This window comes from Ambystoma mexicanum, chromosome 2q (assembly GCF_040938575.1).
Source record: "Ambystoma mexicanum isolate Mex_15411 chromosome 2q, UKY_AmexF1_1, whole genome shotgun sequence".
In the NCBI taxonomy this organism is placed as follows: domain Eukaryota; kingdom Metazoa; phylum Chordata; class Amphibia; order Caudata; family Ambystomatidae; genus Ambystoma; species Ambystoma mexicanum.
The window spans coordinates 1,042,416,241-1,042,560,419 of NC_090924.1; positions in this window are offsets into that span (position 1 = coordinate 1,042,416,241).

Sequence of the window (144,179 nt, forward strand, 5' to 3'; positions counted from 1 at the left end):
CCATCTAGATCCACCATCAGTGAAGATCGAGAACCCAAGAAACCCCAGGAGCTACATAGGAAGATGGGTATACTGTATTCCTGGAGGTACCTGTGAATATATGTATTGGTCCTTTGAAGATCATGTAAACCACTATGGACATCTCGGAGGAATAACTAAGATATGGCGAGTAAGAGGAGATAACGAGAAGGATATGTTTGTGGTCGACAAGTCGACCAGAGGGGGGACTGAAGTGGGAGAATGGAAGACCAGGCTCCCGTCCTTCGCCTCTCGCGCTTGGCCTAGAGGGTCACGACCCAAACACCCGCCACGAGAAGAGTTTGTCCATTTACCAGACGACCAGATACCCTGGTACAGGAACATACGGATGTGTCCATCTGCTTGCCCAGCAGCCCGCACTGGCCATGCCGACACCTGCGGCACGGATCAACTAGACTAAAACATACACGTCGTTAGAGATGCCATGACGACCTAGACAACGGGAAGCACATCTGGACAAATGTACACACTGGACATTCCCACACCAACCTACACGAAGAATATACTCAGTGCTATGACGTAGGCGACAGGCATATTCACGGACGTGCATCTTTATTATTTTTACATAGGCTTTCAGAATGAAGAAACGCAAGACGCGTCATGAACTCTTTTACTAGCTTGCTCACGCTTCTCTTGAAACCAGTTACCGCCATGAGAAGTAAAATGAAGACAATACTGGTCATGAAATTATATGCTCCTATAACCTAAAGTACCTGTGCACCAAACGGACAACTTTTGCACCAGGCCCAAGTAGGCCTCAAACAAGAGCTCCCGTGGACATCAACAAGGCAAGAGTCAGTTGCTGATCCTGCAGAATGAGCTCGGCGAAGCAACCAGCCAAGGTCGCAATGTTGCAAATCCACGTTCCAAGAGAAAATCATCAAAGGCACGATGTTGCAACCTCGTACTCCGCGCACCAACGTTAAAGTCACACCGACAAATTAAACCAGACGCGCAGTGGAAAAACAATATTAATTGTGCAGAATTCTGCCTCTTTCACGGTCCCTCCCCACGTGACCAAGCCGAACCTGACGAGATGCCAAACCCAGGAGAACAGAGGCGTCTGGATCCCTCGCTACGAGACACTGGCAGATACACTTGAAAGGCTCAATGGACATCTGCAACAGTGGGAGCGGTACCCCGTCCAGCTATGAATAAGTCCTCACATTGTCTGCATGTACCCATAGTGAAACATTTTTGCAACTTACAGGTACACCGAGAGCTGGGAACGACGGTGGTCCCAGGCTGGGAAGCTCACGGGCGCACCAATCAGAACATGGGGCTCTTATCACTGACGCCAGCAAATTTAGCCAATCCTCAGGAGTCTTCATGTAACAATTCTCATGTATCTAATTGTAGGGACAACCCAGATATACCACCTGACTACACCTTGTCCACTAATATCTTTCTCTATATGTGTGCTATACTAACCCTACCACTCGAACACCCAATTAAGAGTGGCGATAGGTTTTTTGTTAACTTTCTGAAGTGACGCAAGTAGCGCGTCATAATACAGTAAAAGGGGCCTGCGAGCCCCACGATTGTGTGTGTGTCAGGACGAACGCGTGCGCTCCTTGACCCATCCCTGCCGTTTTGTCTAATAAACAGCAGAGTCACCTTGCTCCTTGTGTGCGTCTCATACTCTATCTCATCTCATCTGGGATATACACGGGAGGAGTTGGGGCCTCCCTGCCTGGAGGTCCGCGGACGGCCCGGCCGACCCCGGCAGAATTTCCCCCCGACATCATCCTTGCAGAACATGACAGGAGTTGCGTAGAGACAGTTGGGGAGGACGAGTGGAGAGGGATAGTTGAGGAGGGGGGGTGGGGAAGGACAGTTGGGGAGGGGGAGTGGAGATGGATAGTTTGGGAGGGGAAGTGGGGAGGGATAGTATTGCCAGTTTTTTTTCCACATTTGCAAATATTTTCATTGTACAAATTACAGTTGGTGTTGCATAGAAATCATGACTGGCCATTGCTTTTTCAGTGTAAGTGAGTGATTTATTTACTGTGCAGTGCCCAGTGCGCTAGCTGGCCTGTGCCACATGCGTGTGTGAAGTGATCAGAAATAGTGGTAAACCAGTTCCTCGCGTGCAACACGGCCATTCATGCCATGGCAGTTTATCATCACCCTCATCTGCCACCGCCTCTGGTGGGTGCATGTCCATGTTAGGGGGCAGTGGGATGTTGTGCCTGATACACATGTTGTACAACATGGCACAGGCCAGGACTATCTTTCCCACCTTCACAGGGTTGTACATAAGTGCCCCCCGATCTGCTCAGGCATGGGAACCTTGCCTTTAACAGGCCAAATGTCTGCTCTATTGTACAATGAGTACGGATATGGACACGGTTGTATCCCTGCTTGTGCTGGTTGTGTGGTTGCCTCATGGGGGTCATGAGCCATGGCATCAGGGGATATCCTTAAATCTCAAAAAAGGGAAGGGTATACATATTGTAACATACCTCACATGTATACCATCAGAAATAGTAAATACCTAGACATCATCACCTCAAAGAACAAAAAATATAAGGTGCGTGCCCAACATCAAGCCATCTCACATATCATATTTTATTATTATGTACTCAAAGCAACAATATCATGACAAAAATATAAAAAGACATAAAAACATATGCACATGTTACAATATAATATACACAAAGCATAAAAAATTGTTTAAAAAAACCCCATAAACAATTATTAGAACAGGAAGGTCACAGAGCCAAATTAATTGTTGTGGGTCAACGCTGTAACCACCATAGCCTGACTTATATAAGTTTCTGTCCTAGATGTTATAAAATAACTGGACATTCCTCAGGGGCAGTCATGTATCTCATGCTTTAACATGGTGTTTCCTTTCCACTTCTGATTCTAATTCTTAATGCTGATTTCAAAGCGGTACTCCAATATCTGTGGGTACACAAATATATACATACATATCAATATGTAGGCGTCAAAGGTTCGATAAACTTCACCTCGCCCTAACCCTAAATACCAAAAAAAGGGGTAAATCAAGTAAAAAGATAAATTTATCTCTACCTGTATCGAATAGCCAAAGGGTATAAATCACTTAGGCTATATTATGATTGTAATTCTTAGTTGAAAGAACACTGGTCATCACATAAAGCAGATTCCAACAGGTAAAGCTGTACAGAAAAAAGCAAATACACGTGGAGACAAAACGAGTCACATTATTGAACCACAAGAAATGTGGGTAAAAATACCACAAATACTAACAAAAAAAAACACTCACAAAGAAAGAATGCACACTCCAAAAGCATCCCTCACCTTAACAACACTGGTATATTTTCTTCATGGGAAAGTCTGTCTATACCAGACCAAAAAGTACTTCCAAATTTCATTAGTCTTCCAAACACTTAAAGTAACATAGCCGTCATCCCAAACATATTGGAAAACGCTGTGTTCTAGCTTTCAAATGCTAACGTACCCTAAAAACAAAGGAGACTATTATCAGCTGCTTCGTATTTACACAGAAACAGATGGTACATTACAGGCGGCCTCCGCATATACTAAGCATCACCCAAGAAACTCCTTACCTTGGTTAAGCCAAGAACAATGTACACCTGAAACTCTCGACCGCAACCAGGTTGAAAAAAAACGTCTAGCGCGGATCCCACAAGTCATTTCAAGAGAAAATCACGTGATCACATAACGTGCTCCCAACAAAACGTAGGTTGCTAGGTGACCTCACACGCCTGTTCAATCTTCATTCGAGCAAATACAGAGTGTCCGGCTCCTATATTACTCAATATAATTCAATATACTGACCTAAAAAAGCACCTTGGAACAAATAACAATAATCAGACAGACATGCTTACAGCCACATAAATATATATATATATAGCCTACATCCTAAAAAGCAAGGGGAAAGATGGAAAAACAAAGGGGGTAGAAGGTTAGATACCAGGTGACTGTACCCCATCATTGGAAATTATACCATTAGGCCATAATTCTTTACATAATGTGTGCATCTGACCATAGCCCAAACATAACCAAAAATAGGATCATGCTTAAATAATTTTCCCAAAACGCAAAACCAGCAGGAAAAGGCAATTTCACATTGTGCCATTCAATACACTCATTAAATCCTGAAAGGTGACTCTGTCAAAAAAATAAGTTTCTGTTCCAGGTTAACCAATTTTCTCTTAATCAGTTCTTGACATTTTCTTTTCACCTTTTTTAGAATGCACCATTCAAATTCATTATCAGAATGACCCAGATTTCTAAAATGAGCTACCAAAGAAGCCTTTTCAATGTTGTTCCTAAGACAGCTCCTATGTTCGATCATAGGAGTCTTGCACTTCCTGTTGTTTTTGCCAATATATATGAGGGCACAGGGACACTTAATCATATAAATCACATTAGTTGTATTACAATTGGTGTGTTCTTGCAAAATCCAATCATGGCTCAAGCCTACATTGACCACAGATACCTTGTGTGTTAAAGGACACATTACACAATTCCCACAGGGGTGATGACCCACAACCTGTGGTAGGCCCCAAAGAGTACTCTGTATACGAGGCTAAACTTCTATTCGTTGGACATCATTTCTCATCACCCAATTCCTGATATTAGTGCTTTTCTTAAACGACAGGTGGAGGAGTACACATAATATTTCTCCAATTCTTGCAGATTATTCCCTTTACTTTATAAGATAAATTACTAAACGTATTTACCAAAACCAAAGCATGGTTTTGTGTCTCTTTACTCTTTTTCTCAAACAACAAATCTCTATCATTGTTGAATGCTCGCTTAGCGGCTTGTTTCACCACACTCACTGGATAGCCTCTATTGCTCAATTTCTCAATTAAAACATTAGCTCCTTCCTCATAGTTCTCATTAGTGCTACTGTTGCGTTTAATCCGTAAAAATTGCCCAAATGGCAAATTATCGCGAACATTTAGTGTGATGACTTTTGTAATGAAGGAGAGCATTTTTATCAGTTTCCTTTACATAAGGCTTCACACACAATTTCTGGTTATTGTGGTAAATGGTAAGATCCAAATAGTTAACTTCTATCACGCTAAAAGTAGCCGTGAATTTGAGATATCTATTCTGTGTGTTGAACCATGTCAGGAAATGTTTAGCCTCATCTAAAGACCCATGCTACACCATGTAAATGTCGTCGATGGACCTCAGCCATTTGGTTAACTGATCTTTATCAGGGGATATCCAGCATCAACTGCACGGGAGCAACAGAAAGTGTAGAATGTCATACTTGTGCCTGTATCAAGGTGGTATCAAGGTGGTACAGTCTGTTCACTAAACAAAGCAAAATTACACATGCTGTTTATGTAGCATATGTCATATTTTGGCAAGTTGAAATGCACATTGTCAGTGTGAATTGATGTCCATGCATTGTATGACCATTTTGCGTATGCTCAGGGTGCTCTTAGGGATAAATGTCTGCAGTCATCAATGTCAATGTAATGCCAAGTGCTAAATGGTATTGTGGCTTGTCCAGGTGTAAATTTGTGGGTGCCATCACCAGGTGGCAATGTTTACTGGCCTGAAAAAGAGTCTTTGGCCTGACACAGCCGATGTGCCCGACAAGGCAGACCCTGCCGGTGTCACACTCACCTGTGTCTCTGCAGGAGTGATATACGAGCCCACCTTGACCCAGAGTCTTCACTTCCCCTGTTTCACCCGGAGGAATACCTGTCAAATACAAGGCATACACTCAGACCTGAATTCACCTGATTCCCCTGGGCCCTTCCCCCCTCTTTACTGTGTGCAGTGATGTCCCCCTATGGGTTTACCTTGATCTTTAGTAAGGTGTGCACTTCATCCTGCATTCGCAGGGGCGCGATTCACTCATGTGATTGGTGCCAAAGTCTGTAGGCTGAGTTCAGATGCCAAGCGCTGTTTTATGCCTTCCCAGCGAGGCTGAGTGTTCAAGGCGCCAGTTTCTTCACTGGCTAGAAAGTCCTTCCCACAAGTAAACGTTGCGCGGAGAATGTTGAGTGTCCAAAATTGTCTGTATTGTCTTTGTTTGCCAGTATTTTTGTGGGTGAGTACCGCTGCCTGTAGAAGCTAGCTGCGGGTAGGTTTGCGCAGCACCTTCAATTCGAGCGGGCCTGGTAATGTATCTCCCTTTTCCTTAGAGGAGAAATTATGTGGTATTAGCGCCTCGAGTCTGGGTTTAGCGCTACGGGAGACTTGGTGGTTGGGTAAGTATACACAAGGCGTTCGGTAAGTATGCACCGCAAGCGCAGTGAAATAAATGTCCGCGTTCTTGGGGCAAGCGCAATGAATAATGTCTCTTCTTTCTTTTGCAGGGGTTTGTGCGCTTGTACAACTGACCTGTATTGCAGCGTCGCGGGAAGATTCTGTGAGTATGCGCAGCGTTACTGATGTGCGCGTGTTAACACAGTTCTTCTTTGTTCTTACAGGTGCCGGTGTAGAAGTCCCCACTTGACTGGAGATAGCTGCGGGGTGGAGTAAGAATGGCAGTTCTTCCGGAGCAGGTAAGCTGAAGCAGAATGATCTGGAGCGGGTAAGGAGAAGTAGGATGATCCTGAGCAGGTAAGCAGAAGCAGGATGATCCAGAGCAGGTAAGCAGAAGCAGGATGATCCGGAGCAGGTAAGCAGAAGCAGGATGATCCAGAGCAGGTAAGCAGAAGTTGGCTGATCCAGAGCACAGCAAATGTGTTGCTGATACAGCTCACAGTAAGCAACACGAAGCACTGGACGAATCTTGGCTGTGGCTTATATAGCCAGCCACACCCAAACACTAGAGAGCTCATGAATCATCAAGCACTTTCTGTTCGGCAACAGGAAGTGGTAACCAGGAAGTTACTACAAACACTAGGAAGGAATTAAAGAAGGGATTTGCTATGGGTTCTTTGTGTGCCTATGCCGGGCCTGCCAAGCCTCCACCCAGATTGTCCCAACTACCTGCCTGATACCCATGACAGTCTGCCCCCTCAAGACTCCTCCCAATGGTGTGTATGAGGGCTTTGGTTTCTTAGGATGGTCCCGATGGAATTTCCGCACCAATCGGAGGGCATGCACGTGTGTGCTGGGTTCCCATGATCTTTCCTGGGGTCCGTACCCCTTCCAGTCAATCAAATAATACAGGGTCTTTCATACCTGTTTGGAATCTAATATGTTCTTGACCTCATATTCTGGTGCTTCTTCACCCACTTGTATGGGTGCGGGAGGTGTGGAAGTTTCGGTTCCTGGGTGTGCTGGTTTTAATAGTGACACGTGAAATACGGGATGTATACGCATATGTTGAGGTAACGCCAGTCTCATGGCTGCTGGATTAATTACTTTTTCAATTGTATACGGGCTGATCTATCTAGGCTGACATTTTTTGGGACCCTTAAAAGTGATGTGTCTAGTTGCCAGCCAGACTGAGTCTCCCACTTGATAATCTGGGGCTTTTCGTTGATGGCGATCAGCGTTTCTTTTCTGTGTTTCTTTGGCTTGCTGTAGGTTCCTGCTGGCTTCTCTGGCTGCTTTCATGATGCTGGCATGTAGATTCTTTACTGCGGGCATTTCTTTTTTTTTTTTAAACTTCTTTTTATTCATTTAGCATGGCAGCAAAGAACAGGCGAACATCGCCAGGCAGGTACAATACAAGTACAATAAATACACAGTATAGGCAAACAGGAGTTACATCGCAAATGAACACAGCCATTGGGCACTTTTATAACATGCACAAAAAGTCAGAAAGCTATGGTGGGGCGAGAGCCCGGGTCGATGGGGAGAGGTAGCTAGAGGAGATGTGGCCGGTGTCGTATTCAGGTCTGACATATAAGATCGGAATCTGAGCCAGATATTCCTGGGCCTAGGTTGTAGCTGAGACCAGGCTTCCTCCTAGTCTGAGAGCCACGTGACCGCTCTTAGCCATTGGGCGTGCGTGGGAGGCAAGGGGCGAAGCCAGCACAGTAGGATGGATCGTACAGCGAGTAGCATGCAGAGGCCAGCTAGTTTTTTGGAGTTCCGGGGGAGGCCCGGGAGGTCATGGAAGAGGCATACCACCGGGGAGGGACTGATGGGATGGTCGAGCATAGCAGACACCGCCGAGCAGACTGCCTCCCAAAACTGTGAAAGGTGGGGACAGGACCAAATCATATGAATGTAATCGGCCGCATCCAGGCAGCACCTAGGGCAGCTATAGGGGTGATCACTGGACATGCGGTGCAATCTGATCGGGGTGTAGTGGAACCTATGTAGGACTTTAAACTGTATAAGTTTGAAGCGGGAGTTGAAAGACACCCGGTGTATGCGATCACACAAGTGTGCCCAGCGCTCATCAGACATTTCAACACCAAGGTCCGCCTCCCACGCCCGCCTCAGTTTAGTGAATTCTGGAATAGATCTGGACTGCAGCATAGTGTATAGTCTAGATATTTTACCTCTAGTGGGTGAGGGGGAGGTGAGCTCCTCGATGATAGGGTCGTCCGGTGGTAAGGCCGGGAACATCGGATAATTACACTTGAGGGTCCTGCGAAGGGATGAATATTGGAGCCATACACTCTGGCCTCTCCTTAAGGGCAATGGGAGGTCGGGCCATTCAACAAATATACCCTGATCAAACACATCGCGCAGCAACTCATATCCCACCTCAGCCCAGCGTCGGACCATGGCCGGTGGCACCTGTGGGACCCCCGGTAGGAAGTTCCAGAGAGGGAGGTTACCATGGAAGGTGTGAGCAGTACCGGACAATTTCCATGTTTTTGCCAATGCCAGGGATGTGCAGGCGACTGGGCTCTGTGAGTCCAGCACCAGAGGGGTGGGTTGTACCACCAAGGAGCGAATGTCACGGTCGCAGACCGCAAGTTTCTCGAGTCTGACATGTGGGGGGGGGGTCCGTTGCGTTAAACCGGTAGGATGTATATTGGATTTGGGATACCAGCCAGTATTTAAGGAAGTCAGGGGCACCAAAGCCCCCATAAGCCATAGGGGTAGATAAGGTATCCAATTTAAGGCGGACCGCACCCGAATGCCAAAGGAAGGAATTGACCGTGCGGGTCAGTTCCCAGAAGAAACCTCCCCCTGGCCACAGGGGGATATTGGCGAACTTGTAGAGTAACTGGGGCAACACCACCATTTTCAGCAGGCCTATCCTGCCTGCGAGGGATATCGGGAGTTTGTCCCAGACTAGAACCTTAGATGACAAATGTGTGAGATACTTTTGATAGTTCTCGTTGAAAGTCAGCGCTTGATGGCGCGTTATCTCGATCCCCAGGTAGGTGAAAGTAGACTGGGCCCATGTGAACCCCTGGGTGTCAGGAGGGGGGGGTGCATTCTGTAAGAGGGAAGAGTATAGATTTCGAGCAATTCACCTTAAGGCCAGAGATTCGGCCAAACTGTTTGACGTCTTCCAGTATTGGGGATAAGTTGACAGAGGGAGAGCGTATAAGCAACAGAGCGTCATCGGCATATAGAGACACTATGTCCGCCTGGCCCGCCGTGCAGAGTCCTCTATGTGCGTGGAATTGGCGGAGCATGTCAGCGAAGGGCTCTATTGCTATTGCGAAGATCAAGGGAGAGAAGGGGCATTCCTGTCTCGTCCCCCTGGCGATCCCAAAGAGGGGGGAGCAGCGGTCGCCGGTGCGGACCCTAGCCACGGGGTCAGAGTAGAGCAATCTGACCCAGGAGAGAAAAGAGGGACCAAATTGACAGCTCTCGAGGACCCGCCACAAATACCTCCATGAAACCAAATCAAATGCTTTTTGCATGTCGAGCGTGGTCGCTACCGCATGTGTCTCGGAGTTTATTCTGTTAATTATATTAAAGAGACGCCTAAAGTTCAGAGAGGTAGAGCGACCGGGGATGAAGCCCCCCTGATCCGGATGGATGATAGATGGCAAGAGGGGAGCCAACCGGAGTGCTAGTGCCTTAGCGTATATTTTGACAACGCAATTTATAAGTGAGAGCGGGCGGTATGAACCGCATTGTGAGGGGGATTTAACAGATTTAAGTAGTAATGTAATTGTGGCTTCACAGAGTGAAGGGGGAAATACACCGGCTTCAACCGACTCCTCCCAGAGAGCCAACAGGTGAGGGAGCAATAGTTGTTTATAGCGCTTATAAAATTCAACTGGGATACCATCCGAGCCAGGGACCCTCCCCGAGGATAAGGAGTCCAGCGCATCAGAGAGCTCCTCAAGCGTAAGTGGGGAATCAAGGGAACCTGCGGACTCCGGAGAGAGAGTCGACAAAGGAAGGGTATCGAGGAAGGAGTCAATCTCCGCCGCTGGCACCTCATCAGAGTTGGGATATAGGGTTTCATAGAACGTGAAAAATTCCGTATTGATGTCTTGTGAGGTGACAGCCATAGAGCCGTCCGGTCTCTCAATCCCAAGTATATGCGGGGACCCCATCTCGTGACGGATAAGTCTCGCCAGAAATCGGCCAGGGCGCTCGCCCTCCCCGTATCTTCTCGTCATGCCAGGGTTATCCAAGAATTTTTGTTCGTGCTCCGCAAGGGATCAGAACGTATCCAGCTCCATCCCGATGTCAGCCAGGGTACCCGGAGTGGAGTGAAGTGAACACTGTGCCTCAAGGGTCGATAATTTAGATTCGCTCTCTGCCAGGTTTCTGCGGATCGATTTAAGGACCCCGTTCTCCTTCGACAGCGCAATCCCTCTAATATAAACCTTGAAGGACTCCCATAGAATGGCCTGCGATGTTACCGAGCCTGTGTTTGTCTCAAAGAACTCCTCGATGGATAGCTCAAGTTCAGAACAAAACTCCGGGTCCAGCAGGGAAAGAGGCTTCAGCCTCCAACGTCGGGTACGACCGGGATCTGGCCCCCAATCTATGGTAATGGTCACAGGAGAGTGGTCAGATAGGGTCCTGGGGAGAATCTGTTGCTGTATGACATTCTTAACTAGTATGTTGGAGATCACCCATCTGTCAATACAGGAATAAGAATCGTGGACCGAAGAGTAGAAAGAATAAACGCGGGAATCCGCGTAAAAGAACCTCCATGCATCAACCATGGCGAGACGGGGTAGGGACGATAGTGCAGCGTAGGCTGCTCTAGACAGTTGACGAGGTTTGGACCCAGACCTGTCGAGGGCTACATCAAGAATTGTGTTAAAATCCCCCCCCCCAGAGGATGGGGACAAGGGGGAAGCCATCGAGAAGGGACGAGACCTGTACATAAAAATCTGGATCATCTATATTGGGACCATAAATGTTCAGCAGGACTATCTCCTTATTTTGAAGCGTAGCATGAAGCAGTACATATCTGCCCTGAGGGTCTATGTGTGAGGAGATGAGAGTGAACTTGAGACTCTTATGAATGAGGGTCATGACCCCACGGCTTTGGGAAGAGAAATCAGTGGAGAATCTGTGGGGGCCCCATGATTTGGCAAATCTCATGCACTGTTCCGTGCGGGCATGTGTCTCCTGTAAGAAAAGAACCTTGGATCCATGACGCTCAGCCTGCAGCTGTAGCTGCCTCATCTTTTTGTAGTTACCCAACCCCGAACATTCCAGCTCATAAAAGTCAGGTCGCTCCCAGACATTGATACGGGGACGAATATATCAGAGAAAATACCAATAGCCAATGGACCAGTTTAGCAGCCCTGCAGTAACAGTCATTGAGTACCACCTCGCGGTCCGTAATTGCTGCCAACGCCAAGCTTTTTGTAACATAACCCCCAACATGTCCCACCCCCACCCACATCCCTCCCCCAAACAGAGGGATGGCAATCCCAAAACCCCTCAACAGAAACCAAACCAAAGGCATCAGTGCCTGGGGGCTTGTAGGCCGGATTGGCCGTGTCTCTCCGGGCAACGGCAGGTCACAGTGAAATGAAAGGTGCCAACAGTGAGAACTTGCACGTAACTTGGGCGGAGATGTTGCACATGTTGACGTGGCACATAGTCGTAACAGTGAACATTCTAAACAGGTTACAGAATAGAAGACCAGTGTGACTCCAGTATAGGAAGGTGGCCAGATATGGGCCCTCCTCGACCGGGCTGAAGGGTAGCAGTATGGCCTTGAACAGAGGGGAGGTATCAGCCTGGGAAATGTTCGTCCAGGAACTTAGAGGCCTCTTCTGGAAGAGTGAAGAAGAAAACCTGGTTGGCGTGTTCTATGCGGAGTTTGGCGGGGTAGAGCATGGCGTATTTAATTGAGAGATCACGCAGCCTGCGCTTTACCACCAGGAAAGTCTTGCGTTCACGCTGGACGGCTGTCGAGAAGTCTGGGCAAAGGTGGATCCTCGCACCGCCCAGTAAGAGCTCACCCTTGAGCCTCGCGGCCCTGAGGAGGGCATCGCGGTCACGAAAATTCAGCACACGGGCTATGATGGGCCGAGGAGGAGCGCCAGGCCTGGGTTTAGCCGTTAGGGCTCGGTGTGCACGCTCTATGGAAAATTGCGGGGAAAGTTTGGGTGAATCGAGGAGCGTCAGTTCGACGAAATCTTCCATTCATTCATGAACCTCATTCTCGGGAACGCCGATAATACGAAGGTTATTGCGCCTTGATCGGGATTCCAAGTCCTCGTTCTTCTTTTCCACGTCAAGGACTCGGTTGGAAAGGGCGATGACCTCAGAGCGCAGGGCACCCAACGCATCCTCAGCGGAGCCCACCCTTGTCTCGACCTCTGCCACCGTCTATCCATCCTCTCAATATGGGCCTTGATAGAGGATATAGTGCCGTTCATGTCATCTAGTTTTGAGTGGAGTGCGGTGAAGCCCTCCCGAATAAAGTCCATCATGTTTCGAGACTCCGGAGCTATGGCGGATGATGATGCCGTGGGAGCCTGCTCTGTGGTTTTCTCTGGTGATCTCACCGGCGTCTTCGCGAACATATTGATGGAGCTCTGTTTCTTTGTGGCCCCCTTGGTCATCCTGCCGATGTTGGAGTTCCAATGGAGTAAGGGGGGGATCCCAGCAGCTCAAGAAAGAGAGGTATGGGAACCTCGCAGGGCGTGATGTAGAGCAGGTGATTTTCCAGAGGGGGGGTCAGCGACTGTGGACCCGTTTATGTGAGGCCTGTGGCGGTCGGTGGAGCCCGCGGAGGTGCAACCTGCCCCCGCGGGTGCGGGAGGCACAGTCCGGAGGGATCAGCTGTAGATGACACAGGGGCTAAGAGTGGTGGTGTGCAGTGGCCGCTGTGAGAGCCGTGGTCAAGGTATGGTAGTCCAAGCGAGTCTGTAGGAGGGGTAGGGAAGAGCACCAACCGGCCCTGTGTCCCACCGATGAAATGGACAGGCTGAGGCTCAAGAGCAGCAATGTGGGATGAACCAAACCCCGAGAATCCTCAGGCCAGGAGGCCCCCCAGAGTAGGTGTGATGTGGGTGGCTGGTGTGGCCCAGAGCACCCCAAGTCAATTGCTGGATCACAAGCCAGTCTACGGAGCAGAAGGACACCCGGGTGATGCAGCTCCAGGGCGGAGCCGACCACGTTGGGTGAAAGCGCCAGCGTTCAACGTGAGCCCCAAGTTACAGAGGCGGGCACCACCAGCACTCGGGCCTCGGAGTGGGGCGGTACCCCCCCTCCATGCACCACATACCTTATTGGGCCCGGGGCCCTGCGGTTTATGTCAGCGGGGGAGCGTAGCACCAGGCGTACAGGGGTGCGCCGCAGCTCGACCCCTTCACCGAAGTATCCTTGAGGGGGGGGCCTCCAGCAGTCGGCACCCCCGGCCAGCAGGATCGCGGTCCGGGAAGGGCCGGGCCACCGCGGCACCGAGGACGCCCCCCGAGGCGGCGTCAGATTGCGCCGCGGCCGCAGCCGTATGTGCCGCCCCTCTGCGGGTGAAAGAGGAACGCAGGGTCCGGGCTCCGGGGGAGGCCTCCCCAGTCAGTGAGCCCCGGCAGGAGTGGGTGGGGATCCTCGCTGGAACGAGTGGCTGCCCCGGCAGTCAAAGAGGCCCGGCACGTCCCGCAGCCGGAGAAGGACGCCGGCGCAAAGCCGCCTCGCTGGTGGGGGAGGGGCGGAGAGATGTCAGGATCTCAGGGTCCCCGGCACCATTTCGCATCGGGGTTCGGGCCAGATGCAGCCCGGATCATCCGCAATCCAGTCGTGCCCTCTGAAGTCAAGTATAAGTGCAAGAAGGTGCCGCAAAAAGGATCCTTTGACTGCCTGCCGCGGAGAGTCACATTCAAGCGGCCATCTTGTTCAGCGCTCAACAGCGCCCCCTACTGTGGGCATTTCAATGTTTTCTGGCGGATCATAGACCGACGTTGTAGGGTTTCGACCATATTTAGTACAGAAGGGTGTTGCTTGGGTTGATGAATGTGTTGAGTTGTTGTAGGCATACTCTGCCATTCATAGAGTTTCTGTCCAGCTTTGGCTTGTTTGGTGTAATAGACAGCACAAATACTGTTCCATGGTCTGGTTCGTGTGCTCGGTTTGGCCATCCGTTGGCGGGTGGTGACTAGAAGACAGACGAACTTCTACTCTTGCCAGGGCAGAACATTTTTTCCAAAAAAGAGATACAAATTGGCTGCCTCTGTCAGAAACGATTACGGTAGGGAATCCATGTAACTTGACGATTCTGTCTAGAAAAACCTGCGCCAAGGTCTGAGCTGAGGGAATACCTTTTAGAGCTACGAAATGGGCCATTTTGGAGAAGAGGTCCACTACTACGAGGATGGTATTATAACCTGAGTTAGGAGGTAGGTCAGTGACGAAGTCCATTGATACTGTGTGCCAGGGTGCTGGTGGAATGGTGATTGGCTGAAGGAGTCCGGCTGGTTTTTGCCTGGATGTTTTGTATTGTGCACACCGGTGGCAATATCCTCTCTCCAAGTTGGCCACCAATAAGATTTGCTTACTTTCTTCATGGTTTTGGCTATACCCGGATGGGCTTCTAACAGCGAGTCGTGGTAGTCTGATATGATTGCTTGTTGCAGATCCTTAGTCGGAATGTAGAGTAGTTTTTGATAGTGTGGTAGTTTGTCTTGAATGGTGAACTGATCTCCCTTCATGTCCCAAGCCAGTAGGTCTTCTTCAGACATATTTTCTTTTATTGCTTCCTGCAGTGTATTTAAAGGAGATGGGCTGATGCAGAGGCCGAGAATTTTATGACTGGGTATGATCTTCACCGGGTTAGGGGCATTGTAGACTTGCTCTCCTGTGCCAATGCGGGATAACTCATCCACTTTCCCGTTCTTAACTCCGGGGCGATAGGTGATTACAAAGTCATATTCCATTAAGGATAGGGCCCAACAGAGCTGCCTAGAAGACTGAGCTTTTGCTGAGCGTAAGTATTGCAAGTTCCGATGATCTGTTATTAATATGATGGTGTGTTTTGCTCCTAGTAAGTAATGTCGCCATTCACACAGTGTGCTTTTGATTGCTAGGAGTTCTTTCTCAGAAATCGCATACTTTAATTCTGCTGGGGAAAGATTCCTTGAACAAAAGGGAATGGGATGAAGGCATCCGGTTTCAGGATTTTGTTGAGACAATACAGCCCCCATGGCAATGCTTGAAGCGTCCGTCTCCACAATGTACGGTAAATCGGGCTGTGGGTGTTGTAGTTTTGGGGCTGAGGTGAATTTTTCCTTGAGAGCTCGGAAAGCTTCTTCCGCCGCTGGTGTCCATTCGAACTTTCGGTGTTTGTGCAGCAAGGACGTTATTGGATGTACAATACATGAGAATCCTGGTATGAAGCGTCGATAAAAGTTTGCAAACCCTAGGAAACTCTGAACTCCCTTTACAGAGGTGGGTGAGGACCAAGTGAGGATTACCTCCACTTTTCTATTGTCCATCTTGATCCACTGCGCTGTCAGTACATATCCCAGAAACTCCACCTCGGTGATGTGGAAGGAGCATTTCTCTAGCTTTGCGTACAGTTGGTTTTCACACAGTTTGCGGAGTACAGCTCGCACGTGGGTTATGTGTTCTTGGGGAGTGGTGGAGTAGATCAGAATGTCATCGATGTAGATGACTGCGCAGACATCGAGGAGTTCCCGTAACACATCATTCATAAAATGCTGGAACGCAGCCGGGGCATTGCAAAGTCCAAAGGGCATGACCTGGTATTCATACAAGCCATAGTGGGTACGGAACGCAGTCTTCCACTCGTCCCCTTTCTTCATGCGTACCAGGTGACATGCGCCGCGTAAGTCTAGCTTGGTGAAAATCTTCACTTGTCTCACCTGGTCTATGAGTACTGGTATCAGAGGTAATGGGTACTTATTTTTTATGGTGACTTGATTTAGGGCTCGGTAATCAATACATGTTCTTAAATCCCCCTCTTTCTTCGGTACAAAGAAGAGTGGGCTGGCGGCTGGTGACTTAGATGGTCTAATGAAGCCATTGGCCAGGTATTGATGCAAGTAGGTCCGTAGATGAGCGTTTTCTTCCTTGGTTAATGCATAAATGAGGCTGCACCGTACTTGTGCCCCTTGTTGCAGGTCGATCTGGCAGTCGTAAACTCGATGTGGTGGTAGTGTTTTAGCTTGCTCCTTCGCGAACACATCCTGGAACTCCTGGTATTCCTCTGGTATAGTGCCAGCCAAGCCTAAACCTGCTATCTTTTCCTGTGAAGCTAACAATGGGCTTCCTTGGATCCCTTTGTTGTCGTAACAAGAGGCGCATTCCGTGGAAAAGAGTAAGGTTCAAGCTTGCCAATCTATCTTTGGGTTGTGCATCTCTAGCCACAGTATCCCAAGAATCAGCTGGAATTGAGGTGCAGTTATAAGGTCGAATCTAATACTTTCCCTGTGACCATCTTGGCAGATTAAGGTGATGGTAGAAGTACACTGTGTTACTGGTCCAGAAAGGAGTTGTGTGCCATCCAAAGCTGTCACGCTTTCTACGGTGTCCTTACGGTGGAATGCCAATCCCAAGGTCTTTGCAGTGTTTATGTCCAGGTAGTTCCCAATAGCCCCACTGTCTATGAAACCCTTGAGGGCATGCATTCGGGTGGGCTGTGAAGGGTCTACCAAAACCACAGGAATACTGAAATGTGAGATCTGAGTGCTCCGTTCCTGGCTCGACAGACCGACCTCTACATCTGCCAGGCATTGGAGTTTTCCGCTACCGCACCTGTGTCTTCCCCTGTGTTATCTAGTGCCCCCATTGTCTTCCGTGGGGTTTTAACCGTGCAGTTCCGGAGGAAGTGACCAGATTGGCCGCAATATAAGGGAAGTTTTTCCTGACTCCTCCGTTCCCTCTCTGCCTTGTTGAGTGGTCCCCTGAGAACCTCCAATTGCATGGGCTCCGAGTGTGTTTCTGAAGCCTGTCGATATGACGCTTCCTTTAGTCGGGCATACACTGGTCTATGCTCTGATCTGGTTCAGTCGGCCTTGCGATCCTGTAACCGCTGGTCTAGTTGCATAGTTAGGTCGATGTATTCACTGCAATCTTCGGGAGGATTAACTACTTGCGCCAAGAAATCTTTTAATTCTCCTCTCAGTCCTCAATAAAATAACGTTATTTGTTTCTCCTCTGGCCAACCTGATTCGGCTATTAAGCAATTGAATGTGGCAACATATGAGATAAGATCCTGACCACCCTGTCGCAGAGAGAGTAGCTCATCATCCAGGGCCTGACCTCGAGTCCAATGGGCAAATAGTTTTTCCAGTTCATGCTGAAAACCTGGGTAATTTCTCAGTAAAGGGCCGTCCCTAAGCACTAACGGGACAGACCAGTCCACCGCGTGCCCTCCTAAATAGGAGAGGACGAAAGCTACTTTAGCTTGGTCGTTCAGAAAAGTGTCTGATTTGCATATGAAGTGTAGCTGGCATTGATTCATGAATGGTCCAAATTTCTTGGGATCCCCAGAGAAGCATTCTGGGGGTGCTAAAGGGATGTTGCCTGGAAGTAATACCTGAACGGGTGTGGCTACAGATGCCACGGTAGGCTGCACCTGAGGAACTCCGCCTGGTAGGGGTGCTAGACCAGCTTGGGTCTGTAAGAGCTGTCTTGCCAAATCATCTGTTTTGTCCCTGTTGATTACCAGTTCGCGCCTTAAGGCATTTGTCTCAGAGCGGGCTGCATGCACCTTGGCCTGTAGGGAAAGCTGGTCTACCTCAGAGGTTTCCATCCCTCGGGCAGAGGTATTGAGGATGACTTTGTGTTCTGTCACACTCAACTGTGTCTCTGCAGGGGCGATGGATGAGCCTCTCTTGACCCTGAGTCTTCACTTCCCCTGTTTCACCCAGAGGAATACCTGCCAAATACAAGGTGTACACTCAGACCTGAATTCACCTGATTCCCCTGGGCCCTTCCCCTCTCTTTACTGTGTGCAGTGATGTCCCCCTATGGGTTTACCTTGATCTTTAGTAGGGTGTGCACTCCATCCTGCATTCACAGTAGCTCGATTCACTCATGTGATTGGTGCCAATGTCTGTAGGCTGAGTTCAGATGCCAAGTGCTGTTTTATGCCTTCCCAGCAAGGCCGAGTGTTCAAGGAGCCAGTTTCTTCACTGGCTAGAAAGTCCTTCCCACAAGTGAACGTTGCGCGGAGAATGTTGAGTGTCCAAAATTGTCTGTATTGTCTTTGTTTGCCAGTATTTTTGTGGGTGAGTACCACTGCGTGTAGAAGCTAGCTGCTGGTAGGTTTGCGCAGCGTCTTCAATTCGAGCGGGCCTGGTGATGTCTCTCCCTTTCCCTTGCAGAAGAAATTATGTGGTATTAGCGCCTCGAGTCCGGGTCTAGCGCTACGGAGACTTGGTGGTTGGGTAAGTATACACGGAGGCTTTTGGTAAGTATGCACCGCGAGCGCAGTGAAATAAGTGTCCACGTTCTTTGGGCAAGCGCAATGAATAATGTCTCTTCTTTCTTTTGCAGGGGTTTGTACTCTTCTACAACTGACCTGGATTGAAGTGTCGCGGGAAGATTCGGTGAGTATGCGCATGTTAATGCAGTTCTCCTTTGTTCTTACATGTGCCGGTTTAGAAGTCCCCACTTGACTGGAGATAGCTGCGGCGTGGAGTAAGAACAGCGGTTCTTTCGGAGCAGGTAAGCTGAAGCAGAATGATCCAGAGCGGGTAAGCAGAAGTAGGATGATCCGGAGCAGGTAAGCAGAAGCAGGATGATCCGGAGCAGGTAAGCAGAAGCTGGCTGATCCAGAGCATGGCAAATGTGTTGCTGATACAGCTCACAGTAAGCAACACGAAGCACTGGAAGAATCTTGGGTGTGGCTTATATAGCCAGCCGCACCCAAACACTAGCGAGCTCATGAATCATCATGCACTTCCTGTTTGGCAACAGGAAGTGGAAACCAGGATGTTACTACAAACACTAGGAAGGAATTAAAGGAGGGATTTGCTATGGGTTCTTTGTGTGCCTATGCCAGGCCTGCCAAGCCTCCACCCAGCTTGCCCCAACTACCTGCCTGATACCCATGACAGCCGGGGACCGTAGACCTAGTAGGCATGGCTGACACGGGTAAGGACATAAATCTGCGTTGAGATGAGATTTTAATTTTTTTTTAATTCACTACATGCCTGAAGGCGTACTTGCATTCTGAGGTACATGACGTGCTGCATGGGAGTGGTTGAACAGCATCAATGATCATGCAAAAATTATGGCTGTGGACATATTCACAGAGAGATACCATACAAGGAATTGGATGGATGGAGAAGAAGATGACAGCCTAATGATTGCCATGAAGACAATACGTCTTATCAGTATGCATGCTGGGTGTGTGTGGTGTGCTGTCGCTTTGACATGGCCCCTTCACACCCACCATGACCTCTGACCCTTTCACTACAACAAACATAAATGAGACTGCTGTGTGTTCTTATTATGCTCAAATTCAATATTGCTATGATAGGCATGTCACACAATCATATATATGTGCAGGTAAAAATTTGAACTTGAGGGCACATGCATATGTGTGTATGCACATCAAACAGGCAGCAGACCTGGCTACTTAGTGTGCAGGACACTAGTGTTATGGAGGTGGGTTCTTCTGATGCATAAGGAGTATCAGTCTGTGCATCAGGTGGTGTGGTTTGTGCTGACTGTGTTTGTGCTGGATTTTGGGACATTGGCGTGATGCATTCTGGTACATGCATGCTTTTGATGTTGCTGTAAGGATTACATGTTGCTATTCATGCACGTGAGCAGTTTGCTCAATTGAGACATGCTAGTCAAGGCCTTGTACTCAGTCATGCTATTACTGTGTTGCACATTGCATTGCACACATGCACTGCTGATGGATGTTGTGCATATCCCCATTGAACAGTGCACATGCTCTGGTAGATTCATTCACCCAACAGCAAGGTATGCCATGGTGTTTTCTGCCCCCCCCCCACTTTCAACAATGCACATGCTCTGGTAGATACACTTACCCAACAGCCAGGTACGCTATGGTATTTTCTGCCCCCTACCCGCACTTTCAACAGTGCACATGCTCTGGTAGATACACTCACCCAACAGCCAGGTACGCTATAGTGTTTTCTCTCCCCCACCCCACTTTCAACAGTGCACATACATGCTAAGGTAGATACACTCACCCAACAGCCAGGTACACTCTCTGCTACCCCGTGCCATGTACCCTGGCAGCGGGATGTTCAGCAGAACCATGGAGTCATGGGTTGAACCAGGGAATCTGGCACAGCAGTGGGTGATGAGGTGGCGGGCATCACACACCATCTGCACATTGAGTGAGTGGTAGAGTTTTCTGTTCCGGTACACTGCCTCAACTGCATGCCTGGCCACCAGCTCCATATGTGTGCAGTCCAATGCACCTATCACATTGGGCATGCCTGCAAGGGCATGAAAAGCAATTTTAGTGGCATTGACCTGGTCAGCTATTCTGGGTGGGCCGATGTGATCTCCAACGTGACACAGGAGTGCGTTGATGACCTGAAACAGAACGCACGAGAAACAGTGTTGCAATAGCCCATGCAGTTCACCCACATGTGTTGGTAAGTTCCTGTGGCCAGGAAGTGTAGCACAGACACTACCTTAAGCAAGGGGGGGAATGGCTGTACAGATCTGTATGAGGCTGACCAGGTCATCAAGGATCAGGTCCACTATGGATGTGATATGTGATGGTCTCCCTGTCTAACAAGTACAGGGTGTGGATATGGCTTTGGCTCAGGTTGAGGTGGCTGAGTGCAGGCTGAAACCTGCTGGCCATTGTTTTTTTGCAGGGCCATGATGGCCCTCCTTCTCCTCAAGTGCCTCTGCTGCATCCTCTGCCTCCCTGCCTCTTCAAGTAGTAGATTAACAAGGTGGGTCCTGGGAGTCTCTGCCAGACATTAGTCCTGGTTGCGAGAGCCTTACCCAGATTCTTTAGCTCACTATCTTTCACAGAGGAGAAATGTCCAAAACATATCAGTCTTGGTCCTGCCCTGGGGAAGTCCAGCACCAAAATGCTAGGCAATTCTCTGAACAAGAGTACCAACAGCAACCCCAGACACGTGTTTCGGTCTGGTTGGACCTCATCAGTAGGGTGGAGCTGTGCCTCTCTAAGAACAGTGAGCAAAGGGTCCACGTCTGGATTGCCCTAGTAATTTAGGGTGAGGCCCAAAGCTACTTAAATCATGCAAATCAACAAGGGGGGTCCTGGGAGTCTCTGCCAGACATTAGTCCTGATTGCGAGAGCCTTACACAGATTCTTTAGCTCACTATCTTTCACAGAGGAGACATTTCCAAAACATATCAGTCTTTGTCCTGCCCTGGGGCAGTCCAGCGCTGAAATGCTTGGCAATTCTCCTCTGAACAAGAGTACCAACAGCAACTCAAGACACGTGTTTCGGTCTGGTTGGACCTCATTGGTAGGGTAGTGCTGTGCCTCTCTAATAATAGTGAGCAAGGGGTCCACGTCTGGATTCCCCAAGTAACTTAGAGTGAGACCCAAAGCTACTTAAATTATGCAAATTAACAAGGGGGATCTAGTAGGCCTGCATGCAGGGCCTTCAGCTCCAGTACTGCTACTCCTAGCATGGTAGTGTGGGAAGGGGTGTGGGGTGTGAGAATGGTTCTTTTGTGCTTTTTCAGTGCTCATTGGGGCCACCTAGGCTGATTTTGGGCACCTGTGGGCTGTTTCTACACACCTGACTCTAGTTAACGCCTCGTCCGCGATGCTGGTGTTTCCGCCGTGGAATTCACGGTGCTACCAGCATGTCCATGCCAGTGTTTCCATGTGCGTGGAGCTCAGAATGTGCACTGCTATTTCCGGACCAGCATACTTGTAATGAGGCCCATTTAAGGGCTCAAATGGGATCTGCAAAGAACAAGAGTTGTGCACCCTATATGCATCTTCTTTGCCATATAATGAAATGGATCCTGTGGTGTGGCAAAGAAGACTTTGAGACTTCTTAACTGTAACTGAGTTCACTGTGACAAGACACTGGCCAGACCATGAGGAATGTTTGAAAATCGGCATGTTGAAGAATATAGAAATACGAAGAAACATTAGTGATTCGTTTTACAGCAGATTAGGCTTTAGCCATTGTGGTGAGATTTAGTAATAATTCCAGCTCTCACTTGCTTTCCCATTAAGGGAAATCTTGGGTTTAGAGGGAAGGCTATCCAGAAAAGGGTGCAGGAAGCAAGCATATCATAAATCATAAATATCCAAGCAACACTGGAAATATGTATTCTCGTCATTTCTTACCACCACTCTTTGCTGCAGATGGATTTTGCAATAAAGCATTGCATTGTTTCAGGTAGGTGCACAAAGCCTGCTGGTAGGGAACTTGGGCATTAGTTGCAACAGGAGTTGATCAAGATGTTAGGACATAACTGTAGTTGTAAAATTAAGAGAACGTGGTATACAGTTAAAGATAAGGAAAAAGCCACAAGACAAATCATGGGACGACCTAATTTTTGCTGCCGGTGACCCAAAAGCTGATGATTTTGGAAAACGTTTGCTAATGGGCAAGCTTGGGAAAATACCAATAAAATACAGAATTGAGTCACTGCAAAAACCTTATGGGAGCACGTCTCTAGCTTATATTTAGCAGGCAAAGGGGTCAAAAAGCCTGTAAATGACCTTCACCCAAATAGTAGCACACAAGATATAGTAACTGGTACCTATTTCAACGCCCTCGTTATTTTGAATGTTCTGAAAATCAAGGAGGAAATTATGATGATGAAATCTAATAATAGTCCTGGACCTGATAACACATCTTCAAACTTTCATAAGTTATTAGCTGAGGTTTTGGCACCACTACTGAGCAAAACGTTCACTTGTAATGCTGAAACAAAATCGGTTCCCCAAATCATGGGCAAAGGCAATCATAGTTCTGATTTTTTTAAAGAGAAATAGACAGAGGCCCATGAGTTATCGTCCAATCTCCCTCTTGGATTGGCACTGTTAAAAAACATGAACAACTGGACAGGAACATATGAAATATTAGCACCGGTACAGTTAGATTTTATAAGAGGGGCTGGAACAAAGCGTTAATCCTTGAAATGTTATTGGTTAGTTGCAAAATCCCTTTTTTTAATCGAGAGCAATATATGTAGCGTTCAAGGATTTGTCAACAACATTTGATTCCGCCAATAGACAACACGTATGGGAAATTTTAAATATGCTATGGTACCATCGCATATATTACAAGTGTTGGTTTCTACGCACACCAATAATTCTGCTGCTCTCCATTACATTGTAAAAGGGGAGGCCACGACACCCTTTGATGTAGCTGGTGTATGACAAGGATGTGTATTGGTGCTGGTGTTATTTGTCTTCAACACTACACAACTGTATAAAGCGCTGTGTGCCGGTGGGACAGATACCCCGGTAGCTGGTGACACCCTAATAGATATACGTCCCTGTGCAGGTGACAGTGTTTTAAACAGTGAGAACCCTCCAGAAACTGTTGGATGTCTTTTCCAAGTGGATGGCATCGTGAGAGCTAATAGTTCACTCTGATAAATCAGCAATTATGCATTTTTCCACCAAACATGCGAAATGCAATATGACTGTTGCAATTAATGGATGATGTGTTCCAACACTATATCATTTTGACTGCCCTGGTGTGAGGTTTCCACAGTCACTGTCGCCTTCAGCACATGTTGGCAAACTGACTGGAAGGATGAAGCTGCAAATCGGAGGGATTTCTAAATTTGCGTCAAGATATGACGCTCATCCAGTGGACTACATGTTATGCACCTAAGAGACTAAGGCACTGGGTTTTGGTACAGGGAAGGCATTAAAAAGAATGGAACATCTGTTGAATTGGGTTTAGATTGCATCATCGACTCTTTCCATATGTTCCTGTCGACCTACCTATGAGCAACTTACAGAGTAACACAGTTAAACTCTCCAAGATTGCTATACAAGAAATCTGGAAGGGTGAACTTGCGCATCAAGTTCCATGGGTGGCTTGTGAAAGCATTACTGCTAATCGTTTTACCTCTGTGCACTCTTGATCATTTGCCGAGACTGGACAACTTATACAAAACAAAAGGGGACAGGAACAGTTTTGTGTATTCTCACACTCCGATAGCCTACAAACCAACTAACAGCACTATAAGGAACACCTTAGTAAGTTCATGAAAACACCCCGAGGCCATGACATAATTTCCAATAAAAATATATTTCTCTCAATATTATCATATATATCAAACGTTTTAAAAACCTACATCAAAAAACGTACACAATATTTTTAAAAGACATCCTTTGAAAGTGCTCAAGGGGTTAGTAAAGTGCAGTGTGCTGAAGTACGAAGTCAATTAACATTCTTCAAACAACATGTTCCTTGACCTTATTTAACACAAGTACTTGTATGAAATAAACTGGTCTCTGTTGAGCAGATCCAATAATTAACCCAGTGTATCATCATCACTAGAGATGAAACTGCAGGTGGCACTCTCAACGTTTTCTGGTCAACTCTAGACTCGGTCACCAGTGTAAAATCGTGTTTTGTCCATATAAAAGAGGACACTGTCACCTTTCTATGTATAACAATTAAACAATAATCGTTATCCCTGTGCGAGGGACGAAAAATGCATGCAGATTAGTAACAGTTGATACCACTTCTATCCCAGATGTAGGAAATGTGGGGCTGGGGAGGCAATTGTCCTTCTGAGCATTGCATATGCCCCAAAAATTGTTTCACACAGTGGAATGCTCCATGTTCAAATTTATTTAGATGTTGCCTCCCATTTGTGAATCAGGATTGACTTTTTACATGTGTGCAAATGTCCCATCCAGGTACCTGGTTTGCAGACTTGTGCTTGGTGAGGGAAAGAGAGAAAGGGCACTGATGTTCTACGTCTATAATGTCTTTTGTGAAGAGACATCATGTTTTTGGTTCATGCAATTGAAGGGTTCAAAAAGTTATTATAAAAACAACAGCTATGTATTTTAGCAAATTATACAATTTTCAGTGTTTGAAATGCAGCTGGATGTCCACCCCATGTCCATTGCTCTGTGCTTGGTAGTCGCTTGGTTCCTTTGGCATCCAGACCACTAACATGTCTGCAGTCTGTACCTGAATTTGTGTTTTGGACGTGGAGCAAATATGTTCTGGTCTCCTAACTAGCAGAGATATTTGGCCAAGAAAATAGCACCGAGTGTACTAATGGCAGTAACAACAATTCCAAGTCGATTCTGGGAAAAGAGATATGCAAAGCAAACATAGAAAAGAACAAACAATATGAACTGACCCTGCTGTCAACACGCATGAGCTGAGGTTTCACATACAAAAATAAAATGATAACCACATCTTATCAAACAATAATGCAATTAGACGGAAAAGGGAGTTAGACATATATCATGAACCTTATTAAAATGCATACTTAATGTTTGCTAATTGCGAGTTTCTTCCTATTAGATTCTGGCTTTTGTTAAAGCTCAACAAATACCCTCTGTCATTGAAACTGCTCCCCCGACTTTGCCATCAAAATTAATTCTGTGGGACCATGTAGAACCGTAAAAAGCACAGTGGATGCTGTTTTTCACATATGCATTTTAAAATAATTATTGTCCCCTTACTCATAATAGCAACCCGTGTCTTTTCTTGGAGGCTATGAGCTAGCAAAAGATGCACTGTTCGACCCCCAGTTTACCTTTGTGAAATGTGCGTATGCCTGACATGAATGTATTAATAATGTTCCTGCTCCCATGTAAGGTCTTAAAGGTCTGGTCATGGTGAGATGCTGAAAAATACAGTAGAAACACAAACATAAAACACTTTTCTACCCCTGACAAAGTGGTGGAAATATATGCACATTACAAACGACAGAAGAGACCTGCATTGGTTGGCCATTGAGGAGAGAATTATCTTTAAGTCTCTCACACTGCTCCCTCGCTGCTTGTATGGTAAAGCCCCTGCTTATCTCAAAAAGCAATTCAAATGGCACGAGCCAAGCCGTAATCTGAGATCAACTAATAAAGGACTCCTTCAAATAATCCCAGCAAAAAAGGTAAAGGGACTAGGCAGGGTCTTCACAAGCAGAAGTGTCCTAAAATGAAACGAACTACCCATGAATTAGAGGCTGGAAACAAACTATCTATGCTTCAGAAAACAACTTAAGACCTTCTTGTTTAAATAACACCCTGCTAGACACTTATAAACCTATGCATTAAGCCGTACCTGACCTACATGTGTGGCTCTACCACTGTCCCGTACTCTGAATTCTCATGTCCTGTCTCTATGGAACGCGCTCTGATGCCCGTGGGCAGCAGCGCTATATAAATTAATTAATTAATTTAATTAATAAATAAATAAATATGCAGGACAGTAGCAGACAATAGTGCCACTGTCCAAAGTGAGACAATGGGATGAAGATAAACATTTGGTGCATTACACCCCCCCAACTTCTCCCCCTTGCGGGCTGGCACAGCAGAAGGCTTCTTCCTTGAACCCAGTAGCAACCACTCTCTCCTGCCCTAAGCAGTTTCTGTCCAGGTGGGATTTCCTTTCTGTTGTCTGCATTTTGAAATAGGAATGTGACATAAAAGTAAGCCCCTGCATATTTCAGTGTCTGCAAACAATGGAAAAGAAAAACAGATTTGTTTGTGCTTTACTACACATGTCCCACCGAATCCTCACTATCCATCACCTCCCCGCAGTTTGTTTCAGATGCAAGACCACTGTAATGTTGGATTTAACAAGACTCCTGAACATGCCTTTGTCCGCAGATCTGTCTGCGCGTCCATGAACACTGTAGAACAGAAAAAACATCCTTTTTTTGCCCTTATTTGGGTGGTCAGGAAAGGTTCCACTGAGGAAGAGTGGTTCGCATTGCGAGTGCCATATTTGTGACTGGGGGTGTAGTGAAGTTGGAGCAATGTTGCAATATTATATGTATCCAGCTTAGTTAATGTGAATGGAATGTGTAACTTTAAGTGCTGCTTTGCGTTTAAGTTAATATATTTTAGATGATGTCAAAATTGCCAATGGAATATAAACACGATCTAGATATGGTGTCGCTACGAGGTGCCTAGAAGCTGGGCAATGAGGAGTTTCATAATGCGCATGCGGGGAAGGGGACTTGTCACGAAAAACCCATTGTGAAAAAGAAATGATAATTATTGAACATGCATGCACTGATATACACGCATAGGAAATTTAAATATGTAAACAGTGTGCTCTTTTCATAAATTGATTAAACTTTGCAGTCAAGGAGAATTTTAAGAGACTGCAACGGGTCAAGCAAAATCCTGTGCATAATTGAATGTCTTCGATGTTAATAGAGTAAAGAAAGTTGATGATAAAGAAGATACATTTGGTCTGAGCTCGGATGAGGGAGTCCAGCTAAGAGGATACTTAGGAAGTCACTGACATCTCGCTATGAGAGAAAACTAACATCAAGCTGTATACCTGAAATGTTCCAATACGATAGTCAGGCAATTACTGACCATTACACACACCTGACTTCCAATACATTTCCTCAGATGGATAAAAGGAGGAGCACGAGCGAGAGCACACTCTGAACAAGGCAAAGCACACGAGGAAGCAGCAGTTCCAAGATGGCAGTTTAATATGAGGCGAAAGATGTCAAAACAGAAGGGAACTGCAATGAGGGAAGTACCCTTTACCTTTTTCGACGACGAACCGTTACTTTCATGAAACCTTTAGAAAAGAAAGTGTAAGACCAGGAAACTAGGCTGAAGAATCCTGCATTGTGTTTTGGAGGTACCCTGTGCTCTCCCGCGTCGATAATCAAATCGGGGAGAATCACCTGCTGCCGTGGTACTGTCCTTGGCTCCTACAAAAAAGCAGCGCCAGTGAAATCAACACAGCCAGTGAGTTGGGGAGACCGATACCAGACAGCTCTGTGTTGAAGCATAAGGTGAATGCTGAACCGAACAGTGTATGAAGCACATGTGATAACCAATGTGAGTAAAACTGGACAGCAGATGAGTGATTGAACTTTGAAACCAATATACGATACATTAGACAGAGTGGTCCAGCACTGCGTGCATGCTCATTCAAAGGTCTCTGTAAGGTATCCAACTGAGAGGTGGCAAGAGCGAAAGAGTGACAAAGATTGTGAATCGAAGTGGTCCTGCAACATGTCAAGCAAAATCCTATGTACAATCGAAAGTCTCCGATGTTAATATAGTAAATAAAGCTGATGATAAAGAAGATAGTTGGTCCAAGCCCGAATGAGGGCGATCAGCTGAGAGTTTTTGGATAGAGAAAGTTTGTGTTAAAGTAAAATTAAAATTGGTCTGAGCCCGGCGGAGGGAGATTGATTGAACATTGTGATGAAACGGATCTGAGCTGGGTGGAGGCGGGTCCAAGGTGAACTGTGAATCACCCGAGAAATTGGATACATGAAAAGCCTACGAGCATTGGGTAAAAGAGGATCTGAGCCCGGCTGAGGGGGATCCAAGGTGAATAATGAATCACCTGAGAAATTGAGTGCATGTAAATCATGAGAGGAAAATAATGTATTGTTTGTTTGCCCCATCAGGCCCTCGAAAAGAATAGACTTTGAAAGTGTTACACTCACCTGGTTCCATGGGGGCGCCACTCAGCAATCGGGGTCCAGGTATCCCTCCCTGCGATGCCCAGTAGTGACCAGAGGAAGAATCCTGCCAGAAATACAGGAAAACAATGTTTAGGACCGGGCAACTGGGATTAACAGCCTCCCACCACCCGGTATTTCTGCGGCCCCTCTGGGCTTCCTCTCACCTTGTTCTTGATGTTGGCGGGTTCTCCATCCTGCTGTCTCGGCAGGGGCACGTAGTGCTTTGCGGGCAATGGCGGTCGAGTTACTTCACTGATGCCGCCCCGACATGAGTCTTCCAGGTAGGTCTTACTGCTATGGTGTTTTGCTGTTCTAGCATGCCTTTCTGGAATTAACAATGTCTTTTTCTCTTCCTTAGGTACGTGGAAGTCCAATTCGTGGCGAAGAGTGGATTCGGGATTCGCTGGTAAGTATAAGCGTTTTTGGAGTGCCTGGAAGCGGCGAGTAGGCGCTTTACGCAGCGCTAAGGTGACTTGCCTTTGCTAACCTGTTATCTTTTGTCTTCACAGGTCGCGGTGCTCCGCCGGAGTGTAGAATTCCAGAGGTGTTGCTGAATGAAGTGTGAGTGGCAAGGTAAGCCTTTTGGCGGAATTCGTTAATTGTGCAAAATGTCTAATGCTTTGTCTTTTCCTTTCTGCAGGTCCGTCGATCCGAAGGAGAGCTGGTTCCAAGATACCGGTCGGAAGCGCTGAGGACCACTAATGATATGCATCCTTTTCTAACAATGTCTTTTCCTCTTTTGCAGATGCTGTTCTTCCGAGGTTTGTGGCTGAAGCTGAACACAGTGAGCGTCACGTTGCAGGGTTGCAAACTAACGCGAAGCGTGTACTGGAGTTCGGGTGTGGTTTATATAGCCTGCATGCATCCCAGGTATCACTGGGCCTGCCACACCCAAAATGCTAGACCGCATGGTTCAGTTTAGGAACTGAGCCATGTGGAGGCATCCATGTTGTTGCGCAATGGGCCCCGATTACTGCTGTAGCATATGAGCCTGGTGCAAATGTCAAGCCCCTTGATGGGGGTAGAAGTAGCCCACCTGGCCTGATTATCCAGGTTTAGGGCAGGGATCGTGACAGAAAGGGAAAGAGACTCTCGTGCTAGAGAAGCCAGAGATGGTGCTAAGCTTGAGCAGAATACCAGGGGCACGTGCAGCAAGGCTGGACGGGGCCCGATTATCACTGGGAAGGCACGTGCAGAAGGCAGAAGTAGGAGCTAGGTGGGGCCACAAGGGAAAGCCTCCAGGGAGTGGCCGGGGCCAGGCTATGTACGATCAGAGACCAATACGGAAGGAAATCCATGTATTCGAACAATGTTTGAGAAATTCCTTGGCCAAAATTGAAGCGGAAGGTAATCCTTTTAAAGGAATAAAGTGGGCCATCTTGGAAAAAAGATCCACAATAACTAGGATGGTGTTAAATCCATTACATGGAGGTAGATCTGTAATAAAGTCTAAAGACAAGGTTGTAAAAGGCCAGCTGTTTTTTTCTTCTTACTTTTGTCTTGGGCGCAGATACCACACGACATCACAAATGACTTTACGTCTTTTCGCCAGGTGGGCCACCAGAATTGTCTTTTAAATTTTGCTTCAGTTTTTGCGATACCTGGGCGTCCTTCCATAAGGGCGTCATGGTAATTGGAGATGACTAGTTCTTGTAGTTCCTTGTGTGGTAGAAATAGGCGTCCGTGATAGTAAGGTAGGTCATTGATGACTGAATAATCTTGCCCTTTCTTTACCCAGTCCTGCAGGGCTGCTGGATCGAAAAGTTGTTGGATTTTTAAATGAATATCTTCTAGAGTCTGTAGAGCAGTTATGCCAAGAATTCTTTGTTCTGGAATTATAGGCACCGGTTCCAGGTTAGAATATGCTTCACCCATCCCTATTCGGGATAAGGCATCTGCCTTGCCATTTTTACAACCTGGTCGATAAGTGATCACGAAATTGAATTCCGCAAAGAATAATGCCCATAGAAGTTGACGCGATGATTGGGCCTTGGCTGTTTTTAAATACTGCAAATTCCTGTGATCGGTGATTACAGTAATGGTATGTCTGGCACAGAGAAGATAATGCCGCCAAGCCTTGAAGGCGGATTTGATGGCTAACAACTCTTTATCGGTAACCGCATAGTTTAATTTGGGTGCCGAGAACTTTCTGGACCAAAATGCTACTGGATGAAGTTGACCGGTTTCAGGATCCTTCTGGGACAGGACAGCCCCCATGGCTAAACTGGATGCATCGGTTTCAACTATGTATGGAAGCTCGGGCGTGGATGCTTTAAGACAGGTGCTGACGTGAATTTCAATTTCAGCTCTTGGAAGGCCTTTTCAGCCTCTTCGGTCCACAAGAAGCATTTGTTTTTTCGTAAAAGTGTTGTGATGGGGTGTACAACATGTGAGAAGTCAGGAAAAAATCTGTGGTAGAAATTAGCAAATCCAAGCGTGCTTTGTACCCCTTTAACTGAACTAGGTGATGGCCACTTGAGAATTGCGTCCACCTTTCGAGAGCCCATTCGGACTCCCTTTGGAGTCAGGATAAATCCAAGGAATTCAACTTCTGTAGCATGAAAAACACATTTTTCCAATTTTACATATAACTGGTGCTGGCGTAGTTTCTCAAGGACTGCAGGGACGTGCTTAACATGGTCTGATTCTGAGGAGGAGTACACTAGAATATCTTCTATGTATACGACAACACAGACGTCAATGAGTTCTCGAAGGACATCGTTCATAAAATACTGGAAGGCTGCTGGTGCATTGCACAACCCAAAGGGCATCACCTGATATTCGAATAATCCGTACTTGGTGCTAAAGGCAGTCTTCCATTCATCGCCTTTCTTTACACGTAACAGATGATATGCTCCTCGGAGGTCTAACTTAGTGTAGATGCAAGCATCCTTTACTTGGTCTAGTAGTTCAGGGATCAGAGGCAATGGGTATCTGTTTTTTACCGTAATCTGATTTAATACGCGGTAATCTATGCACGTTCTAAGGTCACCTTCCTTTTTAGGCACGAAGAATAAAGCTGAGGATGCAGGAGACTTGGATGGCCGAATGAAGCCATTAGCAAGGTATTGGTCCAAGTATTGTCGCAGGTGAAGATTTTCGGGTTCCGTAAGGGTATAGATTCTACTGCATGGAGGTTGTGCACCGGGTAAGAGGTCGATTTGACAATCGTATGATCTGTGAGGTGGTAATGTGTTTGCCTGTTCTTTTTGAAAAATGTCCTGAAATTCTTGATATTCCGGAGGTAACTGCACGATTGGATTAGTGACTGTGGCCAGGCCTCTGTTCAAGGTTTTTTCCAGATAACAGGTGTGTGCACAATCCGGGAAGGTTATTCTCTTCTTTCGCCATTCAATACAAGGATTATGTATGATGGCATTCCCAGTATGATTTGGAAATGCGGGGCTTTGATTAGATCAAACACAATAGTCTCTCGATGTCCATCTTGATCCGACAGTGTCATCTCTGTAGTGGAATGAGTTACAGGCCCAGAGGCAATTTCAGTTCCATCGACTGTGGTGATGACATCCGAAGTGGTCTTTTTGCAAAGAGGTAGTTTCATCCTTGAAGCCAATTCGTGGTCCATATAGTTTCCTACGGCCCCGCTATCAATGTATGCCCTTACTGCGTGCATACGTGATGGCTGCCTTGGATCAATAAGGACCATTGGTATGATTAGGTGCGAGGTCTGAGTGTCCTTCTTTAAGCTCGCCAAGTAAACCTCTACGCTTGTCGGGCGTGGTCGTTTCCCGAATCAGGCTCTATTTGGCTTCTGTCAGCAACTCCGACCACTTTGTTGGGTGGTTTTATAGAGAAATCCTGTAGAAAATGTCCTGAGGCCCCACAGTAGATGCACAATCGCATTTGCTGTCTCTTTTCACTTTCCTTTTGGGTTAAGGGTCCTTTAACCCCCCGATCTGCATAGGTTCAGATGCATCTGTTCCTTTGGGGGTAACATTGGGTTTAACCAATACCCGATTCTCAAACTTAGCTCGATCAGCCTTTCGATTCTGAAGTCGTTGGTCTAACTGGACCACTAAGTCTATATATTCTGCGCAATCCTGAGGTGGGTTCATCTTTGAGTTCTCCCCGAAGTCCACGATGAAATAATGTAATTCGTTTTGCCTCAGGCCATCCGGTTTCCACCACCAACCTACTGAAGGTGGCGATATAGGTTAGCAGGTCTTGGTTACCCTGTCGTAGGGATAAAGGTTCGTTATCTAGGGCCTGTCCCTGTGAATGTCTGGCAAATAGTCTTTCCATGCTCATTTGAAAACCCTGAAAATCCCGAAGAAGGGGGTCATCCTGATTGACTAGTGGAATTGACCAATCCGCTGCGCTGCCACTAAGGTGTGATAGTACAAAGGTTACTTTGGCTTGGTCATTTGGGAAAGCTCCAGGTCTGCATAAAAAGTGCAAGCGGCATTGGTTCATAAACACGGCGAACCTTTTCGGGTCCCCAGCAAAGCGTTCGGGTGGAGTTAAAGGAATAGTCCCTGGTAAAATCACTTGCACAGGATTGCTCAATGAAACGGGAGTTGGATTTTCCCCGAGTCCAGGTAGGGGCGTTTGCCCAGCTTGGTTTTGCAGCAATTGTCTAGCAAGATCATCAGTGCGCTCCTTTGACACAATCAGTTCTCACCTGAGGGCATTATTTTCCTGGCGCGCGGAGTGCACTTCTGCCCTAAGTTCCCCTACCAATTGGGCTAGTTGGTCGGTTTCTGAGGTTTCCATAACGCCCGGTTGGGGATTTGGAGATAAGCTTCGCGTTCTGTTACGCTCACCATGCTCCCACAGGGCGTCGATCGGACCCGGACAGCTGCGGTCTCCACCAACGTGATGCGTAGTGCAGAGATGACAGACTGGACTGACCCACCTAATCTCGTCTGCTTGACCCGTAGAAGTAATCTCCTGCAAGTGGAGAAAGGGATTTAGCCACCCGTGGATTTAGTGATGGCACCCCACTGTTCTCCCCACTAGTCACCTCCGATATCCCCTTACAGTAATCTCACCTTATGTTTTTAAATGATGAGCTCTCCATCCTGCGTGGAATGCAGGGGCGCGTAGATACCAGTTACTTCACTGGTTTGAAGGTGTTGGAAGAGTTCAGGATGAATATTGACTCCGAGGTTCTTGGCGAGGACCCGTAAGTATAAAGTTCAAAGAGTTCAATATGTCCGATGTTCACTCTTGTTCCATTTTCCCTTTTTGAATTGCAGGGGCCCGAGAGAATATTGCCTTGAGGCAACTGATGGCGTTCAGGTAAGAGTCTGTATTACCCAACACTGTCCGGTAAAAGTTGAATGTGTTAACTTGTTGTTTTCTCTCTCTTTACAGGTGCGGCATAAGAAGATGTGGCGTGTTAAAGGTTAATTCCTCCGTTGGTAATCAGGTAAGTTTATGGTGGTAGAAGAGATTATATTTGTTGGCTCTCTCGGCTCACCTTGTTATGTCTTTCGTTTTCCACAGGTGCTGGAGTTCGGCGAAGAAAATGATGGAGGCAGCGCCGAATCGAAAGATGTTTTGAGGACTCGTGAGTATGGTGCGGCGCTGCCGCTGGTGATGCGACGCGTGCAGAAATAATGTCCTTTCCAGGCTCAGAGACGTGCTGGATCCAGAATCAGGTAAGGAATCAAAATAATGTCAGTGATCTAACCTTTCCTCCTTCTTTCCCCTTTTTCTAGGAGCTTCGGATTCGAGGCGGGCGTGGCAGAAGGTTGGATGCGGACTTGCAGGCACGGTGAGGGTTACGCTGCAGAGTGCAGAATAACGCGAAGCGTGTGCTGCTGTTCGGGCGTGGTTTAAATAGCCTCCAAAGTAGTTCCAGGTAAGAAGTTCCCCAGAACCACACCCGAGTAAAAAATAGTCCCATCCAGGCCTCACGTTGACTTGGATTCCTTTGCAGCATGGTCTGCATGAGGTAAGTTATGTCTATGAGCCTGGACTGATTCCTATTATGAGCCTGGCGCCTAAGGCGCCAGGACTGAACCCAGACAGCCCCCAGCCGGAGCTGCTGGGGTTTTAATAAATGACTGGATGCCTGCTCCCGGGGCTGATGGGCTTGATCCGGATGCCCGGGGGTAGGCATCATGACACCTGGTGTGGGGCAAATATCTCCCCTTCCCTGGGAAGGCTGTAAACTCTGTATCTGCAATGCCATAAGTTTGACTTCAGTAGTTTCTTTCTGTCTTTCGACCTTTTCATGTAAGTGCTGTGCAGCCAATAAAACCTCTACCAAACCCTTTCCTTTCCACCCTATGAGCACTGCCTTCATACCCTCTGATAACCTTGGGTTGCCAACCTATAAAAAATTGAGGAAGCACAGCTTGTGGTGCTATAATGGCTTCATCAACAATACCAGAGTATTGTTCAAAACATTGTTTCAAACGTTAGAGATATTCTTCAGGATTTTCTCCCTTGGCTTGCTTGCAGCATTAATTTTTAATCCAATCAGTCTTTCGACAGCACATTTCAGTGATAGTTTGACCCAGCCTATCTGTACATGTTTAGGTCCCTGGCAGTGGCATGTTCTTTGGCTGACCAGTTGGCACAAACATTCAGTAGGGTAAATATATCTGTGGGCAGCACCTCTCGCAACAATTGATTCAAATCAACACACGTAGGGTGATAACAGTCTACTATAACCTGAAGCTCCTCTTCTCGTATCTTTGTGACTCCCTGAACAAATAAGTAGCACTCCAGGTAGCATGTACAGTAACTAAGGTATTGCCTCCAACAGGGAAATGTCTGAGCGGTAATGCATCAGTAATGGTATTAGCTGCTCCTTCAGGGGGAACATGTTTGGAAATCTGGACTAGATGTTTGATGTTCAAGTGCAACATTTACATGGCTGGGTTGTACGTGTCCAACATATTTTAGGGTCTTCCTTTACTTGGGGCACCCTTGGATTACGGGCTATAAGCGTTTGTATACAATTTTGTGAGCCAGTGCCTGCAGGTTGGAGGACTCAGTGTTCAGGGATTTAACTTGCGGCTGTAGCTTGTTTTGAGTGTCTTTCCTTGCCCGTGTATGGACTCAGTCTGTCTCTTTGTGGCTTCCGTATACCAATCTAGTGAGCTGTCCCATTGCTGTTGGTGCACACATGCACCTTTCTTTGCTAACTTTTTAAATGGCCATCCTTTCTGATCTCGGGTCAAGGCCCCACCAGTTGCCCACCTGCACTGCCTCCATGGCAACCCCTGCACCTGGGGACTGTTTTCTGTATCCCTACAGTCCCCCTACCAGCACTTATGTCTGGACTTACCTTGCACTTGCCACCAGCTGGCCATTTTTATTTATCTTATTTATTCTACTATCCCATGTACATCCCACTTTCCCCTCTCCCTTCCCCCACGCACTTTTCCCTTTCCCCCTTCCCATGCACTTGCACAATCTGAATGACACTTGGCCTAGTAGGATTGTTGTCTGTCTTCCCTTTGTTCCCCCTCCCTTGCCTCGTCGCGCCTTGAAACACTTGTGTATAGGCGCGTTATAAACACCATATCATATCGTATCATATCATAAGTAGGTTTGTTATCTTATCTAAGTCAAATGTGCCTTCCTGTGTGAAATGTCTCGGTGACTCACTCTGTGTATATTTGTGTCAATTATCCAGGTACTTACATGCTTTGGGCGAGTATTGAGTAAACATGAAGTGTGGTGAACTTCCTTTAGGAGGAAGTGGCACTTGTCTAGACTGACCTGAACTCATTCTCACAGGGATACGACAACATATGACTTTTTAAAGAGCATGTCCATTCCTAACTTTGTCTACTCTGGACATTACCATATCCTGTGACTTGCGGTGTTGGTTACGGCTCATAGCTGACCTCTCTGCCATATCTATTCAGAGGTTAAGGTATCACCACTTCACCTCAGCTCCTCCCCCATACAGATATTTTAGTGACACCTGCAGGTGTTGGTCAGATTCAGGTGACTGTTAGTTCACAGTCTATATCCCCATTATGCTATCCTCAATGCAGAGCATTATTTCAGATTGTTTCAAAGACTTGGGTAGGTAAAAGTCAAAGACAAGACACATAATCAATAGGAATAAAGACTGTTAAAGCTCCTGTACTATGATAGAGGAGAGCGTGAAATATAAAGTAGGGTCGCAACTGAATTGCACATTTAGGGTTTCAAGTGTCAAGGTTGAGACAGGACAATGATTGGGCTCTCATCCTAAATGTTTTCTTCACACTTATACAGAACACATCCATCATCGTCTCTTATCCATAATATACTATTCTGACTAGCGCAGAGGTTCGTGTTCACCTAAGACACAAGGGAGCATGGATGCACTGCTTTTACTTTTTATTCTAAACTGCTGTGGCCAACCGCTTTTACTATTTTCGTATTCAGATCAACAGTTCTGTAGGCAGGGCACCTTCCCTCCTGTATATTCGGATTCTCACAACAATTGTGACTATGGAAAGAACTATGAAACCCTAAAAGAATCCTTTTGAAAGAAACATGTACATCTATACAAGCTACAAAATTATAATCATGTATCCAATGTGGCATATAGATCTGAGGACCCAGCCCTACCTGCTCCAAAGCCCAAAACAGGAGTAAGTAAGCTGATACTCCAGCTGCGTATACATAAGCACCTCTACTCACAGTGCGCAATCCACAATTAAAACTTCAGCCTGAGCTAGGTTTCTGTTGTATATGCAAATTATCTCATAATCCAGAAACAGCTAAACACATATTCACGGAGTATCTCAATCTTGGTTCTGTGTATATGTGTATTCTAGAATGGTTTGTGCACAATAATGTCATGATTAAGTGGAGGGGTTTTTAGAACTATTGCCTCAATTCAGGGTCAGTTTCCCTCCATATTGCACTATTTCAACTCTGGACACAGATAGAAAGAAGTTTGAATGATTGAATAATGGATTCTATACCTTTTGGGTTTTCTTAAGCAGTGTGTGCAAAGTGTATGAATATCTTTAACCTTTTAAATGTGAAAATAAATGAAATGCTTTGAATACTGATGACGCATTTGTTAAAACTAGCGTTTTAACTAATTATACATTGATTCGACCTGTTGTAAGAATGTGAAATTGAAATGAATGTATATATATATTCTTTTTATTCAGATAAACAGTTCTATAGGCAGGGTACCTTCCCTCGTGTATCCTTGGATTATCACAACAATGTTCAGAGTTCAGATTTCAGAATCCTTTAACCAGAGACAAACATTTACCCCAAACCATATCAGACAATATTATACAAGACATGACAATACACTGATACATTTACCTGTGTTTACCAACTCATGGTTTTCAGTTGGCTCTTCTTCCGTATCTGCTCTGTCCACCTTCCCTGAGTCTCCGGGCACTCCCGCCACCTCTCCCCTCTGATGAAATTGTCTCTCCTGGACTCACAGGGATCACTGGGAAGTGTGCCCTGGCGACCCTTATACTTGATTACATGGCAGCAGGACTCAGACATCGCAGGCACCAAACTTGTCATTGAAAAAAGACCACTGACTGTTCTGGTGGATTGGTGAACAATGTATTAGTACAAAGCAAACAAAGGGACAAAAACAAACCAACGACAGCACGAGATTTTGACGCAAGTGAGAACCTTCTCCCTCCAAGCACTGTTCTCTTATACCCAAAGGAACACATGCATATCAATGAAAGGGGAGGTCCAGATAGGGCAAGGAATTATACTGAAACAATGTTACAAGCAGGGAACAAATCCCCTCCATAGAAGTATTTGACACCAGCTGGTTTCTTAAATGTAAGATGTGTTATCAGGAAGGACAGCATAAAGTGATGCATTTAGAGGAGCTGAATATACTCTTCAGAGGTTCACATATGATCTGAGGCGGACGAGCATGTGCGCAGTATGATGCCTTCTATCTACTAAAGCTGCTTTTCCTAAGTAAGCGGGAGCCTAAAACATGCTTACATATGTCAAAAGGGAAACATGTCAGAAGCAAACGATATGTAGGAAAGCATAGCTACACACTAGGTGAAGAGTCTTCATTGCAAGGACATGCGCAGTAAAGCCTCAAACAAGCAAGACACGGTTATTTAAACATGGCAGTGTGCAGTACCTACTCAGTATTATAATGCAACAGTATACTAGGGAAATACCTAAGACTTTCAATTCCAAACCTGGGAGTTATTCATCTTCTATATTTTGTGATGATTTATTAAGCATGTGTGGCAAACACTCCATTGTGTAAATCCCTTTTGCCGTTGCTACCCATTCTTCTTTGGTCAGTATGCTGGGCTTCTTCCATGCCCTGATCAAGTTCACTCTGGATTCTAGAAGTCGATTTTGTATCATATGTGTCAGGGCAATGAGCTCTCCCTCTTCTTCATGGAAACTAAAAAGCAGTAACAGTGGGACCAACCTTCTATCTTGCCCATTCAGCTCACAAAGAATGTCCTCCCAATACATTTGTGTATACTTACATTCCGATCAGATATGCCAATTGGTACTCACATATCCACAACCTCTCCAACAATCTGACTTAAAATCTTAGACAGTTTGTGTGGTTTGTACTGCCACCTTTGGAGTACTTTCAGGGCATGCAATCTGTATTGGGTAGCAATGGAGGTTCTGGACACTGAATAACAGAGTTTAGCCCACAGTGGGTCATCTACTTCTCTCTTCAAGTCTTGCTGTCATTGCTTTCTAATTCTTATTGTTTCTATGGGTTCATCTAATGAAATAGCTTTTTGTTAAAAAAAGTTTTACTTGTATATGGACAAGAAATTGACTTTTACAAGGTCTAGCGAGAGTCAATCGATGCCCAAGTTGAAAGAGCAAGTTAATTGTTAAGATGACAGACAGTGATGTCGGTCAGTTCAAGCCGAGAGTGTTGTGAGGTTACCGTTTCCTTGTATTCAGTGCTTTGTGCACACGGGGGCACTGTTTAGCTCGCGTGAAGTGGTAAAGATTTGATCTTTTTGAAGGCCACTTCTAGTAGCTTAGCTGTTGCGACTGACCATTTTGAGTTTTCCCCGGCAATCAGGCCCATAACGGAGTAAGGAATACTGAACATTCTTGTCTCAACTCAGGGCAGTGGGGGAGCAGGTGTCGTACAGGTTCCGTTTGATCAGGTTTTTCACACAATCTGCAATTGGTTGTGTTGGTCTGCATTCTTATTGCTAAGATCTCCCTGGTATGGAGGAGATTTAGACAAGCTCGTAAGACGTTTTTAGTAGTTGTTTATCTGGAAATTTCAAGCAGTAGGGCGGTGGAGTTTTTAGTTTATTGAAGGCCAGTGGGAGAGGCTTTAGCAGTTTGTTAGCTACTGCTTTGTCCCCGGTTTTGATCCAGTCTAGACATTCCATTTTGAATATGACTCTTTGTGGATTTCCCTTGAGGTTGTCTGGAGTACACGCTAGATCGATCAATTTGATCTTCTGGTCCTCTGCTCACTTGTTTAGTGTTTTGCATTTATTCTTTTTGATTTCTTCGTCGATGAACCTGTATATAGGAAGGCAATCTTGGAGTAGAGTTTTTCTGTACAGTTGAATGGAACAAAGCTCTACGGTTGCCTCTAGAGACAGTAGACCGAGTTCTTGTCTGAGGGTGGCCATAGAGACCGAGTTGGGGAGGCCGAGCACCGACCTCCACATGTATCCTTTGAGTTTAGGCCATATCGAGGCCGGCATGGTGATGGTGGCATCCATTCCATACGTCAGTCAGTACAACTTTGCCCTTGTAGAAGTTGATAGCAGGTAATAGGGAGAACTTTCTGTATTTCTTGTTGATGGTTCTCATTTGGGATGTAAGGTTCTTTGTTTTCTCACACAGGATCTGCTGCAGTTTTTGCTCCTTAAATGATCCGTCGTTTGTGACTCCAAAGTATTTGAAGTGCGGCACCACTTCTATTTTCACGTTATTCAAAAGCCAATTTGCATTGTTTCTTGCGGTTGTGTTTACCCAGAATCATGATTTTTGTCTTGGTGTTGTCCATTGCAAGGTTGTTTGTTTTCATGTACGTTGCCAGATTGTCTAGCTGCCGCTGGAGGCCTATAGGAGTCTGATCTAGTAAGATCATGTCGTTCGCATAGAGAATGCGCGAGACTGGAGCGTCGCCTATATTAGGAGGAAACGCTCGGGTCGTTTTCTCCGAATCCTTATAGTCCCCCAAGAAAGCCACGAACAGGGCAGGTGCAAGCGGATATCCCTTCTTCACCCCTCGTTCTGGTGATATTTCTTTGGACAGGAGACCTTGTCGGTTTAGGCGAACACATAGAGATGTTTGCGTGTGCAAAGCCATTATAGGGTCCAGTATTTCCTCTGGGCAGTTCCAGGCTTTTAGTTTGTTCCACAGGATGCCTCTGTCTACTTTATCAAAAGCCTGCGATAGGTCGACGAAAGCTAAGAATACTGTTGGAGCCCCCTGTTTGACCTTTGACTTTATTATGTTTAGCAGGAGGATGTTCACTGCAGTACTTCTGTTTTTTTTTTAAATCTCATCTGGAAGGGGTCTGCACATGGCAATGTTTTGGCCCATTTTTGGAAGTGGTGTTGAAGCAGGGTTGCGAAGATTTTCCCAATGATATCCAGGAGGGCTATAGGTTGGTAGTTTGTCGGGTCCTCTCTGTTACCCCTCTTGAAAATTGATACCACAACAGCTTGTGTCCATGAAGTAGGAATTTGTCTGGTTTTTCTACACTGAGTGAAGATGAGGCTGATGAAATGTGTCCGTTCCTCGATATGTGTTTTTAAGTCAGTTTTCGTTAAAACATCCAGAGCCCCGGGCCCAGATGGGCTAAGTCTTTTTATTACTTCTCTCATGTCATCTTTGGAGGACAGGTTGATCCAGGGGAAGTCTGTGTTTCTCGCCACGGTCACCCAGCCATTCTGTGGAGTGGCAAAGAGTTCCAAAAATAACTTTGCCCACGCTGCATTTGGGACTGAGTTGGCAAAGTTGTGTGTCGAGAGTGGAATTCATTTTGTTGATTAAAGACCAAAAGTCACCAGATCTTTTGGTACTCAGACTTCTTTTTTTTTTTTTTAATCACTTTATTTAAAGATTCGAACAACAAACAAAGAAAAAACGATCTCCAGTACATTGCATCATGTTCAAATCACAAAATCTTAAAAGAGACTTAGAATAAATAAACAGAATAATGCTGAACACATGAACCTCGATAATAATTGCAAAAAACAAATACAATTTGAACCAAAATTCCTGATACTCAACAATTAAGACAGACAACAAGAAACCAAAACATATAACAAACACACAACGGAACAGCTTCCCAACTCCAGACATATCAAAGCATCCCCAACTCAAGGAGGGAATTACCCCCCCGGGTTTAGATCCCAACCTTCAGCCAAATAGATCATTGAAAGGTCCCCAAAGTCGAGAGTAACGGCTTTCTCTACCTTGTCCAATAAGCAAAACTTTATCATAGTTTGACAATACCTGCATATCTGTTAACCACCCATCCACACTCGGCTTCTTCCTTGACTTCCAGACCCATAGTATTTGTTTCATTGCTAAAACCAACCCTTTATTGATCCATTCCGTACAATCCCTAGCTCCGTCTCCTCTACCTCTGTTGGATAACAAAATAGTTGAAAGGAAAGAGCGAGGAAGATTCTCTTCTAATACAAGGTCCAGTCTATCCAATACCCCAGTCCAGAAATCAGAAACTCTCGGACACGTCCATAACATATGTATCAAAGAGCCCACACCACATCCACAACCCCAACATGAATCAGTGTCCGATAGACCCAATCTGGCCATCCTGGACGGAGTCCAATATAGTCTAAAGAGGATCCTTTGCCTGATATAACGCAGTTGCATGTCCATCTTTGCTTGTACTCCCACATGAAGTAAATACGTCCATTCCCGAACCGAGATGTCCACCCCAAGATCATCCACCCAGGCCTGGCGAAGCTTATCCCAAGCTCTCACATCACTCTCATCTGCCGGCATCAGTTTCAGATAAGTTGAAACTCCATACGATGCTGATCGGAGAAGTTCACACAATGCAGGCCTCTCATTCATGCCTCCATCCAGCATCCCTGTCCTTTCAGTCAAGAGCCTCTTTAAGGCCACATAACGATTTCTTTCTCTAGCTCCAATACCAAAAGAAGCTCTTAACTGTTCAAAGAGGATCATGTCACCATTATGCCACACATCACGGACTCTAAGAATGCCCCTACCTATCCAGCTTTTCCAGCATAAGGGCCTATTATCTAATTGTAAACATGCATTTTGCCATAAAGATGCATCATAGTGCAACCCATCATTTTCCTCTCCAAAGTCCAGAAAGCGCATCACCGCTTCCCTAGTCGCACTCATGGTGGGCAGCTTCTGTACTGAGGCGGGCAATTTAGACATTGAATAGAGGTCTCTCAACGCATAAGGCGAAAACTGATGACTCTCAATTATATACCAATTGGGAACATATTCACGAATCTCAGAGAAATATGGGGTCGATTTTTTCAAGAGAAAACCCGTGCAATAATTCATCAAGTTCGGGAATCCAAATCCTCCGTCCTTTACTGGACCGTGCAAAATAAATTTAGGAATCTTGGGCCGTTTACCTTCGCCCCAAAGAAAATCCCGAAAAACTTTATCAATAGAAGCAACATCTTTCTTCGTAAACCTCAAGGGAATGGACTGCATGATGTAAAGAACCTTTGGCAAAAGGACCATTTTAACAGCATTAACCTTGGCCCAAATTCCCAACTGCAGCCGGCCCCATCTCAATATGTCTCTTTTAAGTACCTCCAGTATCCTTGACACGTTGAAAGTGGTCATTCTTTTCAAATCCCTAACTAAATGTATACCCAAGTATTTCATAGTTCCCACCTCCCAGTGACAGTCCCAAGAGCCCAAGACATCACGCGGGACACTAACATCCAAAGGGAAAGCCGCAGTCTTCCCCCAATTGATTCTATGGCCCGATAAACGTCCCACCTCATCGAACATCTGTTTAAGTAGTACACATCCCTCAGCCGGATTAGACAATATCACTGTCATGTCATCAGCGTAGCAGAGAACTTTCATTTCCGCATCACCAAATTTAAGCCCCCGAAGACCTTGCTCTTGTTTCAAGTATAGGATGAGAGGTTCCAAGGCCAGATTAAACAGATACGGGGACAATGGACAACCCTGCCTAGTTCCCCTAAATAACAAGAAAGAGGAGGACATAACCCCATTGACCCACACCTTTGCACTAATATTGGAATTCATCGCCTTGATGATCTTGATGAATGTGTCCCCAAATCCCATTCTCTTGAGTGTGTGGTAAAGGAAGGACCAATTGACCCTATCAAATGCCTTTTCTGCATCCATGAATAACAACAATGTATCTCTGGTCTTTGTCTTTGGTAGGCCCATCAAGTCTATCAATGTCCTAATATGATCATAACCATACCTGCCTCTCATGAAGCCAACCTGCGATCCACTGATCAGTTTGCCTATGCACATATTCAACCTATTAGTCAGAATCCTGCTGAAAATTTTTAAATCTACATTCAGGAGCGAAATCGGCCTGTAATTCTCACATCTCTTACCATCTTTCCCCGGCTTCGGGATAACAATTACACAAGCTTCCTTCATAGTGGGACAAAGCATACCATCCCGCAGAAAACCATTATATAGATTGCACAGGTGCGGGACAAGAACCCCACTAAGTGTCTGATAAAACTCTACCGGAAGGCCATCTATCCCTGGTGATTTACCCTTGTTGAGCTGACCAATAGCCACTGACACTTCCTCTTCCTCAATAGGTCTATCCATCATTTCAGCTTGGTCCACACTCAAATTTGGCATGACAATTTTATCAAAAAAGGAGTCCATGTCTACCTGACTTGGGAACTGATCTTCTTGATATAAAGTTTCAAAAAACGTCCGAAAACCACTACATATCTCATCCTTCTTACTAATATGAACACCATTATCATCAACTAGTTTTTGGACAAAAGAAGTATCCGATAGTCCCCGTAACCTATTTGCTAACAGTTTTCCACTTTTGTCACCTCGTTCCCAAAACTTCTGCTTCATAAAAAACATACCTTTCTCATATTGGTCGTCCATCTTCTGTTTAAGTAAGTCCCTAAACCGTCCAACCAACAACTTATCCTCAGGTCGTTTGGACACTGCAAAATCTTTCTGCACTTTTTCTAGTCCCCTTTCCAATTCCTGAATCTCCGCCAGGGTTTTTTTCCGCACCCGCGATGTAATATTCATCAGTTCCCCTCTCACAGTCGCCTTGAAGCTCTCCCACACCATGATTTCAGATGCACTCCCAATGTTAATATCAAAGTAATCCCTTGTGAAACCGTGTAGAGAATCAGCAATCCCCTGTTCTTGTAAAATATGAGTTTTAAGTCGCCACTTAGTGAACCCCGACCTATCCTGTCCCATACCCAACTGCATCATAATCAACGAATGATCTGAAATACTCCTCTCTTTTATGGTCACCCCCCGCAAACCCTCAGCTAACCGCTCAGAAATAAAAAAGTAATCAATCCTTGAATGAGAGTCATGCACCGGTGAGTAAAAGGAGAACTCCCTCACTGTAGGGTTAAAAAATCTCCAAGCGTCAATTAAATCCTGACTATCCACAAATTCTTTGAAGGATCTGCTATTGCTTCCAGCAGTAAATCTACACTGCGCCGAACGGTCCATTTTACCATCAATCACACTATTGAAATCACCTCCTAAAATTACATGTTCCCCTCTCATCTCCCTTAATAGTGTCGATAGCATCTTAAGAAAAGGGCCACCACTACTACATGGACCATAGACCGAACCAATTGTGATTAATCTGCCTTCATACGTAACATCAATAAGAAGTATTCTCCCCTCATCATCCATCACCACTTTCTCCACCTGAAACATTAGGCCTTTGCGCAGCAGTATACCCACCCCCCTTGATTTGGAACCATAGCAATTAAAAAAGGTCTTAGTAAACCATCTATTTCGGAGTAGATGCACTGACTCATTCAACAAATGAGTTTCCTGGATGAAGGCAATATCCGTCTTTTCCCTCCTCAGTCTGTTCAGTACTTCCTTCCTTTTCCTCGGAATATTCAGGCCCTTAACATTCCAGGTACACATTCTCAAATCACTCAACGACATTTGAACTCGAATCACACCAGCTATATTGACCAATCATACTAAAGTTGGACAAATCCAAACCAAAAACTAAAGGGGAGCAGTCAAAGTAAAGCATACAGACTCCACAAAACCACACAAAACAATACAAAACAAACACAGATAATGCAATTTCAAGAACACATAATAGCAAATCAAACAATACACCCCGCAAGACTGTAAGGTGATGATGAGTGCAGTTATTTACAAAAAACAGTAAAGTCTCGAACTGCAACTACCCCAAAATCCACACCCAATGCATATACAATGACAATTATGCTAATATTCCATTCCCATAACCCCTAACACTATCCACAAAACTCATCGATCCTCCTTACTACCCCATTAACCCAACTACTCTTACTAAAAAACAGACCATAGGTGAATGCCTACACTTATGATACCCGACATCCACTTACGTAGGTCAGTGAGAGACACCGTATACCATTAGACCTAATAACCTCCTCATCTCAGAGACCACTGCTGAAGAATAGCTCCAGTCCAGTCGTGGCAAGGTCCACAGCGAGCCATTGGACCATTGAATACATAACATACCCCTAATTTCCTTCCCACCTCCTATATTAACTATGCACATCCAGTAATAAGGAATTTACCATGCCATCAGATTAAAGGGAATACCCTGACCCATCACATTCGCCCCAAACCACCACAGTCTCAAACACTCCATTACCGATATGTATCCCGTGTGCTGTGGATAGACAGTCAAACAGCCAATTACTAAATGCCCTGTACAGTGTACCCCAAGAGAGATGATACTGTGCATGAACCACATAAGGCAGGAGAATCTGATTCATGACCCGTTCAGTTCAGGTGTGTGGCCACTTTAGAAGACATCTGCATGTAACTGGGGTTAAAAAAGTATGTCTGTTTGCACTTCCCCCATTGTGCCTCAATACACCTCCTTCCATGCCCTTTAATATGATTCCTCAAGACTGTAGTCACCAGGGCAAAGCAGTCAAACCAGACAAAGTGAATGATAATGCGGCGCCGTAAGTTTCCATGAGCGCGTTGTCAATCCCTGCTTCAGTCACCACAGTCCATATTCATATTTATCCCAGCGCAATTGAATATGGTGTGTTGCTGCATTTTTCAAGTATCTGGCAGAGCCCCATCATGGGCAAGCTGTCAATGTAAACGGAGGCTCAGGGAAGGCTCAGGGAAGGTCACGCAATTGAACATGTGTGCAAGCGGGAGGCCCAGTTTCAATTAAAGCCCGCGTATAAGTATACAGGCGTCTCCGGAGGCGGGGTAATGGAGGGAGGGGGGGGGGAAAGCGGAAGAAACCCAACATTTCCGAGCACCTCATTCATGAGTGTGTAAAACGTTCCACATACCGCCAAATCATTCCCCCAGCATAGCGTCCTCCATTCGTACGCGCGTCCTTCCGAATACACGTCGGCCTCCATTAATCCCCGTGACATGAAACGACGTGCAGGAACGTCAAAAACACTACGTCCTTTCCTCTAATGGCCCGTGACTGTGTTTTGAAACGAAAAATCAATCCCAACTGTACTCAGACTTCTTAACATTGTTTCTGCACCGTTTTGATAGAGGATGGATTTATAACTTTTTATCCATGCTTTATAGATCTTAGTTTCATTTTGCCAGGTCACCCATGCCGATTATGTGTTCTTGGCAATGGCGACACTTTTCATTTTCCTTAGTGATCTTTTTCTATCCACCACTGCTTTGTTATAAGCGTGATTTGTTTTTGTGGTTGGTTTGTTGCCTCTTTTGGTCCCCACCCTGTATTTGACCAGTAGCGGAAGGTAGTTTGATCTTTCTGATGTTGTAGAGGATTGAAGGTTGGGCACTTCTCTAGTGTATTTATCCTTCAATTCTTTGATATTTGCAGTGGTCAGGTGTAGTCGTGTTTGTTGGTTATTGGCCTCTACCAGTGGTTTGTAGAGGTGTTTGTTGGTTATTGGCCTCTACCAGTGGTTTGTAGAGTTTGTTTTGCGGGGTGGTCGACGCCCATGGCATAGATAAAAGATTATGGTCACTCGCGTCTGTTCTTTTGATGTTAAACGATTCAATGTAGAGGAGCAGGCCACAGGAGACGAAGATTTAGTACAGGGTCGCTTTGGAGTTGTTCCGCTCCCATGTTGGTATTAGAGACTTCCAGTCTTTCAGCCACGCAACATTATGATAGTTCCTTGAGGTCATTAGGTTGAGCCATGCCACTCTGCTTTCTTCAGGAGAAGAAAGTGTACAGTGCTGTAGGGTTCAAGCATTTGGCGTTCATATGTCTACATATGATCATACATGTGGTGCTGAAGTCGATGGTAATGTGATCAATAGCACACGCCACAGAGCTGCAGGAGTGCGTTATGGTGGTTTTCTGGGGGTTCCAATAGATGTTCAGAATGGCTAATTCTGTCGTTGTCCATAGCTTCGAAGTGTGTGAGAGATGTTTCCAATGAGTGAGGACTGCGAGGATACCATACGATTCTCCGATCTTCTCGATGATCTCTATCCCAGACGAACCGCCAGTAGTAGACCCGAGGACGGACGGCTCAAAGGCCCTTTTGCTGCTGGTGATGTCTCGATAGAGATGCCGTTGAGAGATGGTTTCTCCAAAAGCCACGTCTCTTGTGGACATAAAATGTCGAACTCTCCCAAATCTTGACTTTCTACATTGGTTAAATGACCGTGTTCGCTTGTGTTCAATGAGGCCATGGTTAGCGGTTGTGGAAGTTGCTATCTACCTGTACTTGGATTTGGGGCTGCTTTCAGCCATTTCCATGGCCCGCTTGGGAGTATTTTTTTTTCTCGCCAATGTTGTTTGTCTCGGTGACCCGTTCTTTTCGTATCGTCTGCTTTCTCTTGGTTTGTCAGTTCCATCGTTTTGCAGGTCTCTTTCCTTGTTGCTCCTTATGCGTTGTCAGCCATACGGCTTGTCACATCTAGGACCGTTAGTTCTATCTTGTACCCGTTTGTTTCCTGCTCGCCCATTTTTGGGTATCCGTCTTTCTTGGAAATGTCTGCAGGGTCTTTGTTTGTAATTGTCCCAGGAGGACCGCTTCATCTCGTATCTCTGAGAGTAGTACAGATCTTCGGTTTTGGTGACATAGTGCTGCTTGTTTGTCTTTGTGATAGCAGACTTTATTGTCTGTTGTGGATCGTGGAGCTCCTTGATTTCCACGAGTATGAATCCAGCTAGCTTTAGCTCTTTGAATACGTCCTGCCTGACATCTTATACGGCCGCAGTTTTGATATGTAGGTAAGCTTTTGCTTTGTTGTCTCTGTGGTTTGGCTCAATTAACATGAAGTCTTCTGTTTTCAGTCCTTGCAGTGTGTCTATTTTGTTCAGTATTCTCAGCACCGACATTCGATTTAGTACCATATATCTGTCGTTAGAGGATGCTTGCTCTAGTTTAAATACACAGGTCTTGTTTATAAGGCATTCGTCAGGGTTTGTCCTTTTCGAGCGTGTTAGAGACATTTGAGTTCCTTTTGGTGACTAGAAGTTCCGAGCTTGGATCATTGCTGGCAAGTTGTTGGTATCTATAAATCTGCCTTCAGTTCTTGATGGTCGAGCAGACGGTAGTTGTTCGCATATGCTGTCCCTATTGCATTGCTTTAGTTTGGCCTTTAACGGAATTTCCCACGGAGATTGTTTAGGAGTCATCACTGTGGATCTTGAGCTGTTGTGGCCGGCTGAAGAGATGGTGTTCGAGTGTATCGGTCTGAAGGTATGTTTGCTTTGGTCTCTAGGTCTGGATGCTGGGTTAAGTCCATTAGGGAGCTCGAGGCCATGAAATCTGCCGCAGTTTTTGGTGATTTGGTAAGGTCCAAAATCATGGGAGACTTTGAGGCAGCTGTTTGATGCACCAACGCCGGGGACCCTAATCGGTCAGTTGAGCTTTTGGCTGGGAGTTGAGCTGCGTGCGGGGTGAGTTTTGGATTTTCTTGTTTGTCTGTTGCTGATAGTTGTAGGGCAACTTTCTGTTTTGAGAAAGAATCTAGGTTTCCGGTTGGCTGAATTACAGCTGAGCTGCCGTTGGATGAAGGGCATGTTTCTCTTGTAAGTTTTGTTGGTTGTTTGCTAAAGATCAGTGCAACTCCCACACTGTACCTATCTTGCATGTTCTGTGTGGTTTTTTCAAGGCCCACTCGAGCATCCTGATTGGTTGATGATTTTTCCTTCAGTTTGACTTCTAGAGAGGCTAGCTTGGGTACGCATATTGCTTGTAGATTGGCGTTTTTCAAATCTATTGATGTTATGTAGCCTTCTAGGAATTTCAATTTTGATTGAATTTTTGGTAACATTGTTGTATTGTCTTTGTTGGATTCGTTAATAGTTTTGTAAAGCTTACAGAAGGGCGCCATGGCCATTGTTATTGCTGACATTACTGTTGTCATATCAAGTCTCTTGTTTGGTGAGTCTTTTTGTGGTTCTCCAGGTAATTCGCTCAGTCTTCTGTTTTTGAGCGAAGTTACCGGCAGCTCTGTGCATTGCTGGAGTAGAGTATTGCACCACAATTTTTCACTCAAAGTGATATCATCTCCCACTGGTATTTGTCTCGGGGATGATGTCAAGGGTCCTTCCTTGTCCTGTCTTCGTGGTATCAGTTCATTGGTGATTTCAGCTGATATGTTTGGCAGTTAGAGCTGAGTGAGATGTACTTTCACCCATGATTGCTGGCTCTTCTCTCTCCTCGCAGGTAGTTCATTGTGGGACATTTGTCTGGTTGGAATCGTGGGTTATTTTCCTGGATTATTTGCCACCATGAGGGGGGTCTGATGTAGTTGCCCCTTTTGTGTTACGCCCACCTGGTGGTCCTTGGTCCACCTGTGGTATCTCAGCTTGCCCCTCACTGGTTGGCGATCTTATTGCCCTGTCGGCTGAATCAAGTGACATTGACAGGGCCTGGCACTTACCAGGAGGGTTGCTTGTTTTCCTGAGCTTTGGCACTGGTTGCGCTTTGTCCAGTGCCTCCCGAATTTCTGCATCAGATATTTCCATTTCTGTATCCAACTTCCGCTTGCACTGTTTTTTAAAGAAGTTGATCAGTGCGCTTGATAGTATTGGGGTCGGTAGCAGGCTTTTCCCGGGGTCTGTTTTTTTATTCGATATATGTTGATTTGTCTGGAGCAGTTGGCGCGCAGCATTTTTTTCTTTATTTTCGTTCTTTTTTGTGCCTTTGAAGTCTGTGCGTTCCAGGTTTGAACCCCCTTGAGCTTTGCCCCTCCCTCTCTTTTTTTATGGAATACTTTTCGTATTAGGGGGTTGAGATTTCTTTGTCATGGGTGCTTCCAGGAGGGGCTTCAAATGGTCTGTAAGTGCACTGTCTCTGATTGGACTCGTTGATCTACCAGTAGCATTCTGTATGGCAAGGTCAGAGTCCTAGGCAGGCTCCTGCTGTGGGTCCAAGTGCGGCTCCTTGCTAGCTGGGATTGGATTATATGCTGTCTTCTTGTGAATGCGTGAAGTCAGGTCAAGGGTGCGGGGAGACGTGTGGATTACGTCACTTTGATCCTGGTCCTGGTCAGCACTCACATGTGTCAGGGCCGTGGCTCTGACATTAGAAACTCCCATTGTGCTAGGTGCGGGTGATGCATAGGGATCATTTGTGTTTGGACTCAGCGTGTTTATCCGTTGAAAGACAGGGTTTGGTGATGTCAGAGGAAGACTTGCCCTCTGTCTAGCGCCACTGTGAGACAGAAGTGTGGCTAACTTGCTGTTTTCATTTGCCGCCGGGTTCTTTTTTCTATGAGATCTTTGCAAGGCGGGCGTGTCTTCATCCTCGAAACTCATTTGCTCTGCCAGCGCAAGGTCCCGGTCGGCCAGTCCTCCGACTGACTCGATCAGTGTACCACTCGCCGAAGCGGTGGGCTGGCAGGAAAAAGGAGCTGAGGGGCCGGCTTCTAGCGACTCGCTTGGGAGCTGACAAGAAGACTGGGGTGAGAGCTGGTTGGCGGAAGGAGACGGGGAAACCTCTGAGATGAAAGCAAATACTCAGTGAGTATGCTCTCTCTTTAAATTATCACTGCACCTGTTGTCTTTCAGTACACCCATCAGCTGAGGATAGAGAAATGGTGAAAGAGGTCCTACATTTATCAGCTCCTGCAAGTATGTTAATGTTATATACCTCCCTCAACCCCCATCAAAACCATCTTTTTTGGTGACGATCTCCTTTACTCCTTCCTTTTCCCTGATGCATGCCGTTCTCAATATTGCTCTAACACTCCATGACCAGTTTAACCTGGTTCCTTTTGTTGATCCCTTGGGGTCTATGTGTGTCTTACAGCACGTCCCTTGGTCTGCTCCATGTGTAGTCACCTACTCTTTCTCTTGCCTGCTCCGAGCATCTTGGGACCACCAATGGATCCACCCCAGATCGTATTCCTGTGCTGATGAAAGCCTCTTCTGGACCTCTGCATGTCTCCCAGCCAACTTCAAAAGGAGGTGCACCTTCCTGCCATGGTTCGACATTGCCATAGTGTAGGCATCCAATGTCTAGCCCGCTCTGGGTTTCTGTAATCCCCTTTTGGAAACACCCTTGGTACTTCCTGTCTCCTTTTCAGCACCGCTATCATCAAAAGCACAATAAAACCTTGAGGTTAAACTTACAATGCTGGGGGTGTCTGCAATACTTTATATTGTTCTGTGGGATTAAGGAGTGCGCGTTCAAGTGTCTAGGTTGCCTGAGCCTTTTTGTGGTCCCCCTAGAGCAATTCTTATTAATGTTTGACACAGTTCCTCTGGAAATGCAATATGCACCATGGCCATTCTTATTATTATCGATGTGTGTCACTTTTTGATAACTCTTCACAGAGTCCACACTGTTCATCTATTCCTACCAATGCCCCCATGAAGTGAGCACATACATATATATAATAATTTAAAACAATTTTGTTCAAGAGATGCTATGGTTTAGTTGCTGAAATAAAATGTGTTCAAATTTAGGGAAAAACACTCTTAAAAGGATGTTATGGTTGGAGCTTAAAATCTAATAACCAGAGAATCGTGTCAATTATGGTACGCTATGCAATCATAAATCACACCCCTGCCAAGCACTGCTCTTTACTGACACACATGGCATCATTGATTACATCACAAATTACCTCATCAATAACTTCACTGATGATATTACATATTCTAGGAAGTCCATTTTGTTTACTGAGAGTAAGCTAAGGTCTTGATCTGGAAGGAGTGCATAGAAATAATGACATATGTTAATGCGGGTGCCATATGTGTAGGCCTTACCCTTGGGGAATATGCCTAAGTTGGATAAGTTAAGTTAAGGCCTGAGCAGATGGTGCGCGTACATAGAACAATAAGGAGGCCCATACAGATCATACCATTTGTAAACTTTATATGTACGAAGAATGACACTAATCTTATCATCATGCTCTGGTCACAATAATTGCTTCCCCACTTGCCATATGTTACCTCACCATGCATCAGATTTGTAGGTATCAATGCTCTGAGTTCACTCTCAATATCTTTACACGCCTAAGATGTGTTGTATATTCAAGCATTGACTCCAAGTTTAATATTACACAGTATTCTCATAGGCTTCCACTTCTACTTCTACTGGCCAGGTACAGCATATGGGGAATGCTCTGCGTCTATAGTTCTTGCTTTAGCCATTGTTTAGTGTTTTTAAGGTTGCCATATTCTTGACAAAACTTCTGCAGATAGTCTCTGTTTGAATAAATACATTTTGTAATACAGGGACCAGTTCATGAGAGGCCTACCAGTCACCCTTCATACGTTGGTTGCAGGGTGCTAAACACAATCCCTTGTAAGCACTTTCTGTCATAATTGCTACCAACAGATGATGTTACTCATGCTTTCATCAGTGATGATGCCATTTGTGTTATCATCTGCAAAGCCATCAGTGTCGTATGAACCTTGCATTGTTGGGGCATGAGGTACGGTTGCTTGGCTTATCGTAAATGGCAAATTTCTTTGGTGTTTTGATTTTTAACTAAATTTCCCTTTAATAATGTTTTTTTCATTTAATTTTAGAGTTTTTTTTGGAACAAACTGTGTATTTGAGAATTATGTATTGAGTCCATGAATAGTCACGCAATATGCGGACAACCAACAAGGAAGCTGGCATTTATTGTACTAAAATCCATAGGGGAGTTAGTTGTCACTTTTTAAAAAAGATTAATGTTGTATTTCAGCAGAAATGTATCAAACACACATTTGTGAATCTACTATCATGTATCTACCTTCAAATTCCATAAAATAGTGGCACAAATATATTTGTACAAATTACAATAACATCCCTAGAGTTTGACTCTATACTGAGGTGAACTGGAGGCCATTTTGAAGTAATTCACTTCAGCACCTTACGTTATTGTGGTGCAATATTTCTTTCCAGGGAAAATCTACAATGCTTTGTATAAGAATCAATGTTCCATCATTTCTTTCTCCAAAGCAATATTATAAAGAAGCCATTTTATTTGTAGTAACGCACATTTAAAATTACCTCCATGAATGAAACTTCATATCTTGAATTTATACCCACAGTTTACAGTGGGCCTCATTATAACTATTGTGGAATGGGTTTAACGGCGCCGCTAATGGTGCCGGCGCCGTTAAACCCATTCTGCAATATTACAAGGTTCCCTCGCGGGACCCGCTCTTCCCTCATAGCGGGTCCCGCGAGGGGACAAGGGAGCTAACAACGTGTTAGCTCCCACCCCATTCCCATTGAGCCCTATGGGGGCTCGAATGGGAATGGGGAAGGACCGGGCCTGGGTTCCCTCAAGGAGGAAATACCGGGCCCTCCATACTCAGAATGACCCGGTATTTCCCCATTCAGGGAACCCGGACACGGTTTTGGAGGCAGCCAAGCCAAGCCCCCAAAGTCGTAATGAGGCCCAGTATGTTTACAGTATGTTTAACATTACAGTTAGAATATCCCAACGGGTATCTAACTACTTTACAACATGAATCACACTTATACCATCCATAATACTTACCATAGCTTTGACTGAAATATCTAATAGTACAAACTATTTCGATTTGAAAAATGTACTTCAAAAGATACCAGTATTGCTCACTACCTTTAAAATTAAAAAACTACCAAATTGATTTGTTGAAAAACAATCTCTATCATACACCATGAAACCACTCTCACCTGGTTATCTTTAGAGCACGATGGAGAAGATTTGTCAATTATAGCATCAAACAAAAGGTGGGAGAATTTTACTGAATTTGTTAAAGAAGAAGCTATCTGGTTGATTGAACGATCAACCGAGATATAAGTAATGGTCTGAGAGCTCAATTCCCCTGAAACCTCCACCCACCTTCAGAGGCGTAGCCAGGATTGTCTAGCAAATGGGGCCTGGGGCTAATGCAGTTGGGCCCACTGCACTGACAAAAATATCTGTAAATACGCACACAGCGCTGCTGAGTGGGCATTTACAGATTTTAGGTGGGCCTTGCCCCTCAGGTCCTACCCTGCCTACGCCTCTGCCCACCTTCCTTCTGTGTCTCCAATGCCATCCTCTTGATGAAGGGGGTGCAATGCCCACTGAAAATAACCATGCAAAGCTTCCACTGGTCAGGGGCCGTATTATAAAACAATCTGGATTTTCCATCTTAAGCCCAAAGTATTTTGCCGATAAGTAGGCAAGTGTATCTCTTGAAACATTACCACGTCTGCTTGCTGCTTTCGAAGATATATTAAGATCTTTGTATATTTTACTGGGTTATTTAACCATCAATGTTCCTGCTAAGTATCTTGAGGAGTGGACTAACCATGTGATACAAATAAATAGCTTACAATAAATGCAGTGCTCAGTTCCTTGCAACAGAGCGTAGCATGGGTTACTTGGTACTCACATTAAAAACAAAACCGATGGGTTATCAATTTGACCCTGTAAAATCCCATAGCAAGAATCAGGTCACTATTTTGGTTATGGTTTGTCTCACTGTGTGAGAGAGGGTACGCCCAGACAAGTGCTTCATGCTTGTTCTGCTAAAGGGAACCAGGCTGCACATCACTGATGATGCTTACGGCCGCACCATGTGTGGTGTTGCCTGTGTTTCTGCACAGAAGGGACATGCCCTAGAAGTGTGTGCAATACGCTCCCACTCAGGGACGTAATTTCACCAAAATACCTGGGATAGCGGAAGTGACATCACATGACCCTTTACCTGAGATGACATCACAGGAAGTGATGTAATTTGACCCCACCCGGAAATGACATCATGGGATGCGATGGCACACAACCTTTCATTGAATTTGCGGTGTTTAAGAACAGACTAAATCGGTGACTCAACCCCTAAAGTGTGCCTAAAATAAACCTTTAATGAGTCTAGAATTTATTGTATAGAATTCCAGAAAGACAAATTATTTACGATTCCTATTCTTTCTTATTTAGGGTCATTATTACACTTGTGGAACCCCTTGTTTTTTTTAAGAGGCCTGGACAAGAAAGCCAGTCACTCCAGAAACAAAGAGCCACATGGTGCTGGGTCACAGCCCAGGAACTTCGTTTGTAAAAAAAAGAAGAAAAAAAACATTTTAGCAAAGGAGACATCCCTGCTTCCACTGATGTTAGTGCCAGACTCATTTGATTATGGCGTGACCCCGTTTGCAGTGGTGCAAATGGGCTTAGACATTCCCCTGTGGATGCAGAGCGCTTTCAGTGGTTAAGATTATTTCAAAGCCTTTCGCCCATCACGTTTATGGTTCGTAACCAAAAGATGGCTGGAGGCTGGAGGCTGTGCTATGTGCCATCTCTCACCTATCAGTACTTTGGTGCTAACAGTTGTGCCTTTCTGGATTGTGCTGGAGTTCTACCTATGAGCCGAATCTAAACCAAGATACCCATATCTGATTGTGTGACTTGTGTCTACTTTTTCCCAACACCGTGCACTACTGATCCCTTTGCATTGCATTACAGGTCATTTCACTTGTTAAATCGTTATTAAAGATTTGAAAATGCAGCCTAATCTGCACAGAATCTGTCCTAGAACTGGGATTTCCATAACTCTGGGTGGCCATTTTGAAAAAAGGACACTCTGCATGTGCTTGGGTTTAACCTGCTAAATCCTTTTCATCGTTCACGATTTCCCACCATTAGAAAGGAAGAAAGAAAACATCTTTACAAATTAAGCCCGCACACTAAACCATTTGTCAGACAAGGCTACCTGGACAGACACAGCTTCTCACACACAAACATAGTTGGATTGCTACAACCATGCACAGCAATCCAAATAGTGATGTGCCGGTATACATAAGTACGCGGTTTGATGTGGGATTTTGGTGGAAAAGCAGATATCTATTTTTCTAGCATCCTCTGGCGAGCAGAGAAATTACAGTAAATGCGGAGCTTTGAAGGGATCGAGTTCCAGAGACCCCCGTGTGCAGGATGCCCCCTGTCTAAAGACAACACGCGGTGTGTACCCAGGCCTCCGAGTCAAAGCCTGCATTCGAGCTGTGCAGTCGTGTTTGTTTTGGAAACCTCCTAATAAATAACCCAAGGATATTGCGAGAGATAACTGAGGACATTACTCGGGGAAGGGTTGGAATATGAAAAAGCAACAAAGACACTGCGCTCAGGGCACACGATAAAATGGGGCGCACTGTAGATAGAGCGTGTTTTCATTTATTCCCCCAGGATAATACAGAAACAGGAAGACAATGTTAAGCAAATAATTTAGTCAGCCAGGGCTATTAGAAAATGTGAGCGTTGCCTGCTTCGTACGAGAGACGCGAGAGTGGAATGCTGAGTCAGTTGGATCCAGGGGCTTATCTGTGAAGCCTCCACCAAGGTTCACCGACCCCAAACAAAACCCCAGATTTCAATGCGAGCATTCTGGGAGCACGAGCTCGGGGGTGATGGTATCCATTCCCATGTGTACTCCCGAAATGAGAGGAAATGGGATTGTGGGGGGTCCTGCCCCTTGCAGGATTCCCACACAAGTGTGGCGTTTTGTCTTTTCATTAGACAGGCTGGAAAACTGTAGGTTAGATGGGAAAGTTCCAGGAAGGTTTGCGCTTTCTTAAGGGGCGCCAAGAGCTAGCAAGGGACCTGTTGCATTTAGGGACACCTCCTCCCATGACCAAATGCATTGGAGGAAAACAGTCGCATGGCAACACCCAATAATAGTTTGCTGATTTACATAGCGCTTCCTGTTGGATTCATCCCAATTTGAAGTTCTGCAATAATTGATGACACTATTATTACCCACTGATTGTATTACCTGCGGTAACGGGGGAAGGGAATAACCGAGTCATTCCCATGGTATCCACTCCAAGAGGCATTGCATTGTCCTTTGCTCAAAGGGACGGATTACACTTGAACTGTCTTTCCACCTACCCGCTCTCAAAGCAACTGCTCAAGGCATCATTTGGGATGAAGTACTATATATGTCTCGCAATGATTGTAGCTGTCCAAACCTATATGTCCTACTCTGTGGGTGGATGATGAAAAATAAGGCACGCTTGCAGGGTAGTCAGGACCACCTATGTATCAAGAGACAGAAGGAAGGGTTTTCTTCAAGTTTGCACACAAACACTAGAAAAGCTGCAATGTTCAAATGTATGCTGATTGCCATGTGAGTGTACATCTGCTACTGGAAGGACCAGTGGCGGCCAGTCACTGTGGATGGAGGGGCACCACCTGCTTGCATGAGTGTCTGGCTGCACAGTCCACCCATGTGCTTTATTTGCATTGGGGACTGTGCTGCCTGACACCAAGCAAGCCCCCTCCCCAGGTATGCACTTTCTGTTCTGTGTGCTGTCTAATGTATCCGCAACAAGCATAGCACAAGATAATGAGAGGCCAGCAGGGCATCGGAAACCTGGCCCTGCCACCTCTCATTATTGCAATAACAGCATAGATATACTGTCTGACAGGAGAAAAGCCCTCACCTGTCGGTCATCGTTTTCACATTGCAGAGAGGCCGGTCAGCCAGTTCTCTGTGGCAGTGCTTAGCTTTTGGAGGTGTTGAGTGATTGTTTTTATGATGTTCTTTGAATGATGTGTGAATGCCCAGGTGAAAGTGTTGCATTTGTGCTTGTGTGTGTGTCAGCCCGACCCCTAAATGTAGCAGCCCTCTCAGCAGGGATCATAAGTTTAAGGGTGGGTGTTGCTGGAGGTATAGCATTCTTCTTTTACATTACCCTTGATGCACATTACTGTTCATCAAGCCTATATCACACATGAAAAGTGAAGTGTTAATACATGGCTAGATTGGCCTACCATGAAGGCCAATCTAGCCACGCAGTAACACTTATCATGTTTGCTTTACCCTTGATGAACGGTACTGTATATCAGCATTTTGCAGCCGAGTTACCGTGCATCAAGGGAAAAGCAAACATAATTCATGAATTCATCTTTTATACCATGCTTACTACTAGAGACCAGTTTTTAAGCACAGGGCCATGAATCAACCTGTGTTACTCTGCATTGTCTTCCTTCCAAGACAAACACTTTGCTCTTTAATCCTAGCCCACACACGTGTTATTGCATGAATAGGCTGCCCTACATTGAATGTAGGTCATTCTAGACACGTAAGAACACTAATCATGTTTGCTTTACCTTTGATGCACAGTAACTCTTCTGTAAAATGCACCATTCTAACACATTGTTTTAAAAATGTCCCCTCCCCCTTGTTTGGTTCGGTTAACCCTTGCTGCTCTCATTCGCTCCCGTATTTTAGGCATGTACATTTGGGCCCCTCAAGTTCAAATGTTCACCATCCTGTAAGAAGATTCAATTCAACACTACAGCTAAGTCAATGCCTAGTCTGGGATACTGAATGGAAACCCTTATTGATATATCTTTATGTCCAGTTTATGAGTTCTGAATGACTACCCCTATATAACACCCCTCTCTTAGAATCCCTCTGACCCCACTGAGCCAAGAAGTAGTTCTGTTTTGCAAGTTTAAAAGGTTTATTTGAGAAATTAGACAAAATATAGATACCATGCTTTTATAATAAATTAATAATCGATATCGCCCTTATAAATATAATGTTAATCAACAATGGGTAATCTGACACTAGCACACTTCTTTATAATCAATGAAGAGTTAGTATAGGATGGATCAAGTAGCAAAAATACTTATGATTTCAAGGGAAAAGCAATGAGGAATAAAATGCAGTACAGAAATACTTGAGATGATTTTAGCAAAAGATAATATAATCACTTTTTCTCTGGCAATTCACCCCCCTCCCCTATGCAATGTAAGACATGGAAGTAGATGGAAAGAGAAGCACACAGTTCTCAGGAATGCAATCAAATACAATATGAAATTCAGTTCCCCCCCAGCAAGCTTAGAGAAAACCGGTATGAGTTTTAAAACACAGGCCCAAGTGCTTAGAATGTGGTGGCAATGAAGTGAGAAATATGCTGAAAATGCTTTTAATTCCCTTTAGGAGGTTCAGGGTGAGTGAGAGATACTTGGGATGAGTTCAGGCTCACTTTAGCAATGATTCAGAGATGGTGATTAAAAGGCAAACAAATTTTTAGCAAGGAAAGAAATGACTGCTGATGGTTACACGTGGCTGGATTTTTAACCAAATCGCAAATCGCGGTAAAATTCGCAAGTGCGTGAATCGTGATTACGGCAAAAGTATAGGGAGTAGCAAGTCGGTTCTAGGTTCGTTGGAAAGCTGAGATTCTAAGCTTTCAGAGTAAGTTAAATTTCGTTCCTATCCCAAACGGTTCCAGAGAAATGGACGATTAAATAAAGGTAGTTTTTCGGATTTAAAGTAAACTCAAAATGACAGGTGACAGCTTGCAGCTTCAGAATTGACAGGTGACAGTTGTGCAGCTTTACAAATGACGGATGACATGATTTCTAGGAGGCTGTTCTACTTAGGTTAAAATAGTTTGGATTAGATTATTTTAACTAAGAGATTGGTTCTGCACAGTTCTGCTAGTTACTCACAATATAAATTTGAAATAGGCCTCGCCACGGATCTGGTCAGGTTTTGGACTGGACTCCGGTTCTGGTCTCGGCACTTCACAGTGATCTGGGTCAGCTCTCTGGTTCTGCTCACAGCGTTCTGGGTCACTCTGGATCTCTGGTCTGGTCTGTCCGGATACAGCGGCCTCTGCACGGCTCCTGGATCTCTGCACTGTTCCTGGCAACAGTTCTTGGCAAGGGATTCAAGCAGCTCGCCCGGCTGTGAGTAGCTTGCAATGATTTGAGGCCTGCTGCAGAGAACTCAGCTTGTGGTTTTAGGCCTCTGATTTAGGTTCTAAAGTATAAGTTCTAGGTTCTGGAGTATGTAGCTGGAGTCAGTCTGGAACTGGTATCTTCTGGATGTTGTGTGGTAAGCAAAACGCTCCGCAGCAACTGGATTTGAATGTCTCTACCTGTCCCAGCAGTCTCTTTTTATGTGTTTTGAAAATGGGTGTGTGCCTGGGTCTAGCTAAGCCTGCCCCTCTCTACTTGTCATTGGCCCAATTCTCCCCTCTCCCATGATTGGGGGAAGGAAATGTGAGTCAGAGTGATGCTGTAGGTTTTATGGGTCAGAGGATCCTCCCCTGGTCAGTTTGCCCACAAATCTATATTTGATTCAAATACATCCTTCCCAGATATACAATTTGTTGAAATTACATGTGCACATTATATATTCCTTATGGTCCATGCTTGTCCGGCTCTGATCTTCCTGGGGGCTTGCATTAAGAAATGACAACATTTTGCGCTTTTTAACTGGTTTTGCAATATCGGACATTTACCCAAATTTACACACATGTGCGCAAGGAGTATGGACATTAATTGATGAAGTGTCAGATTTTTAACATGCAGACATTTGGAGTGAGACCCTATTTTCCGCTAGCAACCCCCCAGAATACACCACAGGGTCCTAACGCATCTCAAAATTTTCACAGAAAAATCACAAAAATAATGATATTACTTATATAATTCTGACAAGTCCGCACTTTGAGTTATCTATCTTTTTAAAATTATGCCCTGGTCAAAAAGGGGTGTGGCTTCCCACATCACAGGCTGAAATAACTGGTTTATCCACTTCCCCCAAGCTCAGCTGCTAGCAGAGGCACTGCCCCTCCCAGTTTCCCCTAAGAGGAAGCCACTTTACGGCCCCCCAATATAACATTTGCCTGAGTCCAGGACAGGCCTTTGTTCAACTCCCTGTAGTCCCCAGCTGCTCCACCTCTAATCTAATCAACAGGGCCATGTGACCTCAGGATGCAGCCAGGCCTGGCAGCCAGGGAACACAGCTGTTGATCCAGTATCAACTCCTGTCGGGGGTAGTTGTCAGGCAGAATTCAGTTTCATTAAGCCCGATTTCAGCTAAATGTCACTTTTTGTTCCCAGTTTTCTACATTCAAATCAAACTGACAATTTTTACATATACATTAAATAATTACTTCCTTCAAGTCATTTCAGAATATAGTTTTACATTGTATCCACCTCTTAGCAAGTCTTTCCTTGGTCTGGTTTTGTTTCATTTGTTCAGTTTTACACAAATGTCTGGTGGTTTTAAAACGCCGGCTTTCTGATAGTAGTGAGTACTAGTAATGCAACCATTTTTGGGATTAAGAAAATGAATGGTTGTATCTTTGGAGTGGTCTCGTGCCAACTGCGCAGTTCTCCTATTCTGGCGTGAATGTGGCCGGCGATAGCTCATCCCCACATCTACCCAGTCTATTGATTCAACATGGGTCAAAACCCATGACAATCTGCCAATGGGGAGGACGTCAAAGCTCTGTGTGTTTATCCGGGAGCATCGTAGTTGTGATTGGAGTATCATGTTGTATGTCATGCATGATATTATTTATACTCTTCAGCTCGTTCTGAGTGCTTGACAATGCAAGCCCCTTGGAAAAAAGAATGGGTACCTGTAAAAACTCAACAGCCAAGGCTCCCCCAAGCTGGCGTGGTGCCGGTGCCCTATGTAAGTGAAAAGCTTCCTGCTCTTGTCCTATCACTGGGCGCTCCAGCAAGGGAGTGGGAGCTCAGCTTTGCATTTGAACAGGGGGACGCTGCTACACCAGCATGGGGCAACCAAAGGCTTCCCCAAGGCTTCCCCAAGATGGTGTTGGGGCAACGCCCTATTAAAGTAAAAATATCCCTGCGGCCGAGTTGGAGCCGGTAGCTTTTCACTTTAATAGGGCGCCACTGCCAGCCCAGCATGGGGCAGCGTTTGAAAGGCTTCCCTGAGCTGGCCTGGTGGTGCCACCCTATTTAAATGAAAAGCTCCCATTTCCTATGCTGGCACTGGCAGGCAATGCTTTATCAATGCAGTAGGGCCAGGGTAATGAAGGAGGGAGGGTCAAACAGCTTCTCCAAAGGCTTGGGGAAATTGGGAACTTGCAGCAACTTGAAACTACTTTCCCAATTTCCCAAAGAACCTGTCCCTTCTTCATCACACTTTGAGGTACATCTTGTTTCATTCCTGCAAGGAATGAAGCAAGATTGACTGCAATGACTGGTCACCTGCCTGCCAGTGCCACAGTTAATAGCCACAAAATATCACGAGACAGCCAGTCAGCAGGGCGCTGAAACCCTAAATTCCCACTGAAAAACTATAAATACTTCTTTGTCAGCAAATGGCTGATGTGGAGGAACCGGTCGTAAAAGGCACAAGGTAATAACACTTCTGTATACCCAAGGGAAGTGACAGCCAGGAGGCCCCAGCAAATGGCGCTTGTAAGGCGATCGCTGTAAAGTACACATTTAAATCCCAGAACAAAAGTAATATCGAAAGGAATATATTGCCGTTTTATAAGACTGCTGACTGGCAACATGGGGCAGTTTCAGAGGGCCCCCTGAGGTTCAAGGCCCCTTCCATTGAAAGACCCTGACTCCATCCCTGACAGTGCTGCTGCTGTGCTGACACAGTGGCACGGCACTGGCGAGCGAGTGGCATGTCAGTGCAGTAGGGCCAGGATGATGAAGGAGGGAGAAGGACAAACTGCAAAGGTCTTAGGGAAATTAGGAATGCAGTTTGTGACTGGCATCATGGGGGCAGTTGATGGGGACCCACCTGAGGCTCGATGTCCCTTTAACAAAAAAAGGTTGAGAGGGCCCGACGCCGTCCCTGACAATGCTGCTGCTGTGTTGACACAGTGTCACTGGCAGGCAAGTGGCATGTTAGTGCAGTAGGACCAGGATGATGAAGGAGTGAGAATGTTAAACTGCAAAAGGCTTTGGGAAATTAGGAATGCAATTTCACGTTGCTACAATCAACGTGAAACTGAGTTTCCAATTTCCCAAACACTGTCCCTGTGCAGTAAAGCGATGCTGCTGCACTGATGCCCCATGGCATGTTGCTGTGCTCTGAAATTGTTGTATGATGTGTAAGGGAGGCATGGTATCACAAGTATGACACTGACACAAAAGGTACAATTTGTAAAACCTTTATTCAATTCTTGGGGTTTGCAAAAACTCCTACTTTGCCCTATAGCTAGGATTGGAATACTCTCTACCATCAAACAATAAATAAAACAGTCCTAGTTGAGTCAGTCAAATCAAAATGGCCTACACTAACAAAACCTAATGCCTGCCCTCTCTTTTGTACAAAATGTTTGTAAAGGCGAATATTAATGCAAAGGAAAATCAGTGTTTGAATATAAAGAAAAAATGTGGCTGCGTCAGCTCTCCTCCCCACAAAAGACAGCACAGAGTAAGGCGGTCTCCATAGACAGGATGACACACTCTGGCTCAGGTTCACAAAACAAAGGCAGTTCAAAACGTGTATCGAGGAACACCTGGCCTTCCACATTAAAGTCTCTTTTTCCAGCTTTCAAAACACAGTTCCATCAAAGGTTCATGTCGGTCTCCCTCGATCGGGCTCGGACCATTCAAAGCAACAAGTTCAGGTAGGTCTCCCTCAGTCGGGCTCAGACCTTTCAAACACAGCTCTTGCACGGGTTCCCTTCCCCAATATTAATTCACATCCTTTAGGGATTCCCTTCCCCTAACTCATCACACTTCCGGTCTCCCTCAGTCGGGCTGGGACCTTTTCCTGATGTCAAAGACTTTCGAATGTGCCTGGCTTTTGCTATAGGCCTCCGCAGGACCACTTTGACTTTTCTCTCAACTCACACTCTTGTGTTATGTGACTCAGTGTCTCTTGGTCTGGGTAGTTCAATGGGTAGTTCAATGTCATAAGCACAAATGTTCAACATTCACCTTTTACATTCCCCCTTTTTTCCGGGGCTACTTTTAATCACTTTGCTTCTTATAGTTCATTCACTTTATCGCATCATATCAAAAACATTTCACCTTCCACTGAGATTTTTGAATGGGGTACTTCCTTTCGCCTGACCATTCTGCTACTCAGAATCGCTGGTTTCACAGCTATCAGTAATTTAAAGTTCACCACAGGTCTGCTTTTCTTCGCGTCTCACCCAGACACATGCAGCCTTCAATTGTGCGATATACTGTTGCATCGTCAATCTTTGCCTAAAACACACCAGTCTTTCATGTTGCTCGCCAATTCACTGGCTGTTTGCATTCCTTTCTGGTCCTTGCAATTTTAATTCACGATTCAAGGTTAATATCACAGGCTTGGCCTTGCCTCCCCAACTCTACCGTTCACCCTGGAGGGTCGCTGGTATCCTTGAAACACAATGCAGTCTCCTTGTCTGGGATATGGCCTTCTCTGCGTGTCTTTCACAGCCATTTGGAGGCAACACCCTCTCCTGCAGTGAACTTCTGTGGTCCTCTACCCCTTTCTCTCGTCCCTCTGTCTGTTGCTCTGCTCCAGTAGGTTCGCCTTCACCCTGAAAGTTCTGCTCTTGCTCGGGTTCCACCTTGCTCAGAGTGTGTCTCTATGTCCTGCCTTTTATCCGTGTGGGGAGAGCTAATTGGTATAAGATGTATGCACTTAAAGTCAAGTGCCTGACTTTGCCTGACCCGATTAACGGAACTTGTCCAATGAGATATGTAAGGGTTAGCCTTGCCACTCCCAGTTGCCCTCTTCCTCAGCCCAGTGTCTGCATGAAAAGGGGGGGCTGGGATATTGGAGAATCCTATAAAATAGGATGGGTCATGTGTACATGAAAGGGGGGAATATCGCAGCTCACCTTCGGCCGCCTCACCGCCATTCCCTGAAGACCCTTCAACCAGCTGATCCTCCCACACTGGACCACTCCCAGGGTCTGGATCCAAAGGCGATGGCTGTGCTCTGGCCACCTGAGAGAGAGATCCCCGGGGACCAGTAGGTGAGGCACCCTTTGGTTTCTCACAGTTGGAAAATATATATTCCTTTCCCCTAAAATTAGGAGAATTTAAAGTCCTTATACTTTTGGCACTTTTCCCTAATGCGAATCCAATCATTTTGGAACAATTTGGTTTTTGCTAGATTTGGATTTTCATTGAAGACTTGTAGGTATATTTCCGCTTGCGTTAAAGTCTGATTAACTTCATCTTTCCATTTCTGTACAAATTTATGAGTAGTGGTTAACATATATTTGGACAGAATACTTAACAACAATTTTGAATCAGGAGCCAATAGACATTTTCTGAATAAAGAAATAATTTGCCATAAATATCTGGAGAACAATGAGATTAATTCTATTTCATATTGCACCCACACAACTGGTACGCAATTGGGCAACCCTAAAACATGCTGCCAATATGGAACTTCAAATTTCTGCCACATCCTTTCAGTAAATGACTTACCTTCTACCCCATAGAGTAGGATAGGAGTAACCTTTTGTCTATAGAATGTAATGACAGGGTTCAGGGAAAATGTCCCATACTTTGCTTGAACAATGAGTGATTGTGCTATTGCCGTGGCCAGTTTCGTAACGAGATTCATGAGATATGGTTTGTCTGTCTTGGTATCTCTCAGAGTTACTCTTAAATATGTGCACTGCAGTACAATTTCCAAGCATGAGCCCTATAACATCCAATTCATGAATTTTACATTACGTTTCTTGTAGTTACATATCATAATTTGTTTTTTGTTCAAATTGATCCTTAATACATTTTGATCAGCATACTTAGATAGAGCATCTAGCAATTGTTGGGGATCTTGGGGTGTCCTCGACATCAAAACAAGGTCATCCGCGTTGTAAAGAGCCACAATTTCTTGTTCACACATTTTAGGAGCATCACTATGAATATTTTCAAATTCCTCGTTCATGTCCATGATGAAAAAATGAAAGAGTGCTAAGGCAAGTATGCATCCTTGCCTCAGCACTCGATGTGTTGGAATCAATTAAGTCAAATCACCCTTCATGGAAATTCTTACTTGTACTTCAGTATTAGTATGAAGGGCTTCTATCAAGGCACGTACATTCTCAGGGCAATTTGCTCTTTTCAATTTCTAGAAGAATATCTCTCTCGAGATCTAGCCGAATGCAGCCTGAAAGTCCACAAAGGCCATGTAGAGTGGTTGCCCAGTCACAAAGTGATTATGTTGAATAGCAGTGATGGTGTACACATTGATGGATGTACCCAAACCTGCCACAAAGTGTTAAGGATTTCAATCATTTGACACGCACACCTTGGTCTCGCCCTAGTATATATATATAACTGAGGTGCTTTTCTCCTTATTTATGTGGATTCAATTTCGGGATGATACACCACTCATATCACACCGCCTTTTCAAATACCCCGGGTCACAATGGACCATGAACCAGGCTGGTTGGTCAAATGCAATATTTATTTATTTATTTACAATTCACAAGAAATCACACACTTTAATATGGGGTAGCAATCACCAATGGGGTGATCGTTACACTGAGAATGTGAGCAATTCACTGGGTTTGACTTTTTAGTGGAGCATATTCACAGCACAACAGAATAGGAGCGCTTTTGATTAAGAACAGATAGCACCCAGGTTAGAATTTCCCCCTGCATGGTTCCCTCAACCCCCAAATAATCAATTCTGAGTGGATACAAAGAAGCAGCAGGTACTCAAGAATAAGAAACTGAAAACGGAATCTAAATCTGACCTTCCCTCCCCAAATCAAAGAGAAAACGGATTTTAAACCCCTTGCAATGTGGTGAAATGACAATCGGAAATGGATAAATCAATAATGAATGTGTGTTAAAAACCTTGAAGCAAATATGATTCCTTACTAAAGCAACAATGCAAAGATACTAACAATCACAAACAATGGATTACCAAAAGCATACAGTTCAGAAATGGGGGGAAAGTTTAAACCGATTTCAGTCAAATAACATGTTTAAAATTTACACTTTTGCAATTCCCGCCTAAAATTACTGAAACGCTTTTTAATAAAAACAGGTTAAATACACTGATTTGGAGTGCATTTTATGTTGAGGAATAGATATAGATCACAGGTACAACATGGAATTGAAGTAAGTGTCTAGCTGGTAAATTGGAAGAGTTATGCAATGCAGAAGGATGCATGCTTTGAGTAAAATGAAGGGTGAACTTGGAAAGGAAATCAGTTTGTGAAAAGAACAGTTTTACTTTAAACTAGGTTTAAGGACTAAGAAAAGAGGAACGCCACCCGTGAATTCTTGAAGTTACGCTGCAGATGTGACCCTTCACTCAGTGTACCCCTTTACTTTATGGAAAAATACTTTATTTAATCAAAATATTGCTAATGACATATGATCTATGCAAAACAGAAATGGAGAGAAAAGTAGCGCTGATGCTTGGAGATTAATGACAAAATGCACAGAGAATTCTGACAGTTGGACAAGTTATCAGGATAAGGATAGGATCACTTATACAGTGGGACGAGGATACTGCAAGACAAGGGATACTAGGGATTTCTATGGGGTGATGAAGTACTCACAATCCACTTTTTAGTTTTGGGCTTTTTGGACAGTCAATCGGGTCTGGTCAGTACGCGGCAGAGCACCTGTCAAACAGCCGTGTGGTTCTGGTCATCGGCTGGCAGGGACTGGACGGGGAATTCTGGTCACTGGATACTAAAGGTCATCAGGGTAGCAGGATTGCAGCACCAGGCAGTGAGTGGCAGTAAGCCAGGCTGGATCAGGATGCCAAAGGTACCACAGCTTTCCCCTTGTTAATGGGAAGTTTAGTGGGTTCTGAGATTTGAGGCCTTGCTGGGAATAGGATCAGCACTGCTTGGGTTTTGCAGTGGGCCCTGGAGTAGGATCAGCAATGCTTGGCCTTGTTGTTGGATTCTGGATCTGGAAGATGGCGGGAAAAGGAACGCAGCACAGGAAATCAGCAAGAGTGTCTGTCTACAGTCAGGTACCCTTATTTATAGTGCATAATGACATCATCAAAGTATAGGCTGGGCAGGGTTAACTAAGCATGCCTCTAAACTACTTGGATTGGACAGGGGGGCTAGTCTCTGCCTTGATCTCAACTGGTTGGACTTCCAAGGGAATTATGTCAGATTTATGAGATGAGTTTTACAATGTCCAAAAACTCCCACAATTACCTTACTTAAAATCCGATTAAGGCAAAAACATACATTTATACAATTGCAATCTCTTAGCAAATTATATACTCAGGTTACATATTTTGTGCAGGACATGTCAGTCCTATCGTCCTGTCTGTGGGACCTTGTTTCGCCCTTCTAATACATTTTGGTAATTTTGAGCATAAAAGATTCGGCCTCAAATTCCATAACTTTATACACGGATGCGAATTATCCCAAGGGATGTATGTACAAAAATGTATGTCTGCAACATTGATACTTTTCGATTTATCCTCAATACTTTGCCCTTTCTGTCCCCAAGGTATCAGTGAGTACTACCATGTCTCAAAAGAAAGCACAAAAAAATCACTTTTAAACTGAGACATTTTTACAATTTTTCAAAGTCCTGTTGCAGAGATAGACGTCTTTAAAGATTATTCCTGAAATAGTCTTTGGGAACAAATGGCAGTCCCTTTGTTCCTGGGTCCATTTTATTTTCTTTCCTCCAACTGCTGCCAACTGTCATTTCCTTCAGAGCATGGTGTGGGTTTCTCTCTTGATTGAAGTTATATTGCCCCTTCACACTTCAGACTTCCTTCACTGGGAGCTTCATTGTCATGGTCCCAGCAAAGACCAAAGTCTGTTCAACCCCGTAATTATCAGGGTGTTGTCAGTATCTGCTGAGAGAGAGCCCTCCTTTTGGTGCCACCCCTCCAAGCAGAAAACCTGTTTTTCAACTTGCAACTCCAGCCACCATCGTTTTAATCTTTAATGTCTGATCTTAGATCCAGAATTAAAGCAAGCCGGTTCCATAAAATAACCCATGTTATATAGTCTCACCAGCAACTAACCCCTTCATATTGCTATGGCAGGCTTTAGTTCACCAGTGTACTGTTCCAACACACAGGCATTTGTTTTTCTTTAGTTTGCAAAAAAAAAATCTTTTTACACGTGGTGCAGCTGGCCTTCCTTCTTAAATTTGACTTTTCATCTCCAGCAGCTTCACACACTGTCTTGCAGCTATAGTTATTCTCTTGAATGCTGGTGTTGGTCTGCCTCACAGATACATTGAAACAGACATGGTTCAGCTAGTTACAGTCTCTCTCTGAACAGATGAGTTTTGGATACTTTTGCAAAGAAAATTACTGCGTTTCCCGTGTAAGTCAAAGTAAAGTTCCTGGTTGATTATTATTTTTTTTTTTAGAATTGGTTTGGCAGAGCTTGTCAATTCAGAATCATGCCTGGTTTTGCTGAGGCACAGTGAGATGCCCAGGGCTTGGTAGGGCTTTTTAATCACAGTGGCTTTAAGGAACAGAGGGAATTAGTGTCAAAGCCGCATTTTTTATGGTAAAAAGGGTTTCTTTTCAATGGGGATTTTGGCTTTTGCAGCAAAGCCACGCTGTTTTTTCTACTTTCTTCCTTTTGTTGATGTCGGAACACCCTGGCAATCTCCTTCAATGTGCCCCCTTGGTTCCATCCTGCCCAATGTGTGCTTGGCAGGACGGTGCAGCCATTTTTGCTGTTGTTGCAAAATGCATTTATGAGACATGGTGCTCACAGGAGCCAGCACAACCATTATGTGGTTTCTGTGCAACTGCAGCTTGGTGATGTGGAGAAATGCTGTTGGGTGGGTCAATATATCCCACAAAAGCCAGTCTGAAAGTGATTTTTTTGTTGATTTTGAACTGCCCAGAGATTAAAGTCTCTTAAAATAAATCTAGAAACGATTTTACCCGGTGCATCAAGAAGGGCGATCGGTCGATAATTGGAAGGAGACGACCGGCCACCCTTCTTGAATATTGAAACTAGTATCGAGTGATGCCAGGAGCTTGGAATTTTTCCGGTGGCAAGAACATTTCAAAATATATTACATAGGGTGGTTGCCCATGCCTCAGGATGTTATTTAAAACATTTTTTATGAAGGCCACCCGGGCTTGGGGCTCGAGAATGGCTAGGTCTATTAATATAGTATAAAACCTCTTCCTCATCCAACTCCAGAAGAAAGGTCGGAGCGATAGGCTGCAACTGTTCGTTCAAACTGGCAAGTGGGCTTGCATAAAGTTTTCTGTAATGACACATCCATTGTTTATTTGTGATTCCATTAATTTGAACTGGTAGTTGTGTATTGTGAGTAGCTAAATTTAAATATCCTCATATCTGTGCCGAATTATTGTCAGTAATGGCTCTTAACATCATCTCACCATCTGTTTGATAAAGTGTGATCTTTTTGGATCCCTGCCAGTTATTATATGAACATTTAAGGGATCTTAGCAAGGCTGGTCTTTCATGAACAGGTCTCAAAAGCACTCGTTTTTTCTGCTTTCTCAAGTCTCTTTTTTGATCTTGTACCTCTAAGTCAAATGTGTGTTTGTCCTCGTAGATTTTCCCGGCATTTGAGGAAGCGTGAATCTTAAATATCTGCAAGGCATCAGTGTAGTTATTCTCAGATATATTAAAAACCTTCTCGGTTTTAGATTGAACTTCCATGATATTCTCATTAAAAAGATTCAACAATTTCTGATTCCAGCTGAAACACGTTCTTGCATTATTAACTTGCAGATATTCTGTATACCACCTATGGTTGTTCTGAGAAACTTTGGTCTGCAGGCCGCATTGAAGAGTGAGCATTTGATGGTCACCAGTATTCTGTTTCGCCACCTCAAATTTCTCAATTTGAGAGAACGTGCCCAGGTCAGCATATATATAAGCAATAATAGATTGACTCTTACCTCGAAACCAGGGGGCACCAGAAAGAACATCACCTCTAATCGCACCATTTAACATGTATAGTTGGCGGTCATCCATCAAGGATGTCCATCGATCATAGGCTGCATTTTTCTTCCTTTTATCAGTGGTTAGATATTGTATGTTCAAATGTCCTGCACTGATAACATTTGTTATCTCTGGGGATACATCTATCACATTCAACAACTCTTCAAGGTCATTAAAGAATTTGTGGTCCGCCAACGCAACAGGATTTCTATACACGTTGATTAGAGGAATCACACCCCACCATAACAAATCTTGACCATTTGTAAGTGTGAGTTAGGAGAGGCCCATGTTTGTAAATTCAGGCCTATATTATTCTTGATGGCTATCATTAGGCCTGATGTAGGGTGTCCTTTATTTTTGAGTGAAGCTGGAATTATATTGATCGTGTGATTGTCCCACACAGGTTGTTCTACCAACCAAGTTTCTTGGCACATTAATATATCAAATGAGTCAATTAAGCACTTTGATTAAATAGATGCACATGACCTCGGGTGTTCCAACATGTTAACGTTATTATCCTATCTTGTGTTGATTCGGCTAGCTAATATTATTTATCATGTGTTCTCCAATATTCTAATGAAGCCTTAGGGTTCTCTAAGTTCTCTAAGTGAATTGAGGATAAAGAATTTCACACAAAAGTGGCACACGCGGCTGGCGCACAGTGTCCCCGTACGATACACTGCGCCAGCCGCGTGCGATAAAATCCTTTTCATCGCACAGCGTATTCATGGATTTTAGCCTCAAAAACCAGCCGTGGCGCAGAGTGGCGCAGCGACCCTGCAGCAGCGCCAGTTATGCCCCCAAGAACGCCCTCGCGCAAGGAAAAGCCTTCAAAATCCCAAATCATTGCAAAGGGCTGCGCTAACCCTGGACCAGTTCACAGGGCTGCCAAACAGCAAACGCCAAGCGGGGAACATGTATTTCAGTGGTTCGCGGGAAGTTTCACACACGATTCTCCTGGGTACTTGTACATCAGGGGTGCGCGGGAAGCAACACATGAGATTCCATCAGGGCACGTGTATTCCAGGGGTGCGCGGGAAATATCACACGCAAAAACAGCAGGGTACGTGCATTTCAGGGGTGCGTGGGAAGTATCACATGCGATTCCATCAGGGTACGTGTATTCCAGGGGTGCGCGGGAAGTATCACACACAAAAGCAGCACGGTACGTGTATTTCAGGGGTGCGCGGGAAGTATCACACGCGATTCCATCAAGGTACGTGTATTCCAGGGGTGCGCGGGAAGTATTACACGCAAAAACAGCAGGGTACGTGTATTTCAGGGGTGCGTGGGAAGTACCACACACGATTCCATCAGGGAACGTGTATTTCAGGGGTGCGCGGGAAGTATCACACGCAATTCCATAAGGGTACGTGTATTCCAGGGGTGCGCGGGAAGTATCATAGCAAAAGCAGCAGGGTACTTGTATTTCAGGGGTGCGCGGGAAGTATCACACGCGATTCCATCAGGGTACATGTATTCCAGGGGTGCGCGGGAAGTATCACACACAAAAGCAGCAGGGTACGTGTATTTCAGGGGTGCGCGGGAAGTATCACACACAATTCCATCAGGGTACGTGTATTTCAGGGGTGAGCGGGAAGTATCAAATGCGATTCCATCAGAGTACGTGTATTCCAGGGGTGCGCGGGAAGTATCACACGCGATTCCATCAGGGTACGTGTATTCCAGGGGTGCGCGGGAAGTATCACAGCAAAAGCAGCAGGGTACGTGTATTTCAGGGGTGCGCGGGAAGTATCACACGCAATTCCATCAGGGTACGTGTATTCCAGGGGTGCGCGGGAAGTATCACACGCAAAAGCAGCAGGGTACGTGTATTTCAGGGGTGCGCGGGAAGTATCACACACGATTCCATCAGGGTACGTGTATTTCAGGGGTGCGCGGGAAGTATCAAACACGATTCCATCAGGGTACGTGTATTCCAGGGGTGCGCGGGAAGTATCACACGCGATTCCATCAGGGTACGTGTATTTCAGGGGTGCGCGGGAAGTATCACAGCAAAAGCAGCAGGGTACGTGTATTTCAGGGGTGCGCGGGAAGTATCACACGCGATTCCATTAGGGTATGTGTATTCCAGGGGTGCGCGGGAAGTATCACACGCAAAAGCAGCAGGGTACGTGTATTTCAGGGGTGCGCGGGAAGTATCACACGCGATTCTATCAGGGTACGTGTATTTCAGGGGTGCGTGGGAAGTATCACATGCAATTCCATCAGGGTACGTGTATTGCAGGGGTGCGCGGGAAGTATCACAGCAAAAGCAGCAGGGTACATGTATTTCCGGGGTACGCGGGAAGTATCACACGCGATTCCATCAGGGTACGTGTAATTCAGGGGTGCGCGGGAAGTATCACACGCGATTCCATCAGGGTACGTGTATTTCAGAGGTGCGCGGGAAGTATCCCATGCGATTCCATCAGGGTACGTGTATTTCAGGGGTGCGCGGGGAGCACTACACGTGAATTGCCCGTGTGGGTCCTCCCAGGTGTTCCCTCTACACCCTCCACGGCCCCTGCAGGCGGCCCACACCACAGGGGACTACCCTGCACATGTCCCGCAGGCAGCCCATCCACCATGCCCATGCCCCCCAGCCAACCCACATGTCACCTTGCACTACTGCCCACCAACGCATGTCCCCCTGCACCCCCACCCCCCAGCACTGTGGTGCACCCTCCACCAGGCCCCCACTCATGTCCAACTCATGTCTCCCAGCACCCCCACCCCCCAGCAGTGCAGGGCACCTGCCAGCAGGCCCCCACTCAATTCCCACTCATGTCCCCCTGCACTCCCACACCCCAGCAGTCAGGGGCACCTGCCAGCAGGCCCCCACTCATGTCTCCCAGCACCCCCACCCCCCAGCACTGTGGGGCACCCTCCACCAGGCCCCCACTCATGTCCCCCTGCACCCCCACCCCCCAGCACTGTGGTGCACCCTCCACCAGGCCCCCACTCATGTCCCCCTGCACCCCCACCCCCAGCAGTGCAGGGTACCCTCCACCAGGCCCCCACACATGTCCCCCAGCACCCCCACCCCCCAGCAGTGCAGGGCACCTGCCAGCAGGCCCCCACACATGTCTCCCAGCACCCCCACCCCCCAACACTGTGGGGCACCTGCTAGCAGGCCCCCACACATGTCCCACAGCCAACACGTCATCACAATCCAGATCCCAGGCTCCTATGCCCACCCAAATCCCACCCCACGCCACCTCAGTCCAAACACCCAACCAAGCTTTACATCCATTCAAAATTGAAATACCATTACATGATAGATAACAAATAAGCAGTATGCGCATGAGTACAAGTCTGTCAGACCCACACAATGGCAACACATGGCTGTGAAAACCCACATTGTGACAGGCATGAAACCAATGAGAGAAGTCCACATATTGAAGTAAAAAACTAAAATGTATTACAGTGTAAATGAAGTGAATGAAATCAAAACAAACAATAATGGCAACAAAAATCAAAATGCAGCATGTCCACAAAAATAATAAATAATGAAAATGGGAATCCAAAATAACCGTAATGAAATTGTGTCCAAAGTCACCGTCCAACAAAGCAAATCCAAAGGGAAAGTAAAGTGAAAATCCATTGCGCCATGGTGAAAAAATAATAAAAGATGAAGGCCACAAATCCACTGTCAAACTATGTACAAAGAGCAAATCCAGGGTCCATGATCCCAACAATGTAAATGAAACCTACAATAAAACCCACCTAACTAATGCAAAAAAGTGGGGCATAGTCCAAGCGCCCCAAATAAAAATAAAATAAAAAAAACCTAACACTAATTAACTATATACAATGGCAGCGGGCTAGTCCAACGGCTCACTTCTGGATGTTGCGGGCCAGGCCATCATCAAACTCCTGCTCAATGTCCCGGAGGCGGTCCTGTTCCATGGCCCAGAGGGTCCGCAGGGACGATGACATGTTCTCCTCCAACTCCCTGCGGATTGCCTCGAGGCACTCGGCCCGCCTCAGGGCCCTCCGCATGGAGTTCTCTGCCCTGACCATCGTGAGCCGTGCCTCTTCTGCCCGCTGCCGCTCCGCATCTATGGCGTGGCCCAACCGCTGCCACATGGAAGACACTTCCCATCCTGGGTCCTCCTGCCCTCCGGCCGATGCCTGCCCCTCCGATGTCAAAGGCCCCGAGCCATCGTGGCTCCCACCTACAGCCTCCTGCTGCTGCTGCTGCTGCTGTCCATGTGCCCTGTCCGATGGTGCCTGCACATCCTCCTCCAGCTGGGGTGCAGTTGTTGATGTGGCCACCCCTGCTGGGCGTCCGACTCTCGACTGTGGCAGGGATCTGTTGTCCACCCGCCTGGCCGCACGGTTAGGGGCAGCTCTACAGGGCACCCAGGTGATACATGGGTGGGAAGATGGCATGGAGGACGACTGGGGCACAGGGGGTTCCGTTGAGGAGGGGGTCGGAACAAGGTCCAGGAAACGGAGGAATCCGGCCATGGTGAGCTGTCCCAGTGGGTCAACGCGGTCAATGAGCCATGCAAGAAGACATGCAGTCTCATCATGGAAAGACTGCAGGTCAGCTCGCATGGCCCGTTGACGCAACGCCACCCCATCCTGGACAGGCTCAACCTGTTGCAGGATAGCCACATCCGCAGGGAGAGGAAGGCCAGTTGGTGTAAGTCAATCCCCTCCCTGAGAACGGGTCTGGAGGTAGGCATCCCTGCTGGTGCAAGATGATGCAGTGACAGGAGCAGGGACAGGATTGCACACAGGCACCTCCGCGGCGGCCTGTGCTGCCACCTGTCCCTGGTCCTGCACTGCACCACTAGCACCAGTGGAATCCCCACCTCCAGACCCCGCCTCTGTTGCTTGCACGGCCTCCTCCTCCACAAAACCCCCCACCAACTTGGATGACTCCGTGCCATCTTCCTCCGTTGGGCCCTGTGGGGTCCCAGCTGCCCCTTCTGCTGCCGAGGAGTCCAAGTCCAACCTCCGCCTCCTGGACCTCCCCTCGGCAGCTGCGGCCTCGGACGTGGCACCGGACTCCTCACTCCCCGACGAGATCACAACCTGGGAGGGGAACCGGGCCTTGTGTCTCCGGCTGGTGGGCGACCCCTGCCGCTGTGCTCCACAGCACCTTCTCCGCCCTCTTCATCAGTTGACGCTGCAGACAGGGAGAAATAAAACACAGGCAGCAGGGCACTGTATAATGGACTCAAACACATGACAGTTGTACATGAGTGGCATTGGCAAACCTCAGACATGGCATCACAATCCCCAACACACGTCATTTCAACTTGCACACATGAGCTATACCACAGCCATATCGCATGGGCCAGCACCATCCATACACATACAACAGCATGAGCAGGCAAAAGTGAGCCAGACATCACATGCGACACAGGGAGTGCACTACACATGCACACACACCACCACACTTGCATGCATGTGTACACCTCTGCCAACTGTCACAGTGTTCAGATCGGCATCCATGTCACACCTGCCAATCATTCTTCCACATCGTTTGCCTTGCAAGCCTACACACACAAGCACCATCCAAGTGTCACACATGAGAGCCCTCGCATGTGTCAGCCTCACGGCCCTATACCCCCCATACTTGGCCACATAAAACCACATGTGCAACCTGCCCACTCCTGCCACACCACCGCACGCACAGCTTACAATCAGTATGCATGTACACTTAACGCTCGACTCCAGACGGGTCTGCCTCTCAAGGACCTGGACATGGAGCGCTGGGGATATGCGTTCCAGGACCCTCATCTGATCTTCCGAAAAGTGGCCCCGGCGCACCTTAGCATCCGCTGCTTTCAGGAGGCGCCGGGCCTTCTTGAGGGTCCTGGACCTGAAGTCCTCCCAGCGCTTCTTCACATGATGGAATAGTCGGACTGCCACCCCCTTCGCGTTGATGGCAGTCACGATGTCCGTCCAGATCTGAGTCCGTCCTTCCTTGTCGGCGCGCAACCTTCCGAAGAGGGCATCATACTGCCCCAGGACATGCTCCACCAGGACACCAACTTCGGTGGCAGTGAAGCTGGTGCCCCTCTTCCTCTCTGGCCGGGGGTTGCCACTGGTGCCAGATTTTGCAGTGCCCGACATGGCAACCCCAGAGGCAGGAGTGGGTGGGCAACTGGGTCCTGGGGCTGGGCTGTGGAGCGATGGTATCCCAGTCGGGAGTCTTCGGTTCCAGCAGGGGTGGTCACAGCAACAGCACCCCTGGCTGATGTGCAGGCAGCAAATGGCAGGACACGTGGGCAGCAGGCAGTCAGGCAGCAGCAGATGGCAGATGGGAGCGTGCTCGGGGCTCTGGGGGGCAGTAATTCAGCCTTCTGGGCAGGAGGGTGGTCTTCCGTGTGCTTACGCTTGGCCAGCTTGATACGGAGTGATTTGGCACGTGAAAATCCAGCACGTCTGCGTGTAATTCGAGGAAAGGCCCTTAGCCGTAAGCGCGTCAGCACACGTACATTAATTAATTGACCCAAAGGCCCCCAGGCGCATCTATGACATCACGCGCATGGCCGTTGAGAATGGCGCGTGTAAAAAAAAAAACACGTCCGAGTGTCAAAGCGTGTATTTGGTGGAAATGGCCTCAGCGCATATGCGCGTCTGTGACGTGTGTATAAAAGGTACGTGTAGAATACCATTTCCTTGTACGTGCTTTTCGTGGAGAGCGAGTGGGTGAAATCTGTACTTCTTGTCGGTTCACACGCGATTTACTTCACGGCGTTTCAAGTTCGTACTCCCTGTTACCTCTGACAGCTTTTTCTCTTTTCCTCTTTTTCTGGGCCTGTTTCCTCAAACAGCGTTCCCTTCTACTGTTGTCCTGTCTCCTCAGACAGCGTACAATTCTTCTTTTGGCGGGGGTGTTGCCAACACGCAGACGCGCGTCTTTTTCATGCTTTTTTTCCTGGCAGACGGTGAGTCGCGCACGTATTTAACATCTGTGCTTGCCCCGTGTGTCGCGTACCCCTTCAGAGGTCATTCTAGGCTGCGTGTGACACGCATACGTTCATTCTTGTGTTTCTGGGTGCCACCGCGTAGTGCAGGTTTATTTTTCCACACACGTGGTCTAGGAGGGGTTGCGTGCACCTTACTTCTCTTTTTTGGGGTGCCTGTGCATTGCATGACCCGTCATCTTTCCCCAAGGGTGACATACAGCCTTGCTAGAGCACTAGGGTACGATTACCATCTGGTACCCAACCCCTTTGACCCCCAATTGCCTAGGACAATAGTTTACAGCGACTCCCATACGCACAATAACATCAGTGCCATGGTTGGGAGGCGACCAAGCCGTAAGGGTGGCAAAGGTGGCCGAGCCCCAAGTGGTGGCCGTGGTGGATCCGGTAGGGGACGTGGCCGTGACTTGCAGGGTGCCTCTAGCCCCCCATGTGTGGAGGACCAGTCAGGGACACCCATTCCCACCCGGTTGAGGGTAACGTGGCTGACACCATCCATGCTCAGCCCTTGTTGGACCAGCCCACTGTGGCACCAGACCTGGCACAGGGAGACTCCATGGCTGACTTCCAGGTCAGCCGGTCTAGGCCACTTGCGCCGATGCACATTGGTGTCATCAGGCCACGTGGATCAGGGGCAGCTAGGTCATCTGCTGCCCCGAGTAGGCAGGGTGGGGAGGCTGCAGGGGCAGCTGCGGCTCCATCCACCCCACCTCTCACACACCCAGCCAGGACAGTGTCGGTCCTAGTCCATCCTGCTGACATTCCCCCTGACACCATCACACTTGAGCTAATGCCTGCACCAACTCCCATGCTGAGTGTGCAATCCCACACTCCTAGTACAGAGTCCACCGGGGCTCCTGCCCCTAGTGTCCAGAGCGGCGTAGGGCACTCAGGATCCCCACCACATTCCAAGCGGCAGAGGAAGAGTGCTCTTCCAGTAGAGGCTGATGCCCCAGACACGGCTACACAGTCCGGCCCGTCAAGGAAGCCCAGCTTCAATGAGGCTGAACTGAATGCACTTGTAGAGTATGTGTCCGCACATGACCGCGAAATGGTGATTATTGCAGGATCCAAGACCACACCTGCACAACGTCTGGCACACTGGCAGACCATCGCAGACATCATAAGTGCCCTTGGAATCGTGAGGCGCACAGCTACTGAATGCTACAAGCGCTGGAATGACCTGAAGCGCAGGGCAAAGAATTAGCTGGCCTCAAGTCATGCTGCTACTCTAGTGACTGGAGGTGGGTCTCCAGTAGAGGACATAGAACTCACTCCACATGAGCATGTTGCTGGGACCTACGTCACGGAGGAACAGATCCAAGGCATGGGAGAGCTGCCAGATTACGAGGCATTGTCCGGTGAGTGCACATGCATGTGTGTGTCATCCATGTGCATGGTGTGTGTGTGAGGGCTTCTGTTTGGGTGCCAGGTGAGGGTGTGTGTGCCTGAGTGGTTTGGGTCACCCATGTGCTTCATCCAATACATTCTGCACACCAGCATTTGGGTAAAGCAGTATCCCTTCTGCCAACAGTAGACATCTAGCCCAACACCACGCCAGTTGCCCTTGAAGTGTCATCTTGCCACAACATTGTTGCTTATTTTTCTCTCTTTATTCAGGCAGATTGTTTGCATTCCACCACTTTTACTAGGCATTTCTCAGTCCTATTGTCACATGTCTGACATGGCTATGGTAAAGTGGACTGACTTTGTTTCCTGGATATCATTTGTTTAGACATGTCCCTGGGCTATAGGACCATTTTGGACTGGCAGCTCTAGGTTAAACATTTGAACTATTTCAATTAAAAAAGCAATTTCATGAGCAAACTAGACTGAATGAACAAGTGGTGCCCTCCTCTCCCTCTTCACCTTATGGCTATGGTACATGCCATCTGTGTGATGGCATGTGTATTTGACCTGCCAATCACAGGCCAATGTGTGATGCCACTGCTAGGCAGCATGCAGCAAATGTGTTGATCTTCCATCTTGGTGTCATCAATGTGTGCCATTTGCCTCCCCTTCATACGCAGTGACGGTGCATGCATGGGTGGGTTTTAGTCATGTGGGACATGTGTCAATCAAGTACTGGTTCTGTAGCTTCTCAGCCCTAATTGTGTGCCATAGTGCTAATGCCTGTTTCCATTTGTTTTCTTTCATGTCTTTGCATGGGATGACGCACTTGATACTGCTGGGGTTGTGTAGATGGTGCAGACCCAGGAGGGGTCTCAGGGCTGACCGACCACCAGTGAGGGACGTGGTGTGGTGGTGGGTGAGAACCCACAACTGCTGCAGGTCATGCTCTCAAGGGGTGTCTCTGGGTGCACCTCCCCCGAGCTGTATTCAGGTGTCGATTCGGATGATGAGACCTATGTGCCGTCGCAGGTGAGTGTTCCTGGGAGGGATTCTGTTCTGTCCGACCCACCTGCACCAGGGGTAGAACCCTCAATGGGGATGTCAGTGTTGGCAGGTCCGCCTTTGGTGGTTACGGATGCAGGGTCACACTCTGCAACATCTGATCCTGTTCCTGGGCCAGCAGATCAGAGGGGGAATGCAGTCCTGCAGCCTCAGGCAGTGCCGGCACAGCAAGGCGCAGTTCGCCTTGCCCCAGACAGATGTGGTGCCCGCCGACGTGGTGGCCGTATGCCACCTGGCAATACCGCATGGGAGAAATCCATATACGGTATGGCAAACCAACAGGCAGCATCAACTGAGATGATGGATCAGGCCATGGATAGGGTGGCCACTTCCATTGTCCCCCCAGAAAGGCTGATGGAGCGACTACAGCAGGCAACAGACTCCATCTGCCAGTCACACAGGGAGGACATGTTGGCGTCCGACAGGTACAGGCGGGCGGCACTGGCGACTCTGCGGGAAGCCATTTCCATAGAGTCCCAGGGCCACAGGAAAGCCCTGAGGGTGGAACTCCGTCACCTCAGGACGACTCTTGTTGAGCTTGAGGCTTCAACAAACACAAGGACAGAACAGCAGCTGGAGCGTCTCACACGTACGCTCTCAGCTGAGATGCAGGCAACTCGTGAGGAGGTCCGGTCGTCCTGTGAGTTATTGCATGGGGACCTCCGCACGATTATCCTCCAGAACCAGACCTTCCAGACCCGCATGATTGCTGCCATGGAGGACCACACTAGGGCTTTGCGTGGGCTGCCTCCCATAGTGCCACCACCTCCTGAAGCAGCTGCAGAGTCTGGGGAGAGCGACAGCAGTGATTCTCTCACAATAGGGTAGCCGTGAAGGCCATGAGCCCATGGAGGTGTTTTTTTTTTCCCATAATCCACATAGGTGGGTTTTGGTGTGCATCCTGTCCTCGGACCTCCTGGGTGGCCTCCCCCACCCCCCCCCCGCCGGCCCATACATGGCCATTTTTGATTTTTCTTTTTTGATTTTTCTTTTTTCTTTTTTGATTTTTGATTTTTGATTTTTCTTACAGTGTGTTGCCTTGTGTGGCTCCCGTGGGCATCCGCTGTATTGTGGCTGGGCACATGCAGGCTTGTCCTGAATTTGGGTTAGATGCTTGGGTTTGAGAGACACACACCCCTCCTGCTTCCCGTTTCCATGGGCTTGCAAAGGGTGTGCCCACGTGACATTGACTTACACAGTGACGTTGGACTCCCATGACATGTGTGGGTAGTCTGTAGTCAATACTGTGTATACATTCCTAGTGCATATTGTTGTTGTATTGTACACTGCATGGTGTATTGATATGTAACTCTGCATCCATGTCTTCCTCCAAATTTGCAGGTCCATTCCTCATGTCTTCACAAGGCCCTCTACTTTGGAGATGGAGTCCATGTTGTCAGCAGTGCACCTACACTTTTGCGTGGCGCCAACACTGTACAGTTGGAAGTGGTCGAAGTGCAGGCATTTTCAGGTGGTGAGACTACCAATTTTTTACATTCGTACTGTCATGTTAATGGTAGGTGTGAGGGTCAGTAGCTGATTAGTTTTGTTGCTAAATATCTGCTCATGTGTGTTGTTGGTCCTGCATTACTGTGAGCATTTCATGTGTCGCCAGTTACCATTAGGGACACTGTACTTTGTGACACTTGTGTCATGTTGTAGGGATTACTTTGTTTGCTCTCACATACCATGACATGGCATGGTGTGTCATGTGGCGTTGCTGGGGAGGGGTTGGGTGACATGGCACTGTCCTCATGTTGCATTTTGCAAGTGGGTATACATTTTAGCTGCATAGAAGTGTGTCTTTTAATGAAACTGCATTGGTGGTGTCTGTGTAGGTAGGGATGCACACATTGTAACACTTTCATGTGAACAATCTCAGGCTCAAATGGTTCTGACAGTTGATTCTCCCTTCATACACGATCATTGTCAGGTCGAGTCATCATTGCTTATCAGATGGTATGTTCCAGGGCTGTGTGCACTCCACAGGGGTGTGATTTCTATGTGAAGTAATTAGCCACCAGCTGCGTATGGGCAGCCTCACCCCGTGCCCTTTCCCCTCCCATGCGCAGCGGGCGTGCATGTGGTTGGGGATGTGGGGGCACCACCATGTCCACAGCCAGACCCCGGCGTGTTGCAACATTGTGCAGGACACATGCTGCCACTATGATCCTGCACACTACTGGGGGCGCATATAACAGCTGCCCGCCAGAACGGTCAAGGGAGCGAAAGCGTGACTTGAGCACTCCGAATGTGCGCTCCACTATGCCCCGGGTTGCAATATGGGCTGTGCTGTATCTTACCTCGGGAGGCGTGATGGGGTTCCGAATTGGCGTCATCATGTGGGTGCTCAGAGGGTAGGCACTGTCCCCTGGTGAGGAGGTGATGGGTATCATTAGTGGGGTAGTGACATAACTCTGCATCTGACATGCATGCATGTGCAGTGGCATTCATACTCACCAAGCAGCCATGTATCGCCATGCCGCCAGCTTCTAGGTCCCGGCTTAGGATAGACATTTGGTAAATGAAGCTGTCATGGGTGGACCCTGGATAGTTGGCGTATACTGAGGTGATGATTCCCTTGGCATTACATACTACCTGCACGTTGATGGAATGCCAGTGCTTGCGGTTCCTATAGATGTGCTCAGATGCCCTGGGGGGACGTAGTCCCACATGGGTGCAGTCAATGGCACCTAGCACTTTGGGGAATTGTGCCACACCGTAGAAATCCAGGGTGGCAGCCTGCCTTTCTGCAGGTGTTCTGGGCAGTTATATGTGCCTGCAGACTGATGGGCGTGCAGTGATGATGTTCAAGACCTGGTGTAGGCAGCGTGACTGCATAGCCTGTGACACCCGCCCCCTATAGCACTTGTCCGCTGAAATGATCCAGTGGCCAAGAAGTGCAGTACACTAAGGACCTTCTCCAGGGGGCTGAGTGCTTGGGAGCACAGGGTGGGTGAGGTCATCCTCCCACTCACTCACCAGCTCCAGTATTATGTGAGGTGGAAACCTGTACCTCCCATAAACCTGGTCATCAGGCATCCCAAAAAGGCTGGTTCTGGGTGTTAAAATTCTGGCCCTCACTATCCTCCTCCTCCTCCTCCTTTGGTAACCCACGGCCACTGCTACTAGGAACGGTATATTCATCCTGGTGTCTGAGCTTGTTTGTTGTTTGCGCGCACTTTTATGCTGCGCGGGTCGACGTATGCCTGCTTCCTGCTGGCGTACGTGTTTCCGGATTAGCACGTTTTTTTGTGTGCATGCCTTAGCTCCGTTCAATTCCATGGATACGTGTTGTTGGCGAGCGTGTAAAACCTCCCGCGCACCACTGTAATACATGTACCCAGGCCAATTACGTGTACGCGCACTTTCCTCCAATTACACGCAATGATACTCTGACGTGCAGTGTTTCCACATGTGCTCTGTCATCACGTGCTATGAGGGAAACACCCATGCGCGTCACATCACAGACGCGCTTACGCGCTGAGGGCCTTTGGTCCAATGGAATTGCGTATGCGTGCTGACGCGCTTACGCGCTAAGGCCCTTTCCTCGAATTTCACGTTGACGTGCAGGATTTTCACGTGCCAATTCACTCCGTATCAGGCTGGCCACGTGCAAGCACACGGACGACCATGCTCCTGCCCAGAAGGCCGAATTACTGCCCCCCAGAGCCCTGAGCAGCCTCCCACGAGCCATCTGCTGCTGCCTGCTGCCACCGTGCCCTGCCATTTCGTGCCTGCACATCTGCCATCTGCAGGGGTCCAGTTATTGTGTCCACCCCTGCTGGAACAGAAGACTCCCGACTGGTATACCATCGCTCCACAGCCCAGCCCCAGGACCCAGTTGCCCACCCACTCCTGCCTCTGGGGTTGCCATGTCGGGCACTGCAACATCTGGCACCAGTGGCAACCCCCGGCCAGAGAGGCAGAGGGGCACCAGCTTCACTGCCACCGAAGTGGGTGTCCTGGTGGAGCAAGTCCTGGGGCAGTATGATGCCCTCTTCGGATCGTCACGCGCCAACAAGGAAGGACGAGACAGGATCTGGGACGACTTGGTGGTTGCGATCAACGCGGAGGGGGTGGCAACCCGCAAGTCAAGAAGCGCTGGGAGGACTTGAGGTCCAGGACCCTCTTGAAGGCCTGGCGCCTCGTGGAGGGGGGCCGGGGCCACATGAGTACCATCCAGCTGAGGGTCCTGGAACGTGTAGACCAGCGCTCCACGCCCAGATCCTTGCGAGGCAGACCCGTCTGGAGTTGAGCGGTAAGTGGGCAAGCATTGCTGTGTGAGACAGGGCATGTTGCAGTGTGCTGGTTGTCTGATGCTTGCCTGTATGTGTGACATAGGCCATGTACGCATGTATGTGTGCAGGGACATCATTGTCATGCATGTGAGACCAGTAATGTGTGAACCACACGGTTGGTGCATGTGTTTAAATGCAACATGGGGAGCCCTATGCGGATTGGACACATGAGAGCATGCCAGTCTCTGTTCCTGGACATGGGTGGGGGTGAGGGATGGGTGATGATGCCATGTATGGTATCCATGTCTGTGTGCCTGACCTGCGTGTCTGTGACTTGTGAATGCCATGGATGCATGACACATGTCTGTGACAATGTACAGATTCACAGATGCAGCCTAGTTATCCTTGTATACACTGTGTCTGGGGTGTACAAGGCCAGATGGATGAAACTACGGTGATGTGTGTGGATGTGATAGGCATGACCCATGATGCATGTGAGTTCCATAACAACATTGTATGTTTGGAGAGTCCCTTGGACATGTATGCAAATGTCCATAGCATGTGCCATGCCTGTTACTGCGTGTGTTTTGCCTGCACTGACCCATGTGTTTTGGAGGGACATGATGGAAGTGATCTTTGACAGTGCCACTCATCTGCTATTGCTTCCTGTCTAGGGGACCATTGCACAGTACCCTGATGCTTGTGTTCTATGTCTCACTCTACACAGCGGCAAGTGAAGAAGAGGGCGGAGACGGCGCTGTGGGGCAAAGCGGCAGGGATGCCCCCACGGCTGCAGCGGAAGGGGTGGGTGAGCCCCCACAGGGGCTTGCAACGGCGGAAGACGGTGTGGAGCCATCCAGGTTGGTGGTTTCCACAGAGGAGGAGGCGGCCGCTACTGAGGCGCACATGGGGCCTGGTGGGGGCATCCCTGCTGGTGCAAGTGGTGCAGTCCAGGGGCAGGGGCAGGAGGCAGCACAGGTCGCCGTGGAGGGGCCTGTGCATGTCACTTTCCCTGACACTGTGACTGCACCACCATGCACCAGCAGGGATGCCCCATCCCAGGCCCGTCCACAGGTAGGGGGGATGTCCATGTCATCTGACTCCCCTCCACCTGCGGACGAGGGGACCCGTGGCCATATGGAGAAGGTCCTGATTGGTGTTGCGTTGCGCACGGGTGTCATTCGTGATGACGTGCATGCTTCCCGGGAGGAGCTTGCACATCATCACGAAGAGCACCGTGCCGACGTGGCCCAGTTGGGATTGGCCGTGGTCGGGGGTTTCCTACATGTGACGGCCAATCTGGCAGCCCTCTCCTCCTCTGTGGAGACTATACGCCAGTCGTTCTCCATGCCGTCTTCCGGCCCAGATGCCACCAGGGCCCCCTGTGGACCTGCCCTGACCAACACAGCCAGCTTGGTGGGGATCCCATCCCTGCCACAGTCGGGATTCAGAGGTCCAGCAGGGGGGGACACCACAGCAACTGGACCCCAGCAGATGGAGGATGTGCCGGCATCATTGGGCAGGGCACATGCACGACGGCGTCGGTGGATTCCATCAGCCTGGATGCCGTCGTGCTGGCAGAGGCAGTTGCGTCAGAGGCAGCAGCGGAGTCAACGTGGGAGGCATCATGGCTCGGGGCAATCTACATCGGAGGGGCAGGCATCGGCCTGAGGGCAGGAGGGCCCAGGACGGGAAGTGTCTTCCGTGTGGCAGCGGTTGGGCCAGCAGATAGGTGCGGAGTGGCGGCGGGCGGAAGAGGCGCGGCTCACGATGGTCAGGGCGGAGACGGAGGGCCCTGAGGCGGGCCGAGTGCCTCGAGGCAATCCGCAGGGAGTTGGAGGAGGACATGTCGGCGTACCTGCGGACCCACTGGGCCATGGAACAGGACCGCCTCCGGGACATCGAACAGGATTTCGATGATGCCCTGGCCCGGGACACCATGGAGTGAGCCGCTGGACTAGCCCGCCGCCTAGTGTTAGGTTTTATTTCTTTTTTTTAATTTGGGGCGCTTGGACTATGCCCCACTTTTTTGTATATAGTTATTAGTTAGGTAGGTTTTATTGTAGGTTTCATTTACATCGTTGGGATCATGGACCCTGGATTGGCTCTTTGTACATAGTTTGACAGTGGATTTGTGGCCTTCATCTTTTATTATTTTTTTCACCATGGAGCAATGGATTTTTACTTTACTTTCCCTTTGGATTTGCTTTGTTGGACGGTGACTTTGGACACAATTTCTTTACGGTTATTTTGGATTCCCATTTTCATTATTTATTATTTTTGTGGACATGCTGCATTTTGATATTTGTTGCCATTATTGTTTGTTTAGATTTCATTCACTTCATTTACACTGTAATACATTTTTGTTTCTTACTTCAATGTGTGGACTTCGCTCATTGGTTTCATGCCTGTCACAATGTGGGTTTTCACAGTCATGTGTTGCCATTGTGTGGGTCTGACAGACTTGTACTCATGCGCATACTGCTTATTTGTTATCTATCATGTAATGGGTATTTCAATTTTGAATGGATGTAAAGCTTGGTTGGGTGTTTGGACTGGGGTGGCGTGGGGTGGGATTTGGGTGGGCATAGGAGCCTGGGATCTGGATTGTGATGACGTGTTGGCTGGGGGACATGTGTGGGGGCCTGCTGGCAGGTGCCCCGCACTGCTGGAGGGGTGTTGGTGCATGGGGACATGAGTGGGGGCCTGGTGGAGGGGGCACCTGACTGCTGGGGGGGTGGGGGTGCAGGGGGACATGTGCGGGGGCCTGCTGGCAGGTGCCCCGCACTGCTGGGGGGTGTGGGTTCAGGGGGACATGAGTGGGGGCCTGGTGGAGGGTGCACCTGACTGCTGGGGGTGGGGGTGCAGGGGGACATGTGTGGGGGCCTGCTGGCAGGTGCCCCGCACTGCTGGGGGGTGTGGGTGCAGGGGGACATGAGTGGGGGCCTGGTGGAGGGTGCCCCTGACTGCTGGGGGGTGGGGTGCAGGGGGACATGAGTGGGGGCCTGGTGGAGGGTGCCCCTGGCTGCTGGGGGTGGGGATGCAGGGGGTCATGAGTGGGGGCCTGGTGGAGAGTGCCCCTGGCTGCTGCGGGGTGGGGGTGCAGGGGGACATGAGTGGGGGCCTGGTGGAGGGTGCCCCTGACTGCTGGGGGGTCCGGGTGCACCGGGACATGAGTGGGGGCCTGGTGGAGGGTGCCCCTGACTGCTGGGGGTGGGGGTGCAGGGGGTCATGAGTGGGGGCCTGGTGGAGGGTGCCCGACTGCTGGGGGGTAGGGGTGCAGGGGGACATGAGTTAGACATGAGTCGGGGCCTGGTGGAGGCTGCCCCTGACTGCTGGGGGGTGGGGGCGGTGGGAGACATGTGTGGGGGCCTGCTGGCAGATGCCCCTGACTGCTGGAGGGTGTTGGTGCAGGGAGACATGAGTGGGAGCCTGGTGGAGGGTGCACCTGACTGCTGGGGGGTGGGGGTGGAGGGGGACATGTGTGGGGGCCTGCTGGCAGGTGCCCTGCACTGCTGGGGGGTGGGGTGCAGGGGGACATGAGTGGGGGCCTGCTAGCAGGTGCCTTGCACTGCTAGGGGGTGTGGGTGCAGGGGGACATGAGTGGGGGCCTGCTGGCAGGTGCCCCTCACTGCTGGGGGGTGGGGGTGCAGGGGGACATGTGTGGGGTCCTGCTGGCAGGTGCCCTGCACTGCTGGGGGGTGGGGGTGCAGGGGGACATGAGTGGGGGCCTGCTAGCAGGTGCCCCTGACTGCTGGGGGGTGGGGGTGCAGGGGGACATGTGTGGGGGCCTGCTGGCAGGTGCCCTGCACTGCTGGGGGGTGGGGGTGCAAGGGGACATGTGTGGGGGCCTGCTGGCAGGTGCCATGCACTGCTGGGGGTGGGGGTGCAGGGGGACATGAGTGGGGGCCTGGTGGAGGGTGCCCCTGACTGCTGGGGGTGGGGGTGCTGGGAGACATGAATGGGGGCCTGGTGGAGGGTGCCCCTGACTGCTGGGGGGTGTGGGTGCAGGGGGACATGAGTGGGGGCCTGGTGGAGGGTGCCCCTGACTGCTGGGGGGTGGGGGTGCAGGGGGACATGAATGGGGGCCTGGTGGAGGGTACCCCTGACTGCTGGGGGGTGAGGGTGCAGGGCGACATGAGTGGGGGCCTGGTGGAGGCTGCCCCTGACTGCTGGGGGGTGGGGGTGGTGGGAGACATGTGTGGGGGCCTGCTGGCAGGTGCCCCTGACTGCTGGGGGTTGGGGGTGGTGGGAGACATGTGTGGGGGCCTGGTGGAGGGTGCCCCTGGATGCTGGTGGGTGGGGGTGCTGGGAGACATGCGTTGGTGATCAGTAGTGCAAGGTGACATGTGGGTTGGCTGGGGGGCATGGCCATGGTGGATGGGCTGCCTGCGGGACATGAGCAGGGGTGCAGGGTAGTCCCCTGTGGTGTGGGCTGCCTGCAGGGGACGTGGAGGGTGTAGTGGGAACACCTGGGAGGACCCACAAGGCCAATTCACGTGTAGTACTACCCGGCACCCCGGAATACACATACCCTGCAGAATTAGTGTGTGGAACTTCACGCGCACCCCGGAATCCACGTACCTGCTGCAATCGCGTGTGGAACTTCCCGCGCACCCCGAAATACACGTACCCTGCAGAATTGGCATGTGGAACTTCACGCGCACCCCGGAATCCACGTACCCTGCTGAAATCGCGTGTGGAACTTCCCGTGCACCCCGGAATACACGTACCCAGGCCAATTGCATGTGGGACTTCCCGCGCACCGTGGAATACACAGACCCAGGCAATTCGCGTGTGGAACTTCCTGCGCACCCCAGAATACACGTACCCAGCCAATCGCATGTGGGACTTTCCGCGCACCCCGGAATACACGTACCCAGGCCAATCGCGTGTGGGACTTCCCGCACACCCCGGAATACACGTACCCAGGCCAATCGCCTGTGGAACTTCCCGCGCACCCCGGAATACACGTACCCAGGCCAATCGCGTGTGGGACTTCCCGTGCACCCCGGAATACACGTACCCAGGCAAATCGCGTGTGGGACTTTCCGCGCACCCCAGAATACACATACCCAGGCAAATCACATGTGGGACTTTCCGCGCAGCCCAGAATACATGCACACGCTATTTTTCACACAGCGGGTGTCCGTGTTTGTCGCATACCCCTTTGCACGTCATTTGTCTTAGAGGGCCACAGTATGTGACATTCATCATAGCTGTATATAGGTGCTTTTTGTTGGCGCACATTTTGGCGCACTTTTATTTCAGGGGCAGGGACACTACCGCCTGCTTTCTTGTGGCAGACGTGTTTTTGGGCCTGTGCGCTGGTTTGACCGTGTGCTGGTTTTCCCTATTGGATTCCATGAATACGTGTTGTAGGCGAGCGTGTGGGCGTTCCGCGCACTTGCCTCCTGTACTTCCCCCGTGACGCCCACATTTTGACGAGTTGTTCCCCATTCCGAGTGTTACGCCCCGTGTTCCGCCTACTTTTGTTTTGTGTGCCGCGCTATGTGCGATTTCGCTGTGGCCGTGGCGCACGCCGTTAGATATCCTGTGCGCCGGCGTGCGCCGCGCACTTTTTCAGCGCACATCCAATATTTTTCTCGCGCACGGCCTTCCATGAATCGATGTGCGCTGGTTTCCCTGCGATTTTCGCACTTGCACTGCGATTTTTGCTTTTTCACTGCGAATCACACGTTTTTGCCCACTTGCGCCGAAATTTTCGGCGCACATTAATTCCATGAATCGACTATTGTGAGTCTTTGTTATATATAGAATATTGTGGCAACCCAACGCTATTCTGTTGTGGTCCATTGGTGGAAGGAAGATTAAATGTCGTGGGATCCTGTGCTATTATAAAGCCCAGTATAAAAAGATCCATTTTCACTTGCCAAATAGTGTTTCTCTCCACACCTGAGCATATCCATAAACTCACAATTGACAGATCGTCACTATTTAAAAACTCCACTTGTTCAATGTCTATTGAGGTTATGTCTTCTAATTGCTGTATTTCAGCAAACATGTTTAATATGCTAGAATGGCATAAATCATAAGTCGGGAAGGGTGAAGGGCGACACTTCATGATTAACCGATGAAAGGGTTTATATTATTTTTCGTTCTCAGGGTGTTAATGGTACCAAAGCCCTTCGTTGAGCTCATTTCTGAGCTTTGTGCAGACGCTCATGCCTCTACAAATATAGGGTTATCATGATTAACAGATTGTTTGTAAGCGGGACATTCTTCAAAGGTGATTTCCTTGTTCCCTAGGTCTCTTTCAGATTGTTTTAACTCCTTAACCGGGCTTTGTGGTTTTGATTTTATTACCAGCAAATCTTAAATGTATTTCTGCATTTCGGCCCTTAATTGCGGTAAAAAAGTGTCATTCAACATTATTTTCATGTCTGGTTCTACATTTGGATATTGCACTTCAGTATCTTTGTTAGGGGCTTTCTCAGATATTGGCGGGTTATCCCCGCCATTTCTCGGTTGATCTTCCATTGTAGATACAAGATCATCTAAAGGTTGGTAGCAGTTAGGCAGTTCTTCTTTGGAGCGAGAGCCCTCTTTTAAACCACATGACATGTTTTTGTATTTAGACAACTGCAATGCTAGCAATTACGTTTCTGGTTTTTGGACCACATATTTTCTGTATAAATTGATTGACTTGTGATGTAGATGAGGATTTCATGACTTTTTCATTTTTGGACTTCTTTTTTTATGTGCTACTGTGATGTTCTCAGGCCTGTATGTATTTCTGTGATTTTCAAGCTGTTTTTGAAAAATCGGGTGCGAAGCCAAAGGCTGAGATGTTGTAGATCTTGGAAGATCTGACTTCGCCAGAGAATCAATAAGTTCTACCGATTTCTCTATAATTGGATTGTATTCAAAACTAAGTGCCTCCTCCGATTGTATTATGTGTGGAATAGCTGGAATGGCTGACTGTAATGTGACACCTATTTGATCCATAGTCATTACAGCGCCCTCTTGTTACGTTATCATGGATCAATGATGTAGTAAATATAGTATGTTCACTTTTTTGTAGTGATTCCATCCATTGTATAATTTGATCAATCTTACAGTTTTGTTTTGTGATTTTTAAATCTAATGTGTCAACGAACTTAGTCAAGGATTGAATCGTGGAATGCATTGCCATAAGGGTGATTTCTAGAAGTGGAAGCTGAGATTTGGACGAATCTTGGTTCACATGTGGAGTTTGTGCTCCACTATGTGAAAAGCCACTCCTACAGGGGATGGCCCGAATGTAAGACAAAGCAGACAAGACACGTTTAGAAATGTCAAAAATATCTGGGGATTGAAAAAGTGAATTTGAAATGTGAGCCCGGGCCAAGAGGTTTAACTGAAGAAGGAGAAAGCAACTCCTTGTGGACAACAGGCACACAGTTCAACTTAGGAACTAATTGATTAGAAGTTTTAAGTGAGCGTGAATTGATCGTGTTCCCCGTATTGGAAATATCAAAAATGTCCATCTCCCTCACTAGGAATGCATCTTGCATGGGCGTGTGGCTTGGTCTAACCGCCGTTTGACATAGAGCTTGTGTCGGGTGGAATAAACCTTTGGAACTTGTGATGGTACCCTCTTTCTCAGCAGCAAGTAGCACTGAATCAGAAACTGTATCATGGCATGCTGAAACTGTATCATGGCATGCTGTTGACGACTGCACTTCGTTTGCCTGAGTTGAAAAGAATGCTGGATTATAAATTTCACAGGGAGTTACAAAACAATCATTATCATGTGTCAACAATATTGGTTCGAACTTTACAAAAGTCACGAATGTCCACATGTGCAGGTTTGCTTTTCAAAATCTCAGATGATTTTTTTAAAAAATTTTTTTGCAGAGAGAGTACTGAAAGCAGACTTTGGTGAATGAGTTTTTGGTATAGCCGAAGCTCTAATGACCACAGTACGGAGTGACATTTTTAATTGCAATGACTGAAAGTGAGACTGCATCCACACACTCTAGGCTCACAAAGGAGAAAACCCGCAGCACTAGGTTAGAAACAAAAAGAAACACTCATTTTAAATGAGGGAAATAATGATCTACATAAACCACCACTCACACATGGAAGGCGCAGCTTCTTGCTGCTCGCGCCGTGGTAGAGTGGCAAGACCGTCTTTCTCCAACACTTTCACTTATCCTTCCGGATTGTGCGCAATCACGGGAAGTAGGAAGTGAGAGGACAAAGAGGGGAGCACAAATTCTGCAATAGCGAGTAACCAATTGCTGGTATAAAGAAATCAATACACAAGTAAAAAGTTCAATACAACTATTACATGCTTTGAGGTAGGAGGATTCAACCACGGGGGATCAACAGAGAGACAGACTACCTCCAATACTTTGCACTTCACTTCTCCAATTGTAGAAATGCAATTATTTACTCTAATTATGAAGGGACCATGTGGGGCTCAAAGGCTCAAAAGCTGAACGTGCGACACAGTCACCCCACAAAATTACAAAACTTTATGACAATTTTAAAAGGTTTACACAGCCATTGGGGAAGGTGAGAGACAGTGCTGAATTAAGGAGAAAAGAAATGCAGAGTTCTGCAAACTGCCTGCATGCGCAGTGTTTCAGTTAGGCAAAACAGGTGGGGCTCATTGGCTAAATTTGCCGACAGTCACCTCACTGGAAAAAGATAAAGTCCAAAGTTGCCCTGGCAGCAAGCATGTGCCGTATTCCAGTCGGTCATGACTTGTGAGGCTCAAAGGCAAAATATGCCAGCAGTCACCTCACCTAGGATAGAAACAGTGCAAAGTTATAATGGGTCATGCACGTGCCGTTTTCCAGTCCAACAGGACTTGTGAGGCTCAAAGGGAGAATATGCCGACAGTTACCTCACATAGGAAAAAAACAGCCCAAAGTTACAAAGGTGCATGCACGCGTCGAATTCCAGTTAGACAGGATAGGTGAGGCTCAAAGGCAGAGTATGCAGACAGTCACCTCACCTGTTCAGTTCACCAAGCAGTCTGGATAGAAGGAACGCTGAATAATGCGACCACTATGGATGTTAGCACGGCTTGATGTGAAACAGAACGACCGCTGACTTTTCAATGTTTGGCTCACTTGAGGGAATGTTTTCCTCTGTAATCATCCGTTTCTCCTGGCCGAGTGCAGCCGAACACTTGATACACTTTGCTACGCTTCACTACGTAGCAAGGATTTATACTCCCAGTTACTTTAAAGGGCCAACGTATGTTTCCAAGCAGTTTCACAGAGAGATTAGGGAGATACCAATACACTGCAAAAAAACAGCGTGCCAGGGCAGCAGGCAGCCAAACACTTCATACACTTTGTTACTCTTTGCTACGATTTGCTACATAGCTAGGATTTATACTCCCAGGTTCTTAAAGGGGCCAGCGTATGTTTCCCAGCAGTTTCACAGAGAGATTAGGGTGATAATAATTCACTGCAAAAACAACAGCGTTGCAAGGCAGCAGGCAGCCAAACACTTGATACACTTCCTTCTGGGCTTCTCTATGCTTCAAGGATAAATCCGATAACTCTGAGTTCCTGGTTATTTTAATCCCTAGTTGTCAGTCAAAGAAGCAAATCACTGAGCATTTGAGCAACACTTTAATATAGGTTGTGTGGAAGCCTGATGAGTTGCAGCAAATTCTGATTCTATGTTTAACTCACAAACCCAGGAAGAGTCAAATGTCTTATTACATCTTCTGTCACATTATTTAAGACAGGTGTAATTCCTACAGTAAAATTAAACAAGTGGGACATATCTTAAGGGATGGCAGTGGCACACATTACCAAGCACTTGCTTAATGATGGTAGCATATTTGTGCCCTTGTAGGAGATGGGCACATACACGATTTACTTCTGCAAAATAACTGTGTGTACTGTTGGTAACCTGGCATTGCTGGTAGTAGACTATTGGGTGGGTTCTTCTCTGAGAACTGCTTGTATCATAGGTCTTAACCTGGCATTGCTGGTAGTAGACTATTGGGTGGGTTCTTCTCTGAGAACTGCTTGTATCATAGGTCTTAACCTGGCATTGCTGGTAGTAGACTATTGGGTGGGTTCTTCTCTGAGAACTGCTTGTATCATAGGTCTTAACCTGGCATTGCTGGTAGTAGACTATTGGGTGGGTTCTTCTCTGAGAACTGCTTGTATCATAGGTCTTAACCTGGCATTGCTGGTAGTAGACTATTGGTTGGGTTCTTCTCTGAGAACTGCTTGTATCATAGGTCTTTTTCTGCAACTTTGTTTTGAAAATTGTGCTAGAACATGCACCATTTCCACTCCTCATTTCAGAAAATGCTTGCTTGTGCTTCAGTGGCACACACATTTACGCCCCCTCCACTTTAAAAGTTCGCCAGCCGCCACTGCTCCTAGCACCAGTCACATGCTGCATGGGGTGCATCCATCATCTCTCTCTTTCGTAAGGGAGCCCTGTGGTCATATTTTGAATTCTTTGGGATTTCAATTACACCGGGGACACGCCATTCGGCCCCATCTCCCTTTTTTATTCATTTTTTCCAGGTGTGACATTCCATGATGCCTCACATTCTTTCGTTCTCTTCTACTCCATTGTCCTTTTTCGACAACTGCTTTCCTGCCGGGACCATGTCCTTGACCTGCGCCGTTAGAAATCCCAAAAGCCATGGAGACACACACAGTAAATTGATCCACACAAAGATGAGCCAGTCCCATTGGGCTACCTTCAGGTGGTGACACTTGTCTAGTGTATATAGTCAACAAGGTAGATTGGTGGGTTCATTATGGTTTGCAGACATTTGTGGACAAGTTGAGGATCAAATACACCAATGCTGGTATGGCCACTCATTCTTTCATATGAACGAGATTGTGGAATGTGTACAATGCATGATAGCAGTAACACTTCATGTTAACAGTGACACAAAACTGTGACACTCGTAGCAAGTGATATGTAAAAAAAACAAGCACAAAGTGTATGTCTCTGTGTTTCTGGTTTCTGTATATACAAAGTCAGAATCTAATGTATTTGTATGTATTAGATAACAGAAAAGTCATGATTCATAAATCTGCTACTTACATATTATGACATCTTTGTAACACTATCACTTATTGTGCCTGTGCATGCCCTTGGACTGTCTTCTTACATCTCTTGTTGGCATAATGGCCAGAGAAAGGAATGAAGGAACATCTGTCTGACAATGTCTGACATACTGTGTAAACAAGCACTGGCAAAGTCAACAGTGCTGGCAATTTCTGGTAATAAGTGAAAGTCTTTGCTAATGGATTGTGGATGGTTGCGTTCCTGTGTTTGAAGGTGCTGATAAGTGTGTGAATGAAGGGATGAGTTTGTGTGCGTGGCTGGATGGCTGGGAGGAGGAATGGGTGAGTTTGTTTGGTTGTACAGATGGCTGAGTGGATAGATGTGTGAGTTTGTCTATGTATTTGGAGGTGACTACCGAGTTTAGAAGCATTTGTGTATGTCCCCTCGAGCGAAATGTTATTCAGCCTTGCATCCTTTGCTGAGTTTCACATGACCTGCCTTCGTTTTATAGTTAGAAAAGCAGATGGTGGGTGTTTTGGACCAGCCTCGGAAGACATAAAAGGGTTACCTTTATCTGCCTTTGTGTTCTCTTTAACTGTTTGTTTATGGTTTCTACCTAAACAAAATAGCAGTTTCCTTATGCTGCTCTGGGAGTCCTCATCCTGGACCTTAGCACTTAACTATCAGAAAGATTCCTATTGCAGCCCAAAATGTCAACACTGATTTATTGACTCGATGAAAAAAAAGCGGTGTTTTTATGGATACAAAAATGTGAGATTGTACAGTGGAATAATGCCTATGCCCATTTTTCACACCAGCCCTATTTGCAAAAGAGGCTGCCTTCTCTCTTCCCTGTACTTCACTCCCTTCTTGATTCCGAGCATTTGTTTCAGGTTCACTTCCTGCTTCTTAAACGGGAGAGCATTTAAAGCTGCTCTCAGCTGAGGGAAGCTTGCATAATACGAACCCAGTGAAAACAAAAGCTTGCAGTAGTCCTCTTTTTGTTTTCACTATATTGTATTGTCTGGGCAAAAATGCTGGAAGCATAAGGAGGATACATATTTTCAGTACTTTCTCCACGTTCAGAGCTTTCTTAAAGTCGTTCTTCATCACAAAGATGCTGGAAAATAAAGCCAGAAGTGAAAAACACATCAATGCACTAAGCAACTGAGAAACAAAACATAGTAAAAAACTATATTTGTACAAGTATCTCTCTAACTAAGACACCTCCACTCAATACTAATTGGCTTCTGCAATGACAGAGCTTTCAGCAGGAGGCACTTGTTCTGCATCGCATCACCAAGGAGATAACAGGAACCAGGACCCCTTTTTACTTTGCATCTTCAAGATCTCTTTCAGAGAGCTACAGCTCTCTCTAATCAAACCTAAGGATACGGGCTGCACAGAGGGCAATTTCCTCACACCTTTTCCTTTAAACTCACGCTCCAAAGTGAGATTAACCCAAACCATAATGCATCTGTGTCATTGAGTTGACGAAAAGAAAACATTCTGCCTTCACTGCTTGGCATTGTCACACTTCCGTGGCATGCAAGGTTGAATCTCTTTTCTTGACCAAGGACATCAACTTCTTGATAGTGAAATTGAATGAGGTGCCCAGTCCATGCCCATCCACTTGGAATGTCTCTGATCATGTGCTTAGGAATTCCCTATAGCATAACTATTTCTGGTGGCAACATCAGGCATGTGGATTCCTACAGGCTTCACATGTTCGGGACACTCTGTTGTCCATGTTTTAGCTTTGGTTTTCTTCCTGACCTCCATGTATGTTATTTCACTTTATAGTGGCATAACAGCTTAGCAAACGTTTGTATGCAAACCAGCGTCTCTTGGGATAGAGGTACATTTTTCCCTTCAAGGTGTCAAGCGCATCTCGAACAATGAGATGGGTGGCTGGAAATGAAGTACACCTGGGAAAACTACCATTCCCAATGATTGATGATTTTGTCAGAGGGAAGTACATTCTGAAATTAAATGATTCTCTAACTCTGGGTAAGTTCAATGGCAGCTACCCATGTTTCAGTCTTTCTGTGGCTCTGGGAAAGCTACAGGGACAGTACTAACTGCTCACCTTCGGTTTCTTAAAGATGGTGGATTTCAGAAATCTCACTGACTTCAGGTCAGACTGTTCTCCCCAGAATCACATTGTGTTTGACTGTCATAGTCAGTGTCTACGAGATTTGCACTGGTGTAATATCTATTTCTGCAATGGATGGTCTCAGTATCCCAGGCACACCTGTATCTGCCCTCCCGTTTGGTAGCCCATACCCTCCATTGTTAGCCAAAACACTCTGCGCTCACCATTCTCAGGATGTGTCCAGCATCTGAAGACCAAGCCATCAAGGTCACCTGCATCATATAGTAAGATGTCACTATGTAAGCTTCCTTCTACCTGTCAGGGAAAACTCCACCTCTGGCAGCAGGCACATTTCTCTACGGATTTTAGAAATCACCTGCAGATTTGCAAATGTTTGGACAGGCCCAGCAGATTTCCCTCTGCAACTATGAAGTTTCCAACTCTGTAGAAGTATGAAACACGTATCTGCAGATTTTCACACTGATTTCTGTAGATTTGCACTGCCTCTGTGTTGCAAACCCTACAAATGTACTAATTTACTTTAATTATCCTTGAAACACTTGTGTATAGGCGCGTTACAAATACCATATCATATCATATCATATCATATCTCAAGAAAGGCTAAGAATGGGCCCCTCAAATACCCACCTAACTCCATGGGCAGGGGCAGACCAATTATATTTATACACATTAGTTAGGTTAGGTGCTACAGGAAATCCTCCCACCCATAGTCCTGAAAAAATGGACTAGGTGCAATTTTCAAATATACAGTTGAAATAAGTTTTATTCATTCACAAGTATGGAACAACTCCTAACACATTCAGAAAACTAGGACCCAATTATTTACCCACATGGTGGGTATATCATGTACCTATTATCACAATTACATCAAAATAAACACATCTAACAATTTGCAGTCACTGACGACATAAACATATATAACTAAACACTCTAAAGGTGTCTTCTTCAAACACATTTCCCAACATGTTTCAGTTCTTCTTTGCTCTGAATGCACGAACATTTTTCAGGGGTATCTTGTCTTTAAAAACATTATTTTCACCACCATGTAACCAGGGTCAATGTAAATTTCAAATTCAATGAGGATATGACATCAAAATGGTACTTTAGCAGGAGGGGTGTCAAAGTCCACAGCAAATCACAGCAACTCTCTTTAATAGAGTCGGTCTGAAAATCCACAATGCTAGTAAATAGCCCAAATGGTTCAAAGATATCTCTAGATCTTCCGTTCACTGTGGGGTAGAGTTATTCAAGCAATCAGCTGTACTATATTGCACTTATCGCCAAACGCAGACCTCTTTGGTCTTGACTCAAGGCCACAATCTATCAACAGGGGGCACTAGGGAAACCTTGCAGGAGCCTAAGAGCATTTTTAGAAACTTGGTCTCTGCAGTTACCAATTGCTGGTAGTTAACGTGCCCCCATACTTCAGCACCATAAAGGGCTGCAGAAGCTGACTTCATTTCATAGATGCTGATTGCAGGGGACACTGCTCTTCCACCGTGATCAAGGAAAAACATCCTTAACCCACCACTGGTTTTCCCCAGGATAACCTGTGCTTTATCTAATTGGGTGGACCATGTTCCGGTGTCAGTGAATCTGACACCGAGATAATCATAATAACAAAACTGTTCAAGGCATGACCCATCAACCTTCATAGAAATTGGACAGTACCTGGATCTCTGTGGCCTAAAAACTAGAACCTTTGTCTTGCTCTTGTTTAAGGTCAGCCTCAGCACCGTACACTGGTTAATAAAACCCTCCAGAGATAGCCTAATCCCCATGGCAGATGCGGATAACAAAACGGGATCATCGGCGAAAAATAATGAAGATAACACATTGTAACCCAACTTCTGAGGATCAAACCTATCGACTTGGCATCTCTTCAGCAGCTCTATGATTATTTCATTAATGTACATGAGCGGAGCAAAGACACAGCCCTTTTGCACGCCCCTGTCCACCCTGAACCGTCTCATGGTTTCCCCTCCAGAGCCCCATCTTATCAACGCAGAGTTACTTGAATACAATTCTCTCATTATTCATACCAATTCTGCTGGAAGCCCCCGCTTGGATATAAGACACCAGAGTTCATCTTTGGGTACAGAGTCAAAAGCGGTCTGAAGGTCAACAAAGACCTCATACACTTTAATTCCCTTCAACTCAGCATGTTTATATAAAACTAGGACACACGGAAACATTGATCTATAATGCTGATCCCATTCTGAAACCCTGCCTGGAGGTGAGAGATAAGATTCCCCTAAGTCACACTATCCTGCAGCTGCTCTAGGACAACTTTTACAAATATTTTTCTGGTAGCATCAAGAAGGAAATAGGCCTGTAATTACCAGGATTCTCCCTGCCCCTTTTTTGTATAACAGGACTGTTTCTGAAGTTCTCCAAGAGTCAGGTGCATTATTAAGATGAGCCACAGATTGAAAAGTTTAGTTAGAACAGGTGACCACACATTTAACACATCCTTCAGCAGATCAACTGAGATCATGGCTGGGCCTGGTCCTTTCTCACATTTAACATTAAGAATTGCACTTCTAACATCTAACCGTGTAACAATCATTGGAAAAATTGTTACATTCGGGAGCATTGGTATACACATATTCTCCCCCCACCATATCTTCATATAACCCATGGAAATGGTCAAACCAGTCCTCAGGGGATAAATCAATGGATCCTGTTCTCGTTGCTCCTTTTTCTACAGGCAACTAAAGCCCAGAATGACATAACATCATTTCTAGAATCCGCCTATAGGAGTTTTCCCATTCAAGCTTCTGACTTTCCTCCTTTTTGTCAGAAGTAATGCTCTTGTACCTGAACCTAAAATGGCGTAACACCTCTTTGGTCACAGTACCCATCCCCTGAAAACAATATGACACTGCCTTTTTTGCCATTCGACACTCCTCATCAAACAAAGTATTCCTAACCACCATTGTGCACCTAATTTCAGTCACCGAGTTAGTAAATTCTCGATCAATGCCACCTTGTTTCTCAATCCCCCCCACAAATGTCCTCAATAATAGGCATTGCCCTAAGATAAACTGTGAGCTTGATTCCTGCCTCCTTGATTTGGACCCAATAAACAGTACGCCTAGCATTCCCAGTGATTATCAGCGGTACACTAGGTACAAACCTGTTACAATCCCCACCACTTAATCGCACTTCCAAGAGTAGTGGTTTATGGTCACTATCTCTGCGTTCAATGATGGAAAATTCTTCCACAAGTTCTCAATCAGCAGCTGCTACAAGGATAAAATTGATCCTTGAAGAACTTGTGGGGCCAAAAAAGATATTCCTTGCCAGACGACCCCCCCCACATCTTCCATTGCGAGCCATGAGGATGAGCCCAGACAATATTTGTGCTGAATCCAAGGCATATTTATGGGCCCTTGGTGGGTAACTTGCCTCTAGATCAGGAATATCCCATGCCTGGTCGAACACATCCCATAAACCTTCCAATTCTTTTAGGGGTTCAAACTGCACATTAAGGTCACCCCCAGCAATAACTTGCAGCACACTATTAATTAAGTGTACTTGTCTAGAGATCAGATCCTGCAAAACAGTCAAAGTTCCCAAAGGGTCGCTGCAATATGGCCAGTTATACAAATTGAACACAAGCAATGTATGCCTGTCCTTGTTTTTACCGACAACAAATTGCAGGTCTGCTCTGCTCTGGTCTGTTATCTCAGTTACCCAGCCAGAATCGATCGCAAATAAAGTTTGTAACCTCCAATGCTCTTCCCCTAGCACCCTTTTTTGCCAGGGTATTATCATGCCTTGATTCCTGGGACCGCGATCATTGGTAAAGCCCAGGTTTCCTGCAGACAGACAATCATGCTGGTAGAAATAAAACCCAACCAATCTGGATCCACCATGTGCCTGTCAATCCCAGGGACATTCCATGAAAATACCCTGGCTACCTTATGTTTAACCAGGACCTTGAGGTAAGCGGGAGGATCCACCTCTTTGATCTCATCGCCCATAAACAGAGGATTACACACAAATTCAGACCTCTGTTGTTGACGGGGTTCAGATTGACTTCCACTATAGGGAGTAGACAGGGGGCAGGGGGTAAGATCCTGCTTCAATAGCTGTCTCTGAGGCTGAGGGGGGGACCCGTGGATTTCAAACTATGTACAGGGATGCAATTGTTTTTCTTGATGTGGTAGTCAAATCAGACAAACATGAAATAATTACTGAACTCCATCGAAAACCGACTAGCTCCAACATGCCATTACTAGCAAGCAGTAACCACTCGACTGCTATGAAACGGAGTATCCCATAAGGTGAATTCGTCAGAATTCGACAGAACTGTTCAAACTTGGACTGTTTCGATAAATAATGTAGATTTACTGCACTACATTTTAAAAAACAAAGATACCCAAAAGCCATATTGGAAAGAGCGTACCTCAAAGCTCGAAATTTGAATCGAACAGAGCTACTTCTAACAAATCGAACTTTAGAAGAAACAGACAAGGAAAATGCTATTCGGCACATCTTAACATATGGCACACATTCTGGCGCCATACGAAAGATACTCCAGCGACATTGGAATGTGCTATGATCGGATGAAATTCTGTCATCACACCTAGGAGAAAGGATCAACATTACGTATAGAAAGTCTTGTTCCATCAAAGAACTACTTATCAGCAGCTATATGCCCCCTGTAACCAAAACACTAAATTCTGGCACGTGGTTAACCAGAAACGGAAATGGATTCTTTAAGTGTTTGAAGTGTAAAGCTTGTCAACATGCTATGAACAGTACCACTTATATACATCCAGTATTGGGTCACACAGTGTAACTAAAAGCAAGAATCACATGCAACACAGAATTTGTAGTATATTCTCTCACATGTTCTTGAAAGTTATGGTACATTGGACGTACCATTGGGAAGTTAAAACCTAGAGTTCTACAGCACATGAGAGCAATGAAGAATTTTGATGTTTCATACCGAATGGCTGTACACTTTAAAGAAGTCCATGGAGGGAAAATTGAAAGTTTCAGATTTTTTGGTGTACATCACGTGAAAGAAAATCCCAGAGGAGGTAACCGAGAATTAGAACTCCGACAAATGGAAACAAGATTTATCCTAGATCTTGAAATGAAAAAGCCAAAGGGACACAATTTGGATGAAGAATTGTACACGTTTTTAGGAACTTGAATGAATATATAAGTCCGAAGCGGGTGTGGTTGTTCTAAACATCTTTTTTCAAAACAGGTCTCTATTTGTATCCATAAATTGTTTGTCTAAGAAAGGACACAGAAAGCTGCCACGGCGAGTACCAGTATAGCCAATAATATTTTGGAATGTGTTTGCCAACCAGCTGGGAACCAAAGAAAACACATAATTAAACCAGTCATCATGTTCAATGTCCTCCACAGATAACTCCATCTTAGTGCGTAGCTCCTGTAAGGTGGTTATGGCCTCTGTAAGGGACCCATTCTGCTTATCGTTTTCTGGTTTGTAGGTACAGCAAGATGAGCCTATCTTAGTGCAAACGCCCCCTCCCCTCCATGGCTTTGATGAGCTCAAGAACATACCAATTTTGTAGAGTCAATAATCTCACTGCTCTCAACTCCTCTTTAATTGCATTGAACCCCTTACCTGTGGCATTTATTGTTTGCAACAGCTCTCATCTTTTTACTTGTAACCATTTGGCCTTTGTTGTTGCTTGCAAGCCAGGGGCAACGTAGGAGGTAAAGAAAATTGCAGTTCTGCCGAACAGTTCATGTTTGCCTGGTATGTCATCATAGGCCTCAATTGGTTTTGCAGAAATATAATTCTCCCTTTGTGTACGTTTCAGGGCAAGAGACCTCTTCTTTCTGGTGTTTGTGCTTATCAGGGGAAAATCACCAATCTGCATCTCACTTTGTGGCACCACCAGAGCTTGTGCACTGATCACTACTATGGACCATATGCCTCCCCCATTTGGAGGGAGATGCATATAGGCCTTTGAACCACAAGCCCAATAGTGGTCCATTGATACAGCTGTACCTACCTTCATGCCCGGTGAGTCCATGATCTGTTAGCAACCCTTGTTCATTCCTACATTCACTGTGCTATTATTTTTGAAACAATGGGTTGCAATTTGTATTTGTATTATGGGTACTGGTCCTCTTTCACCTTCAATCCAGGTTAGCAGATTTTGAATCTTCAGTCCACTCTTTAAGGCACACCCTGTTTGCATTCTCTACAACCTCCTTTGGTGCTGTTATGAGTGCTTGTACTTTATAGCCTACCAGTCCATCAAACCATCCTTCTGTGGTCAATATACTCCCTACTATGTGTAACAGAGGTCTATTCCAGCAATCAGGTATTTCTTTCCCTTGCATGTCTGTACACTGCAACAATTTATGGTCCTCTATTTTAATTTCACTTATCTGCAGGCCGGACAATATTTATTTCATTAACTCGTGTTGCATTTTTACATTTATCATCAGGGCCATTTGTTTTATGAAGCTATCCTCACGAAGGGAATCTGCTTTTGTTACCCATTGTATGATAGCCTGTTTTCCCTGAAATTGCCCTCTCGTGGTGCATAGCGCAAGATGTGTTAAGCAGTGTCCTCTGTGTGTGTTTACTTCTGTTGCTATGAACACTCGGGAGGCATTCATGGCATATGGAATGAGAAAACAGAAAAGGCCTCATCAGACTTCTCTCTTCTGACCCTTCTCATGTCCTGATGCCAGAAATTGTTTGTAACATGGAAGGAATTATTAAAATATTGCATCATGTGTTTCAGGTCATTTTGCACACTTTTCTGTAGTCTTTTCATTTGTGTGCTACCTTCAGGAGGAATTTCAGTTTCCATGTCCACTACTGTTTTCTTAGGAATCATACCTGTGTTACCTTCAATAAATATTGGCCTTGCCACAACATCGGTGTTAAACCGCTGCACTGTAATACAATATGCATAATACATACAACAAAATGAGAAAAAGAAATCCCAAATCATGATAGCTGAGGAATTCACCATCTGCAGGTATTTTGGTGTGTAAGCTCATTTGGGCACCAAAAGAAAATATCAGATATTTTTTTCAAAATTCATTTTGCTTAAGTAAAAATTTCTCTTTTGCTTCACATAAAAATAAGTAAAAAGAAAACCCGGAGGGGGCAAAGGAATAAGCAGCTCAGAGTCGGATGGGAGCATAAGAACTCGCTTTGGCAAGAAGAACACGGAATGAGTCACACAAACACACATAACAGCATTATCAATTCGTGTAAACATCAATTGTCTGAGGAGCAAATCAAAGTGCTTCAACGCGGATTACATTTTTGCCCCACGGCAAGCTATGACTATGCTGAAACAAGAGTGGATTTCTATAAATACAAGCAGAAGATAAGACTTAAGACATTTTTTATCATGAATCCTCCAAAAGAGAAACCTACTAAGCGACCGCAAGGAAAAACAACAGTACCTATTGAAGATCTGGAAGGCTACTAGATTTGGAAAGATACTCCAGCTACTAGATTTGGAAAGATACTCTAGCCACATTGGAATGTGCTATGATCGGACGAAGTTCTGTCATCACACCTAGGAGAAAGGATCAACATTACGTATAGAAAGTCTTGTTCCATCAAAGAACTACTTGTCAGCAGATAAATGCCCCCTGTAACCAAAACACTAAATTACGGCACATGTTTAAATGTAAACGGAAATTGATTCTTTAAGTGTTTGAAGTGTAAAGCTTGTCAACATGCTATTAACAGTAGCACTTATATACATCCAGTATTTGGTCACACAGTGCAACTAAAAGCAAGAATGATATGTAATACAGAATTTGTAGTATATGCTCTCAGGTGCTCTTGCAAGTTATGGTACATTGGAAGTACCATTGGGAAGTTAAAACTTAGAGTCCTACTGCACATGAGAGCAATGAAGAATTTTGATGTTTCATACCCAATGGCTGTACACTTTAAAGAAGTCCATGGAGGGAAAATTGAAAGTTTCAGATTTTTTGGTGTACGTCACGTGAAAGAAAATCCCAGAGGAGGTAACCGAGAATTAGAACTCCGAGAAATGGAAACAAGATTTATCCTAGATTTTGAAACGAAAAAGCCAAAGGGACACAATTTGGATGAAGAATTGTACACGTTTTTAGGAACTTGAATGAATATATAAGTCCGAAGCGGGTGTGGTTGTTCTAAACTTCTTTTTTCAAAACAGGTTTCTATTTGTGTCCATAAATTGTTTGTCTAAGAAACAAGGAAGTAAGTGTGTCCTATCATCAAATAGCAAACCGCAGTTTATGAAGCTGTTAGAATTTTCTCCATAGAAATATTGTGGTTTCACTGCAGAATTTGTAGAGATGGCTGTCTGCTAGTCTCTGATTTTTAATTGGTGATCAGGTAGGGTAGCACAGTCTCGTGTTGGGTTTATATACGATCTGTCTATAGTTGTCCAATTAGAAACATGGCATAGGTTTATGTGATTGAAATGTCCAATGCTGGTTACAGCTGGGATCCTGAGTACAAATATGGACTATTGTTGGAATATTATATGCACGTCCAGTCTATTTTAGCCTGCCCTAAATAGGGGGCATTCAGCATACAGTGTAGAGAGGCATTGATGAAAGTGTTACATGCTCTCTGCCAAATTGAAACTAGAAACCATTTTTCAAGCTTGTAGTACATTACAGGACTGACATTTAGCATCTCAATTTGGAAACAATCGCCATGGCTGCCATGATAAATATGCATGATGCACTTTAAGATGCACATTTTGCAGGAATGCACTAAGCACTTTATGATCAGAATGAAAATATTGGCAGCTATGTCCTTATCTTTATGCATTACGCACTTCATGATTAGAATGACAAAACTGGCTGCAATGCTTTTATTGATGAATTAAGCACTTTCAGGCACTAAGCACTTTATTGTGAAAATAGTGATTGTTGCTGTCATGGTTCCTGTGCATTTAACAATTTTTTTAAAAAAATCTGTATTTTCTCTTTAGGAAAATAGTTTCTATGCATTGTATATATTATTCCTTTAAAAAAAATGCCAATTGTTTCATTAACTAGAAAGTATATTATAATTAAGCTAATTTTAAAAGCTTTACAAGTATACCATTATTGGTTAGGAAACCAGTTTAAAATGGCCGCCATAGTTTGTGCCAAAGCACCATATACAATGCATTGAATGCGGAGATAAGAGGAAAGAGAAAAGGGACAACTATAGATTAAACCATAGAGATGTAGGGTGTGTGTGTGTATATGTATCACCATTGGTGTTTTAAACATTTGTATGTGAACAAGCAGCGAGTACGCTGCGAAAGAGTCATACGAGCGTTCTCCTTTTCTATATATATTCTTTTTAAAAATGGTTAAATAACTAAATAAAATTTGGATACTGAGAGGAATCGACTGAGTCAGGCTGGTTTTTTGAGATTGGTGCAGCTCAGAGGACCGTGCAGATCGACTGGAGTGCAAATCCTTCTTTGGTGTGCTGGAGGTCCGGCTGTTTGTCCCCTTTTCGTCAAATATATATATATATTTAAAAATACACATATATATATATATATTTTACCAACTGTTATAAAAATGTTCACAAGATTTCTGGAAGGGGCCAGGGGGCATGTCAAAAACATTGTTAGGGAATGTTCAATACTGTTCTGGAGACAGGATAACAGCAAAGTGTCTTTACTGCTATGGTTGCTCTTGCTGCTGGTTCGCTCTGGTCATCGCCCTCATCTGTGGTCTTTGTAATTCTTCTTCTTCTGGCTATGTATCTTCTGACAGGGGACCTCACCACAATACCTTTTAATATTGCTAAAATGTAACCAAGCCTGCCTACCCTTAATTTTTTGTGCTGAATGTGTTGCTATCTCAACCGTTTATGGCCCTACAAACCTTGGCGTGTGGCGCTTTCTAGAAAAATTTTGACAAAGAACCTGGTGCCCAGGATATAGGGGGACTCACAGGGTCAAATGTTCATTTAAATCTTCAGTGATTCTTGCTGAGCCCCCTGTCTCACCTGCATCTGTTTGGAGATATATTTCAGAGATTTCGTCATAGCCATCAAATAATCATGCATCTCTTTACCAAGACTGTTGCTGAATTCTCAGGATCTGTGTGAGCACATGTGGAGGGGCAATTGGGACATTCATTATATGTACTGTCATCAGCTCATGTGGTGTCAGGTGGTGTTCAGAGCCTGGCTGATTGCGTATGGCAAAAAGGAAGGCAGTGTAACCAGGTTATGCATAGTGTCTTTTATTTTGGCAATGCGCATTCCTTCAAAAAGCTGTTTCAGTGCTTACAAATTCCATTTGTTTGGGGGTGATAGGCAGATAAGAATGTGTCTCTTATTCCCAATAGCGGTGTAATGTATTTAAACACCTCATTTACAAAATGCAGTCCATTGTCAGAACGGATCACTTTGCACACTCCCCATCTAAGAAACACCTCTCTTACAAGGAATTTTGCAGCAATATGGCATATGGATGCATGCAGGGACCTTCTTCTATTCAGCAAGAAAAGGGACAAACAACCACAATGAGGGGTGTTGCTAGGTCTGGATAAAATGCAGGCTACACTAATAATGGGACTGTTGGGACTGTCAGGACCCAGGACTAGCTAGCCTTTTGGTTGTGGGCCCTGAGCTTCTATCCAGGGCTACAGCCAGAATAACCAGGGCTATAGCCTTCCAGCCCTCCCCAGCAATGCCTCTAACTAAAATCATGTATTGGTAGCCATTACACATTTGAAGCATATCCATATAATCGATATCCAAATGCCGAAATGGACCAGTAGGATGCGGTATTGCTACTCTCACTGTTCTCAACATGTGATGAGCAGCATCCGAAATAGATACAGCAGGACACCGCCTTGTGGTGGGAAGTGTAGTTGTTCCAGCACTACTGTGGGTAACCCAATAGGCATGACAGGTTTTCCTGTGCTATATTGTCACCAAATTAGCTCGGATAGGGATAATGAGCAGCACCTTTTGTTCGACAATTCCTGCTCTCCTTGTCATGCGCATTCCTGTAAATCTACAATCTGGTTTGCTGGCAGGGTATTACGACATTCTTTCATCACCATGTTACACACACATGTGTATTTGTTTGGGGCAGTTGTAATGTCTATTAACTGTGTGAAATATGCTGCTCTTTTGGTTTCTGCAGCTTAATTGTGATGAGAATTCATTACTGCACCTCTTGTGTGCACTGCACTGCACACTTCACCACAGCAATCGCACAGGGACATTCAAATGCATCTAATAACCTATTGAATAATGGCACATGCTGTACTGGTGTGCCATTGGTGTGCTGCAAGCCCCTCCTTTTCCAACATTGCAGTCCTGAGTGTACTGTTGACGTCACGTAGGTGGAGTTAGAATACACCATTACCACCTCATCCTTATGCTCTTCAAGCGTTAAAATCATGGCTACTAATTCTTCTGCTTGTGCTGAAAAATGTTCTGGCAATTTTTCACTTTTCACTATCTCAAACCTTCTGCTCTTTTCTGTCTTCACCACTGCCATCCCACTATGCCTTTCCCTCCTAGGGCATTTTCCTTGTCATGGGCATGTTGTCATTCTAATCAGTGTAGGTACTACAGTCATGTACATTATCTCCCTCCTTCAATGGCTCTGCTACGACCTTGCAGGGTTCACAATGTAGCACTTCACAATTTTGATTGATGAATTGGATATTATAACCTCATACCCTGATGCTCTCTGTATAGTCAATGTGCTTTTGGGCTTTTCGAGAATGTCAAAAAGCACAAGCTCAACATATAATGTAACTGGAAAGCCCATCGATATACTGGATGCATTCTCAATTACAAAAACTGCCCCCTCACCCTGGGATAATAATTATATTCTCATCTTCCCACACAATTTTTGTTCACAACTGGCTGCATTTGTTGTGCTTCCTGCAAACTGTTTTTCTCCCTGATTTGTATTAATACTGCTTGTTCTACTGCCAATTGTGACAATTTCTTTTGTACCAGCTTTGTTTCCTCTATCTTTCTTTCTTCAACCTTCTTTCTGTCTTTCTCTTGTTTCAATTGACTATGTTGAACCATGTTCAATTGTATCTCGGGATACGGTTTTGCCTCAAACCACACAATTTTCTTTAATTGCCTTTGTACAGGAAGCCCCTGACTTAAAATGTGACAAAAAGCACCAAAATGATAGGCAAATCTCCTCTGAACAAGAGTACCATGAGCAACCCCCGACACATGTTTCGGCCTAGTTGGGCCTCATCAGTGAGGTGAAGCTGAGCCTCTCTGAGACACAGTGAGAAAGTGGTCCACGTCTGGATTACCCTGGGTTACCTACGGTGGAACCCCACGTTTTAACAAAGTTACAAAGGAGTGTGTGAGCCCCCTCTACTAACAATGAACATGGGTCAAATACCCTGTTGCATGGAATTTCTTCTACTAGGGAGGGTCTACAACCACATTCTAACTCACTGCACCCCTCACAGAGGAGAAATATCCATTTGCATATCAGTCTTTGTCCCACCCACAAGGGCAGTCCAGCACTGAAATGCTAGGCAAATCTCCTCTGAACAAGAGTACCAACAAGAGTACGCACTTAAACCCCCGGCCCCTCGCACTTCTGTCTGCGCACTTGCACGACCTTGAATGTACTAGATTTAGCATGTTTGTTTATCCTGTCCTCCCACATCTCCCCCTTCCTAGCTTGTGGCTGCTTGCATAGATGCATTGATGACCAACCTTTTTTCATCTTGTTTGTTCCTCTCCCTTCCCCCACCCCCACTTCTCCATCCACTATTTATTCACACACTTACACTAGTAGAAATGCCCTGGCCTAGTATGTTAGTTATTGGTCTTAGATCATTCGGAATCTTCAAGGCCTAAGAATGACGTTGATAGCCCCCTGTTCCCTTCTCACCTTGAAGCACTTCACTTGCGTATACGCGCTTTACAAATAAACAATTACATGACATTACATTACATTTCATTTCTATTGCTCTTCCCGCCAAGTCAATCAAATCAGTCTCTTTTCCCGCAAGTGCGCTTGTTCGGGGTGCTTGTGCGACTTCCCATTCCGACTGTCTTTCCTCTTCCTCCTAGTCTTTGCCCTCATCTACCTCCTCAAACTCTAGCCTTCTAAGGGGCTCTCTCACATACGTCCCACTCACTATCTCCTCTAATACATTCCTACCCATACTTTGCAAAGACTTCCTCCAATTCTATCTTCTGCTCATTCTATCTCTTTTACTCCTATTTAGGTTGTCACTATTTTGTCTTGTAACATCTTCTCTCTATCTGTCATGTATGTATGTCTGCTGATGATGTATCAACTTCCTTTCAGCATCCCTCCCTCGTTCGCTCTTCCGCTAATTTATTTTCTATTTCTCTCTCTTCTTCCCATTTTTTTTCTCTTTCTCGCTCTCTTCTTGTTTTCTTTCTTTTTCTCTCTTTTCCTTCACCCTTTTCCCCTTCTCTATCTCCTATTCTGTTTCCATCTTCTAACGCCTTCTCTTTAGAATCATCTATTTCTTTTCCATCATATTTAAGTATTATTTGTCCTCCTTTCCATTTATCTGACAAAACTGCTGTCTCAGACTTTTCTCCCTGTATCCCTCTCACTCTTTGACTTACTTCCTCTGCTTCTGTTAGCTTTGCTTGCAAACTATCCTGCACGTCATATTCTACCTTCAGCGACAATGGTCTTTGCTTGTTCACTTTTTCTCCCCTTAGGCTGTCGTCATGACTATAAACTGGAGGTAAATATTTGGGGTTGGTATACCCTGCAGCAGCCTTTAATGGATATAGTCCCTGTACAGTTGAGGACAGGACATTGGTCAAATACGGAGGAGGCGCCATGGTCAGTGTACGCCCTTCTTAACGCTGGTTAAGCATTGATTCTTTCTTGCTCAGTTCCACTACTTCTTCCTAAAACATTTTCCACAGCTAGAGCATACTTAGTCTGTTCTGTAATTGTTTTCCCTTATGTGTGGTATGTAAATAGCTACACATGTGTTTCAGCACCTCTTTCAAAGAGTACCGTCTTGAGGCCAAGGCATAAACATCTTGCTTGTCATATCTTTAACCCACTGAACGTGGTATTTAAGTATCTTGTCTGCGTATCTGGGTTGTGACTTACACAAATGAGCAATGGGGTACCTGCCATAATGGCAATATAAAACACAGCTTACCAATATTCAATGAACACTGCTACAACACTCGCTCACCTTTGTCTCTCCTTTTTCCTATCCCTCCACTAAAAGAATTTTCTTCAACATTAACATACCCACATCCCTCTCCAAAACCATGTGTCCCAAAATCCTTCTCCTGAGCAACTACACAAAAAAGCTGCTCACACTCTAAATTCACTCTTCTGCTAACACAACAATACCCTTCTATTACCCTTTGCTATACCACAACCAAATAAAATGGCACCAACAATCATTAACATGAATCAAAATACAGCTGTCTTCCCATTAAATACGGGGTTCCTTCTCTTATTTCTCTGCCCCTAAACGAGGCTTACAGCACACTCTTTATTTACCCTTGTCCGAAGTTTCAAATCTCTTAATCCCTCCAACATCTCACAAATCAATAATACACAAACAGTAAATTCTCAGTTTTGTCAAGCACAGCTTATACTCACATCCACGGATCCCCTGAGGGTCTTCAGCATAGACTCTCCCCTATCAGCCTCACCCGTGCACCCAGCGGGGGCCTGCGAGACCAGACAGGACTTTTCAACAATGGGGTACCTGCCAACCTCTCTTCTTAGATGCGCCTTATCTCGATCTCCACAAGCAGCCCTCGCTGTCCAAGGGATTCGGCGACAAATCCTCAATGGGCCGCAAAACTCATAGGGAACAATCCCTTGTTACCAAATGTACAGATGGACGCAGATTCACAACAGCATAAACATGATACCCAATAATGGAGTACTCAAAATACACAACACATACCGGTTTTATTCAAAACACAGACTCTATGTTGGGACAGCACACAAGCAGCTCTCAACATCAGTTACACAAACTATAAGTGGTTAGGATTGGTTAATATCTTAAGATATATAAAGAATAAATAAGTGTTAGTTTCCTTATTGGTTTATACATCTCGGATGGCTCCTCCTGTGCCCAACCCATCTTAGATAATAGTTTCATTACATCATTAATGTGACCATTAATTAGCTTGCATTGTTCATCATGGGCGATGTGTCAAGAGGGATTTCTACTGGTTGGCACTTTACTAACCAACCTTGAACTCTCTGAGGAGATGTCAAAATATGGGAGACACAAAGGGTAGGGGGAGAAAGACGTCCATGGGCTGCACTAATTCCAATTAAACAAACTCCCCATCATTCCCAGGCAATGTAGCCTATCTGTTCCTTTATATTTAGCCTTGTGTATCACCCTTTGTCTATGTGTGTGCTAGGGAGTTTCAGCAGGTGTCTTATCTGTACTTGGTTCATAATGAATAGCCAGTGTTTTTCATGTTTTGATCATGTGTTAGAGGACTGTGTTGGAGAATCAATGTATTCCTATTTATTGGACTTTTAGCAAATTATAACATGCATCTTGTATTCTTTGTGACCACTGGAGACACCATTCCTCTATTCTCTACGAAGTGTTTTGCCATACTGATCTCATGCATCTGGACATCAATGGCTATCTGTGCTCTTATGGTAACTTTATTTAAATTGGGAGCCTGCACTTATCGTCTTGGGAGCTGTTATCTCGTTCCTGCGTTCTGCTTCACTATTACTCCTTTCTGTGCATCTGACCTTGGTGTTTGCTACAAACTACTGTCGGGGCAGCTTCAAAGTTTCTTAAATTAATGTGTTTTTGTGAAATTAAAATATTGTCTGAGGCCTTGCTAAATCCTAAGCCTGTTGCGGCCCCAGGGGTAGAAAAAACAGCTGTACTTCTGCGCTTCTCGCCTCCATGACCGCAACCTATATTTGTGTCTGTTCATGTTACATTCACCTTGTGCATCTGCTATACAATGTTTTCCCTGCCTGTTTATGGAGCATCTAACCTGCTTATAATTCCACCTTCAGTATCAGTGTAGTGAGTCCCTCTCTTGCTAGTCCAGAATCCTCCTCCCTTCTAAGCTATATGCAGTACACTACTTGTGTTTTCTGCTGTCTAATTGTAATCCCTACTAGTGTTGCACAACCTAACTAATTCTTGATGGCAAAGGCATTTATATCGACTGTTTAAAGTTTTGTTTCTTGGGCTGCCTCGGCTGGTATTGTTTCGCACCTGTACAGCAATGTTGAGGAATAGGGGCAGGAAATGGTGCTTGCATACTCATCTGAATTGGGGCAGTAGGTAATATTTGTATATTCATCTTCCCCATTACACCATCGTGGTAGATCTGCTGCCCCTCACCTCTTTGCCCCCAATGCCTCTGGCATGCTTTCCTCATTTCCTGGTCTCCACATACGGCGTGCAGTATGTCTGCTGTCTATTTTACTACTGCATGTCTAGACACATGCCTGATCGGCACTTAATGATTTCTCCTTTTCATTCACCCCAACGCTAACACACCACTGCAGCACAGGTGCCACACAGGTGCTAATGGTGATAATGGTCTTGGGGGGTGGGCTGCAGTAATGGCCCACTGTCCATCTGTAATGCCAGTGCTTTGCTCAGGCCCTTATGTCAGCGGGAAGGGCTGTTATCACATGGCAGATCCTTTCTCCACACCATTATTGCTCAATAATAAAATAACAAAATAAGTTATTTATATACTAAAAATACGTGATTTCATTCCCCCCCCCAACCCCCCCCAACCCCCCCCCCCCCCAAATAATAGTACTGAGGACTTTGCATGCATGAGAGAGAAAAAGAGTTGCAGTCTTTTTTTGATCTACGCTATCACAAAAATATTGAGGATTTCCCGAGAGCAGAGTATGTGCGAACCTCGGGAAACCGTAAGATTTTCAGGCAGGTATATGTGATTCGCCAGGTGGATGCTGGCGTATGCAGTACATGCGCTTTAATTTGAATGTTGTGAGGTGAGATGTGAATTCAAACAAAACACGGATAGCAGCCACACATCATTTAATGTTGTAGACATTGCTTAATGCACCAACTTTCATATTTTTCGCAGACGTCCACAGTTTGTCACCTCCCAAACAAACTCATAGGATGAAAAATGAGAATATCTACTATTGGCTATAAATCACGAGCCAGGTCAACAAACTGTAACTACTAATGAAAAACAATACGGATCATCTGTCAAGAGAGAGTCAGGAAGTGAAAACATATTTAGCATACATATCTTAAGGGTGTGAATCTATAAATAGTATGAACCATATGTTGATTTCGTACCAAATATGAACTCGGATGTCCTTATTTATCTGTTCTGCTTTTAATTAACTCACCCCAGGAAAGTTTGACTTATTCCATTATTTTTTTTAACAGAGAATGAATTCAAAAGAAATGCCTAACAAGCTCATGGTGACTATCAAAACATCAAAAGTCATCATTCTAGATTATCTTGCAAGCATTGCATTTTCAAATTAGTGTTGACTTCATTCTCGGTTCCTTTCCTATTGTACAAGGTCAAGGCAATAGATGCAGGCACCGTTGTAAAATAATAGGTTTGAGTCTGAAAGATCTACACTGGAGCAAACCAGGAGATACATGTGAGAATCCCAGATTTAAACCTGCGAACTTACACCTGATTCACAGAATTTATAAACGGAGCAAATCTAGAGATGCCCTTGTTTGTGAATCCCATTTGCACTTGAGGATCTCAAAGAGGCTCCAGGCCCCTCCAGATTTGCTCCAGTTTCTGGCTTTGCGAATCAGGTATAAGACGGCACGGGCACATCTGAGATACTCACGGACATCTCTAATTTGCTCCAGTGCAAACCTTTGAGAATTTGAGCTAATGTATTTCAGAGAAATCTTTTTTCTGTCAAAGATCTTTTTTTATCTTTTGTATTGTTTTATGAAGGACATGAACGATAGACATTGTAAAATAATAACAGTATCCTCCTTCATCAAAGAGACCACCCCTTCCCTCTCCCTAATCTTAACCAGCCCTTGCACAGACCAGGAAATTAATAGCAGGATTCAAACCATATCAACAGTGGAGAAACCCACACACAGTGTTTCTTACAGAAAATCATTCAATAAAAGACACTCACAACCCCAGGTTAAAGTCTCTTTCATCTCCCAGGTCAAAGTCTCTTTCATCTCCAAAACCCACTTCAATTTCAGCAAATGTATTAACTGCGTGAGTCCAGTCCGTTCTATTTCAACTTAGGTTTAGTGCACTTAGGCACCGAGGTCAAATAAGAAAGTTAAAATCATTGCTTCAGAATCTTTGTAGGAGACTTCACTTTTTGGATAGGCTAATTGGTCTTTAATACATTCTTTGGCCCTCATTACGACCCTGGCGGAAAAGGGTTTTACGCCGGCGTAAAGCATGGCGTACCTTTCCGCCAGACTACGAGTTCCCGTAGCGCCATGGTGATTTTTTCGCCTGCTTTTCGCAGGCGGAAAAATCCATGGCGCTACGAGACTTGTTGTTAATTACGCCACCGTAATTTACGGTGGCGTAATTAACGCCTTCCCCACTCCCATTATACCCTATGGGGCAAAAATGGGAATGGGGAAGGGTAAATGGGGATTGGGGACTTACCTCCCCGCCAACCTCGGAATGGGGCGGTAAGTCCGCCAACCCCCATGGCGGAGTTGGCAGCTTTGCGCCATGGACCATGGTGCAAATTGCACCATGGTCCTCCGCCAGGGTCGTAATGAGGCCCTTTGTCTTTCTCTCTGTTTTCTGTTAGGTTCTCGACTTATGATTGCATACACCACTGCTTTAGCACACTGCATACACTTCTAGAGACCTCCTAGCCTAGCAGGATGAAGAGGCACGTGAGGTACGATTCACTGGGGCTCTCCTCCCCATGTTCAGGCCAGGTACAGGACACTCTCCCTTCCAAAAAGCTCTTATTTGCACCTTGCTTGCCAAATTTTTTTTTTTTTAGGGTCTTTACTGTAGACTGAACCACTGATATTCGCCCTCTGCCAGTCTGGTGTTGAATCTGTGCCGGGTCTGCAATTAACTCAGTATGTCACAACGTGCAATGCCTTTCTCTATTTCATACCTCCTGCAGTTCTTGACCAGTGAAAAATTCCACCTCAGAGAGCACCTACATGGAGCCCCCACCAGTCTGTCCCTTCTTTCGGCCTCGCACCAGAGTCAGTGGGCATTCCAACATTAGCACAAGACTCCCCTATTTTGTCTCTGTGCTACAAATCAAATTGTGACAATCGCAAGATGGGTGCCCTCGTTGGACCTACCGAGGTTGATCCTAATGTGGAGGACAGGGCCACCTCACTTGGGCTGCACGCAGAGCACCTGTGCTGCACTGGCAAACCATGATCTGCTTAACTGGGTTGTGTGTTCTCGCAGGGTATATGCAGTGTTTTACTCTCCCCCTCTATATTTCACTGTGCCACACAATGTTTATTATTTGAGGTTTGAAACGTTGGGATATTTGAGTTATAGCTATACCTGAAATCTTCATTGACAAGTTACACTGACCTGTACCTAGAACGAGGGAACAATGAGGAATGAGCACTAGAATGATTCCGCGGTAGCATTAATTGCAATTTTTAAGAATAGATGCATTGGGCCTCATTACGACCCTGGCGGAGTGGGTTTACGCCAGCGTTATTCGCGGCGGACCCGTCCGCCCTACTACGAGTTCCCGTAGCGCCATGGAGCGTTTTCCGCCTGGTTTTTCCGGGCGGAGAAATCCATGGCGCTACGGGACCTTGTTGTTAATTACGCCACCGTATTTTACGGTGGCGTAATTAACGCCTTCCCCACTCCCATTATACCCTATGGGGCAAAAATGGGAATGGGGAAGGGTAAAATGGGGGATGGGGATTTACCGCCCCGCCAAGGTCGGAATGGGGCGGAAAATCCGCCAACCCCCATGGCGCTATCGGCAGCTTTCCGCCGTGCTCCATGGTGCATTTTGCACCGCGATTTCCGCCAGGGTCGTAATGAGGGCCATTGTGTTAAATTGCATGCGCAAACTATACAGTCAGATTGATAGGTATACAATCATGTTTATAATACATGGACTCAAAAGTAATCAAAATATGTACTGTATGTGGTTTTGAAACACGTTATTTTTGTTATTGAACGCAATGAAATGCTTCTTATTCTGACTGGTTCAAGGAATATGGACTAACATTTCTTTTATAAATAGTTTTTTCTTTGTAGAAATTGTTTGAAATTAATTTTGCCCCTGATGAAGAGTGAAAAACTACTCGAAACGCGTTGGGCCTTTTTGTAAATTAAAGTATTCTATATTGTACCTCAATTGTCAAATTGTACTGATCATTTTTTCATAAATGTATTGGTTTGTTCACATGTTGAATGACAAATTCATAAAGTAATATCTTTGAATTGTTCTCGAACACACTACAGTCTACTTTGGCTTCTCTTTCCTTTTCTTCAAAAGAGAACAGAAGCCATTCTGTACTGTATGAATATCCTGTAGGCTTCGGCCACCAACAGTGTGCAGGGGACGCGGTCTTCATTAGGACTGACAGTTTGGAATTGTAATGATTGGACACTTTTGATACAAGATGCATGTGTATGTGCCTGTCTGCCTGCCATGTGTCTGTCAACAGTGTGTTTGTATGTCTGTCTCACTGTTTAGAACATGTCATCAATTCCATAAGCTGCAGTGGCGTAGTTATCAGCCAGGAGCAGGGAACGGACAACAGTCCCACTTCAAATTTTAATTGCTTGCACCAATACCTCACAGATTGATTATTTGATAAGCACAGCTTTAAAATACAATTATTTGAATTCAGTTTAACAAAAGCTACTTAACATTATAAATGCACATTAGCATATTCTCTGTTTCCTTTTTTGAAATTGTATGGGGACAATTCTCTAAACATCACGCAAGTAAACAAAGCACAAATGTTCATCTTTTTTAATAGAGGTATTTTAAGAAATGCGCAAATCATGTAAATGGGGGCTGTGCATCAGCACAACTATGCTGTTTTTCTCTTCCTTTGGTTTGTATTAGATCCCGTTTCTTGTGAATGGTTGAACAGAAATGTCTAGTATCACTAAATTATCACCACTATCTACCTTGCAAAAGCTCTAGTGAGCGAAAAGTGTGTCTGCTTTTTTTCTTATTTATTTGGAAGCTTTTGTATTTTATATTCCTCATGTGGAAGTTTTGCTAATAGCTCATTACTGGGATTATTTTGGTAATGATGTGAAAGCTTGACGAATATTCCTTTACTGTAGTTTTATTATTAAACAACAGAAAACATGACATTTTATCCACCAGAATTATCAATTGGTCAGAATAGACTCTCTGGACTGTATAATTTGTCTTGTAGTTCACCGATTCACAAAGGCCATCCGAATGTGCACCTCATAAATACATGAATGGAAATGCCCTGTTGCACCCTCCGTGTGAAATTGTGCCAATCAGAACGCTGAAGGGGACATTTTTGTAAATTGTATTGCCCATCCAGAATTCACAAATGGGATTTGCTTGGAAATGCCCATGCAAGGTGCAACCATATTCCGATGATGGTCATTTCAGACAATTTCATGCATTTATTTTGAATTTGAATGCAGCAGTTTAACCGACTCATGTCCCACTTTCAGTAAGTACTCTCCTGGACAAAAGGATTGAAATCCCTGTTCTCTTTTCTCAGCACTTCACTCTAAAAGACCTGTCACTGTAAAATGCGATGGGGACCACTCATACATTTATTTGAGGGAGACCCTCCTGACACTCCTATATTACAGGGGGCTGGCCGATGCATCATTTAAAGCAATGTTAATCAAATAATCATTTTCTGTGGAATGACATGGTGTAAGCAATTCCAAAATCAAGTGAAGTTCTTTTCCTTTTCTTGTTGCATGCTGAAAATAGTCTCCACTGCAGATTATGGATTGAACAAATACCTCTCTTCTTCATGTTCTGGTCAGACAGACAGGCACAGATATTGTAGCCTAACACAAGGTAGGCATGTGTGATGAATTGCCATCTGGCAAAGGTGTGAAAGACCTAGCTTTTTTGATTTTTATTAAATAATACAATTATAAGGGTAATTCCATCTCTGAAGGGGTAATCTGCTGATCAGATTGATCCCTTCAGAAACCTCATGCCAAAAGCATAGTGTGTGTCTGTGTCATACTCCTGCATCATTCTCCTGATTTGCAGTACCTGCTCTAGCAGTGGCAGAGAGCAGTTTGAGAGGTCATAGCTGCCCATTTGACAGCGGCAATGACAGCCAAGTCGCTGCAGTGCAGGGGCTGCATTTAAGATATCCACCCTTGTACCAAAACTCTGATGATCAAAGCTGGTGGTAGAATATACTCTAAAGATAAGCTATAGTGCTTGCCACTACTTATGATCATTGCTGCCACATCTATTTTTATATCACACGTGTCAGCTCCCGTGACGCCAACTCAGCTGTGGAAGATGATATGTATTCTGGACATGGCATGATAGGAACCTGAATGGCTATGCCTCTTCTTTGATCTCTTGCTGAGAGCAGATAACACCCTCCACTAGAGACAGCAAGACAACAGGCAGCTGTCCTGGGCTGAGGCATCAAAGTAGCACAGCATTTCTAAAGGCCTTTGTTCCTAGTGAGAAGGGAAGGGGGTGGGGCTAGCGTAGAGAGGAGGACTCTATAGAGTGAAGGAAGACTTCCAATATATTATTATTCTCTCCCTCTTTCTCGGCTTCCTGTCCCCTCCACTTCCTCTGGAGCAAAGCACTTTGGGTGTGATGTCTGATGGGCAAAGTCGACTCAATTCAAGAACAGGGACATGGACCGCTAAGATGGACTAGCTTTAGTCCAATCACCTGCAGACTTTTACCTTTAAAAGAAGGGGTCTACCGCCAATTCTTTGAATCATCTTGGAATCATCCTTTGAACTTTAACCCTTGAAGAAGATTTCCTTTGGACCCTGCTGGGGGAGCAGTCCTTTCCAGAGTCCTCTAGTTGTGTGGTGAAGGCATGTGTTACAAGTCAGAGGCAAGCTCTCTCCCCTAGCCATCTATAGGGACCAATTGGGGTGAATCCGCTGCTGGTACCTGCCTCTCTGCCCGTCACAGTGGTACCTAGGACCTGACTGTATTGAAGGATCCCTGAGTTTGTTTGCCACCCTCCTCCATGTTTGGGAGCCCAGAAATAAGAACTCACAGCATCCTGAGAAGTGGCTGCTGCTGGAGCAAGACCTGCCTCATGGCCAGCCACAGTGGTACTCAGGACCTCACTGTATTAAAGGAGCCCCGCAGTTGTGTGTCAGCCTCCCCCATGTTTGAGAGCACGAGAAAAGGACTCATCTTTTCATTGAGCCCCTGCATTGGGACCCACACCACCCTTAGTGCCAAGACAGCCGGGAGCATAGTGTTTAGTGCCATTGAACTGCTTGAAGCTGTGTTTCAAGAACCGTTCAACGCATTTGAACCATCAGGACCATCCAGTGCTGCCTTTTGTATGCTCACAATCTTTGAATTGCCCCCTGTCACATTACCCAGAGTGCTGTATCTGCTATCTTCTGCATATTCTGTGTTCATTCTACGGGGGTGGGTATTTTGTAGTGTTTTCTATTTAAAACTGTATATGGTATGTTTAATTAAATATATATAATTTATAGAACCTTGATTGGGTAATCCTCATTTTGCAATGTTATATGTTGCTGTTTGAGTTGCTACTGAACCACATTCACAGCCCACTTGATAATAAAGCCATCTCTCTGCCCATGTGATCACAAAAGAAGAAGAAGGTATATCTCTTAATCGTGCCTGTTTTACCTTTATGATTGTGTTGGTTCTTGGTTTGAGGGCTGAGGGTGTTTTAGCCTCTACTCATCCTTGTACTCCTGCAGTGCAGATGTCAATTCATCACAGCATGTAGGTATCTTGAGTACTAAAATTATTACAATAACAATTGTAAATCTCAGTCAAGAGATCTGGGACCTGATTCTTAAATGTTTGCAATGGACCCAAATTTTAAGTTGCATGTGAGCAGATTTACTCCTGGTTTCTTATATCTGAGCTACATACAAATTAAATCAATCTGGCCATGCTTGGGCTATCTCTGAAAGCAAATGTGATTCACAAAGATTTGCTAAAGGGTATCTCCAAGATGCTCCATGCATCACATCTCTAGATCTTCTTCTGTTTTAGGCTTTGTGAATCAGGTATAAGCTAGCAGGTGCAAATCTCAGATGTTGACAGGCAACATCTTATTGGCTCCGGTACAGATCCGTGAGATCATGCTCCTGATATGTAATGATGCATTTAGCCATCTTGGATGTACGGGAAGGATGGACTGTTGATGATCGAATTTGAATGAAACTGTAGGGGTTGTCTTTCGAGAGGTCATCCTTCCTGTACACTTTCCATTAACCTCTGACGTATGCACCCTGTTTTTTATGTAGTGGCATCCAAATTATATTGATTCACCTCAGTTCTTTCAACACAAATACATCTCCTGGAATAATAAGCCTAAAAAAAACAAATCAGTAAGAGAACAATTCAACAGTTCAAATGTATTACATGAGCCAATCATATATTTGATACATATCATCTATGTATAGCGGGTGTAAAAACGAAGTCACTTTTCCCAACACAATCACTGTTATTAAAATAATAATAATAATTGAAAACCTTCACCACCCATGTGTCAAAGTGTATACACACACAGGACTTTATTATATTTTAAAATGTAATTAATCAAACCACTGATATTAGTGATGTTGTTACTGATGCCATCATTGATGTAATGTGTGATGTAATTAGTGCAATTATATCAAAAAAAGGGCTCCTGGTGGATACAACCCTATTCTGCCCAGGAAGGCTTCAGTTGCTAGAACAAAAATGAATGGGTTTTATATTTAGATTGCTCTTGACAGCAGCTGGGCCAGGAATTCAACCCAGCTGCTGTCAAGAGCAAGGCAGAAGGTGAATGCACTACTGACTTGTTTATGTCTATTTGTTCACTTTGTGTATGACGCCTGTCATCTGCTTATAACAGTGACAGTAGTGATTGCATTACTTTTGTTCCACCATACCAGTATGCAAGAACAGTATCTTGTTTCTGCTTTGTTCTGATAATGCAATTTGTGTTTGCTCATGTGTGTGTTCTTTCACATTTTGTTCAAAATGTATAATATAGAAATGTGTAACCTAGAAATGTAAAACTATATCTAAATATAAAACTTTTCGAAATTTTCCCATGTGATTTTTTACACATGTACGTGCTGGAAGCTTTGGGATGAAACAGAAGGGAGGAGGTTTTCCTAGTAAGATTGTTTTTTCCAACCCATTCATTTTTGTTCTAGCAACTGATGTAATTAGTGGACATGGCTACCAAAGAAACCTATTGTTGCAATGTGCACAGTGGCCACAACTTAAGGCCATGACTAGTGGGCACTATAGAAAGCTAGTGGTGCAACATGCACAGTGGCCGAGGTCGAAGGCTACGGCTAGTGGCCATGGTCAAAGTCTATGGCTAGTGGACCTCAAGGAAATCTTTTTCTGCAATATGTACAGTGGCCAAGACAGAAGGTCAAATGCCATGGATAGTGGGCCCCAAAGAAACCTATTGGTGCAGTATGTGCAGTGGCCATGGCCAAAGGCCGTGGACAATGATCATGACTGAAGTCCATGGCTATAGAGCCCCAAAGAATGCTATTGGTGCAACATGGACAGTGGCCAAGGCTGAAGTCTGTTGCCACTGGGCGAGGCTGAAGGCCATGGCTAGTGAGCCCCAAAGAAACCTATTAGTGGAGCATGTGCAGTGGCCACGGCACACAGGTCATGGCTACTGGTCATGGTGGAAGGCCATGGCTAGTGGACCCCAAAGAAAACTATTGGTGAAAGATGTACAGTGGCCAAGGCCAATGTCCATGGCCAATGGTCAAGGTTGAAGGCCTTGTATAGTGGGCCCAAAGAAAGCTATTGGTGCAACATGGACAGTGGCTAAGGCAAAAGTCCATAGTTAGTGGGTCAGAAGAAAACTATTGGTGCAACATGTGCAGTCATGGCTACTGGACCCCAAAGAACGTATTGGTGCAGCATGTAAAGGAGCCACGGCCGTAGTCCGCTCCCACTTGTCAAGACCGAAGGCCATAGCGAGTAGGCCCTAAAGAAACCTATTGATCACAAAAAAACGTACAATAGATAAGCAATCAGATCTGACAGGAAGCAGCAGCTTCTTACAATGGGCTGAGTTTGAGGGACATTCTGATCAGGTTGTGGAGGGGAGTAAATGGGACAGTCACTGGGGACATAATTGGATATAACTTTATTAAGGACAACCAACATTGCACATTTGTAGTGCAGGGTCAGTACAGCCAGCTGTGCTAGGTTATTTGACCATGATAGGTGAAGTGCTAGAGTGGAGGCAGAACAAGTGGGGGACAGAAGCAGGTTAGAGGTGAGAGAAAAATATTAGCTAGCAGGCAGATAAGAGGTAGGTTAAGAGGCGAACTCGGAAGTTAGGTGGAAGGCTTTTAGTTTGGTTTTGAACATGTACAGCAGCCACTGGCCATTGCTGAAGGCACCCCAACAAAACTATAGTATCACACAAACCCTTGAAATCATGTGAAAAACTTTAGCTAAGAGAGTTAAGGTGATCAGATTTAATGTGGAAAAATATATAGCAACAAAACCTATTAAATTCACTTAAAAAACCTTAGCTAAAAAGATGTTAAGGTAAAAATGTAATGCAACTCAACCCTTTCAGCAGACAATTCAGGCAAAACCACCTTAGCTACTCGTCCCCTGTTGTGCAGCATATGACCACAATGATGACATTAGAGATTGCATCACTGATGACATCACTGGTGACATCACTGGCAACATCACTAATTACATCATATATGGCATCACTGATTACATCACTGATGACTTCAGACATGAGATCACTCAGTATGCAGGTTAAAATATGTTTGGGTCACTCTTTTAGTACATATGAGTACTTGTGGAGCATTAATTTGTAGTATTTACTAAAGGATGATATTTAACATATAAATATCTAATATTTTTGAAATATCTTTAATTTTGTTTAATAGCATGCAATTAAAATAGTCTATTCCGTAAAATGTCCCTGATTGTGGAAAATGTACTTAAGATATTTGTAAGATGATATAATGTGTATATACAGTAGTAAACACATGAAAGGAAGAATAGATAAAAATAGAAACATGTTGAATCTTGACTGTTGGGAAAATGCTAAATGTAAAGATTTACATTTTCTATTGTGCTTATTATAAAAATTGTATATACATGTATTGTTTTCTAAATGAAAAGTGTTAGAAAACACATGTAAAACAAAGTACGTGCACTTATATAGTGCGATATAGCGTGATAGATCATAAGAATTCTTCAAAAGTTTCAAGTAAATCACTCTCTGCACGCTATGGGAAGAACAACTGCAAAATATAAAAATAAAATAATTCCTTTTTCTTGGCACTTTCGCAAGACAGTTTGTGTGGTTAATGAGACTTGCCTTTTCATGTCTCACTAGACAACTGCTACATCCATGTACTTTAAACTGTCCTCTGTCACTGTTTGCTTCAATATTTCCATATAATAGCGTTGTGCTACTTCATAAAAACAAAGATCCTCCAACAATTCAGATCGATTTGGATAATATATATCAATCAAGTTGGTTTTCAAAATCTCTGTACTGTCAGGTGCTGATTCAGCTAACTGCTCAATATCAGCCAAAGGCTTCAATACCCAATTTCTAGTACTAGCTGGTCCAAGACTTAACCAAACTACATTAACGCTATGTCCATACAGAGGCAAACTAGTTAGCCAATCTGTAGCTTCATAGCTACCACACTTTCTATGTGAAACCATCTTCAAACAAGTTTCTGACTGAGACTTTTATCTGACGATAAATCTGCCCATACTTCAGCTGCATTGCTCTTTTCTGTTTTTGTCATGTATGCTGTAACATAACGAGCAACAGCTTTTGAATTATCAGCAATAAACTGCACATCAGTATTTGCATTCCATGGCTGAGCAATGACAGCAATGTAATCATTAATAAATTGGCATTGCTTATTTCATTTTAAATGGTAAGTATTTCTCAGAGACTTACCAGTAACATGGTGTCGAACAGATGACATTAAATTATTCACTTGAGCAACTGGTGTCACAGACCTTGGAAAACCAAATCTGCACTCTGTGCAGTAATTGTCATTACGTTTGTATTTTCTTTGACAGTACTTTCCACATGAATGCCATTGAAACCTTTCCACGCTGTTCCGTAAATCAGCATTCACATGCGGGGCTGCAATAGAACAAGTAACATCTTTTTTCAATGAACTCCATCACACAGCCATCACTTTCCTTACCAAACTGAGGAGCATCTTTAATCCACAACATCATATGTATATGTGGAGCTCCACATGCCTGGTAATCTTTCCTCCAAAAGAAATGTTGTACAGGACCTAGTGGACCATTTTCTTTATTACATATCAAGTTCAACATGGCTAAAAATCTGTGATGAAAAAACCACAATACACTAACAGGGTCCATAGAACACAATTTTACCAGTATCATGTTTTCTATGTTGTCTTTCTCTGCATTACTTTCCCGAATCCACTCTGCAAGATCATCCCAACCATACTCAGCACAACTTAAAGTCACAAACCAGGACAGAGATCCCATGTTTCTGATCATGCATCTAACCTTGGAGTGTCTCCTATACTAATATTCTTTAGTTCCTCTTATTGTAGCAAGGATATTCCCAAAGTTTGCCCTCTAACACTCCATTTTCATGTTTCATCTGTTGCAGCATCTCACATGCAAAAATATTTTTAAATCTAGTTCCGGTTTGAAATGTATGAGCAACAGCAAAACATAATGTTGAACATTGTCTTTCATACAATAAGTGAAAACTATATTCAACATTGATGCGGAATCGTGAATCTTCTGAATACATTCGTGTACAATGATATTATGACGCAGAGATTCGCACCATACGATCATCCAATCCCCCTCTAATACCAGTTTGAAAAAGCATAGGGAAACAACAGGCTTCGCATGTCTTTTCCCATATACTAATTGGTGCACCTTTCGTTGCTTTCATTTGATCCAATTCTGGTAAGATAGCTCAGCGGGTTGAGCGTTCGCTGCTGCGATCTGCACGTGATCTGCAGGTCGCAAGTTTGAAACCCTGCAAGGCCAACTCAGCCTTTCCTCCTTCCGAGGTCAATAAATGAGTACCAATTTCGGTTGGGTGATATTGTATGTAAATGTGTGCTCTCTAAAACGGTTTGGATAAAGGTGCTATATAAATAACACATCATCATCACATCATTAAACTGTCACCCATGTCTTAACGTAAGTGTAGAGGCCCAATAGTGTAATGTTCATACAAACTATTCCCTTCTGCAACAGATACATGCTGAAACATACCTTCAGTGCTCTTGTGTGTTGACTCAACATCAAGCATAGACAGGTCTGGTACAGTCAGATTGCCTTTGTATAAATCACTGTACTCCAAAAGAAATATTTTCACTTTTCCAATATCGATAAACTGCTGTCAAATCCTCTTATCGTTAGTGGCAACACCATTTACTAAAACAAACAAAGAATCTGAAATGTCATGTCCACTCCTAGAGTATTAACATTTTCTTCCAAATTCAGAGGTAAATACACAACTTTGCCTCTCACACCTTGCACTAATGACTTCTTAGGTAGATTTGACATATTTGTTTGCAGTCTAGCAATAACCTGAAAAGGATGAACAGTTTGCAATACAATCACTTAAAACATGTTCAATTTTTGAAGCACAAGAGATATATCAGCCAGTACCATATAGTTTAAGACACTTCTTGGCAGAATACTTGTTTGATTATAAAATCCAACACAGTACCTACAAACATAATGTGCCTCACTTGTGTCAAATCGGTCTTCTACAAACAAATACAGATAAAGTTATTTCCAAACATCTTCTATAGTGAGTTTAATTTTGTTCTCAACATACACTAGTTGCACTTGAAACTTATAAAAAGTGTATCAACAAGATCCACAAACAACGTTAGGTCTTTCAGTAGAAAACAACACAAACATTGCAATACTTCATTTAAACTATTGAAACATTTGATCCTTTGAAAGCATAGGATCATTATTTCCACTTCCTGTAAGTATTTCATCTATGTACACATACTCTTTTAAATGCATCATGTTTATCATTTGCATTGTAGAAACTTGATTTCTACAGTTCCAGTCAAAAGTATTTGACTTAAAACTGCAAGACATACTTGGTGTTTTACACTCATACAGTTTAACTAGAAGGTTTCTCATTTTGGTATGATGTGCAGCTAGCATCCGTATATGATGAAACTGACTCTTACATCTACTTTTATCAAGACAAGCTAGAGAGTGACCCAAACGTCCTGTTTTATCACAATCTTCACAGTAATCTATTCTTTGTAACATCTTGATTTGTCTTTGAACATATCATTTTTGTGCAATACTTGCAAAAATCTCTTTAAAACTTTGCAAGAAAACTTATCAATATTACACACAAAATTGCAAGTGCATACCTCACAATCCTACTTTTTGACTGATCTACAGTTTCCATTTCCATATTATTACACAGTATGATTTCTTCTTTTTTTTTTTTAAATGATAGTATTTCGGACTTCATAGCTATGTCCACTCTCATCAATGGCTAGTGGGACATTATTTCTTTGAATGTAACTCTCCTCATTAAAAAAATCTTTCAGTATGAGAAGTGTGTTTCCACTCTCCACCAAAGATGTCACAAAAGTTGTCAAGTTCAAACACATGAAATATTTGTATATTTGTATAGAATGGTGTAGTCACCTGAAGCAATTTCTTAAGTTTATCTAATACGAAAACGAACAATTTTCTTTTCATATCAAAAGTTTTCTTAATGATTACTTCTACTTTTTTCTTTTGCAAAAAACGTTTTATCACATATCTAGATTTTGGTTTCACACTTCTCCAAAGATTGGTAAAAACACGGGAGGGATACATTCTCCTATATATATCCTTATTCCTCTGTTTCAAATTGATAGCACATTCACTACCTTTTTTACTAAAAATATTTCTATTTTACTAGCTAGTAACACATTTGAATTTTATTTTATTTTTTTACTTTCAATAAAAACATTGTTGGTTCCAGCAAAACTTTGTGTTGGGATATCTCTTATTTCAACTTCAACATTATTAAAACTATCCTCAACACTAGAAAATGTTGCATTATCTACAGGATTTGTATCTACAGATTTGAAAACACTACTTTTCAAAAAAATTACACTGTTTAACTCTACTTCCCTGCAGATGCCCCTTTCTTATAGATGGTTGTTTTTCTTTTTTTGAAGGCATCCAATAAAAAAGCTGTATATACAAAAATAAAATTGAATTGTTTAAGTTCACACATTCTTTTCTTTATATTTTCAACATAAAATATAAGTTTAAAGCTCAGGCTAACAGCTGGCGAGGCACTTTAAGGGCCTGCAAACCCAGGATTTCTGAAGCCAAACAAAACAAAACACTCACTCAAAGCTGCAGAACACAAAACCCTGTATCTGCACATCAGCACAAGCACAACAATTATTCACACCATGGGAATTTTCATGCCAGCAGATAATTGTCTTTCTTTTTATTCCTGAGAAAATATAAGTGAACACACCTCCCACCAGAATAAAAAACATATCACCATTATTTAAATCAAATAGACACGTGTTCCCTTTTGAGATGACAGCAAACATAAAAAAAACGGTTCCAAATTGGCCACCATGATTAAAAAAGGAACCTTTAAAATAAAATGACTACTACTACTCTACAAAACATATCAGCATGTCCATCCTCCCTCTACTACCCCTCCCCAATGTCACTATAGTTTCAATGGCTATCTTCCCTAGTAGCACCATAAAACTCTTCACAAACCTCTACTTAACAGCTAAATGATAACTTTAAGTACACAGTATTAAGTACATTAGTGTTCACATTACTAAATCCTAACACACCCTTGCTTCTCCAAGCACCCATTTAATTACTCCTCCTTAGCCACCCTCAATAGAAAACATGTACAATTAACTACGTCTCCTGATTCCACCCATTTTATAATAATAACACAATAGCCTAATGCGCCATCCTACCTTTCCCCTACAAACTAATAACTACTACTGCTAATCAAAAAGAAATATCAGCATCTATGTCCTCCCTTCACTGTCCATCCCCACTCTACTAAAGTTTCAATGGCCATATGCCCTAACCAGCCCCAGAAACCATCTTAACAAACCTCATCAATAATACTGTTTCCCTAACCCACTATGGAACACCATTAATTTGACATTGTATACACCACATTACCAATTTCTTACATACCATATTCATCTCACATCCATACCACATCCAAAAAAAAGCATGTAATATGTCGAAACCCAATACATGCCATGACAGAGAAAACAGGATTTAGAAAACACAGTAATTAGATAACATAACAAAACATATGCTGGATAATCAGCCATTTGCTCTACTTGCAATGCCAAATGTTGCACATGAAACCACCAAAATAACCTCCACCACTAAGAAGGTGGGCATTACTGCCACATGCTCTGAAAGGAAGCAAAGGTCCATCCACCTCACTCACTGTGGACATGACAAACCTACTTGCACCTCAGAGAAGACTCAGAGTACCATACAACCTAGTGGAACCCTCCTCCTGTATCTATTGCAGCTGTCCCTACGAATTAAAGGCATACTAACCTTCATGCAACACATGACCTTGCAAATAAGGAGAGGAACATGATAGACACACATATCCAGGGTGACACTGTCCCCATAGGGACAAACATCAAGAAACAGTATTAGCTGCACCAGCTCACCATCATATACATAATCCAACTTATTGACAGATACCTTGAATGCAGAGGAAGTATACACACTACCATGTCACACCATTTGAAGTTGGTAGCTACACACCATTGTTTTAAAAGACTCCTTCCAATACACTGTGGGCATAGATCATGACCTGATACAGCCAACATTTTCACACATACTAAAAAAGGTGGTAACTCCCCTACACCATGCAACAGCACACATGACTACCCAAAAGCCCAGGGGCAACAGATCTATACAGATGATTTTACATCATTGACCAGTTCACAAACACCAATGGTTTCCTGAACTGCACACGTGTGATATGCCATGTGGATCACCGATTGGGAGGAAGCATGTCTTCCAGAACTGTAAACAATAGCAAACCCTAAATGTACAGATTACATGTGACGCAAACATAACCTGCACACCCTGTTTCACCAGGATCTCTAGGTCCACACAGCACTTCATGGTACTGCAAAACAGTACCTTGGATGCATTCATCGTGACACAAGTGGGACAACTGGCATGTCTCCTTGGTAACTGAAACATAGAGAGTGACAAGGGAGTGACTCAAAAGTTCAACACTAAGTGCCACATAAGGTAGAGGGCACAAATACCACTGCCTGTGAAAGTGAGGGTGATGGGACAAATCTCATTGGAGGTGGATGGTTATGATATAACCCATAGTTATGAAATACATCGCAAAGAACATCCCAAATCAAATGATATCATAACTCCTATATAACGCACCTGTACGCAAGTATTTCTTCGCACAACAAGACAAGGGATTGAAGACTGAGGTAAGACAAGACAAACAATCTAATTAGGCCTTGTGTCATTCAGATCATACAAGTGCAAGAACGAAAAGTGCAAACAGAAAAGGAGGGAGGAAGTGCAAGGAGAGGGGAGGGAAAACAGGACACAAATGCTGTAAGTAGGTACAGCCAGGGCAGCACGGCTCTGGGTAGTGCAAGGACACTACTAACTGCCTATCCTCTTTCAAGTACACTGGTATAATTCTCAGAAATTGTATCACCTGTTCACGAAAAGAGGTGAAAACAATGTACTCAGTGCTTTACACAAACATGATAGTGATAACATGACTGCAGAAAATCAATCCGGTAAATACTAATACTATATGCGGTAAAGAGAGTTGTACTGAATGATTACACCTTTGCCGCCAGACATGCAGTAATTGCAATTACTGCAAGGAAAAACACAACAAAATTGCATTTGAGAAAACCAGTAATGTTTCATTACTTCCAGTCAGGCTCGGACCAGCCCATAGGGCAATAGGCCCATGGACAAAACAAAAACACAAAATGCTGGTGTGGGCCTGTTTTTGGGTCAAAGTTGGCCACTATTCTGGCCAATATCGATCCGTTTGATGAGTTACTTCACTATGCAGCTAATTGTTCTGACCAGTGTTGCTGAATAAATATTCTTTACAATGCACAATTTGCATCAAAAAACTCCCCCTTGGGTACTAATCAAACAGTCGAAAACAAAATGTGCTCATTGGGACTCCCACTGAGCTTTGGAGATGCCCTTAGTGTAGTAAATACTGCTGCAATATTAGAGGCACATTGTTTTAAGTTCTCAACATTTTTTGTGAGTTCAGCCAGTGAGGGCTGTAAAACACTGCAATATTACTTGATTTTTTATGCAGTTGTGCTGGAACACAACATGTTTTATTCTTTATCGTGGCAGAGACACAAGCTGATGCATTTCGGACATTAAGTCCATCCTCACGGCATGCTCTAAAACATATCAATAGATATAATGTTATTGTGACTCCTCATGTACATACACAAACAAAAAACAAAAATCAAACAATTCCGTATTTCAACCATTCATTAGAAATATGCATATCTGCTTAAATAGAGTCTGAATCTATTGACGTCCTCAGTCACTTCTCACTAGTACTAGTTGCTGGCAATACACGTCAATTTCACTCTGCGTAGGATCATTTAACTGAAAAACAATAAAAGAATACCTATCATGTAGACTGTGCTTAATAACAATTACCAGGGAGAGTATCTGGACTGATAGTAATGAGAATAACATAATTCCTTTATGGATTGTACCTCATTGCCGTTGAGTCGTGGTGTCCTCATAAGGGTCAAATGTATACGTGTGGCATGCCTACGAGTTTGTGTGCTCGCTCAAGTTTCAATTGCGAAACAAATCCGTGGATCTAGTGACAAAACAGTATATAAATATCTGAGAGGCGAGTCAATGAATCTTAATTGGGTATCCATAGCCCGGCTTAATCTGTACTTACTTGTGGTGCTGGAGACCGCTTGACATGCAAGCTGGGTCTTCGTGAAATGCGGCTGCCGCATTGCCAATGGTGACGAAACGCTGAAAAGGCCTATTTCCTGCTTATAACCACACGTCATCACGTGCTACGTGATGATGTGTTATAAGGTGAATCCCAGTGGGAAATCATGGCTATTGAAGTCCAGTGTATGGAGCGTGTGCTGTTCGTCTATTGGACATTCAAATCGTGATTCATCTAATCTATGGGGCAAAGAGAAATATCTCAGTCACTCCGCATATAGCAGAAGTAACAAGTAAAGATGAATGTTGGTTGCGAATCACGTAGCATGCACCGTTTGCAAACTGAATCTACATATAATGTGGTGTCCCTGTTGCCAGTGGAGACAAGACACTGAGGCATTTCATTTACTATTTTTAAACGCGTACTTCTCATGTTATATGTAAGTAAGTAATTGAGCCATCATAAAAATCATAAAGATCCTCAATGTTCATGTTGCACTAATTAAGGGAGGCATGTATACAGTAATTAATGTCGAGCAGTCTGTGAATATCTCTAATCAGGGTGCTGGACACAAGAGGCCAATGCTCGTGAGATTAAATGCACTGCACTGTCCCATAAGTAATCACAATACGTGATGCTGTAAATAATAAATGATCAAAAGAAAATGTGCTTTGCATACAATGGACCAATGAGGTGCATGCTAATAAGTCTCAATCCTCTTAATAGTTCCACGCTGGTACCCTCACTACCCAGTTGTTAGTGTATGCAGGGTATTAACCCCTAATTGTGTACCTTAATTGGATACCTGTTAAGGCATCTATGTAATGATACGCGAGAAGCAACTTGAAGGTACCCATACTTGAATCAGTGACCATGTGTTATAGAGTGTGATAAAAACATATTTCCAAGAAATTTAAATGTCCACATTGGATTCCACACAATGTATATTATAAAAAAACAGTGTAATTCCAATTCTTCATTTAACCCAGACGGGGCTACCGATTCGAGTTTATGAATCCAAAAGGCTTCTCTTTGATCTAGTTTCTTCGAGATGCTCATGTTCAAGTTCTTGTTGTTGATGACTTCTAAAATCTGAAAACGAATCTGTGAAACTTGGTGCTTGTGTTCTTGGAAATGTCTGGCTACTGAGGTGTGCCTGTTATTATTATGTTAGATTTATGTTCATTCCACCTCAGTTTCGCCTTACGGCTTGTTTGCCCTACGTATGTAAGTCCACATGGACATTTTATGGCGTAGGTGCAATTTTGGGAATCACAAGTGGCATGATCTTTCAGAGGTATCTTCTCACCTGTCTTGGAATGTGTGATGACGTTTCCTTTGGTAATGTTATTGCAATTATTACATGAAAGACAGGGAATGTTTCTGGATGTTTACTTGGTTTCTTCTTCATTGTGTCAGATTGTGTTTTCACCAATAAATCTTTGAGATTATGACTCCTTTTAAAGGCAAACATGGGTGGCTTATTGAACTGGTTCCTAAGTTTGGTGTCACATGCCAATATTGGCCAATGTTTCAAAACAGTCTTCTTAAGTTTGGTTGTTTGAATGCTGTATTTGGTTACAAATACTAGGGGAGTTTCCATTACCATCTCTTTCTCTTATGGTGCCAAACAGTGTCACAAAACGGATTAATAGCCATTTGCAACTGTGGGCCAACTTTTTCATTGGTGCTCAAGACAATGTTATGGCCCAGTCTGACCCTGTTTCCAGTAATGCTCATACCAGAAGCAAAAACACCACATATGCTCAACTAGACACCTCAGAGGGCAGCCACCAAAGCATTTCAATCCATCAATAATAACAGCCAAGGAAAGGCATCCATTTCTTATGATAGTCTGCTTAAATGCCTTGATTAGCAAGTGTACATTAAACAAGAACTCTTTAGGATGACATTTATGGTTAAAGCCTGTATGCCCATCATACGCACCCACTCACATTAATGAATACAGTACAAATACGTTTTTGTTTGTACAACATATTAGGCCCTACACTTTTGCTTCTCCCAGCACCCCTTTAAATACTCCTCCTTAGCCATCCTCAACAAAAAGCACACAAATACCTACCTCACCTGATTCCACCCATCTCAGCATAATAACACAGTAGCCTAATGCGCTAACCTGCCTTTCCCCTACAAACTAATAACTACTACTGCTCATTAACAAAAAGATATCAGCATATATGTCCTCCCTTCACTGTCCATCACTACTGAACTAAACCTTCGATGTCCATATGCCCTAACCAGCCCCAGAAAACGTTCTTAACAAACCTCAACCCACTATGCAACCCCATTAATTTGACATCTTATACCCCACATTACCCATTTCTTACATACCATAACAATTCAGCGTCCACACCACATCCCAAAAAAAAAGGGTCTGATATATCAAAACACAATGCATTCCATAACAGAGAACCAGGATTTAAAAAACAGGATGTAGATAACCTGACACAGCAGATGCTCAAAATTCAACCATTTGGTTTACCTGCAATGCCAAACATAAAACTTAAACCACCAAAATAACCTCCACCACTAAAGAGGTAGGCATGACTGCCATGTGCCCTGAAAGGAAACAGAGGTGCAACTGGCCATTAACTTTGCAAACTTGTAATATATCTGTGCTTGAAACCATACATTTTCCAATGGGAACCTAATCACCAATATAGGGTCAAATAAAACAGCTTAATATTCAAATACAAAGCACACACACACCCACAAAAGTTGTCAAGGGTAGAGTTATACTGCATGGTTCACAAAAGGATTTCTTATGCACCCTAATTCATATCACATACTCCATTGTCACCAAGAAACAACCTTTATTTGCAGATATATCTCTGGCAAACATAAGCATAGCATACCATGTCATACTGCTTCATCACTCACCTAAAACATGGAAGTAACATATAGAAATCCTACTTTGCAAACAATACTTATAAACTTGACCACATGAGACACCTAATCATACTTCAGTTATCTTACAAATACAAGAATTCTAACTGAACATAAAGTATACCAAAACACACTATCACTCACCTTTAGCTGCTCCAAATAATGAATAGACCTTCACCAGAGCCAAACTCAGAATATGTGCACACTCTGACTTCTGAAATCATACTGTCAAAAGTTCACACACATGTCACTTTCATAGCTTTCACAATTCAATAAAACAAAAAGAGGCTGTAGAAAGCAAACAATTAAAATGACAAACACATTTCTATTGCCATCTATATCAATCAATAAACCCTAACTCAATCTTTCAAAGAATACTGCGTACAATATTTACACACTACATAAAAGAAAAGTTTATGTTCACCCTAATTTTTCACAATAACATACCCGCGGCTATAACTTCGGTTACATGAGGAAAACTGACACATAGTCGACGCTACATGAATATTTTTCTAACATGCTCAAAAACACATATCAGAAACATTTCTAAATCAATTTACATTAGCCTTCAAGTGACAACATCCAAATATAAACACATGTACAAGTCTGAGCTAAAACATCCATAATATAATATGATCACTGCACCAAAATACAACCGCTGTAGTCGCGGATATAGCAATGCTATAGTGATAGTCGCGGCTGCACCAGCCAAAAATACACGACGTGCCATTTGCCCGCTCGTACGCACAGCTATCAAAGACTGCAACATGTGATTGGTGCACTCATACCCATGGCGAAGAGATGACAGTTATAGCCTCGGCTGCACCCGCCAAAAATACACAATGTGCATTTGCCTGCTTGTACCCGCGGCTGTGGCCTGTCCCATAGTCGGTACCCGTGACTGCAATATGCCTGACAGGGCACACATTAAAACATTTAATTGGTTCTTACCATTGCTGCGACTATTTTAAAAAGGACAACAAATGCATTTTCCTTTTCCAATATACTTACAAACCTCTCTAAGTGGCTCATAAAAGAGCCTTTGGATTCTTCTACCAACACATCACCAACATTTTCAATCAGAGAACTACTCTTCACCTCCTTGAATATTCAAAACATTTTGAAAAATTTCTCTGTGCTCTTTCTTTAGATGATTAGTTAATTTTCTTTTTCCAAAGAGAAAAATCCTGTGCTCCCAGTCAAAAATATTTCTCCACAATCGCAGCATATACCTCTCATTTAAAACAATCCGTCTAATATAATATTATAAAACCAAAAAACCTTGTAAACCAATGCTTTGAAAACTCATAACCTATGTCCTCAACATCACTACTAATCCATTCTGAAATATTTTGCCACAACCTTCTGAACAAAGACATTCATCTCCTTCTAGAATGTGCTCCATGTTTCAAATATCAAATACAACAATGAATATACCAGGGAAACAGCACTGTTTCCTAAAGTTGCACCTCACCCATCTACAATTGTATTGGCATATATAAAGATCACTAAAAAAAAATACCTTCTCTCAAAGTCTCTATACAATTCAACAGCATCAGATCTAAATGAAATCCTATTGGCAGCGGATTCGGTCAAAATGACCGAATCCAAATGACCTACACCACCAAATGACCTTAAATAGATACTACTAAATGTCCTACTGACTAAATGTTTATAGGACATTTTGTAGGATCTATTTGGTGGTGTAGGTAATTTTATTTTTTGGTCGGAACAGCTGCAGGGTGTCCCCGCAACACCACGCTCACTATACTATGTAGTGAGCGGTGTTGCGGGGGACACCCCGCAGCTACCCGACCAAAAAAAAAAGGCTGCAGGGGTGTGGTGAGCGGGGGCTTTGGGGGACACCCCCGTAGCTGTTCCGACCAAAAAGAAAAAAAAGAAAATCCCGATCACAGAAGTGAAAGGGAACTGGTGTCGCAGGGACCAGCGAGATGGAAGGAGAGGTAAGTAGGAGGTGGGGGTGTATGCTAGGGTGGAGGAGCTCGAGGGGGTTAGGGTTTCTATAGATTTGGGGTTGATTTGCCTTGGATGACCGAATGGGAAATGTACGAACAATTTTGTATTACGTACATTTCTCATTCAGTCATTTCTGTGGCAAACATTTCAGTCGCGGTAAAACAACGCCAAATCATTGGCAGCCAACCTCCACACAAGCAATGAACAACCAATCACAAAGCAAACACAAACATTCCACCTTCTCCCCTCATTAATCTTCCTCCATTCCAAATTCTAACTCTGAACTGACAAGAAATATTTCTCCGTACCACTAGAACAATGGAACAATACATGGAATGGCTGGAGGAGAACTACCCTACAGAAGAGCAAAATAGAAAAGAAGATACACAAAACAATGCCCAGGAGGAAGATACACCACAATCAGGATTTTGTAAGTATATATATATTCATGTAAAATGTGACTAACAATTGTATTTAAATTAACATATATCAGTCACCAAACACATATAATTTATCCACCTATTGTCAACCTATCAAATGTGTATACAACCAACCCAAATATTTTGAACATGTATTATATCTTCAATTGTTTAAAAATATTTCAAATATTTTCAAACAGATGAAGAAGTGATTCAAATGTCTAGAAGATTTACAAAGTAAGCACCACAACAAGGACCCAATAAATCTGGTTATGGATTCCTTGATAGAATTAAAAGAAATAATGATGCATATACAAAAAGACACGCAAACAATGAAAAAGTACATTGAACATTTAAAAGTAATCATGGAGAGTAAAAATACAGAAAATGTGGCTACTGACCAAGATATATCATGTATTACAACTAAAACTGAAAGAAATGCCATAACCACATCCCCTCTCAAATAAACTTGTTTTCAACAAACTGTGTTTGAAAATATATTTACCCCTTTCAAATATGTACACCTATATTCATTATTATTGATTTAAAAGTGTTTCAAATGTTACGCTAACTGTTTGCAAACACTACACTGAATACATATATAAAAAATATTCAAAATGTTATTATTTTTAAAAAATATGTCTTTAGCCGTGGCTACCAAAAATATCCAATCACGTTGCACCATTGAAATCACGCCTGGACACCCCCCATCTTTGCTGCGGCTACCAGCGTCTCCAATTTCCAATGGCATATGTTTAAAAAAAAAATGTCTGACATTCTTCTATCTGAAAAAAAGAAAACAGAATCAGTTCAATAACACACACACTTTAATAAACACAATTTAATACACCCATTTTTATGAACCTCATATTTTATATGCAGTGCATCACAGGTACTATATAACAGACACAACATTAGTGCATAGTACACTGTTGTTCTCTTTGCACATACTAATAATTGGGTCATTGGGAAGAAAATCCAACCTGGATTTAAAAAATACATAAACTAATATAAAAACTATAATAAATTGCCACTACAAAAACAAACATGGATTAATAAATTGGGTGAAAGTTAACAAAGAACATTATAGTGGTAGCTGTTACGCTCACCTGACTCCCACGGAGGCGCTGGCCTGGTTCGCGCTGCTGTGACCTCTTCTAAGGTGATGCGCAGGGTTCGGAAGACGGACTGGACCGGGCCCCTAAATCTGGCTTGCCTGGCTCGCAGAAGTATCCTTCTGTAGGTGAAAATAGGGGATTAACGGTCTGCGGGGTAATGCAATCGGCCTCCCACTTTCCCCTCTCACCCTCCTCGAAACCCTTCTGTGATTTCTCGTAGCGTCTCACCTTAGGGTCTGGAAGGACAAGCTCTCCATCCTGCTTCTGATGCAGGGGCGTGTTGGTATCCAGTTACTTCACTGGATTTTCGGATTGGTAAGAACCAAACTTGCTTGGCTTCCATGTAAGTTTTTTGATAAGAGGTTCCCCTTGTGTCCATGCATTAATGTACGAATGCTAGTGTCTTTTTCCCCATAGGGGCCGGGGTACGGAATGCCGGGGAACAGGCACCGACCCGAGATGAGAGGTGAAATCCTTGTAGAAATCAGGTAAGTCTTTGATGAGCGTTTTTTGGTAATGTCTTTTCATTCGCTCATTAACGCTGATGTCTTTTTTTCCCCTTAGGGGCCAGGGGCCGGAAATGCCAGGATGCGGCGCGGACCCGAAATGAAGAGGGAATGAATCAACAGGTAAGTCTTAACATGGAGATTTAGCTTTCCTTATTCCCTTCTCTCTCTCACCTTTTGTTCTGGTCTTTTTCTCCCTAGGCGCTGGGGCGTGACTGCGAATCAGGATGATCGCTGCTGAACATGGAGGCGCCCTGTAAAGGTGAGTGGAATGCGGCGCTGTCGCGATCGACACGATGAGCTTTTAAATTAAAGTCTTCCTTTTCAGGATTGTCGGCGAGATGTCTCCGGGATGCGGATTTAGCAGGTAAGGACTTTTCCTTCTTCTGTTCTCTTCTTCTCTTCCTTTGCAGGTGATCCAGGATGCTGGCAGGCGTGGCAGAAGTCAGGATGCAGGAGCAGACACGGTGAGCGTCCAGCTGCTAGATGCAGAACAACGCGAAGCACGTGTGGCTGTTCGGGTGGGGTTTAAATAGCCTTGGAAGAAGTTCCAGGTATGTATCCTTCCTCCAATCAGGTATGTATCCTTCCCTGACCACGCCCGGATGGTAAATTAGTCCCACAGGTAAAGTAGTTCCTTTCAGGCCTCAAGGAGGCCGAGATCCTGCAGCATGGTCTGCATCAGGTAAGTGCACCCAAGCACTCCCATAATGAGCCTGGCGCCTATGGCGCCAGGACTGATGTCTTTTATGAGCCTGGCGCCATAGGCGCCAGGACACTGTCCAAAGGGCCCCTATATGGGGTTGCTAGGTCCTTCCTTGGGGACTGGATGTCCGCTTTCGGGGACGCAGGGCTTTAACCGGCTCCCCGGGAGCGGGCATCATGACAGTAGCATGGAGAACAAATTATAAGAAGATAAAGAAAACTTGGAGAACAAGAGAAAATAGGGTAGGATAAATAAGCTGGGACTACAGGTCATCAAACAAATATAGTTTATCAAACTACTTTTTCTTTACTTTTTCATTTTTGGCAGCATTGTCTTTTTCATGTTGTCATTTTCAGTTGGTGCTTCTTCAAAGTCAAAAAACACTGTGCAAAAAGAGAGACAGAGGAGGTACTCTTCACCTTTTACAATAAAACTCTATGCCCTGGACCTTCCAATGTTCCAACGCAAAGTCTAGGAACATCAATAATGATTTATCCATCATAAAAGAAAATGCATGTGTCCCATTCCTTACATAGATGGAGATCAGCACGAACTGCAGCACCTCCATCCACTAATCCAACAACGTCAAAAGCGGTATCAAATGCACAGACTCCTCTTTTACTGACGGCCCTCATCACCGGAGCTGTGAGCTGTAGTTGTTCAAAATCAACCACCGCGTATTGGAGGCATTGCCACCAACAGCCAAGGTCTTAAAATACCTGAACCACTGCATTTAAAGAATCATCCAAAATTCTAGAAAGGTCACAAAGGAGATTTTTCAGTAAGAGACTACCGATATACTGCTCCCATATCCAACAGTGCCACTATGTTTTGAACATAGGTTGACCTTTCACGAGAGTTAACTGTACAATATCTAGTGCAAACTACAAAAAATAGAATAATAAGCACATTACAAAAATGAACTTACACAACACCACCACCTGAATTACATCACAAAACTTCTACAAGTAATGCATAGCTCAAAATACATTACAAGTACAATAGGTACAATCAAAGAAAACTTCAGCCTTAATAACAAATACAAAAGCTCCATGGTCACATTTATCAAACTTAAAAAATACAGTAAAAATACTTGCCACTCAAACACAGCAAATGAATAAAATAATAATGAACACTATATGATAGCAATGATCACTACAACTAACACACAAAACACTGCAAATAATCCTTCAAGTCTGTAAAAACAGAGTAACACTTACTTTCACATCATCACACTCCTGTCATGTGCACAGTCACAGTTCAGGAATCAAAAGGGCAAAACTGCAAATAATGATGGCTTCTATGCTTTCCAAAACAAACACCAAAAAATAGGAATATATACCAATACAACTACCAAGATGGCTGACACATTTTCAGCACAACCTATCACTAAGCCCTACAGAAATGCAAAAGTAACAACAACCAATAATAAACAATGAAACCGACACAAACCCACAAAGCATCTGTCATAGCGACGGCTATTCGACGTGGATAAAGAGCTTGATTTGTACCCGCGGCTACACGCACATTTTCATGAAAGCCCCAAATCAAACTAAATTGGCTTTCAAAGCTTCAAATCAAATAAGTGAAATACTAAGTAAAGAAAATAACACACAAAAATAAAATTCTGTACTGTATCATGCACATGAACATAACATTATTGCACGGAAAGTTTATATTTATAGATGCAGCTTTAAATATACCAACAGCTCCATCCATGACAAAATTGAAACACAGAATAGTATTGACACACCTATGCACGTGCTTTATATAGACGTGACTATACAAGAGCCCCATCTACAAGCCTGCTGGTAGACGCGGCTATTCGCAAAAACTCTGAATTCAAAATTTTATTTCCACTGCAACAAACTTCAGAAACTGTCCCCAACATACCTACCATCCCCGCCCACTCCTCACAGGCCTCCTCCAGTTCCCCAGTGTCTAACAATACCCCGAAACACTCAATGCATATAAGATGCCACCCCACCCAACATTTTGTGTAGTCACGGCTACCACGTGTCCACAAACATACAACATGTCACTTGCTATAATATAGCCGCAGCTACAATGGGGGAGGTGTAGCACCATCCACAAATTACAAAATACAACACACACACAGCATACATACCCTGCTCATACAAAGTACTAGAAATTCAAAATAGCAAACATTTTCCTGGAAACAGAGAAATACTGCAGATATCATGACTGGTTTGTAAACGTTGTGGCTGATTTGAGACAGTTGGCTGTTTTGGTTGCTTGCTTTTTGTGAGAAACTAAATATTAACACAGACCTAGGTTTGACAGATTTTACCAATAAATGGTTGGATTGGGGGAATGCGTTGGTTCCAGGTTTTCATAAAATTGTTAAGTCTGAGAAGTACAGGGCACCCAGACGTCATACTAATTAATTGTGTAGGCAATGATTTGGGGAATATATGATGGGTGTCCCTTACTTTAAAGATGAAACAAGACATAAGAAAACTAATGGAACTATTTCCTCACACCATATTTATCTTTTCCAATCTCATTCACTGGAGAAAATGGAGATGGACCACCAGATTTAATGGTAAAATTGAAAAATCCTGGAGAAATGTTAATAAAGCAGTTTCAGCATTCATGACAGA